Raw genomic sequence first — 144,179 nt, 5'->3', positions numbered from 1 at the left:
GGTTTGTCAACCAATACCAAATGAAGGGCCTGATTTAGATATTGGAAGATGGGTTACTCTGTCACAATGAAATCTAAATTCCATTATGTCCTATGGGATTTAAGATTTTGGCATACAGGATAGCCATCACAGTTGTGACGGAGTAACCTGTCTACCATTATCTAAATCAGGCACTAACATTTGGTGAGAAGAATTGCGTTCTTTCATTTCACTGTGCTGTTTTCATATACAGAAAGCAAGCATGAATATTTAAAGTTTGTGAAATCTGCTTGAACTATTCCACCATGAACACAGCTGTATAGGCAGAGTGTTGTGTTTCTCATCTTCAGGAATATGTCAGTGTTCAGCACCATCATGAAAGGCAGTGTTTATATCTAGCATTCTTCAGGGTATACTCACAATGCCCCTGTGGCACAATAATACTGCCGGAAGGTCACTTTTCTGATGCTCTGGCAGCGTAGTGTGCCCGAACATATTTACAAGGCCACGTAAAGCCACCTTGCACGCTCATGGTGTTGCAAATATGGACCCCTTTTGCGCATGACATGCGTGAAAGGGGCGCTTCATGGGTGTTGCTGTGGGTATTCCCAGGCAACACCCATGGAACTCAAAGGAATCTGATACATTCCCAGATTTACAAGTCTGGTACTGCAAAAGATTCCTACGCCACCTCAGGGTGGTGTTAAAATGGTGCAACGGGCAGAAATAACATTATTTCTCCTTGTTTTTCCTCTTTCTATTTGTGCTGCATTCTACAGCACACTTAGAAACAGGAAACACTTTAATGATTTTTTATCTGCACTGGCAGAACAATGGAGCATGGAGGATAGGAGGGAGGGGCTAGTGGCATGGAACTAGGATAGGCAGGGTAGAGGTGGCAGGGACAGGCAGCAGCCATCTGACCATGCCAGGCAGGTGGGAGAGGCAGTGACAACTCAGTAGAACACTCAGCGTAGATAGGAATAGCAGTGGCAGGTTTATAGAGCATGGTGGGCAAAAAGGAGGGAGCAGGGGCATGCACACAGAGTGGCAAAGCAGGAGGGCATTGATGGGGCAGAGAATTGGGCAACGAAGGGCAGGAGGAGTGGGCAGGGACATCAAGGTAAATGGAGGGCAGTGGAAGCACATCTGACCAAGCAGGGTAGAAGGGAGGGGGCTAGTGAATGGACTCGAACAACAGGGGTATAGTGGGAATGGATGGGGCAGTAAGCTAACTGTTCTGGGCAGGCGGGAAGGGCAGTGGCAGAACAACTGCTACACATGGGATGTAAAGAGTGAGCAGGGGCATGAAGTTGGACAGTGTAAGGCAAGGAGGAGCGGGGACAGGAGCAGCAAGCTTGGGTGGGGGCAGCACAATGCCAGGCCCTGCATCCAACCTCCTCCCCACTGTGCATTGCAATAAGCATCTTACTTAACTTTTAAAAAAAAACTAGCAATTCACTGAAAAAACAAAGGGTTACAGAGACATTATTATAGTTAGGATATGGAACAAAAAAAACCTTAGAAATTCACACAAAAAAGGTTACAAGGATGTTACTGTAACTATAACTCGTACCCTAAGGTAACTATAACTCGTAGACCGCGCCACTGCTAATTATTCGAGATATTACATCACTCATGACATCTTCTTTGACATTATTTATCTCACTGTAACAGTTGCAGTAAAATTATTAATGAGATAACTGTGCATGGTGTGTAAAATCTGAACCTAACTATAACATCCCTGAAACCTTTGTTTTTTTAGTGATATATATATTACCTAGTGGTTGTGGTTGCGCTTAGGTAGTTATAGTTATGACCATCTTTCCATAGAAAAAGCATTTTTGACTTGCCTATATCTGTAGTACAGTTTGATGAATCTTCTAAAAAAAATTAAAAAGTGCCCGATGATTCTTGTTGCTCCCGGAAGGTTTTAGGGCGATCCGTCAATCGGGGGCCAAGAAAAAGCGGGGTACACAAAGTGTGTTTCCCATGTTAATTCCCATAGGAGTTTTGAACACAACTGCAGCCCAAACCAGTTTAGGTGAAAATAAAGCAAAAACAAATTTGTGAATACGTTTCAATGCTCAGCGCAGCCCCTCAGTATAACGTTGCAACAAATTCGCAAATATCAGAGAAAATTTAAAGAACAACATTTTCAGGTTCATTCATGCACTAAATCATTCACTCATAGAAGCACTCGGACACTGATGCACCCACTCACAGATCCACTCAGAGACTATTAACCCATTCACAGACCCACTAAGACACTCATGTGCCCACTCACAGACCCACTCAGACCCTCATGCACCCACTCACTGACCCACTCAGACCCTCACGCACCCACTCACAGACCCACTCAGACACTGATGTACCCACTCACAAACCCACTTAGACCTCACGCACCAACTCATAGACCCACTCAAACACTCATACACCCACTCACAGATCCACTCACTCATACCCCCACTCAGAGACCCACTCAGACCCTCATGCACCCACTCACAGACCTACTCAGCCACTCATGCACTGACTCAAAGACACACTCAGATGCTCTTGGTCCCACTCACAGACCCACTCAGACACTGACACACACGCTCATAGACCCACTCAGACACTGACTCATCCACTCACAGACCCTCTCAGGTGTCACACATTCACTCACAGAACCACTGAGATCCTCACTCTCACACCCAGAGACACCCTTTCACACCTATTCTCACACCCAGAAAAACAGATCCTTTGGCCATGTGTGGCACAAGATTGGGTGGTTATAGGGGGTTGCCCGAAGGGCTTAGTAACAGGCCAAGTCCTTTGGCCAACAGTCCACATGCACGGGTGAAGGCTGTGCGTGACGGTGGTTGCATTAATCTATAGTAATATAAATCACTTTACATTAAAAAAAACATAGAAATTTCCAGAAAAAAAGGTTACAGGGAGGTAATAGTTAGGAATTCACTGGCCATAGAGTTATCTCAAGTAACAGGAAAAACAGACTAGCAGTTGGAAAAATGCAAAAACTGTGGTAAAAAATGTTTTTGTTTTACAACTCTGTTTTTCCTGAAAGCTGGGTACATGGTGATCTTTTCACCTCAAACCTTTTGTTAATTTCATTTTTAGGGAATAAAACTGCTTTCTTTCCTGCCTACCACAGCTGTAGATATAAATCACTCGGGATGTTGGCACAAGCCAATAAGCCCTGGGAATTTGAGGGAAGTAAAGTGTGTAAACAGAAGCAGTTTATGTCCTATGATGTTGCTCTACAAAGCTGTATCGGAAATAATGTATGGAATGGAAAATTGCCTGTGTGCTAATGTGCTTTTAGTTGCAATTGAACATTGTTCAATAAAAATTAATTTAAATATAAACTGTTTTCTTTCACTTCAATTTATTCCTTTCTTCCAACAAAAGCTAAAATCATATATTGTTTATTTTCTCTTCAAGGGAAATCACAAACCCTGAGCATCTTTAAAATCCCCAAGATGTGTATCAAAAGATGCATATTTTGTCCGGATATCTTTTGTGGAAAACAGTTATGAAGGCCAAAGCACAAAGTGCCCCAAACACCAAATATACAGCTCAACACTGTGGGTGGAGGATCCTCAGTAGCCAAGGGGTTAATGGTGGTTTCTTACTTGTGCTGATTAACATCATTGCTGAATGGTCTACTTTGAGTGGTTTTAATGTGTTTGCATGTGTTTACCATTACATATTTCTTCTTTTGTGCATGGGATGACAGCCTGACAAAGCCTACAGGACTGACTTTTTATTAGTACATCCTATGTATCTAATGTATGTGGGGGTTATTATAGTGTGAACTGTTAAGAAGTCATCTATCTAGCCACCAACTTGTATATATTTTGAAACAAATTAATAGTATTAAGTATCTTACTTAATAACAAACTTGCCATTTTTATAATGAAAAGCAATGAATCGACAATGATTTATGGGGTATTTCTTGTTCCGTGCTTGCAGACTGGGATACTAGAACAATCCCCCTCTTCTGAGTAGGCCATGGACTACTCTGCCTCGCTATTATAAAAATACTGAGGCACCCGTTGAACATGTATATAATTATCCTGAAAGAAAAAGTCTTCCCCCTTACATGAGTTACTGTTCAAGTATCACAAACGCACCAGATATTTCTCTATAGTGGGCCCAAAGAAAAGCAGTAATGCACAAAAGTAACAAATCATATATGTCCTATATTTAATTTCATCCAGACACATCAATTACCCTCCCCCCAATCACATTATAATTCCCCTATCCCTCCAGAATTTTGGAAGTGTGAGTCCATTTCCTTTAAAAATTCACAGAACAGTCCATCAGTGTTCCTATATAATCTTCAAAAGTCCGTTATAATAGTTTCTGAGTGTTCCTCCAAAACTTTTCATAACCAAATATTTGACAAACCATCCAAAATCCTTATAAGACCTCACAGCCAACACGTGTTTCGTCATTTGACTTCTTCAGGGCTGGAATGTAGTCGCTTCTTGTAACAATTTGTCTAGATTCCAAAATTCATCAAAAAACACAATGGAGTTAAGCTTGTATCCAAGAAACAAACACCATCAATACTAAAACATGCAACATTAATCCAAACTCAAACTTATTAGTCCAAAAACCCAATGATTTGAATAGTATCCAACAACCCAATTATAGTGCAAAATGGCACCTTATTAATCTGTGAAAGCACCCAAAGTGACAACAGTCTCTACATCCGCAAATATCCCTTATAGTGCTATAAGAGAATAAATTGAATTGCACACAGTGAAAAATGAATATACTATTACAAAGGATATATAAGAATAGAAACTGTGACCCCTTTACTGTCACGTTAAGTCTGAACCACAAAATTCATAGCATATCCCAAAAAATCCATTTAAAACTGTACCTCCGAAGGAATTGTATTCCCAACTTCGTGGCCTTAATCAGACCATAAACCCACCAAACAATGTATTTTAGAGGAAAGGCTCCCCAATCAAAAACTACTGCAGGCGCGGTCCACTGTTCTATAAGCAAACAAAACAAAAACCCTTACATGATCTAAGTATGCAAGTAAATACTGCCAACTCAGTATCCTCATTATTACATATTAAGTATCCATGCAAGACCCAGATGAAATACCTGGTATGTAAACGTTGTTTCATACAGTAAACATTCACCGCATAAGTCAAAGCCTCCGAATTTCCCACCACACGGACGCGTGAACGCTATATGCGTCGTGTCCGTGTAACCAGCCTTTAAATTACAAAAATCCTCAACATAAAAGAAGGACTGAATTTCCCAACGTCCTTCACTAAAGATAGAGGAAAGACTACACCTCTAATCACCCCAACTATCGACTCCTCGAAAATAGAGGACGGACTGGTTACCGATCATCCTTTACTAGAAATAGAGGAAGGACGACACCTCTCACCACACAGCTAACCAGTCCTACACAAAAAGGAAGTCTGCAACAATGAAAATGTGCCACAAAGGTCTCACCTGTCAACTAATGAACCATAACATGTAGCACATGTAACCAACCAGGGTAATCCTACACCACCCAATATCCAAATAATATTTAATAAAGCCAATAAAGATAATAACAATTTAAATTGCCTTCTCAAACCGGCAACGACGGTCTACATAGTTATAACGTGACAGTAAAGACTTTTATTTTATTATATCAAAGAAATGAAAAAAGAAAAGGAGAAAGATATAAAAGAAAAGAATATAGGGATAAGAGTAGGTACAATATATTACTGTAGAAAATACAAATATACAGTGTGCCCAATATCTTGACAATTCCAAAATTCCAAGTGTACAAATATCCCAATAAGTAAACCCTTAGTATTAAATGCCATTCACTCAGTATACATAGTACATTATTAAAAGTAAAAGCATTGCAGTAACAAAATAATATTATAGCCCATAGTAATGTCATTATTAGCCCAATTTCCTCCAAAACCATGAGCATTAGAAGAAAATAAAGTAATAATAGAGAACATAGTAACAAGACTAAACATCTTCCAATTTTGTTTATGTCATATTTAGGTTAATAACACAAATATTTAGAGTTAAGGTCTAAGGTCCCAGAAAATATTCCAATTCCCTATCTGAATTCAACCCATCTTCCACTGCCCTTAAGTGAAGTATCCACATTGCTTCCCTCCTCCGTAATGTTAGTTCCCTATTCCCCCCCCTCGGGTCTCTCAGTACCTGTTCATAACCAAAAAAACTAAAGCCAGTTCTTATGCTTTGAGACTCGCAATTCATCATTTGTGCCACCAAGGGATATCTAATATCTAATTGGGCAAGAGCTCTTGCATGTTCCCCGATTCTCACTTTTAAAGGTCGGATTGTACTACCTACATAAAATCGCCCACATTTGCAAACAATTATATAAACCACAAAAGAAGTATTACAGTTCATACTTGACCTAATAGTGAATGTTTCACCCAGTGAATTGGAAAATTCTTTCTTTCCATGACAAGCCCATTTACAAAGTCCACAATCCCCACATTTATAAAAGCCTATTCTCTGTGCTGATAACCAATTAACCTTAGGAGTAGTTTTAGGAAAACTAGGGCTCAGAATTTCCTTCAGTGATTTCCCCTTGCGAAAAGTAAACGTTGGTTTCTTAGTCAGAAATTCTGTCAATATTTCATCTTGAAGTAAAACATGCCAATGTTTACTGGCATATTTTTTCAATAACCATGTACAATCTGTAAAGTCCATTACTAATCTCCCTTTATCCCTATTACCCTTCCATACATCCTTATTTTTAGATTTAAGTGTCATATAACGTGGAACATGTCTTGCCTTAACCTGTGCCTTCTTAATTGTACCCTTCGGGTATCCTCTTGCTTCAAAACGAACACCCATTTCCTCAATACACTCTTCAAATTCCAAGTCCTCACTACAATTTCTGCGTGCTCTGATCATCTCCCCAAAGGGGATCGATCCAATTTGGTGTCTGTGATGTGCACTTTCTGCATGTAACACTGAGTTACATGCCGTGGATTTCCGAAATAATTTACTCTCAATTCGACCCTCTTCAATGTACAATTCCACATCCAAGAATTCAATACGTGTCGCACTATGTTGACATGTAAATTTAACATTCATATCATTAGAATTCAAATAGTCAACAAAACTCAACAATGAATCAACACAACCTGTCCATAACTTAATACAGTCATCTATATAACGACCCCAATAAAGAATGTGCGTCTGCCATTGAGCAGCTCCTGGACCCCAAACCCACCTCTCCTCAAACAGGCCCATAAAGAGTCCTGCATAAGAAGGGGAGAATCTCGAGCCCATGGCAACTCCCTGTTTCTGTCTGAACCAATCGTGTTCAAAAATAAAGAAATTATTTTCAAGGATCATAGATATCAAATCTAATAACATCCTTGTGTGTTGCCACCAACTCGCACGTTTCTTATTCAAAAACCACTCTATGGCTTCCAAACCCACATTATGTTGAATACACGTATATAAAGAAACCACGTCCAGGGTAACCAGTAACATGGCTTCCTCCCATTCCACATCATTAAGAATACTCAGAATATGCATTGTATCCTTAATGTACGATGGTAGATTCTGTACAATGGGTTTCAAAAAGACATTAACATATTCAGATAATTTCTCAGTTGGGCCACCAATACCTGAAATAATCGGTCTACCTGGTGGAAAAGGTACATTTTTATGAATCTTGGGCAATGTATAGAAGCATGGAAATCTAGGTTTTGTCACCTATTTAGATGATATAGGAACACTGATGGACTGTTCTGTGAATTTTGAAAGGAAATGGACTCACACTTCCAGAATTCTGGAGGGATAGGGGAATTATAATGTGATTAGGAGGGAGGAGAATTGATGTGTCTGGATGAAATTAAATATAGGACATATATGATTTGTTACTTTTGTGCATTACAGCTTTTCTTTGGGCCTACTATAGAGAAATATCAGGTGCGTTTGTGATACTTGAACAGTAACTCATGTAAGGGGGAAGCCTTTTTCTTTCAGGATAATTATATACATGTTCAACGGGTGCCTCAGTATTTTCATAATGGTAATTGATTCTTTGTAATCAATAATTTGGGGATTTAGGGTGTATTCCTCACTGTAGAGCACTGTTGTAGATTTAGATGTTTAATGAATTTAATCCAATCTCCTTGGTGTGCCATTTCTCCCATTAAAATACACCCCTTCTGGTATAGATTATACTCTGCCTCGCTACTCTGATAGATTCAAACACTACTACAGGGTACTTGGTTCCCAGTAGATGGAAGGTTGCAGACTTATTGCATGTGAGGGACTAATTATCCAGTTTCATACTTTCACTGTAAATAGATTTTAAATACATATGTATGTGGCAACATTTGTGTAGTACAACCTTGCCAAAATGACACTGGAGTGCTGTACATGGTCAAAAGCAAGAACACAGTCAACAAATGATTGGGTAGGAAGCTGGTTATTGGATTGTTACTGCAGTGTGATGTAGTTAGTCTTCAACTTCAACTAAGTTGAAGCTGTGCTGTGGTGGTCCTTAATAGTTTGGGATATTGTTCCAGATCCTGGGTACTTAGGCCTATATTTATGGATTTTGATGAAAAACTGCGCTAACGCAGACGGGTCTAGAGCCAAAATATAAATAGGGAGTTAAGTTTGCCCTGTTTTAGCATCAAATTAAATGACGCTAAAATGGCACAAACCTAGTAAAAATATGCCCCTTAGTTGGGAAATGCCTGCTGCCCTCCTTTTTCTTTTTCACATTTCTTGATCTCTAGTCTGATGGTAGTGTGATTGCAGGGGTGTCTGCAACATAAGCAAAAGTGCTGGTGATGATGGCTTTGTAAATGATGTAGCTTGTTTTGATGATGTGGGCTGGCAAGGGGATGATCTTGGTGATGTGATCATATTTCTTCCGGCCCTAGATAAGATGTTGCTGTCATATGCTGAAAGCCCTTAAGGAGAGCCAGTGCTGAACTCTGAGAGGCCATGGAGCAGGGCATTACTTCCATCCAGATGTGAGAGTACGAGGGTCAGCACAGCAGTCGCTTTCTGCAAAAAAGAGTTCCTCTTTCTTTTAGCTACCAGGCCAATTTTGCAATGTGTTCCTCATAGGTAGCTTTGGTGTCCAAAGTGAATCCAAGTGACCTGGCATTTGGTGAATGCTGGTGTTTCTAAGCTACCAAGGTTCATGCCATTGAACCAGGTTTGTACTCTTTCTTGCTTTTTTTTCTTGATAAATAACAGGAATTGTATCTTGGTTGGGTTGAACTTCAGTTTAGCGCTAGACGTCCTGGTCTGTATGAGGCGCTGTCAATGATTGAGATGCTGGATGTCTGGAACAGATGAGACTTTCAGGCACAGATGTGTAATATCAGAATATTGGTGAATGTTTCTGTTGTTATCTGTAAGCAAAACCCCAGGGGGCTCCATGTAGAGGATGGAGATGACAGGAAACAGCATGGATGTCTGTTCCCCAAAATGCCAGGGGTAGCAGAAGTGACATCACATGCCAGTTCATCTTTGCTTTCACTCACACACACATGCTTAAACATACACACACCTTCACTCATACACACTCCCTTTAACATAAGCACACTCTCACCCACAAACACACACACAATATACATTTAAAAGTATTTTTACTTACCTCAGCTACCAAGGAGGGTCATATTCGTGCTAACTCTACTCCATTTTTTACTACACTAATAGTGAATATTCTAATATTATTAGCTAGTACTGTAATTAAAAACTCTTTGAAAACAAAGAAGTGGCGTACTAACCAATGTCCATAAGGACGAGCTGCCCCTGTATTCCTGCCACTAAATTTGCCACCTCTGAGGCCAGGGGTCGCAAAGGCAGTGCCAGGGGTCGCAAGGGGCAAGCTAAGGCAGCTGTGACCCCTGGCGATCCCTAAATGAGTCCACGGGAGACAGTATGGAACCCTGGGGGAATCAGCAGGTGAAAATAATTTTGTGGGATCTGAAGGTGACCATGTGAACAATGGATTGTTTTAGCTCATTCTACTGCAGTTCCAGTAAGCAGGTACATGATGGGCACACATCGTAGGAGCATGTTTCTAAATCTTTATCTTTAAGGGTCTACCTGAAAAGAAGGCAGCCGTTTGTCAATGTAAAGCTAGTTTCTGGAGCTATGTTTTTATTTCCCAATTGGAATAATATTTATGGTCATATTCTGTTGAGCGTCCATTCAACACTCAATGCACTTCACACCTTTTCTCTTTGACCGAGAAGAATAAATAACACTGGCTAATAACAGGAGGAATCCCGAGACCTCACAAGGAGCATTTCAGACTTGGTGGCTCAGAGCCATGCATGGGATCCTCCCCACACCTCTCGAATTTAAAACATGGAAACCAGTTGAATGACATATAGAATTGTATAAAAAGGTCATAGGAGCTTATACTTTAAGCCAGACTTAGGACAAATGAGTTTATAATCCAAGCCAGAGTTCTTTTCAATCTTGGAAGAACAGGAAATTGCACTTAAATCTTTAGTGTACTAAATCCATTGTCGTTTAACATTGTTAAAAATATACATCAGTAAAGGTGGATGAGGATTAGCTACTGAACATCCTATTACTTTTTGATCATGAGCTTTGGAAAACATATCATCAAGGAAAGGAAGCTTATTTTTCTGTGCTTGAGCCCCTCTTTAATTAAATCTGTGTCCATTCCCACAGGCGGGGTTTGGCTGCTGCTTTATTTTGCTTGACAGCACTGGGAGACTCAATTACTTGCAACTACTGTGACAATTGCGTGGAACTACTCAGTGGGATCCACAGAGCACATGTTGACTGTGGACTCTAGGTTCCGTTTCTCAAAAGCCCTCCCAGCTCTCCAAAGGGATAGTCTGTGATGTTTTATTCTGCGACTTGGTAACTTGACAGCTGGACTGAAAATCTATAACCCGAATACTCTTTAATCTTCACTTAATATTCATAACTTGCTCTGCGTAGAAGCACCAACAAAGCTGCTAGGCGTGGCCCTTTGAATGTTAGAGTTCCTCTGTACTTAGGCAATGACAATACACTTATTTGTCTGAGACAGAATCTGCATTTACCAAGGCAGCTGACATTGACTCAACCTCTCTCACCTCTGAAATCACGTTTTATAAAGATATACACTAAAGACTGTCATGGTGTGCTGGACACCCTAGACTATGTTGGTGTAGTTTATTCTTAAGCATTACACTTACCACTGTTTAGTGGTTATGATATTTTTCTAACGAAGAAACTCTTGTTGTTATTTTCATCAAGCCAGTTAAGTTATTATTATCTCATAACATAATTTTTATCCAATTTCCCTTTGTTATTTTTAGTGATAAACATCAACTTAGTTTTTAATTGACCTTATTTGGACCTTGCTTTCATTATTAGTCTAACAGTTTCTTTTTGTGATGTTCCCTTGTACACATTACTGAAAGTACGCTTTTAAACTCACTACAGGCTGCTCATGGATGAGACATGTAATTTGTATCTGGGGAGTTCCTCTGATCGGACTGATTCTTTTTGCTAGTTGAACAATAGCACACAGAACACGATTCAATCTCCCAACTGGGTGGGTGTCTTAAATACAGGGGGGCATATTTACAAAAAAGTGGCGCATCAGCTAAGATGTGCTACTTTTCTTGTGCCCCGTAACGTCACCATGGTAGCTTTGTATTCACAATACAGCACATCATGGCACACCTTAGCACAACATTGTAAACATTTTTGATGCTTTTGTGGTGTATTGGTCGACTAGTGCCAAAAATGATATTGCTAGTCCAGCAATGCGTGGGTATCGCCCATTGAAACAATAGGAACATCACTTTAACGCCTGCCTTGGGCAAGCATTAAAAAGTATGGGAAAAATGGTGTAATGAAGTCTTGTAAATTTCACTGCACCTTTTGTCTGGGCCTTCCTACAGGAGGATGCCCCCCTTGCAAACATTGTGCCTGGTACAGGCTTAATGTGGCGCAAGGAGTTACAAAGTGACACAATGCTTACATTGCGCCACTTTGTAAATCTGGTGTGGGGAAAAGGCCTCCTTGACGTGACTTAGCACCAAAGAAAATTATGCTAAGGTGGCGCAAGGAGGCACTAGGGGCATATTTCATAATAACTCTTTAATTATGAGGGCTGCTATTAGTGATGACACAAGTGACTTTAATATCACGTGTGAGTTCTTTACTTAGGTCATCAATGGTATTTTTTATGTCACCTGTGACACTTGTAATGTCTCTGTATGGGTGTGGTGCACTAGAAATAAGACTCCATCAAGTTCCTCCATTTTCTGGCTGACTCACCTGGACCACATGCCTATTCTTTTTCATGTGTTATTGTGCCCAAACCAAATGGGCAACAGGATATAGGTACAGCGGCTTTGTTCAGGTACAACTGTATTCAGTCCAACACAAAATCTCTGTAGTGATGGGAGGGTGTCTGGTTGGACCTTAAATGACACCAGTTGGTACCCTTAAGTTGAGTCATGGCTTGCAAGGCTAGATTCACCTTCATACAGGTTTTCAAGGTGAGAATCTCTGTTCTGGTGCTGGTGCCGTCGCAAGTCTCATGGCGGAGCGTTTGCGAGGTGTTTGTTTCCCCTCTCCCATCATTAGGGCTCTTGGCCATATACTTGGTTCACCTGGAGTTCCTTTGTCACATAGTTCAAAATCAGGATAGCTACTCTCTTGATCCTTCTGGAACTTTTGAAATGCGAAATGTTCCCGGTGACACTCTCTGCTCTATGCCATACTGTCATCATGGTTCCTTTTACTTCTATGACAGTCCACAGCATAGACCCAAAAGGAAGCCAGAATTTTCCTCCTTGGTGTCTGTCTTTCACCAGTACCTATTCTCCTAACTGGACTATGTGAGCTTGGCCCACCTCCATAAATCAACTCTATTGGGAAAGCAGTTTTGAGAGTCTGAAGTTGAATTGATTGAATTGTGGCATTTTGCACATATCGCTGGTTTGTTTAGTTATTTTAGGCTTGATTGGAAGGCATTCCATGGGCATTGATGTGGATGTTTCCACGCAACACTCATTTATTTTGATGCATCCCTAGATTTACAAGAGCTTGAGAACCTGGGGATGCGCCAACACCTTACACCTCCCCAACTAGGAGAAATATCTTTATTTCTCCTCGTTTTTTATTTTCTTTCTTTCTGTGCTGCAGATGAAAACACCTCCCAGGATTGTTTTGTGCAAGAAGGTGCCCCTCCCTGAATAAAATCAGTCCTGCCTACAATGCAGATACCCTTGCACCATGGTAGAAAGGTGCCTGTGTTGGCTCTAGGCTGCGAAAATGATGCCCGCGCAGTGGACAAGGACAGGAATGTGTCCTATTGCTTAAATACGGCACATTCCTGCCCTTTCTCTTTGACACAGGGCAGCTCAGTAAGGTGACTTGCTGTGCTGCCCTGCGCCAAAAGCCCATAAATGTGGGTCTCAGTACGATTGTTGGAAATGTCTCTAAATGTGGTAATAGCAGCCTTGTATGATTTTTCTGGATCAGAGTGCAGCATTTGATATGGTGTCCCATACTCCCATGATGACAGCGGTGTTAGGGGCATCCCCTTTCAGTGGTTGTACTGTTTTTTTTTACAGGATCGAACCTTTCAAGTGACATCAAGCTCTTTCTCCTCCTCAGTTCACAATATTCCATTTGGGATCCCTCAGGAATCCCCCTGAGTTCTACACTCTTCAATGTTTATACCTATACTGATGACACCCAAATCATTTTATCTTTGTCATCTACATTGGGTAACTGTGGCTCCGAGCTGCGGCCCAGTCTTATGGCAGTGGCCTATTGGATTAAAAACAATTGTTTACAGCTGAATGGCAATAAAACGGAGGTTTTGATTGTAAGTAACCAACCTCAGCTTTGGGGTCCTTTAGGATGACCTGAGGTCCGTGGCCCGGCCACGACTCCCAATCAGATGGTCTTCTGCTTAGACAGTAGACTCTGGGTCGATTGCCAGGTAACGAGGTGTCTGGTACATGCTTCAGGCTTCTTAAATGCCTGCAAAAACGTCTCGATTTACCCTGCTTCTGCTAGAAAAACTGATATATATGCTTTAATAACATCACATTTGGACTTTGCAAACATTCTTTATATGGGAGTCTCAAAGTCTGTATTGAACAGATTGTTCAGAATGCCACTGCTAAACTTCTATGTCCTGTCTCCCAGCATTATTTTAGGTTCCAACCATTGGCATGAGCTTCAGTGGCTGACCATTGAGAAACACCTCTACTTTCAAAGCAGAGTGTTTTATGTATAAGGCTATGGCACGCAAAACTACATAAAAAGATTGGTCAGCTCTTATGTTCCTAAGCATTCCTTCTGCTCATGCAGTTGTCCTTGTAGTAATCCCTCAGGCAGGGAGGAGGCTCATGTAAATTTATAGGTCCCAAATTTTGGAATGTGCACCACCTCGGAATTAGACCACCTTCTTAGAGTTCTTTTGATAGAAAGAGACGGCTTAGCTTTTTTAATCATTTGTCAGTGCTCTTTCTAATCTCTCTGTGATAGCACTGGGAAGCCATGCGCTCTATAAATACAATAAACACAAAAATAAATGTTAAGATACCTCTGCCAGACAGGCACTTGTCTCTCTACCTTCAGTAGAATGACCACTGTAGAGGCTCTGTTGAATGCAGTGATGCTTTGACAAATGGGTAATATGTTGATGTGCCTGCCCAGCAAGGTGTTTGGTTTTTAAGAAGTAACTACCAAAGCAGGAGTTAATTTTCAAACAAAAAACAAATCACTCACCAGGTGCAAAGGGAGTTTTATCTCTACCTGTGGAAGTCACTGGGCAATTTCTCAGCAATGTACTGCCATGTGTCGCATGTTGTTTCCAGTCAGGGAAACTGAGTTACTGTCTGACTTGCAGAAGATGGCCCATTAGGTTATTGGTTTCCAATAGCAGAGAGCCCATGTTTGGAAACCCCAACTCTTAATAGAGTACATTTATGGCAGCCATCCTATACTGCCAAACTAAAAAAGAAAAAACAATAAGTCTTGTTAGTCTTTTTAAATCAGTTGCTCTGCACTCTGTAATCAGATCCATCCTATTATGGTTATTGTTGATAGTGCCAATATCCTTATTGACAAAGTAATTACCACTTTAGTGTTTGGAGAACGGAGATCCATCAAGAAAAAAAAGATGAATTAGCTACATGAAGGAATGAGACGGGAGAGTAAGGGACATAAAGCGGTGAAGGCTACATATCAGAGAACAACAACAGTACTGAGAGGAAATGTTTTAATATGCTGGAAAGGAGAGGAAATCTAGAAGGAAGCATTGTGGGTAGGTGAATTTTGGTTCACAAAAGCAGAGCTGTGATGTGAGTTGGAAAGTACAACGTGTAGGAAACTTGTCATCAAGTTTGATCTACAGGGGATTGGGGGTAGAAGGCAAGAGCAGGTATAGCAATGGATTGGTTTCATACATTAACAGCTTCTAAAGGGTGAGGATTTAGAAGCCTTGAGAGCAGAAAAGATGTCAAAAGATGGAGTCGGAATGGAAGGAAGGAGTGGTGGGGAAAGGTGAGCAGGTGAGGAAAATAGAGGTTTGGATAAGGCTAAAAGAGATATAGAAGTGAAATTGCAAAGCTGAGCATTAAGACAGTGTTAGAAATGGGGTTTGTGGTTGGCTAGGGTATGCACCTAAGCCAGGCAGAACCCACCCACTCTAGTCAGGGCAAGATAGTACACACCCAAGATAACCCCACCTCACCCTCTTGGTAGCTAGGCACGAGCAGTCAGGCCTATCCCAGAGGCAATGTGTAAAGCGTTTTTACACATATATGGCACATCATAAAGAAAACAGGTTGCCTACAGGTCTCAGCATGCCCCTACCAGGAACATAAGAAAAGTGTGTGTCCCTTTAAAAGTACCTGTTTCTATTGACCAGGGCACCTCCAGTGCCACAAAGTAACTGGGGCCCCCCTGTGCTCCTCTTGCCTAAACGGGGGCTGCTCTGATGATTGGGGGACGGCACTCACCCCTATCAGTTTTTTATATTGGGCCACTCTTGGGCCCCACACCCTCTCTGGGTGACCACAATCTCCGATGGCCCTCCGGGGGGGGAGCAGAGCGAACAAGCAGGGGCGGCTAAGTGGTGTGGGGGACCACAGATGAGGCTCCCTCCCCTCCCGCAACCTCCTAACACCAATAAGGGGCCCGGTGGGGTGGGGGAACCTCAGTCGAGGCTTCCTCCCCGTGTCCTTAAAAAATAAGAAGGGGCCCAGGAGAGGAGCAGGGGGCCTCCGATGAGGCCTCCCCCGTCCACTACCTTCCGGTGGGCAGGACACCCCCTCAACTCTCCCGACTCTTCCCTTGCCTGTGCCAGGAGCCGCGATGGTGATGCACCGAAATAGGTGCTTGCTTCTGCCCTGGTGCCTCTGTCGGAGTGCTTCACCCCAGGGGCACTCTTAGGAGCACATCAGCTCCAGCTGTCACTCCTTCGTGCCCCGGGGGCACCGGATGCAACGTGTCTCCAATGCGCTCAGGCTTTTGAAGAGCCCAGGTCGCAGCAGTGAGCTCCTTCAAAGCAACGCAATTCCCGAAGCACTGGGGGGCAATTTTGAAGAGCCCGGGTCGTGGCAGTGATCTCCTTCATGACAACATGCTTTCCAAAGTGCTGGGGGGGCAAAATAAAGCGCTCACGAGGCGCTAGGTAAATAAGATGAAGCGCCCCTCCTGTGATTTAGCAGAGGATGGCAGGGGTCAGGGCCGCAGCACCCAGCCCCTGGGGGACACAAAAAGGTGGAGCACAGGGCAGCAGGGCCCAGGAGCAGGGCAGCACAAGATGGATGCAGGAAGTTGGCAGTTCCTCCTAGTGACCCAGAAGGTCACAGGTTAGCAGAGCAGCAGCAGTCCAAGATGTTTCATAGTGAGTTCCTCCAGAATTCTGTGTCCAGTTACAAAAATGTTTTAGTTCCAAAGGGTTCCCCAATTTTGGGGAAAAATCCCCTGTACTTATACTCAGTTTTGCAGTGGGTTAACAAATAAGGGGAGCGGAGGTCCCAACCAGTTACATCTGGTTCTGGGAGTGCCCCCTCTCTCCTCCAGCAGAGGCTCCAAACATCAGTTGGGGGTAGACAACCCTTTTGTGTGAGGCCAGGGCACAGCCCCTACAGATTCATGTGTGCCCTGCCTCCCACTTCTTTCAGCACAGGAAGACCATTCAAAATGCAGATGCACCTCTGTTACACCTCCACCCTCCCTGTGTACAGGCTGTCTGAAAAGTATGTCACTCTGCCTCGATGTGGATTGGAGCCTAGCTGCATAACACCAGAGTCATACGCACAGTGAAATGCTCACTTTTTAGAAGTATCATTTCTGTAATAATAATAAAAATCCACCTACACCAGTAAGCAGCATTTCTCACTACCATTACAACCATACCAAACATCCCTACGCTACCCTGTATAAATCAGCCAATACCCCCTAGACATAAGGCAGGGCATTTCCAGTGCAATCCTATGAGAAGGCAGTGCTCACAGCAGTGAGAAACCAAATAGTCTTTTTGTCACTACCAGGACAGGCCACGCTAATAGGCACAGGTCCTGCCCTTTACATACATAGTACCCTGCCCATAGGGCTAGCTATGGCCTACGTCAGGGGTGACTTACATGCAGTAAAAGGGAAATTCTTGGCCTGGCAAGTAAATTTAGATGTCAGGTCCCTGTGGCAGAAATCTTTGCATGCAGGCCCTGCGCTAGCAGGCCTGAGACAGGTTTGAAAAGCTACTTCTGTGGGTGGCGCAAGCAGCACTGCAGGCCCACTAGTAGCATTTAATTTACAGGCCCTGTGTATAGAGGTAGCACTGTACATGGAACTTACAGGTAAATTAAATATGCCAATTAGGTATAAGCCAATCATACCAACTTTTAGAAGGGAGAGCACCTGCACTTTAGCACTGATCAGCAGTGATAAAGTGCTCACAGTCCTAGAGCCAACAGCAAGAGGTCAGAAAAAACAGGGGGAAAGAGGCAATTAGTCAGGGGATGAACCCACCAAATGTTCCAGATCCAACAGACAGTCAGTGTTGAGGACAACAACTTCCCAGTTTAAAGAATTGTTCTGAAATAAAAACCAAACATATATTATCATCCGTGAATTTAATCATAACTTTCTGGTTAATGGATAAAACACAAGTGCACCCTTGCAACACAACTGCAACTGAGATTCACAATTCAAATTTGCCAAGGGTGAAGCCTGAGTCTTTGTCATTATTAGAAAAGTTAGGTTTCTGAAAAAAAGCCCTTCATTTAAAGGTAGGAATATTTCAATTGTGCTTAGGTTCTGATGTCTCGTTCCTTTTCTACGACTGAGTTTACTATTAGCAGCTATAGAACCAAGCTGTATAGTTTATGACCTACTTTGTGTTTATTTTATCAGGCAGACAAGGATGTTACTCCTTTTTTCTTCTTCTTCGTGTTACCAGTGTAAGATTATCCCCTAAGAGAAATGTGGATCCAGGCCAAAGAGGTATTCACTCTTCAGATGACACACTAGCGACAGAGGGGGTGGGATTTACATACCGCAACAGCCTTTCCCTAGAGCATTGATCAGGATGTGCAGGCAACAAGGCACTGCTTTAAATTTATGGATGGATCATCAGCTGAAAGGTGCTTGCCGGTGACGGCAAGAGGGCTCCCAAGGTTGGGACAGTCCCAGTGTGTCTCAAAGTCCTGTGGTTGTGGCCTGCCATGACACTTCAATGCAGCAGTTTATGGGCTGTGCCAGCATTCACATATTCCTCCACCTCCAGGAATCCGGGGAGTGTGGGGTAGCAAGAGCTGGGACCTGAATGGGGCATTGCAGGAGACCAGGCAAAAACTGCTTCATTCTGAAGGAGGAGGTCCTTGCCACTCTGGGGTGGTCACTAGCGCACTTCTAAGTTATGCACCACATCAGGGGATAGTGCACTCCAGCGTCAGCATGGCGGGTGAGAAATTTTGTTCAGAGCCTCACTCGGCTCATCATCTCAGTCAATTAATATGCATAGTTACACCCAGCACTTATTTAGCTCCATTATCCGCCCAAAAAAATATAAAAGTATTCTTCATTACTTGAAGGGATTGTGCATTTTGAATGTAAGCAGTTTATAAATCCAGACATTTACACTACTGCGTTCCTGCAATAACCTATTGACTTCATAATGAGTCATACTTAAAACCACATACCACAGTATAATGTTTTGAAATAAGAGAACAGGTTTGCAACTATTCACGCATGGTCTCTATTTGGGGATTTTGTGGCTATCGAGCAACCGGTACTTCCTACCAGGTCTCTCTCTTTTCCTGCTGCAGGCTGTAAATTTCTTGATACCCACATTGGATTAAATGAGTACACAGGGGAGCTACATATATTATTTTTGTCTTTCTACTCATGTGATAGTCTACTTTCATGTCGTCTGCAGTTTGTAATTTGCAATCAGCTCTTTTGACTCGTGGGAGCATTTCACCGTTTTTGGATGAGCTGGGCTAATACTGTGAGGCTAATATTGCAAGGCAACTGCTGTTCTGCTTATGTTGATTCTTTTACCCAAGGCCTTTGACTGTTTAATGAAGTTACGTGGATAGAATTCCCACCTGTTTTAATCACCATCTTTACTTTGGTGTCTTGGAATGAATAAACTTCAGCTCAGAATTATCACAACGTTTCTCTCACAGTAAATAAAAATATCACCCTTGGGGATTGCTAATTTATTAGAGGGCCTGGGTGCCGGGGAGTTGCAGTTTAAAAAAATCAAGGGCCTCATTTACAAGCCCTGTGGCGCATGGTGGCGTAGCAAGGGCCACCCTGCGCTACTGGGAAAGAGCAGAAATGTGCTGTATCTAAAGGATACCGCGCATTTCTGTCCTCTTCCGTGTGCTGGCACACAAATTGCTGCCTTGCACCAACGCATGCACCCTTGCACCATGATGCAAAGATGTCTGCATTTCAGGGATGATTGTTTTTGTTCAGGAAGGGACACCTTCCTGCACAAAAACAATCACAAGACATGTTTTCCTTTTTTCTATGTGTGCTGCATGCAGCACACACAGAAAGAAGAAAAATAGGGAGAAAAAAAGATATTTCTCCCTGTTGCGTCATTATTACGCCACCCCTGAGGTGGCGTAGAAATCTGGTGCACAAATTGCTGCCATGTGCCAAAGCAGGCACCCTTACACCATGGTGCAAGGGTGCCTGTGTTGTGGGAGTGATTGTTTTTGTGCAGGAAGGGACACCTTCCTGTACAAAAACAATCAAGAGAGGTGCTTTCCTCATTCTATGTGTGCTGCGTAATTATTACACCACCCCTGAATCTGATGCTTTCCCAGTCTTGTAAATCTGGGAATGTATCTGATTCCTTTGAGTTCCATGGGTTTTGCATGGGAACACCCCAAGCAACACCCATGGAACGCCCATTTCACACAGTGTTATGCGTGAAAGGGTTCCATATTTATAAGGCCACGAAAAGCCACACAAGTGGTTTTAGTATGGCCTTTTAAATATGGACTGGCACACGGCGTAAAAAAAAATGATGCTCTAGTGATGCAGCGTAAAGCTAGTGCCTAGTAAATGAGGCCCCATGTTTTAAACTTTATGTGGGCATCATTGCTGAACAAGGCTACTCGAAAGGAATTTTGACACATGACATGACCATTTACAAGGCCATTGGTGGAGGGCTGAGTAGCAAGTGCCTTGCTGTTTTGCCCTGTGCCACCCGGGAAAGGGCAGAAATGCACTGTATCTACACGATACAGCACATTTCTGTCCTCCCCCCTGGGCTGGTGCACAAATTGTTGCCAAGCGCCAAAGCAGGCACCCTTGCAACATGGTGCCTGCCTTGTGGGGATGGTTGTTTTTGTGCAGAAAGGGACACCTTCCTGCACAAAAACAATCAATAAAGGCGATTTCCTCCTTCTATGTGTCCTGCAGAATGCAGCACACATAGAAAGAGGAAAACACGGGGAGAAATAATGTTATTTCTCCCTGTTGTGCCAATCTTACACCACCCCTGGGGAGGTGTAGGGTTTTGATATAATCCCAGGTTCAAGATACCTCGCAAGTCTGGGAATGCATCAAAATCCATCGGTGTTGCGCAGGAACACCCACGCCACACCCATGGAAATGCCTCCCTGGTGCAATGTAAGGCATCTACAAGGCCATGTGAAGCCATGCAAAGTGTCTTTGTGTGGTCTTGTAGCTATGGGTGTGCTGCCTGCGCCGCCAGAGCTTCACAAAAAGTGACACACCAAAGACACAGGCCAGTTGTAAATATTGGCCAAAGCGTTGATACACCTGTCTTAAGTTGACTTAAAATATATGAACACTTTAAAAATGTTTTCACATTCGAATTTGTATAAAAAGGTCAAATTTTGGATTGCTGAACTGCACATTTTTTATGTGAGTGCACATTGTTAATAGATAGGTATATAGGCTTTAATAAGGAACCTGCTGGAAATAGTAACTGTGTTGCCAGTAGAAATGTCTGCCTTATTTAGATGACGATTTTAAATATTGTGGAATAACACCTCCTACATTATTACCACTTGTCATTACTGCATCCGCGTTCCCACAGAGTTTGGCCTTTATATGAGGGACATGTTCAAGTTTCGAGCTAAAGAAGTGGTTGAGCATTTCAACTTCTATGTTTTCTTTACCATATTGTTTGCTCTTGCCAATTTTTTGCGATCCCAGAATTCTTATTTTGCCAAAAGAATTCACAAGTTTTAGGGCCTGATTACAACTTTGGAGGAGGTGTTCATCCGTCTCAAAAGTGACGGTAAAGTGACTGATATACCACCAGCCTTATTACGAGTCCATTATATCCTATGGAACTCGTAATATGGCTGGTGGTATATCTGTCACTTTACCGTCACTTTTGGGACGGATTAACACCTCCTCCAAAGTTGTAATCAGGCCCATAGTGTGGATGCACAGTGATATGGCATTGTTTCCATTAACTGTAATCGTATTTATGACTTTTTTCATACATGTACCCAGAAAAATATAACAATAACGATGGAAAGCCGGTAAATAAATAAACTTAGACATTAGTAACAGGCATTTTAATTGGTTCCCACACGTGGGTCTCGTACCTATAGCACTGATGTACCGAAATTTGAGGGTCCCCCCTTCAAAGTCACAGGTGGAGGCCTCTTCCCCACTGGACCGAGTCAAAGGGCTGCTGCCTGTGTAGAGTGTAGTGTGCTGAGGGTGTCCCTCCCCTCCTGGGGGCTCAGACATCGACTCCCCCCCACCACTGCATCACGGGGGCCTTTGTTACACTCCTGGCCTATACGATGGTCGAGTCAGATAGGACCAGTGCCTAATTGGTGCTTGTTGCATCTGGTGCAGAGCAACAGCACTTATTTTTGAGCGCCGGCACATATTTTGCTGCCTCAAGCATTTATTGCCAGCAAGAGACACATATGGGAATGACGGAGTAAGAGAAAAAAAGTAAAGCGGCACAAAGGGGAAAAGCAGAAAGCTGCAAGAGTGAGCTGAAGGGGCAGGGTGTGGCTTTCAGTGGACTAAGGCAGCCCAAAATGGCTTCAGGATTACGCTGCCTCAGCATTCCGTGCTTGCACATTTAATTGCAGCAGCCGCATGTTTAAGAGGAGAGCTTTGGGCACCAGCACATTTTTATTTACAAATTAAGCAATGGATAAGACACTCTGCCAATAGCTCACTCAGCTGGTGCCGGTGCTCCTCCTAGAACACATTCTCTATGCTGTGCTCTTATGGCAGCAAAAAAGCGTTAACCGCTTACATTTTATTTTATTTATTAGGTACATTGCCATGTTCGCCATATCGGTGACTTGGTTAGTGCAAAGTACAATCTGGGCTTTTTTACTCTTCTCATTCCTCAAACCCCACTTGGCCCACATACACTTTGCTTAAGCACATTTTACCTCTTCCTCCTTCAGAATATGTTTGATAATTGTCTGCTGTTCTCTGAATCACAAGTCACCTCCCTACGCCTGTCACCTGAACCCTTGCATGCCTTTCTGATGTTCTACCTTACATCCACAAAACCGTCCATATTAAAATGCTGCTTGGACGTGAGATTGTCACCTTCAAGAAAGTGATGAGTGAGGTAGGAACCCCTTTTCTAGCAGTCTTCCAGCCCGATGCTAGTTCTCTGCCAAACCATTTTTAACTTGCTGTTTAATGCATGCAGTACTCGGTTGTAGCACAAAGATAAAGGAATATTAAAACGTTTTTTTTTTACCCTCACATGTCTAGTTCTGCTTTGATATGAGAACCAGTTACCCTTGGACGTTATATGTAGCTAAGTCTATTTTGTCTGCCGACTTCTTTTTGGCGAGAAAGCCCTTCAGAACTTTGCTAATGAGCAGGTTCGGCTCCTCCGCTAAGGCAGAGGAGCGTTGCCCCACTGGATTTTGGGGGAATGAAAAATAAAATGAAAATAACGTTACATTATTTTCATTGTATTTTTCCTGGGAGGAGAGGTGGGGAGGGGCTGGGATGGAGGTTGGGGGTCCGAGGAGCTCTACGTGCACTCAAAGTGTGCATGTCTGTTTGGCCGGCCTTGATGGGCTGGCCAAAAAGACATGCACACTTTGTATGTTCTCTACCAGGCTGTATAGCACAGATGAGTGGAGAATATGCACAAGCTCCCATTCCTAGTCTGAGCAGTGTAACAGGCCGCTCAGACCAATCACAACGCTGCTGTTGCTGGTTGCAGCAATTGGCTGGGAGCCCGGAAACAGGAAGAGGATGAGGGGAGACAAACACATCTCCCCCACAGGTAAGCTTTTTTTTAAAAAAATGTTTCACTGCTTTTCGCCCCACCACTTCCCCCATCCCACCACCCATGTTGAGTGGCTGCCACCAGTGCTAACAAGGGTGTAATAATTGGATTTTGTACCAAGAACAATTACTAGGACTTCATATGCCTTTCATGTATTTATGTTGCTTATGGACAAGTATGGGCGTCCATCACATGAATATATTTAGGAGCCCTCTCCCTGTCTTTTAGATCTGGAGGATGATCGTTAGTCCAAAATTACAAAGAGGAGCAGCCTGGCCAGCAATATCAAATATAACTATGCTTTTTGCCTACCAGATGATATTACCATATACCATGCTGTATTGTAAAATATTGTCAAAGAATTGCTTATGTCACTTTTATGTTTTAGCATATCAGAAATGTTACCTCTTACTACATTTAACAACTGGAAAAACACACGCCTATGGCCCTCAAAAAAATTAATTGCTGTAATCGTCCTCTAAGAGATATTTAGAAAAAGGACGCCTGTCCCTGCATTAGGGGTTCACTCAAACTTGGGGTAATAATGGACAAAAATAGGTGTTGTGTCATCCAGTGACATCATCTTAATAAAAGTAAGAAGTGTGTCACAGGAAAAGCACAGCACCAGGAGCCTTTTGGATGGTGCTGCCAACTGGTTCAATCTGTCATAATCTGCATCTTCCTATGCATGGAGTAAAAATTACCATTCTTATACCTACTGTGGAATATGTAGGAAACTGGGCTTCTTTGCAGATGTCCCACTTTTTGCCACCTTTTAGAACTACCAGATGCTGGTTTTAGACCTTGAAAGTGTGCTGAGACCTTTTAATCAGACCTCAGTGTCAGTGCTTCGTCCTTAAAACAAAGGAGCATATTTACAAGAAACTGGCTCATCAGCACTGATGCGCCAGATTTCTTGCGGCACCCCTGCCCCACCTAAAGAGACCATGGGTGCGCCGTATTTACAATACAATGCACCATGGTGGTCGTTAAGCCAATAAAATTTTTGACGTTGATGTGGTGCTTTGCTGTACTTGCTTGAAAAACTTTGACCCTAGTGCAGCAAAGTGAAGGCAAGCCCATAGGTTATTATGGGTGGGACATTTTAATGCCTGCTCTGAGCAGGCATTAAAAATTATGCAAAAAATAACACACTGCAATCTTGTAGATTTCACTGCTCCATGTTTGTGGTCCTCTCAACACCAGAATGCTCCTTACATACATTGTGCCTGACGCAGGCATAATGTGGCGCAGGGGGTGAAAAGAGGTGCAATGCAAGCATTGAGCCACATTGTAAATTGGGCATGGCAAAAATACCTCCTTAACACAACACCACATTGACGTAAAGAAAATGATGCTAATGTGATGCAAGGAGGCGCTAGTGGCTTGTAAATAAGCCCCAAATTATGTCTTATTGGCAATGGAATTTAGCCTCCCTGTAAGTCCCTAGTAAACGGTAATCCAGGTACCTAGGGCATGGGTACTAAAGGGGGTCCCTTAGGGTTGCAGCATATCTTATGCCACCCTAATGGACTCATACACAAATGCCAACTGGTTCAACCTGTCATAATCTGCATCTTCCTATGCATGGAGGAAAAATTACCTTTCTTATACCTACTGTGGAATTTGTAGGATCCTGGGCTTCTATGCAGATGTCCCACTTTTTGCCCCCTTTTAGAACTACCAGATGCTGGTTTTAGATCTTGACAGTGTGCTGAGACCTTTTAATCAGACCTCAGTGTCAGTGCTTTTTCCTTAAAACAAAGGGGCATATTTACAAGAAACTGGCTCATCAGCACTGATGCGCCAAATTTCTTGAGGCGTCCCTGCCCCACCTAACGACACCATGGGTTCGGCGTATTTACAATACAATGCACCATGGTGGTCGTTAAGCCAATAACATTTTTGACACTATTGTGCCACTTTGCTGTACAAGTGTCAAAAAAATTGACCCTAGTGCAGAAAATTGAAGGCAGGCCCATAGGTTACTATGGGTGTGAAATGTTAATGTCTGCACTGAGTAGGCATTAACAATAATGCAAAAAATAACACAGTGAAATCTTGTAGATTTCACTGCTCCATGTTTGTGGTCCTCTCAACACCAGAATGCTTCTTACATACAATATGCCTGACGCAGGCATATTGTGGTGCAGGGGGTGAAAAGTGGCGCAATGCAAGCATTGAGCCACATTGTAAATTGGCATGGCAAAAATACCTCCTTAACACAACACCACATTGACGTAAAGAAAATGATGCTAATGTGATGCAAGGAGGCGCTAGTGGCTTTCAAATAAGCCCCAAATTATGTCTGATTGAAGTCCACAGTAAATGGTACTCCAGGTACCTAGGGCATGGGTACTAAAGGGGGTCCCTAAGGGTTGCAGCATACCTTATGCCACCCTAAGGGACTCATACACAAATTGCACATTGCCTGCCATCTCAGACTGCATGCCAGGGTGCAATCCCTGAGTGAAAACACAACATGGCACACACATAGTATGCCATGCCAAAGTCACTGCATGGATTAGTTGTAAGTCACCCCTACAGCAGGGCCTTAAGGGTCCTAGGGCATGGTGCATTATAATACATTTGAATACATATCTGCATGAGCCAATGTGTCCCTGTGATGACTAGTTCTATTCTTACACATTACTAGTCACTGGGCATCCATCTTAAAGCATGTACTGGACTCTGGTCAGGAGTGGCCTAGCTACATAATTGCTTCATGGAAAGTAGTGATGTTTGGTATCAAACACCTCATCGTAATAAATCCAGTCTGATGACAGTATTAGATTTATTATGACAAGCACCCAGAGGGCACTAGTCCTCTGGTGTGCTGGCTGACGGGTATCAACCAGCCTGCCACCACAGATGAGTTTCTGACCCCATAGAGGTGAGACCCTCTGCTCTCTGAGGTCAGAAAGAACACCTGCTCTGGCAGGAGGTGGTATTAACTCCAACAACAGGATGTTTAGTAAATCTGCATTCCAAGGCCAGGGACTTCAAAGTCCCTGCTGCCTTTGGTATGCAATCCCCAGCATCCCCTAGATCTGATAAAGGCAATCCCCCCTGCCCTGTCTCCTATGTTGCACCAGAACAGGTGGGAAATTAGCTATGCAGGAGGCGTGTTGCACTGCCAGGTTGGACACACCTCATGTGAGACCAACCTAAAGTGAACACAAAGTTAGGAATGTCACCATTTTATATGTGGTGGAATTAGGAATTGTAGGACAGGGTGATCCCCACTTCCCCAATGGAAGTTGTCATGTCGGGGTGTAGTGGCCCGAGGGGTATGTAGCCCAGTCCCTACTACCCTTCACTTCTCTTAACACCCCGAAATTAAATATGTAAGGGACCCCCTGATACAAAGACTTCAGATTTCAATACACAAAGAGAAGAAGTGGACAAAGAAGAATGCTGACCCGAGAACAGAGGAGCAATGACTGACTTGATGTGAACCCTGCCAGCTTGCCTGCTGCCCCTGGAAATCATGGAAGAAAAAGACCCTCCCTGCCACTGTGCAGACTCCAAGAAACCTGGAGGGGTGCCAGTGCTTTGCCAATCACCAGAGAATCTCCCTTGAAGTAGAGAAACTATTCCCTTGCAGTCACAGGCACCAAAGAAGCAAGATCTGATTTGCCATCCTGCTGGTTACAGGGACTACCGACACAGCAGCCGCCCAGGAAGAGGTTACCATGCTCGTACAGGTCAGATCCGTCCTCTCTCCAAGCGCGGGTGTGCCAGGACTGACAGGAGCCTCACAGCACAAACACCCGGGTCATCAGATCCCTTGCAGCAGCCAAGGCTTGTTGTGTCCAGTCCAGACACCAACACCAAGGAAAACCAACCTGCACTTTGAGGGACTTCAGGGGCAATTAGACCTTCATCAAGAGTGGTCCAACTGACCTCTTTGTTTCCCTTCTGTTGAACCCAAGACAAAGAGTGAGACCCTGACTGCCACCATACAACACCTCAAAGTGCCTTTACTTCTGCACCCCACAGCCCGAGTCTGAGAGAGGTGATGGCAACTATGGGGTCCTGAGACCCACAAGAGTTTAAACCCATCCTTGGGTCTGGCCAGATTGGACTTCTAGTTGCTGCCTGCAGCCTCTTTTGGCAGCCCCCCTCCAACTACGAGTGACTCCAGCACACAAACCCAACTCCAAAAGACACCACTGCACCCGAGCTTCCCAGCCCGACCAGCAGTGGCCCAATGATGTACCTACATGCCTGAGCATCTTAAGAGTCGAGCCCCCCTGTGGGTTCACCAAGACTGGCCCCCAGTCCCTGCTTGCAGCCTCTTTCCAACCAGACCGATCTTTATTGAAGTGAATTGGACACCCAATGCCGTAACGCACCTCTGCACCAGGATGCCCCAAAGCTCCCTGAGGTGACCTGCTGGTGTGGCCTTGGACCTTGCCCCATACTCACCTCAAGTCCTGAAGAACGGTCCTGTAAGTCGCTGACGAGAGCCTGAATGAAATACATGTTTTTCCTCATAGGATAACATTGCCACTCCAGAGATTGCACTGTGTCAACGTTTTAGACGTATAAAAATTCATAACTCGAAACACTGTCCTCTATTAAGCCTAACTGCTCGCTCACACTACCACAAAAGAAAGCTTTTAATGTAATTATTTTAATCCCTGTCAGAGAATAAGGATCACCCTTGACTATCTGCATATTGTCCCCCTACATTGGCACACTACATAGATAGCCAGCTTCCTACTTTTGGAATTAAGCTAAGCTAAGTTAAGGATGTTGATAATAGGTTCTGTTCTAAAACCTGCATAAAAGTATAAGGTCCTCAAACAATTTGAGAGATGATTTTTCATTCTCTCAAATCGGCAAAGTGACCCAAAAAAAGAAGCTTAAAATCTGTGTGAATGACCTTAAAACTTCTTTAATGTATTGACTCTCAGTGCATGGTTAAAACAACTGACATACTCATACCATTTATTGAAGAATGGCAAACATATTTAATTGGCAGGGAAAATTGTTGGCAAGCTCATCAGGGTGTGAGGACCCTATAGTCATGCAACCGTATGGCACACCACATTGCCAGCAGTTGAAGGCCTACCAATGGTCATTTGCTTCAAATGCTGCTCACATGAGTTGAATCCCCTGTGGTGCCAGGGCAAAAGGCTTCCTCATCTGGATCCACTTTATGGTCTGAACTTAGAAATGTATGGTTCTACAGTTCAAACAGACTTACCTTGATACTTTAACCCAACTGGTGTAAAGGCAAACCACATAAATATTTTTAAGTCCCATATAAATTATCCTTAAATCTAAAGGCAACATTGGAGTAGTGTTCTTACACATTGGTAGGACCATGCTTTGTTAGCCTACTAGCCTCTTTCCCCAATAGCAAAGCTTGTTGGGATAAATGACATTGTTTACTTGATGTGGGCCCAGGAATAGTTTTTCTCTGCTCAACATTTGTCTTTTTATCAACAACAATTGTTTTCTGATTTTTCTCCATCATCACTTTTTACCATATCCTCCCTATAAAATCCTCTTTTGACTGTGAGAGAGCGTAGTCTAAATAACATATATTAGAATGAAATGCTTACATCAATGTTTAATGATGCTGCATTGAAAACGACAATAATTAGTGGTTTGCTCAACGTTCATTTGAATTATGACTATGATATGTGGAGCTACTAATGTGAATTAATGACAATAATGAGTAAAATTGTTCGTGAGATGATTAATCAAGCTTATATTAGCATTTACGATATTGCATTGAAAAACCTATAGGCCTTAAGTTAGCGTGAGTTGTGGATTTAGCTGCCTAGCTCTCATATTAAAAGCATTTCTCTGTTTTCCAGTGTGCTGACTCGTAAAGGGCCATGACCCTGCAATTGTTCCTTTTCTTCATTTCATGTATCAACACAGATTCTGTTCTCATCCGCATGCTCGTTGTTTAGTATGAGTTTAAATACAAAATTGAAACAAAAGTAGATTAATGTAATGTACAAGGACGTTTAAACCATGGACAAAGGAAACTCATGACCCGAGAAGACGTGCCAAATGGTGAAGTAACCCCGGATGTGCCACCTCCGAAGGCGTCAATTATGAAGACCTATCAAAGTGTTATGAATTATCGTGGGGTGACAATTGGAATTACCTAATGTATAATTTGATAGGTTAAAGATAGTGGGGGATAGTAAATGTCCAATAGAATTTTGGGGGAAGGTATTACGAAAAAGGGATAAAAACCCATGTCACAAAAGGGTCGCTAGAACTAGGTAGGGAATGCTATTGATTTTATCCAGCAACTCTGTCACTCAGTTTGGTGACTTTGAGACTTATTAAAACCATCTTTGCCCATAGACTGCCCTATACACTTCTCCTCCTTATGAGGGAAGTGTCCCCTGTCCTTTAGATGAGTTTAGACTGATGGCGTTTTGACTGATGTCCTGAAGACGAAGACTGACCCTGTGTGCTGACCTAATCCTTGGAGGGTAATTATGACAATGCAATTTTTAATTTGTCTGTTTGATTTTCCTTTCTAGGTACCAACTGCTCATTTTGATAGGGACCATAGCTAGATGTTTTCTAAATTGGTGTTCTAAATTATTTTTTTTGCATGAAGCCCAACATGCTGATGCTAATTAGTGGTTAGGATAGGAGTTCACTTGGACTGACACAAATAGACAGATGACTGATATTGCGCTATGCTGAACTGAGAAATATATGTTATTCACTGTGTTCCGATCTATGTTTACGCTGTGCTATGTTCTTATGTTTGTGATTCTTGCATTAATGAAATCTTATCACAGTTGCCATATCGTGACTATTCTCTTATGCTTCCTGGTACTGAGACTAACTCTTCTGCTCGTAGATTGTAATCAATAGGGAATAAAATTCATAAGATTCTATCAAAAGGTGTGGTTATTCATGGCTGAAAGGTCATGGTTGCATCGACAATTTGATTAATGTCTTTATCCAAAGTGAAGTGCATTGTGGTGGTAAATATTGATGACATTATTGATATATTGCTTGACATATTAATCAGTTATCTCGTCCTACGGTGTCTCACCACTGGCTCACAAGATTCATTGGCCTAAAACGAGTCCTAATGTGTATAAATTAACATAAAAGGACGCGTTAACAACTGCATAATTAATTCTTAACAAATACCTCCCAGTACCCTGTGTACTTTTGAAATAAGGCCTCTTCGGCTTGTTGAATGATTGCTGCCCATGATTACCAGGCACTCTACCTTGAATTAAAGTATCACTTATGTTGTTCATACAGATACATCAACAAAGGTCCCTGAATTCACTCTGTTGATTATATTTGTTAAGTTTCAGAGGTGAACATCTTTGGAAAAATCCAGTCATTAAGGCGCTTCGGTTCATCCCCCACCCCACCCCCCCCCGGAACTATGTATCTGTCGCTACTCATGACTGCAGAAAAACCCATGCTGACCATGTTCTACACAAGCTCCATCTTGGAAACAGGAAGGATTCCACAGGAGCTGCGTGTCCATGCTGCTACTTCTCTCAGTACTTTCACTGCTGCATTTAGTGTCCATATGTACTTTGGTGGAACAATGCTGGTTGTTTTTGTGGTCTACCTCTGTCTTCTTTTTCAGTAACACACTGCAGATTTTCCAACTGTCCTTAGCATCTAGGCAGCATCTTGCAGACATTTCAGTTCAATGTATTGAAATATTATTGGATCTTTGACACATAACATTTAACAAAAAAACTGCCAGTTCACCAAATCCATGTGTGCAAAAGGGAGGGTAGCTAATGGAGCTCTAGGCCAGCTTCTCGTTCAGCCATCATTTTTCACTCCCATATTTACTTGTTTAAGTGGTTCTAAATGAGTAGCTAGGAACTAGCCTCCTTTCTACTACAAATAGCACTTCATTCTTCACCAGCAGGAACCTATAAATCTGGACAGGAGGATATTCTTAATGTAAAGTATTATCACAGTGAGGATAAAAGTTAATAGACGCTCCCACCATCGAAGATCAATTAGAAATGGTAACAACAAAACATATATAAATGTGTTTACGTAGTGAGAAAAAAACTGCTAAACACTGAACTAATATGTTCATTAATGGAAAAGTCTGACTTTGAGCCAAAATTGATTTTCATGCTTTGAAATCTAGGGGGGTCATTCTGACCTCGGCGGTAAAAGGCCCTTACCGCCGGTCAGAAGTCCGCCTTTCTACCGCCGCGGCCGCGGTAAACCGCCACGGTCATTCTGACCACCAACTGTGAAACCGCCAAAAATCCGACATCCAAGGAAGGCCGCCTCATCAGCGGGCCGTGGAAAACTGGAGATGACCAAACCTCCACCGTCACGCCAACACAAACACGCCCATGCCATTCTGACCCACGAATCCACGCGGCGGTCTTTCAACCGCGGTATTCCATTGGCGGTACACACCGCCGCGCTCAAAATACACACACAGCTCCAAAACACAGCCACATTGGACAATTTGAAATACACACACCTGACACACATACAAACAACACTCCCACACATCCAATCAACTTTAAAACACACACCCACATCACCCACAAACCCCCACTAGTTGAAAATCGGAGAGAAGGCGATAGAGATAGAGATAGAGAGAGCGAGCACAGCAATCGAAAACCCCAACACACACAGGAACCCAACTTCATCACCCACACCACATTTACGCACACATCACCACATATCACCACGCACATCACCACAAACACCACCCCACACCTCATCCACACCACCCCATGGCACCCCAAAGACACCCCAGGTTCTCGGACCAAGAACTCAGGGTCATGGTGGAGGAAATTATAAGGGTTGAGCCCCAGCTCTTCGGCACACAGGTGCAGCACACCACTATAGCAAGGAAGGCTGAGCTATGGCAAAGGATCGTAGACAGGGTCAACGCTGTGGGACAGCATCCCAGAAATCGGGAAGATATCAGAAAGCGATGGAACGACCTACGGGGGAAGGTGCGCTCGATGGTGTCGCGACACAACATCGCTGTGCAGAAGACTGGCGGCGGACCCCCACCCACTCCACCCCAATTCACAGCATGGGAGCAAGAGGTAGTAAACATCCTGCATCCTGATGGCCTCGCTGGAGTACACGGAGGAATGGACTCTGGTAAGTCGAATCTCAACTACTTCAACCCCCCCCAACCACCAGCATGCCAACCCCCCCCCTCACCCCCAATCTCAACCCCCCATCACACAACCTCCCTGCCAATGTCTCACCAGCACAACCCACCCTAAAAAACACCAGCCCCTAAATGCCAACACAAACCATAGACAGCCACCACCAAAGCATGACCATTGCACATACCCATACACCCCCCGCCCCCACCACCCTCACAACACCTCTCACAAGGGAATGCCAGCACTGGGGGACAAGGGCACTCAAAATGCACGCCATGGCACACACAGAAACAATAACCATACTCCTTTACCCCTGCAGGGCCCGAACGCCAACACACCACCACGAAGGGTCCAGATTTGTCCATCCCACCCCCAGAACAGGCCCCCAGCGAGGACAGCAGCTCTGTCGACCTAGAACCTGATGACCAGCCAGGACCATCGGGGACCTCTGGACAGTCGGTTCCCCACACACAGACACAGGCCACAGCAGACCCAACCCCCTCTGGGAACACCAGCACAGCTCCCACCCAGCGGGCCCATGCCTCTGTCTCGCGGACGCGTCAATCAGCGGTGTGTCCGCCACTACAGGGCACCCAGGCTGACCCAACACCCCAACAACAACAGGGACCTGGGGGCAGTGGTAGTGGGCACACCGTCCAGGGGACAGAGGCCCGGGGAAACAGGGCAACTGGGAGGGCTGCTGTGCGACAGGGGGGGAGGACAGGCCCAGGGAACCCACTCTCCAAGAGGCCCTCACCACCATCATGGGAGCATACCATCACTCCCAGGAGACGATGGCGACGGTACTGGCCAGGTTCACCGAGATCCAGGCACAGCAGGAGGAACGGTACATGGGGTTCACCAATGAACTCAGGAACATCGCTACCGCTATGGGGACCATAGTCCAGGACCTCAACCGGATAGAAACCACATTGCGGGACCATGTGGCACCAAAAAGGGCCCCTGTCACTAGCCAGGAACAGCCTACCACCTCCGCCGGCGCTAGTGGTCAGGAGGCCCCCACAGAACGACGGCCCACCAGAACCCCACCTCCTGCTGAAGAACAACCACCCCGCAAGAGGAACCTGAGATCTCACAGGAAGACAGAGTAGGATGCCAAGACCCCCGCCAGCATAAGATACCCCCTGATGTCATCCCACTGTCCCACAGTGTCACCCTGTCCAACCTTGAACTGCCCCTGCTCCATCCTTCCACAGGCATATGGAAAATGCACCTGTGAAACTGAGAACTGGGCTCTGCCATGGACATAACTCCACCCTCATCCATCACCGTTTTAATATCATGTACCAATATCTAGCACTAAAAATAAATCACTCATTGCACTGAAATCATTCAGGAGACAGCCTGTACTATTTACAAATGTATAACACATTACTGATCAATAATGTTCTGTTATTTTTGTGATGACAACATACCGATGTCAATAAGCATTAGTCCATGGGCTAACCAAGCAGAAGTCACGCAGTGCGTCATACAGCACTGAAAAGGGAAGGGAAAATCAAACATCAGTTTAAAAGAACTGGGGGGAAATACACAAAGTAAAGATGCAGGGGGCTTTCAGTAAATGTTAAATGGCGTGGGTGATTCTTACCTGTGTGCTACTGAAAATACTGTTGGATAACTCTGTCCCTGTTGTCTGGGTCGTCCTCTTCGTCTTCCTCCTCTTCACTCTCCACAGGCTCCACAGCTGCTACAACACCACCATCTGGACCATCCTCCTGCAGAAAAGGCAACTGCCGTCGCAAAGCCAGATTGTGAAGCAAACAGCGGCCACGATGATCTGGCACACCTTCTTTGGTGAGTACATCAGGGATCCCCCTGTCATATGCAGGCACCTAAACCTGGCCTTCAGGAGGCCAAAGGTTCTTTCTATGATCCTCCTAGTTCGCCCATGGGCATCATTGTACCGTTCCTCTGCCCTGGTCCGGGGATTCCTCACTGGGGTCAATAGCCAAGAGTCACCAATTAGCCACACACGTCTCTGTAGCTGTTCCATCACATAAGGGATGCTGCTATTACGCATCACATACGCGTCATGCACTGACCCAGGGAACTTGGCATTCACATGGGAGATGTACTGGTCAGCCAAACAGACCACCTGGACGTTCATAGAATGGTAACTTTTCCTGTTTCTGTACACCTGCTCATCGTCTTTTGAGGGTACTAAAGCCACATGGGTCCCATCAATGGCACCAATTATGTTGGGGATATGTCCAAGGGCATAAAAATCACCCTTCACAGTCGCCAAATCAACCTCCTCAGGGAATACAATGTAGCTCCGCATGTGTTTCGTCAGGGCAGACAACACTCTAGACAAAATTTTTGAAAACATAGGCTGAGACATTCTAGATGACATGGCCACTGTTGTCTGGAATGAGCCACTTGCCAAAAAATGGAGGACTGACAGAACCTGCACTAGAGGGGGAATTCCTGTGGGTTGGCGGATGGGGGACATCAGGGCTGGCTCCAGCTGGGCACACAGTTCATGTATAGTGGCTCGGTCAAGTCGGTATCGTAGTATGATATGGCGTTCTTCCATTGTCGACAGGTCCACCAGCGGTCGGTACACGCGAGGATTCATCCTTCTCCTTGCAAGTCCCAGCGGACGGTGCCTAGGAAGGACAACATGGAGCACAGAGTCAAGCAAATCACAGGTACGTTCACCACAGCATGCCGAGCACACGATTATCTATGTATTGAAAGGCTTGTATGTGTGGCAATGCAAGGCCTAGGCCTGTGTGACGCAGTACAAATTATGCCATGTGGGCCCTTGAAATGGCGGCTGCCTGACCTGTGAAGTGGGACAATGGGATGTGACGTCAATGCGCTGGCGTGGCACACCGTGGCGGTAGGCGGTCGAAGACCGCTATACGAAGCCGCATTGGCTAAAATTGAAGCCTATGGGTTTCAGGAGCCAATGACGAGGTGCGGTCGCGGTACGCACCGCCGCGGTACGCACCGCCGCGGGCGTGACCGCCATTTTCTATCTGCTTAATCACTCGAGACCTGATCATCCACAGGAGAGGAACTATACTGCAAGTGCTGCTGTGACCTCAGTCTGGAAGTGACAATGGCTGCTGCGACTGGGGAAAGGGCCCCTGCCTTCACGTCTGAGGAGTTGGAGAAACTTGTGGATGGGGTCCTCCCCCAGTATGCGTTACTCTACGGTCCTCCAGACCAACAGGTAAGTACACTGGGTGCACATTGAATGGGCTGTGCCTGTGTGGATGTAAGTTGGTGGGGTGGGGGGCGAATGAGGAGTGCAACGCACGACAGGTGAGAGCATGTGCCATATGGCAAGGTTGGGGAGGGGGGGCCAATCGCATCTAACATGCAGAAAATTGATGAATTTTTCCTTCCCACCCTGTACATGTCAAATAGGTCAGCGCCCATCAGAAAGTGGACATTTGGCGTGCCATCGCCAAGGTAGTCCGGGCCCTGGGGGTCCACGTCAGACGGGGCACCCACTGCTGCAAGAGGTGGGAGGACATCCGCCGCGGGACCAGGAAGACTGCTGAGTCACTGCTGGGGATGGCCTCCCAACCTAGGAGGGGTGCCAGTCGTACCCTGACCCCCCTGATGTCCCGGATCCTGGCGGTGGCCTACCCTGATTTGGATGGGCGCTTGAGGACATCACAGCAGACACAAGGGGGTGAGTATCAGCACATTCTGCTATCTGCTATCTCTCTGCGCAGTGGAGGCGTCTGGGTGGGGGAGGAGGGTTGTGGGTGACATTAGGCCAGGGCGCTTTCTGTAGTGTAGTCCTCTCCTTTAGGCATGGCCCTGTGCTCCCGGCCCCCACCTCTGTAGGGTGACAAGTACAGCTATCGATGGTCCAGCATCACACATGTGCGCCTTTGTCGTCTCTAGACCTGTTGTCCTAGTCAGAAGTACTGAGTAGTGTACCCTGAATGCGTGGCTTAGTGCATGAGGCTCCTGTGTCTGTCCTCTCCGCCAACGGTGTTGACATTGCATGCACTCAACCTGGCCTTCGTTTTTCTCCCCCCACCCTTCTTCTTCATCTTCTTGTGCATGTGTGCATTAGCATCATCAGGCGGAGGAGAATTGGCATCGGAGCACGAGGGAGCTGCAAGTTACAAGGCCCCGGTGGGCCCAGGAACAGACACCGAGGGCACCAGTGATCCAGAGGGCGAGGGGAGCACCACAACGGGGACCGGTGGTGACACCAGCGACACCGACACGTCCTCGGACGGGAGCTCCCTAGCGGTGGCGGCAACATCCGGGCCCCCCGCCTCTACAGGTACAGCCGCCACCCAGCGCACCAGCCCCGCCCTCCCAGCAGCCCCTCAGCCTACGCTCCGTGCCCGCTCGCCCAGGAAGGCAGGCGTCTCCTTCGCCCCAGGCACCTCAGCCCCTGCCCCTGTTACCCCTGCTGCCCTCAGTGAGGAGGTCATTGACCTCCTTCAGACCATCATTGTTGGGCAGACTACCCTTTTGAATGCCATCCAGGGGCTAGAAAGGGAGGTTCATCGGAGCAATGCCTACCTGGAGGGCATTCATTCGGGTCAGGCTGCCCATCAACGATCGTTCAATGCTCTGGCCTCAGCACTGACAGCAGCCATTGTCCCTGTTTCCAGCCTCCCTCTGCTGACTGCCTCCACCCTGTCTCTGTCTCCTGTTCCTCAGCCTATCCCATCCACACCATCAGACCAGCCTGCACACACCTCAACACCCAAGGGCAGCTCATCCAGACACAAGCACCACAGAACCCACAAGCATTCACGCAAGCAACACCCAGATGCAGACATTCCAACAGTCACTACCACCTCTGTGTCCCCCTCCTCCTCGTCTCCCTCCTCCCTCCCTGTGACGTCTACACTCACACCTGCATGCACACCACCATCAGCCAGTGCTTCCATCACCAGCACACCCTCCAGTACAGTCCGCACACGTGCTGTCACCACCCCCACTACCATTTACACGTCCACTGTGTCCTCTCCCACTGTGTCTGTCACCCCCTCTTCCAAGACACACAAACGCAGGCAGACACCCACCCAACAGCCATCCACCTCACGACAGCCTCCAGCACAAGCACCTGCACCCAAAGACAGCACACCTGACTCTCCTACAACCACATCCTCTTCCTCCACTCCCATCGCCACTTCTCCTACCCTTTACCTTGGTCCTAAAAAACTTTTCCTCGCTAATCTTAACCTCTTTCCCTCCACTGACCCACCCCCTCCATCTGCAAAGAGTCCCAAGAGCACCTCAGCCACCACCAGCCCAGCTTCGAGTGTCACTGTGGTGCATGGGTTCTGGAGTCCACCCTTTGCCAGCAGTGACCCTTCAATCAGCAGCAAGGGGACAGCCAGCCCCCCCCAGGCAAGAGGACCAGGAAACTAAAGGGCCGCCGTGAGAGGACTGACACAGCTGCCCCCAAGGAGCAAAGTTCGCCCACTTCACCAGCCACAACATCTAGGGGAGGCAAGGGCCCGAGAGCCCCATCTAAGGAGCGAAAGGGCAGCAGGGCGGAGAAGTCAGCCAGCAGGAGCGCGGAGCAGGAGGGGCCCACAAGCCCCATCCCGGGTGTTAGGGAGGACACCAAAGGGCCCAGGACTCCGTCACCGAAGGGTCCAGCAACAGCACGGTCGGAGGGCGACTGAGCAGGGAGTCCAGGCCAGGTCTGGCTCCCTTGACTTACTGGACGAGCACCGCTGAAGAGGGCCCCGCCGTGCAGAAGAGCACCGCTGAACAGTGCCCCGCCGTGCAGAAGAGCACCGCTGAACAGGGCCCCGCCGTGCAGAAGAGCACCGCTGAACAGGGCCCCGCCGTGCAGAAGAGCACCGCTGAACAGGGCCCCGCCGTGCAGAAGAGCACCGCTTCGCTGGGCCCCGCCGTCTCAAGCACCGCTCCGCTGGGCCCCGCCGTCTCATGCACCGCTCCGCTGGGCCCTTCCTGTCAAGCACCGCTCCGCTGGGCCCCGCCGTCTCAAGCACCGCTCCGCTGGGTCCTTCCTGTCAAGCACTGCTCCGCTGGGCCCGCCGTCTCAGGCACCGCTCCGCTGGGCCCTTCCTGTCAAGCACCGCTCCGCTGGGCCCTTCCTGTCAAGCACCGCTCCGCTGGGCTCTGCCGTCTCAAGCACCGCTCCGCTGGGCCCTTCCTGTCAAGCACCGCTCTGCTGGGCCCCGCCGTCTCATGCACCGCTCCGCTGGGCCCCGCCGTCTCAAGCACCGCTCCGCTGGGCCCTTCCTGTCAAGCACCGCTCTGCTGGGCCCCGCCGTCTCAGGCACCGCTCCGCTGGGCCCTTCCTGTCAAGCACCGCTCCGCTGGGCCCCGCCGTCTCAAGCACCGCTCCGCTGGGCCCTTCCTGTCAAGCACGGCTCCGCTGGGCCCTCCCTGTCAAGCACCGCTCCGCTGGGCCCTTCCTGTCAAGCACCGCTCTGCTGGGCCCCGCCGTCTCAAGCACCGCTCCGCTGGGCCCTTCCTGTCAAGCACCGCTCCGCTGGGCCCCGCCGTCTCATGCACCGCTCCGCTGGGCCCCGCCGTCTCAAGCACCGCTCCGCTGGGCCCTTCCTGTCAAGCACCGCTCCGCTGGGCCCCGCCGTCTAAAGCACCGCTCCGCTGGGCCCTTCCTGTCAAGCACCGCTCCGCTGGGCCCCGCCGTCTCATGCACCGCTCCGCTGGGCCCCGCCGTCTCAAGCACCGCTCCGCTGGGCCCTTCCTGTCAAGCACCGCTCCGCTGGGCCCCGCCGTCTCATGCACCGCTCCGCTGGGCCCCGCCGTCTCAAGCACCGCTCCGCTGGGCCCTTCCTGTGAAGCACCGCTCTGCTGGGCCCTTCCTGTCAAGCACCGCTCCGCTGGGCCCTTCCTGTCAAGCACCGCTCCGCTGGGACCTTCCTGTCAAGCACCGCTCCGCTGGGCCCCGCCGTCTCATGCACCGCTCCGCTGGGCCCCGCCGTCTCAAGCACCGCTCCGCTGGGCCCTTCCTGTCAAGCACCGCTCTGCTGGGCCCCGCCGTCTCAGGCACCGCTCCGCTGGGCCCTTTCTGTCAAGCACCGCTCCGCTGGGCCCCGCCGTCTCAAGCACCGCTCCGCTGGGCCCTTCCTGTCAAATACCGCTCCGCTGGGCACCGCCGTCTCAAGCACCGCTCCGCTGGGCCCTTCCTGTCAAGCACCGCTCCGCTGGGCCCTTCCTGTCAAGCACCACTCCGCTGGGCCCTTCCTGTCAAGCACCGCTCCGCTGGGCCCTTCCTGTCAAGCACCGCTCCGCTGGGCCCTTCCTGTCAAGCACCGCTCCGCTGGGCACCGCCGTCTCAAGCACCGCTCCGCTGGGCCCTTCCTGCATGCACTGTTAACAGTTCACTGTGCCCACCATGCCTCCTCCTTGACCAGTGGAGACTGTAATCCACCTGATGGACTGTGGCTTTGCACTCCCCAGGATGGAACAGTGGGTTGCCCACTCACCGTTGTCGTCTGCGCCGGCGTTCGTACTCGTGGTAGATGAGCAGGTAGACGAGAGCAGGTAGGATGTTTAATTCGGGTTCCATGGTGTCCTCCTTCCTCGTGGAGTGCGTAGAGGTGAGCGTTTTCCCGTTCGTAGTCTGTTTCCGCCGTGTTTTTATCGCGGGGCTCCCGCCCCGGAAAAGGTGGCGGATTGGTGAGTTATGATACTGTGGGCGGTACATTGTCTGCCGCCTGTCTGTTGGCGGTGACCGCCGCGCTGTTTGTCTGTACCGCCGTGGCGGGCGGAGTGTTAATGTGGCGGGCTGTGTTGGCGGTTCCCGCCAGGGTCAGAATTCCATTTTTTGGACCGCCAGCCTGTTGGCGGGTTGGCCGCCGCTTTATCACCGACCGCCAGGGTTAGAATCACCCCCTAGATATCTGATCGTAAAATAACACACGAATATGATCATTGCAAGTGAGGACATCCCATTGGAGCCGAGAATAAGCTCCACTTCAGATCATTTGAGATGCAGAAAATGATATGACATCTAGGATCATATTCTATGGAGGACATTCTTTAAGGATAGCATTCTTGCGTTGTCCTGTGAAAATGTGATGAACACCTGTGTATTGCCCACTTCTATCCTTTCTTTATAGTTTTATTTTTGTAGCCTAAACTGACATGAGTTAATTCTTGCCAATGGCTTCTACCACATAAATAACCTTCTTCTTATGGCTACTTGGATGTGGAAAAAGTCAATATGGAGGGAGCACTTGTACTGTGCTCGCATTATGGAGTGAGTTTTTTCTCTAATCAAGGTTTATAACTTATGTTCGTTCACTTTAAATTATAATATTGCATAGGCACTCACTGGAGTGATATTTGCCCTGGGCAAAACACAGACGAGTTGTTTAAATATAAAAGGCTATGAATGAGCAGATGAGAAGAAGGTAGACTTTTACTTTTGGATTTAGTGTTGATGTTGCAATATAGTTTTATTCATTTGTAGCCTACATTGTTGCCACTGGGAGTTTGGTTGCTAGGAATTCAAGAAGTGACGAAATCAGTCACATGCAACACATACCCAAAAGAAAGAGCAGACAGAACATAAGCTCATGCACAGAAATATGTCTGAAGAGTGTAATCAGTGGAAGTCTGTAGTATGAGCACCTTGCAAACGTTAGCCAAGTTCGGAGAGAGTTCCAAAGCCTTGGCTGAAGCATTCGCATGGTGTGGCTTTCACAGCAATCCAACTAAAAGTGGGGACTAGTAAGATGTAGGGCTCCAAAATCAGAGTTCCCCGACGTGTGTGATGGGCTATGCACAGGACCTTTAAGTGAATATACTACTTAGCTGGAAGAAAATATGGGCTCTATGTGCAGCAACAACACTGTCACATTTTTGCAGCTTAAAACCTAATGACCCCATTTTAAATCAACTGGAGCTTTGCAATTGCAGTTTTGTGGAGACCCAGTTTTATAGTTTTCTCAAAATCGAGACAAGAGAGGACCCGTGATCTGGTAGCATAGAACGCATCTAAAGTAGAATAAAAGGCAAGATCATTTTAGCTGACATAGTTAAAGATAACAGGAGGCCCTTATTGCTGGTATCTTGGCCTCTGGCATAAACTCAGAATGTAAAACAAAGCCGAAGTATTGAACCTTCATGACTGGGACAGACATATGGTGTAACAGCCAGAGTTGCCAACCTTGGAGCTGGGGTACTAGGTTTGAGTCTTGGCATTGGCTCAACATCCTGTGGTTCTGGGAAAATCACTTAATCTCCCTGTGCCTACTAGAAATGAATGTGTCCTTGTGTAATGTAACTGGTGCTCATGTAAAGTGCTTCAGTACCTTTGGGTTGAGTTTGCGCTATAAAAAAACGCTAAGAAAAAAAATATAATCCAAGTTGTTCAGCCGTATCTTGCCAGCCAACCATGAAGGATCGCTATCGTCCAACAAAGTCTTTGCATGATTTCTATTCCTTTTCAGGAAGTTGATCAGATACTGCTACAAACAGAGCACTGAGCTCTCCAAATTATGATCAAATCTCAAAAAAACTTCAACCAGAGTTATATATTGTCAACCTAGGCTAAAACATTAAAGTCAAAGCCACCTAAAATTTCTCCTATGTGTCAATGAAATTGGAATGAGATTACATAAGAACACGACACCTGATCTCCCGCTTCTTGGGCCAGATGTAGTAAAGCGTTTGCGAGTCGCAAACGGTGAAAAACGCCGTTTGTGAGTCGCAAAAGCCTCACCGGAATGCAGAAATGCATTTTGCGAGTCGGATCCGACTCGCAAAATGCATTTCCGACTCGCAAATAGGAAGGGGTGTTCCCATCCTATTTGCGACTCGCAATGCTATGCAATTCCATTTGCGACCGCGAAAGCGTTCGCAAATCGAATCGCAGTTACCATCCATTTGAAGTGGATGGTAACCCAGTCGCAAACGGGGACCCCTTCCCCTTTGTGACTGGACTTGAAAATATTTTTTCAGAGCAGGCAGTCCAAGGGACCACTACCTGCCCTGCAAAAATCCGAAACAAAAGGTTTCGTTTTTTTTTTCAAAGTGCAGCTCGTTTTCCTTTAAGGAAAACGGGCTACACTTTGAAAAAAAAAAATGCTTTATTTAAAAGCAGTCACGGACATGGTGGTCTGCTGTCTCCAGCAGGCCACCATCCCCGTGAGTGCCCCTACTCGCAATGGGGTCGCAAACTGCGACCCACCTCATTAATATTAATGAGGTGGGTCTTTGCGACCCCATTGCCAGTTGCAGAAGGTGTCTGAGACACCTTTCTGCATTCCAAATTGCGAGTTGCAATTTGTGAGTCCCAGGGACTCGCAAATTGCAACTCGCAATTTGGAGTTTTGCTACATCTGGCCCTTAGTTTCCAATTTTAGCTCATCCAGAATGGCCACCTCGACTGACTCAGGGTTGTAATTAGGGTTATAGCTAGCTTCAGACTGATCCTGGAAGTTAATGTTATAATAGACTGGAAAGTCACCCAGCAAGATGTTTATTTACAGAATTTTCGACATTGCAAGTAGAAGTATAATAGGTCTATAGTTTTTTAATGCTGTGTGTTCAGACCTGACTTTTCAAAAGGTGATGGATCACCCTTTTCGGACACGGACATGAATGATCCTGATGGCAACGGTAAGATAATTCTATCAGAGATAGGGCCTGCAATTGCAGGGGGTACCTTTAAATTCTTATTGTAGACATGCCATAGCACATTCCATTTCAAGAGTCATCAAAGATGTTAGAAAGAAGACATATTTTAATGCCCCTTCTGTGTTTTGCTGGAATAACTAATGTGTGTTGATCAAATACTGATTAGTGATTACAATGGATTACAAGTGGATGAAGCAGCGTGGATGAATGCAGCTGAAAACTTTGAAGGTGCACAATTTATAAAATTAACTTCAGAAAATGCAATTATACCTTCTAAAATTAATCCACCTGAACTCACTGACCTGTCCCTAAACACTAAAGTGATAAAGAGATTAAAATGGCTTAGCGTATCAGGAATTCAAATTATCCTCTTGCGATGTATAACACTGATAGGTCTGTCTCTTGGAGAGGTAACTCTTTCTCTTGGTGAGGCTGTGTTGAATTTCAGGTCGTACACTTTCACATGACGTTGAACTTCTCCGCAAACAAATGTTTTCTTAGATATCTTTCCAGCAAACTCCTTTATGTGGAATAATGCTGCTGCAAATAAAAAGGCAAGGCTTATTGTGTGATTTTTTTAATTCGACAGTTTTTAAAAATCATAAACAACTTCTCGAAGTTCTCGCAATTCCTTATATAATTACGAATTTACAATCACACACACGTCTGACGTCAGGACACGGGCTAAGGATACTTTATCATGACATTGTGTATATTTGTCGAAATCACTTTGGAAATAAAACAACTGCCATAGATGTTGATCTATCACTCTGAGGGACAGAGGTAAAGTGATAAAACAGAAAGTAAAAAGGTGCATGAAGCCTTTATTTTCCATAAATCGAGGTGCCGCCCAGCATTTGCAGTTCTCACGCAGTTCTGATACCGATTTCATATACAGATATCGGGAATTCTAAAAGTGATACACATTTCATAGACAGTGTACCGAATTCTAAAACTGCGGCACATGCAGTGTGGCACACAGCACCCACCGGCCACGGCAACACACTTTTGTCATTAGTACATTTTTCAGTTATTTATCTAGGTTGCAGCTAACCTTATGTTTGCAAAGTAAATGACAAACTAAGATAAACCATATGAGATATTTCCATTTCATGGCATACATTTATTTACTAAAAGTCGGACAGTGCTGTGCTTTGTGAAATTGTGCAGCACTAAAAAATGCGCAGGACCAAATGAATCCTGCATATATCAGAAGTGTGACAGTTCCTTACATTGGCAACGTTGACAACATTCCATATTGTTTGGGTGATTGACAGCCATCTGTGTATTCAGGCATTAGTTTCATAGACAATATGTGAATATAACATATATTTGAGTCTTATAAACCAACACAGTCCTGAAAGAGAGAACACATGAGAGGCAGTGAGGTTGTGACAGAGAGCGAAGATCGATGAATGTGAGATAGAATGACATATAGGCATGAGATAAATGTACCTATACAACATACAGAAAGGCTGTCTATCATAAATTCATTTCACACACTGCTAACCGGGAGAATGCCATATTCCTCCTTTAAAAGAAAGATGTGTATTGTAACATGCGCTGCAATTAAAGCAACGTTTTTTGCACCAAAATAGAACATGTTTTATATATTTTGTATGGGTGGCAACAGTGTTGGCACTGGTGTTTATATCAGCCTTACTACCCCAGATAAGATGCTATAATGCTTTTAAAACCAGTCGCATGCTACCAGATGGTATTCCAGTGTTAGTGGGATTTTCAAGAATGATGGTTACGGTTAATCTAGATGTTTCTAGTCATTCTTTAGTTTTTCTCATCTGTGATAATTTCATATATTCAAGTTAGCTGTTTACGTCACGCTTTTAGTAACATTGCTGTACATTTATGTCTCATCATATGTGCATAGCTATTAACGCTATTATTTGTGAGGAAAGGTTGTGTTGCACAGGAACAGAGATTATAAGGTGTATACTGAGGGGCAAGAGATGAGCAAAATAGTAGGACCCTTTGGAGGCACTGTTAAATGACTGGGAGTATTAAAATGAATCTACCTAGGAGCTACAGAGGCGTAACCCATTTGAGGGGCCATGAATGTCAATTTGCCAAAATCGCTAAGGGTACTGTAAGTGGTATACCATACATCTGACCCTAATTACATCACAGGAAATGAAATCATATGACTATGACCCTGAATCTTCTCAGGAACTGATGTCACATGACCACATCCCCGATGACAATACAATAGTAGACATTGTTGAAGTTCCATAATAGCTGTTTGATTAATATAACAACAGAACACAGACTAAAGTATTTTTTTAGATACCACCTATATTAGGGTGCTGAATGATCTTTGAAAGTAGTGAGGTGTAATACTTGCCCTGAATTGTAGTGAAAGAACAAAGCTAGTGAGCTTGACCTCATATTGGTGAGGGTTTGAGGATTCTCTCTCTGGGAATATTTTTTAAAAATGAGTCAAGTAGTGTATTTCAAAGCACGATTTTCACATACATTTGCCAAAAAGCCATTGACTCTGAAAGGGCGCTCATTATATATTCAAGTCCTTTCATAGTGTGCCAAGTCATTGAAACCTGATGCCTTTAGTGCCCCCATATGAAAAAACGTACCTCCATTGTACTAGGGCCAGCATTTTGTCATGAGTGCCCCCCTATGCTATGGGTGCTCCTTAGCTCAAAAATTACATACAGTATGCCAGTGCCAGAATTGTGCCATAAGTGCTGTCAATATACCATGGGTTACTGTTATGTCAAAAATTAGCTCTAGTATGTCAGGGCCAGCACTTTGTTGCGGTTGTCCTTCTCATGCTGGGGTCATGGACTGGGGAAGATTCCCCACACTCATCCAAAAAGGGGCAAATGCCTAAGGAATAAAGTTCTCCTTGATCACCCAAGGGACCCGAATCACTAGGGTCTCAGGTCACTGGCTCCAAATTTAACCCACATGGCCTTTACTAATTCATGGAAGTAACAAAGTCTTTTTCCTATTTAATATATCTAACTTGGGATACAAAACACTGTGGGTGAGCACCACAAAAATAGTTTAGGGGCTTCACCAAGTGATTAGGAGTACCCCTTTTTGGTCCTGATGTATTGCCGCCAATCCCTGTTGGGACACCTGGGCAAGAAATATGTTGACAATACTACGAACCTAAGGAACATTAGTTCCAATAGGGTTCTACCACTTTGATTTTAATCTTAACAAGGACACCTGGATGAATTAAACTTAGTTGTGAGGTCTTTTGTTCATTTTAATTGACTATCACTGTTTCCCTCCAATCTACGATCACTCATCCCAAAATAAATTTTGAGGGCAAGTGTGCACTGTTTGAGGTTTCCTGCTTCATACCTGAGACAAAAAAAATAATCAGGGTTTATAAAGCACAACTACTCACCTGTAAGTGTCTCAAGGCTCTAAGGGGGTGTCTTCTCTGAGCTTCAGTTGAAGAGACAGGTTTTAAGGTCCTTCCTGAATTGAGGTAGTGAAGGTGACTGCCTGAGGTGCAGAGGCAGGGAGTTCCAGCTCTTTGCCATGAGATAGGTGAAGGATCTTCCACCAGCCAAGGTCTTACGTATGTGGGGTATGGTAGCTAGTGCTTGTTGAGCAGAGCAGAAAGGTCTGGTGGGGGACTATAAGTTGATGCGGTGGTTGAAATAAGTGGGTCCTGGGTCATGGAGGGCCTTGTAAGCATGGACGAAGAGCTTGAAGTTAATTCTTTTCTCGATAGGAAGTCACTGGGGGTCTCTTAGGTGATTTGAGATAGGTTCACAGTGTGGGATGTCGAGGATTCATCTAGCAGAGGTGTTTTGGTTGTGCTGTAGTTTCTTCATGTTTTTTTGGGTGGTATTGGTGTAGGTGGCATTGCCATTGTCGAGTCTGCTGGTAACCAGGGCATAGGTTACTGTTTTGAGACAGTCCTTTGGGATCCATTTGTAGATCCTCTGAAGAAGTTAGAGTATGTGAAAGCAGGAGGATGCGACTGAGTTGACTTGGCGGGTCATGGTGAGCGATGAGTTCAAGATGAAGCTCAGGTTGTGAGCGTGGTTTGTTGGGGCGGAAGGGGTTGGTGCCGAGGGTCGATGGCCATGAGGAGTTGTCCCAGGCTGATGTGTATGGTCCCAAGATGAGGATCTCAGTCCTGTCAGAGTTGAGCTGAAGGCAGCTGTCCTTCATCCAGGCGGCGATGGCTTCCATCCTGTTGTGGAAATTGTTCTTGGCAGTAGTGGTATTTTCAGTCAGTGAGATGATGAGTTGGGTATCGTCGGTGTAGGAGGCGATGTTCAGCCCGTGGTCCCTGGCAATAGATGCGAGTGGGGGCATGTAGATGTTGAGGAGTGTGGTCTCAGGGAGGAGCCCTGTGGAACTCCGCAGCTGATCTCTGTAGGTTCTGACAGGTAAGGCAGGAGTCTGACTCTCTGTGTTCTGCCAGACAGGAAGGAGCGTATCCATTGTAGTGCCCTTCCGCAGATGCCAGCTGCATGGAGCCTGGAGCAGAGGGTGAGGTGTAAGACCATGTCGAAGGCGGTCGATAGGTATAGTAGGATGAGGGCTGATGTATGGCTGTGGTCGAAGAGCGAGCTGATGTCATCTGTGACGGAGAGGAGGGCAGTCTCTGTGCTGTGATTGCTCCTGAAACCTGATTGGGAGGTGTCCAGGATGCTGTTGTCCTCAAGGTGCTTACGGTGCTGAGCATTGATGGTCTTTACACAAGAAATTATCTCTGGTAAAGATCCCCCTTTGAGAGGGTCAGTTGAGCATTGCAGAGCCTGCTCAACGAGAAGCATGGCCCATGGATGAAGAATGCCACTTTGGTGGGTCAGGGTCTGTGCATCCTGAAAAGGATACTCTGTGACTAGTGAGAAGCATATGTACCCTTAGAGTGGGTCAAGCTTCCCATGATTATTGGATTCACACACCTGATTCATATGATATGAATATGGGAGGATGTGTGCTGGACCATTAATTTCTCTCATAATCCCCTTCTTTTTTAGAGATGGATGTCCTCATACCACATATTCCATGAATTACATCCAATGCACAACCAGTTTTTGCCATGGATAGTCCAATGCCAAGAATATCCTTAAGTATGCCAGCACCTGCATTTTTCTACTGGTGCTTCGTATGACAATAATTATCTCTAGAATGGCAGCGCCAGTATTTTATCACAAGTGTCCAGTATCCCAAAAACTAACTATATATATATACGTCCAGCATTTTGTTGCAGGTGACTGTCACACCAAGAATTGCCTCCAGTGTGCAGTGCCATGGTACAATGATTCCCTGATAATCCAAGAATTAACTTCAGTAGGGCAGGGCCAATGGCAGACTCACAAGCATAACACCACATTCTCACTCACACACACCTAGATTCACTCACTCACATTCACCCTAATTTGCTTACTTTTTTGCACTCATTCATTCTTGCTCACTCTCATCCACTCACTCTTACTTTCACTCATTCATTCTTGCTCATCCTCCCTCACACATTCATTCATACTCTGACTCAATTATTCCTACTCATGCTCACTAGCACTCACTACAACTATCACAACTTTATTCTCATTCACTCTTACTTATTCTCATTCACTTTGACTCATTTTCTCTCATTTGCTCACACTCATGTTCACTTACATTCACTCTTAATCCCTCTTACTCACTCAAATCTCTTGCACTGTCTTATTTCCACTCATTCTGACTTACTCTAATTAACTGACCCACTTATTCTCACCCAATTTTATTTACTTATGCTCACTTACACTATCGAACACTCCCTCAGTCTCATTCTTATGCATCAGTTCTCACTGATCTACTCTCATTCATTCCAAATACTCTTACGCTCCTTCTGACTCACTCATATTCACTGACACACTCAATTTCACACACACACACACAGTCATACATATGTATGTTGCTTCTCTCACACAAAAGCCTCTCACTCGCAAGCCTGCAAATAACATAAATTTAAAAGCATGTTTTGCCTACCTCAGTTGCCAGTGAAGTTATTTTTCCAGTTTTTGTTGCTCTAGCTTTTATTGCACTTCTAGTGTGTAATAGATTGTCATCCAGTATTATTATAATAAACAAATGGCAGAAAATAAGGTTGTGGAACCTCAACCATGACAAAAGTGAGCTGACCGTGTGTTCCTTGCACTGATTTTACAATCTCTCAGCCCAGGGGTCACAAACCTAATGCAAGGAGTCCCCTTGGTGACTCCTAAATTATGTTACCAGGAGGGACAGTTAAATTAACACAACACATTAAGGCCCTCATTATGATATTGCGGTAAATCCCACTTACTGCCATGCTGACTGCCGCCAACATACCGCCGTGGATATCTGTTCACCATATTATGATACACACACACCAATCCGTCACTATTCAGCCACAGACACATGTCTGCCACACCAAAGGTCAGTGATAAACTGACGGTATCAAAACCCACACTGTTACACCAACAGAAGAACCTCTATCACATTATGACCCATGAATCACCATGGCGGACATTCAATGGTGGTAAACCATTGGCGGTACATACCGCAGCGCTCAAAATACACAAACACATACAAAACACCACCACATTGGACAATTCAAACAACACACACTTGACACCCATACACACACAACAAACACATACCCACACCACTATAAAATGCACACCCACATTACCCACAACCCTTTATGACTACAAACCATTGCCAACAGAATGACATCACGACTACAGACAAGACCAGACCCTACACACCACCATCACCTATGTACCTCCCACGCACCTTACATCACACACCCCAACTCATCACTCTACACACCCTCACCCACACCTCTCACACTACACCCATGGCACCACAATGACACCCCAGATTCTCTGAGGACAAGCTAAGGGTCATGGTGGAGGAAATCATCCGGGTAGAGCCTCAGCTATTTGTAGCACAGGTGCAGCAGATATCCATTGCTAGGAAGATGGAGCTATGGCGGAGGATCGCTGACATGGCCAACATTATGAGGTAGACAGTCTTACAACAGCGGGCTCCCGCCACTAGCTAGACTACTGAATTGCCCTCCACCTCCACTGCCGCTAGTGAACAGGAGGCCCCGCCATAGGACCAACAGGCCATCAGCACCCCTCCCCCTGCAGAAGGAGAACCACCCTGCAAACGTTTCCTTCGATCCAGGTAGAAGTCAGAGACTATTGCCAAGACCCTCGCCAAGAAATAAGACTCTCCTGATTGTCACCCTTGTGTCCCACTCTGTCACCCTGTCTACCTTGAACTGCCATTGCTCTACTTCCTATGTCCCCTTGGACAATGCACCTGTGACTATACTGGAACTATACCCTGGACTTTCCTCCATCATCACCACAGCCCATTGCACTACCCCCTTCATAGCACTTCATTAAACACACTTTGAAAAAATACAAGTATGGAGTATGCCAAATGATTTAAGTATGTATTTGTTTAACAAGGTTCAAACATTGCGAATAAACTGTACAGTAATGTGCACATAGAATAGACCCGTAGTTGGCTGCAGTGAACACACCAGGAGTGATAGTGGGGTACCAACATCTGCAAAAAGAGTGTCCAAAGTGTACAGTGAGTGAGCATAGAAGTGGGAAATCACAACCTGACAGAGGCAATGTGAAACAAACAAATGACAATGAAATGTGAAGTTACACTGTCTTACCTCTATATCATTGGAAGTATTGTTGAATCACTGCAGTTCTGTTGTCCTCATCCTCTGCCTCCTCATCCTTACTATCCACAGGGTCAACTGCTGCTACACAGCCATCTCCAGCCTCTTCCTCCAGCAGAAAAGGCACATGGCGTCTCAAGGCAAGGTTATGCAACATGCAGCATGCCACAATTATCTGGCAGACCTTCTTGGGTGAGTAGCACAGGGCTACACCTGTTAGATGGAGGCACCGAAACCTGGCCTTCAGGAGGCCAAAGGTGCGTTCAATAACCCTTCTTGTTCGCCCATGTGCCTAATTGGAACATTCCTCTGCCCTTATCCTGGGATTCCTCACAGGGGTCAGCAGCCAAGATGGGTTGGGGTAACCTGAGTCACCTGCAAATATTGAGGGACAACATTTAGCCACACACTATCCCATATGGCCCACACCATACCCATACACCAACATCCACTGGGTGGGAACCAGGGCTCACCTATTAGCCACACAAAGTGCCTCTGCGGTCCGACCATCACATTTCGGATGCTGCTATTCCTCAGGATAAAGACATCATGCACAGACCCAGGATACTTAGCATTGATGTGTGAGATGTACTGGTCCGCCAAGCACATCATCTGGACATTCATTGAGTGAAAACTCCTACGATTTCTGAACATCTGTTCATTTTGCCGTGGGGGAAAAAATGCAATATGTGTTCCATCAATTGCCCCAATGATGTTGGGGATATGTCCCATTGCATAGAAGTCAGCCTTCACTGTGGCCAAATCCTCCACCTGGGGGAAAACAATGTAGCTGTACATGTGCTTAATCAGGGCAGACAACACTCTGGTCAGCACTATTGGAAACATTGGCTGTGACATTCCTGCTGCCAAACCCACTGTCACGTGGAAAGAACCAGGTGCCAAGAAATGGAGCACAGATAGGACTTGCACAAGAGGGGGGATCCCAGTGGGGTGACGGATAGCATATATCAGGTCAGGCTCCAATTGGGCACACAGATTAGTGATTGTGGCCCTGTCAAGCACATAGGTGAGGATAATGTGCCTGTCCTCCATTGTTGCCAAGTCCACCAGTGGTCTGTACACAGGGGTATGTCTCCATCTCCTATTCATCCGCAGCAGTAGCAACCTGTGGGGCAAAAGAGTGAGAAGCCTGTCACAAACTGTACATTGTAGCCACAACAGTACAATGCATGAAGTTACTTTGAAATGTATAAGTGGGACCTGTCCTGTATGTACAATTGTGAACTGTGACACAGTTTAATACAGGGCCTGTCTCCCTCCCCTCCCCCCCCGAAATGTTGTCTGCCTGTCCTGTTTGGAGGGACAGGTGGAAGTGAGGTAATTCCGCTGACGTTGTGCTCTGTTGTGGGAGGCGGTTGGGAACCGTCGTGCAACGCCTCATTGGATAATATTGGGCCCTATGGGGTACAGTGGCCAATAGTGATGTGTGGCGGCAGTGATGGTATGCACCACCACGGATGTCACCGCCGTTTTCTATTTGCTCACTCGCTTGCTACCTGACCTTCAACAGGAGAGGACCTACACTGCATGTGCTGCTGTGACCTGTGTCTGGAACATGTCATGGCATATGTGACTGGGGAAAGGGCCCCTGCCCTCACCTCGGCGGAGTTTGAGAGACTGATGGATGTGGTCCTACCCCAGTACCAACTGCTGTATGGGCCTCCAGACCAACAGGTGAGTACACTGTGAGCACGATGCATGGGGTATGAATGCATGGAGTGGTGTGTATGAAGGCCTCATGTGGGGGGGGTTGGTGGATGTCCCCTGGCCGGTATGCTGCTTGTGTGCTGGGCCAGGTCTGTGCAATAGGAAGGGGTATGGTGGGCCATGAGTGTAACAGGCAGGACGGTCTGACTAATACCATTCCCTGTGTGTATTTCTTCTGCAGGTTAGCGCCCATCAAAAGAAGGGTATGTGGCGTGCCGTCGCAAAGGACATGTGGACCCTGGGGCTCTACGGCAGGTGGAGCACCCACTGTCGGAAGTGGTGGGAAGACCTAAGACGCTGGGCACAGAAGACGGCGGAGGCCCAGCTGGGGATGGCCTCCCAACAAGGAAGGTGTGCCCGTCAAACACTGACCCCCCCTGAGGGCCCGCGTACTGGTGGTGACCTATCCGGAGCTGGATGGGTGCTTGAGGGCATCACTGCAGCCACAAGGGGGTGGGTCAGTGCCCATCATTACTGCTTATGCCTGCTGAGGTGGTATCCGGGTGGGGGATGTGTGTCTGTGGGTGTCCCTCGGCCAGGTCTGACATTGCAGAGTAGGTCCCGTGTTGGCCAGGGTTCTGATGTGATAGTCCTCCTACCTAGCTTGTAGGCATCCACTACTGGGCAGGGCTGTGTGGGTCCCAGGTATTCTGCAGTTGTGGGATGCTCCCTCCTCATGCCCTGGTGACTAGCATTGTTGCTTGTAGTGCATTGCACAGTGCATAGGCCTGTTCCCTGTGTGTGAGGGTGCTGTTTACGCCAATGGTGGTGTTGGTGCAGCCACTGACCAAGTGTATCCTTTGTTTCGCCCCCCCCTTTTTGTCCTGGCATCATCTGGCAGAGGAGCAGAGGCACTGGCGATGGAGGGATCTGCATCCCACAGGACCCAAGAGGCAGAGTCCACCAGTGGGATGGAGGGCGAGAGGAGCACCACGGCGGAGACTGGAGGGGACAGTTTGGACACAGATACCTCCTCCGATGGAAGCTCCCTGGTGGTGGCGGACACCTCTGTGCCCACCCCAGCTACAGGTACAGCCGCCACCCCCGTACCAGCACCGCCCCCCAGCAGCCCCTCCACGAGAAGCCCATGCCTGTTCACCCAGGAGGGTGGGCATCTCCTTCGCTCCAGGCACCTCAGGCCCTGCCCCAGTTAGCCCTGCTGCCCTGAGTGAGGAGGCTTTTAACTTCCTGAGATCCATCTCTGTTGGGCAGTCAACCATTGTGAATGCCATACAGGGGCTGGCAGCCCAAATGCAGCAGACCAATGCATTCCTGGAGGGCATTCACACTGGCTTGGCAGCCCAACAGAGATCAATCCAGGCTCTGGCCTCCTCTCTGATGGCAGCGATTGTTCCTGTTTCCACCCTCCCCCTCCAACTTCCTGTAACCAATCCCATTCCCCACAACCCCAACCTATCCCAAGCACACAGGCAGAAGGGCATGCACACAAGACAACACACAAGAGTGGCACAGGCAAACACAATCACCACACATCATCCCACAGTCACTCACACAAACACCATCCAGATGCAGACATACCAACATCCACTGCCTCCACTGTGTCCCCGTCCTCCTCCCCTCCACCTCCCTCCCAGTTGCGTCTACACTCACACCTGCATGCACTATATCCACATCCACTACCACCATCACCAGCACACCTATCAGAACACACACCTCACTGGCAGACACCCCCATAACAGCCATGCACACGTCCCCTGTGTCCTCTCCCACTGTGTCTGCCCCCCCTCCCAAGGTACACAAACGCAAGCACTCAGACACCCATCAGCGATTCACCTCACAACAGCATAAAGCCCATGCACCTGCACCCAAAAACAGCAGAAAGACACCTACCACAACCACTCCCTCTTCCTCCACTCCTATACCTTCTCCCTCTCCCTGCCCCAATGTCACTAAGCAGCTTTTCCTGTCCACCATTGACCTCTTCCCTACCCCTCCCCCACGTCCTTCACGTCTGGCCAGGGTGGCTAAAACCCAGGCAAGCACCTCAACCACGGAAAGGATCCAGGGTACCAGGCTGCCTCACGGAAAGGGTGCCTGCCCCAAGTACTGCCAGAACCAGTGGGTATGGCACCCACTTACCCCATCCTCCCCAGGATGAAGATCACAGGGCACGATGGCCCCTCCAGAACCAGTGGGGAAGCCTCCCACTCACCCCATCCTCCCCAGGATGAAGATCACAGGGCATGATGCCCCCTCCAGAGCCAGTGGGCAAGTCACCCGCTTGAAAGACTGTCTTTTTCCTCCCCCTCTTCCCTGTGTGCTAGGCAGCTGTACTCACCCTGGTCGTCTTCGCCGTCGTTGGTGTTCATGGTGGAGCAGGACGTAAAAGATAATCGGAAATATTTGCAGCTCGGGTTCCATGGCGGTGTGGTTCTTCCCTGTGTCTTCCAAGGGGAGTCCTTTTCCTTCTGTGCAGTGTTTTCGCCAGGCTTTTGATGTCATTTGTACCAACCCGGAAAAGGTGGCAGATTGGGTTATCATAATACGGTGGGCCGAACATTGTCTTCTGCCTGGCTGTAGGCGGCTACCGCTGTGGTGGCTGTTGTATCCGCCCTGGCGGTCGATGTGGTAAAGTGGCTGTCTATCTGAGCTCTTTCCTCCATGGTCATAATTTGGTGGTATTACTGCCACTTTATCCCCGACCGCCAGGGTTGTAATGAGGGCCTATATGTTTTTTCCCTAGGAGGAAGTCCACTGAAGGCACTGTTAAACCTCTACGGTGTCTTATTTAACAACACTGGAAGGGGACAGTGATTGATGATTTGGTAACAAAATCAAAGTGAAAGACATTTTTAAAGCTTGGCTGTTCTTTCACAGATTACTGTCTTTAAATTAAATAAAAATACACTAAATAATACTCTTGTAAAGTAACATTACACGACAAGCAAAATTTAACAAATATTAACGCAATTTAGAGAACCTGGCATGTTAAAGGCATGTTTAACACTATGCACATTTTCTTAAGAATGTCTTAACATTTTTAGATAATACAGTTTTACATTTGTACACATGAATACAAATAATTTAAAACCTGATATAATTGTGCACTTCAAATATTTAAAGCTTGAACATTGACTTAGGCGTATATTGTTTTTCCAAACAAAGACTTCAACTACATTATATGAATATAACACGTGATTGGAAGACTTTCTGCGCCATACTTTAGAACTGCCATCACTTTGCCAACACTTTTATTAAGTCCCATTTGTTAAGTGCGTTGTTTGCCTATCACAATTCAAAAGATGCTTGCCAGATTGTCTTGCGACATAACAATCTACGATCATCTTTGAAAGAGCTTAGCCATCAATAGTGCAGCAGATGCATTGACAGTGGGGCTCAGGGGTCTCAGGGGTCCACTTCATCCCAATTAGTGAAAGTTTTCTGCTAGAAAACCAAGGAATAGGGGCCCAGCTCCCTTGTTCACCTTAGTGCCCAGGGTTCCCAGGCTAAGGCACTGCATCTGTGAACTCACCGGACATTTGTTAGACTCAAACTCATCTGAAAATGTTCCTCAATAATCCCCTTGATGAAATTTAAGAATAACTACATGTTCAGATCCTTGAATTTTTTACTTTGTCTCTGCGTTGTTGTGCCCACTATCGCTATTACAGGAGATTGTGGTACATAGTGAAAACACATGCTTGGTGTAAAACCCGTAATTCTTTCAATATAAATGGTAAATTGTGCTTCAAAATGCACTACTTATTCAATTTTTTCAGAACCTTTCATGGGAACATCTTCTAACACATTTGATCCACTTCAGACTTGCTCAACTGGTTCAATGTGGACCTAATATCATTTTTGTCAGGACTACTTTTGTTCCCAATCTGGCCTGGGGTTGTGGACATTAAGAACCTAATTGCGAGTTTGGCGATCCTCGGACTGCCAAACTCGCGGTGGCGCTCGGACTGCCACACTCCTGGCGGTCCAACTGCCAAATTACGATCCTGGCGGTCGACCACCAGGATACTGGGCAGGCAGCGATCAAAAGTCATGGTCTGCCACAGTGGTGACATCCCCTCAGCTCAATCCTCAACTCACTTAATGCTTTTATGTTCATTGTAGAAGATAGTACACACTTGTTTTCTTGTGCCTATTCTATGCCCTATGAATTTCCTGTCATGTAATTGAGTCCCATATTTATGAAAAATGGAGCACAACTGAGCTAACGCAGTGTGCTTAATTTTTTTTGTAACGCAAGCTAACACCATTCCCTAAAGCCATGTGTACTCCATATTTATGTAATGACGCATGATGGTGCTAAGGAATGGGGAAGCTAGTGGGTCAGAAATTATGTTAGGCTGGTTAGCGTCAAAATATCTGCCGCTAAGCAGCCTAGCATCATTTTCTGACACACATGCAGCCAAAATGACTCCTGTCTAAGTTTAGATTGGAGTCATGCCCACCACCCCAATGCCTACCCCAGGGGACCAGTATCCCCTGGGCAAGGCCAAAATACTTCCCTTCCTGTAGTGTCCCTGTGGTGGGTGATGGTGTTGTTGGGGCTTGGGGTGGGCATCTTGGTGCCCATTCCATGGAAATGGGCCTACCTGCACTCTAAAGCCTAGTCTGACCTAGTTGTTAAATAACTGTGCTAAGCAGGCTTAGCACCGTTATTAAGGCCCTCCTGCTCCTTGCGCATCGTTTCTGCACCTGGAGATAAATATGGCGCTATGGGGTTAGCGTTGTGTTTAGGACGGGAATGCCTACCTTTGCATCTCATTGACGCAAGGTGGTTTTGCGCATCCTAAACATGGCTCTAACTGCAATATTTTGATACTAGACGCGTCTAGCGTCAAAAAATAAATATGGAGTTAGGTTAGCGCCGTTTTAGTGGCAAAATAAATGGTGCTTAATTATTTGACAGAGTTTCCAAAACATCCAGCAGTTAGATTTGATTGAAATGTTGTGGGGTTATTAATTTTATTAGCGGTTAGGAAGAGATGTTATTCATAATTGCTCTTTCATATTTCCTAGGCAACAACATTTTTCACATTCTGTGGTAACCAGAATCTGTGAATTTTACTGATCTGTTGTCTTTTATGAGACTTTAAGATTTTAGGTTTTTATGACTCCAGGAAATTGTTGTTCTTATGATTGTATGGAAAGTCTATAGTTTTATGGCATTGTTATGCTGAATAAAGTCAATTTTGATTTGATTTGATTTGATTTGATTTGATTTCATTTGATTTGATTTGACTTAAAAAATGTTTACACTAGATACATTGTAATTACCTATTTCTAAAAAGTATTATTTGAAAGCACATGGTTTATCTTAAATGCTAGATCATTTTGTGGCAGCCTATCGTATACTCGCAACTACTGGCACTATGCAATTTTGTGGCTGCAGCATTTTTCACATAATTATGGATGTGCCGCAGTTGCCACATAATCCACCATGTGCTGCATCTGCTACAGATGGTAACAAAAAATTTCTTTCTTTCTCCAACAAATCAAAATTTACTAAAAAGGCAACAACACAGGTTGCCACACTGTGGTGGCAGGCTCATCTCAAAAGTGGGCATCACCATTCTGTTGCTTATTGCTGAATTTGAGTGTTAAACTGGCACTAATGAGATAAGGCATTTGCCCACACAGTGGTAGCAGGTGTAAAACTGATAAAATAATGAAGTAACACTATCACAAAAACTGCTGCATTAAGGTGTATATTTTGGCTTTTTTTGCATAATTTAGTCAACCCTGCCGCATAATTTGGTACTTTCTGCTGCATAATTCCAGCAGCCTTGCTTATACAGTGTATAATAGAGTTTGTAAATAAAGGCTTGCATATTCACAGTGAAAAATCCAAATTGAGAGTTCTCTAAAACCGTTAAGTAGAGATCCAACTAGTAGCCATGGTCTAATGCAAAGTGCCTATCCATAGAGGCCGTCCTTAAGGTGTTAGCTTGGCAAGAACTCTAATGATGTTCATAAAATGGGACCTTATCAGAGCTTTTATATGAGGGACTACTGACTCCAGATTAATATTTAACTCATGAAGCCCCAGGCTCGAAAAAGTGTTCATGATGTAGGATAGCCATTGAGACTCAGCCACTTTTTCAAGGGCCATACAATCACTGATAATACTTTTTGTGAGACCAAGCTCACACAATTGACATATTTTTACCCACAGCTAAAGGGGAGCAAGCCCTAGTGGTCCTTCAAGATAGGGCAAACCAACTTCAGAATGACAGAAAAACATAGTTGTGCCTGTGGTAACCAGTAATAATCTTTTCAGAGAGATATTTTGTAATTTCTGAAGCTTGTTACTGTTACAATACCCCACACACCTGCCCATAGGATGCCACCTAAATTTATTTGGATTTGAACAAAGTCAACTTTTGTTTTTACTGGCCTGTGCACCAATGTGCGAGTAAAACAGAAGATCCCTTCAATGGGTCTTGAAAATTGAAGTGCACTTAACATCAGCAAAGGTGCCCATTTAAGTTTAGGGTCGAAAGGAATCCCTAGGTAATTAAAACTGTCAACCTTTAAAGCTGGAGATCCCTCTATGTGATAGTTTTTTGGTTTTGTGCTCTTAGGCCCAAAGATTAAAATAAAAGATTTAGGGCCTGATTTAGATATTGACAGATGAGTTACTTCAGCACAACGTGATGGATATCCAATCCACTGAAACCTAAATCTCATAGGAAGTGTGACTAGCGGTTTTTCCACCTTTCTGCTTTCTGAAATGTCCCATAGTTTGGATTAGTTTACCATGTCAAAATCACTTGACAAATCCATAAAGGTCAAGTGCAGGGCAGTGTTTTTGATGTAAAAATGTTTACTCATTAAGAGGGAAAGATTAAGACATTGGGCCTCATTACGAGTTGGTCGGTCTGACCACCAGACCGCCATGTTGGTGGTTCTAAAAAGACAGCCATGTTGGCATCCTTCAGACTGCCCTATTATGAGCTATACAGGCAGGACCGCCACCGCCAACGAAAAAAGGCAGATCGGCAGTCTTGCGGAGGCCTGGAAATAAGAGGTCCCATTTCCAGCCTGACAGCACTGTGACCAACCACTGACTGTATTACAAACCCAAAGTCGCAGTGGTGGGCACCCATTGAGGTCAGCCAATGGCGGTCTGAACTACAGCAGTTGCGGTCACTAAAGTAATGCACAACAGCACATTGGATGGATTGGAAAACAACACAGCTGGCACACATAGCCACACTGGACACACCTGCAAAGGACACTATAAAACACACCTCTCCACACACCACAATCCCCTGCAAATACACAGCAAGGCAGAACAACTTTTTCCCACACTGCACAGATACTAGGCACCATTTATTTTTCGCCATCCCATACAACACCCTGCATACACGTTTGTCCAGTCACACCCTTTTGCACTTCCCCTCTTTATTTAGTCAAATTTTTTTTATTCCACCATGTCACATGTAAAAAAGCCACAATTCCTCAGAAGATGAGTTAAGAGTTATGGTGGATGAAATCATAAGAGTAGCCCCCCAATTGTTTGGAGCACAAGTCCAGCATACTCCTCTCAGTAGGAAAATGGAAATGTAGGACAGTATAGTCGACAGAGTGAATGCTGTAGGCACCACCCTGAGCACCAGGGAGGACATCAGGAAGAGGTAGAACAACCTCAGGGGTAAGGTCTGTTCCCTGTTCTCCAAGGACCAGCTGCAGACCAAGAAGACCGGCGGTGGCCTTCCCAGTACCTCATTACATCTTTTTACCTGGGAGGAGAAGGTCTTGGCCATTCTGCATCCCAAGGGTTTAACAGGAGTGCCTGGGGGAGTAGAGTCTGGTAAGCCACAACACGATAAATGTCACAAAAATGCTATGTCCTGCATGCTCACAGCTCACCTTTTCCCACTTTTACTGTCACGCCACACACCAGCCCAGTGTCTACCAGTCCAAAGGCCCCTCTATGACATCTCACATTTGAAGTTTACTCATCTGAGAGGATAACATTTGTGTATTGCGTGCGTAGTACATGGAGTTACATGACCAGCAGTCATTGTTCTACAACTCCAAACACCAGACCAGTGTTGCCTTCACCAAATACCCTTGTTTGAAACTCCCAATTGAATTCTACTCACCTGGGAGGATAACATTTGCAAAGTGTGTGTAGTACAGAATTTCCTTCATTAAAGCCCCTTGTTTGTTTACTCCTAATTGTAGTGTACTCACCTGTGAAGCTAACATATGATTAGTGTGTGTAGTGCAAGGACTGACATTACCGCTAAGGCCAGGAGGCACTGTTACTGTTACTCCACTCAGCCAGCCTATTGTCCTCTTCTCTAAGTACCCTTGTTTGTGAACTCACAATTCAAGTGTACTCATCTGTGATGATTACATTTGTACAGTGTGTGTACTAGAGTGAGTGGCATGACTGCAACTCCCAGCAGGCCCTGGTTCTGTAACTGTAAACATCACCACAGTATTTCCTTCTCCAAATACCCTTGATTGTTAACTCCCAATTGCAGTGTACTCACATATGAACAGTGTGTGTAGTACAGGGACTGACATTACTGTTAAGGCCAGGAGACACTAGTACTCTTACTCCACTGAGCCAGTCCATTGTCCTCTTCTCCAAATACCCTTGTTTGTGAACTCATAATTGAAGTGTACTCACCTGGAAGGATACCATTTATGAGGTGTTTGGAAGTAGAGGGAGTGACATGACTGCAACTCCCAACAGCCCCTGTTCACTTGCCCAAATGCTTCTGTTAGTGAACTTTGATCTAAATTGTAGTCACTAGGGGGGAGAACATAGGTAAAGTGTGTGTACTAGAGAGAGTGAGATTATTGCAATTCACAGCAGGCCCTGTATCTGTAACTCCAAACACCAGCACAGTGTTCTCTTGCCCAAAGACCGCTGTTTGTCAGCTCGCAAATGAAGTTTACTCACCTGGGCGGATAACATTTGTCAAGTATTGGGGAGTAGTGAGAGTGACCTGACTGCAACTCCCAGAAGGCACTGTTTCTCTAACTCCAAACACCATACCAGTGTTCTTTTCTCCAAAGCCCCTGTGTCTTAACTCTCAGTTGAATTGTACTCCCCTTGGGTGGAGACCATTTGTATAGTGTATGCAGTACATGGAGTTACATGACTGCAACTCCCAGGAGAATAATTTACTGTCACTCCAACCAGCAGTCCAGTGTCCTCTTCTCCAAAGACTCAGGTTTTGGAAATCACACATGAAGTGTACTCACCTGAGGGGATGACATTTATCAAGTGTATGAAGTAGAGGGAGTGAAATGACAGCTAAGTCAAGGAGGCTATGTCTCTCCAACTACAAACAGAAGCCCAGTGTTCACTTGTCCAAATACCCTTGTTTGTAACCTCTCAATTGAATTGTACTCACCTGGGGGGGGGGGGGTAACATTTATATAGTGTGTGTAGAAGAGACAGTGACATGACTGCAACTCCCAGGAGGGCCTGTTACTGTAACTCCAACCACCGGCCCAGTGTGAACTTGTCCCAATGCATCTGTCAGTGAACTCAAATGAGGTTTACCCACCTGGGAGCATACCAATTGTCAAGTGTTAGGAAGTAGAGGGAGTGACATGACTGCAAAACCCATAAGGCCCTGTTTCTCTGTCGCCAACTACCAGCCCAGTGTGCATTTGCCCCAATGCATCCGTTAGTGTACTCTCAAATGAGGTTTACTCACCTGGGAGGAGAACATTTGTCAAGTTTTGAGGAGTATTGAGAATGACCTGACTGAAACTCTAAGGATGCACTGTTTAGGTAACTCCAAACACTAGAAAGGTGGTCACTTGTCCAAAAACCCTTGCCTGCTGACTATCAAAAGAAGTTTACTCACCTAGGAGGGACCAAGATACAGATCATTGTCAACTCAGAGATGTTCCTGGCTAACAAGCTCCATCTTGACCTGCTGACCCAAGATGAAACCATTGACGACAGGAAGGACACATTACCCAGTGTCCAAAATAAGGATCCTAAAGGCATCAAGAAGCATAACCAGAATGGTATTGGCAGCAGACACATTCACAAAGCACTGACCACATGATGACTAAAATCACATATATACATCAAAGTCCTGGGTCTGCCTGCATTACAATCAACTAGGCCTCCAAATGGTCAAAGCCATATCTTGCCTAGACACTTTTTGCCTGCACTGGTGCAAGCTGGCATTCTCAGCCCATCCTCCCAAGTGCTAATGGCCTCCACATTTTAGCAGCTGCTTGACTGAAAAGGAATTGGCATGTTTCTCAAATGTCAGGTCAATACAGCCAATAGTACGGGTACCTGTCACAATAGGATATCCTGGAAAGCAACAATGTATAAGGGTTTTGCAAAATGTCAATGTCAATGTTTGGAGGTAGTTGTCACACTACAACCAGCAACATTGTATCTTTCACATAACAGGTCGAGCTGCCACTGGCCACAGAGGGACCATGGAAGAGACTGCCACTACCCCCATGGATGAAGCCCTTAGTGATGAAGACACTCCTGGATGTCTGGATATGGAGGACTGTTCTGGCCCATCTGGACATCCTGGTCAGACCCTAACAGTGAGTCTCACTGATGCCACATCAAAACCTCCCAGCCCGGTTGCCTCAACATCACAGGCAGTCATTTGCCCCCCAACCTATGTCCCTAAGACAGTGTCTACCATCTTGTGCCCCCCAGTCCAGGATCCTGAGTCGCAGCCCAACACCTCAGACAATGATGTTCCTGGAACCAGTGGTAGGGGGCACCGGCCAATGGGGGTTGGGTGCATGGGAGGGATGCTGTGGGCTAGTGAGGTGAGGCCACAGGGAATGCTCCTGTCCAGGACACCAACAGCCACATCTTGGGTGTCTATCAGGAGTCCCAAGGCATGATGGGTCAGGTACCTGCAGAACTCCAGGAAATCAAGCAGCTGCAGAAGGACATGAGGTAACAGTGGGAGGCCCACAATACCAACACGGCCTCACTAGCAGGGGTGTTGAGGGACAATAACACTAACCTGATCTGGGATCGTCAACAACATTTAACCCCTTCCTTTGGCACATCTACACCAGGCCCTTCATCGGTGCTAGCCAATGAAAGGGAGGCCCTGTCAGGAGAAGAACCTACCCCAGACACCCCTTCCTCTGTAGCAACAGTTCCCCCCACCCCATGCAAGCGGGGATGTTCAGCTAAGACTCCAGGAGGTACGGATGGCAAGATGCCCACCACTGCCAGCAAGTGACCTCTTACTAAATGACCTCCTTTGTGTGCCACATATTCACCGTTAACTGTTCTTCAACCACCTTCAATTTCCAATAGGAGGAGCACACTGGACTTTGGACAATGATTTAATCCTCCATGACTGAACCCTTCCCTGTTCTTTTCTATCATGTCCCAATATTACTTTATGCACCAATTTTCTATAAAACAACCTATCCCAAAGTTAGTGTCTGCTTGCTTCTGTTGCACATTTAGCTATGTAGAGATGTCAGACCATGTGAAGCAAACAAGGAAGACATAAGATACTAATGGAAGGAGGTATATGTTACAGGTACAGTGTACTGCCACGGATTGCTACCAAGACACACAAACACATTGCTACAAGTGTCTGCTCACACAAAATATTTTATTCACGTATACAGTGCATAAGCTGCTGAAATGCCTGTACTGTCATAGCCAAAAATGTCTGACTCATATTATGTGAAGGTACACATTCCAAGGTACAGCCCCCCATACCACAGAAGGAAGGGCTGTGCCAGACATTGTCCTGTAGAACAGGCAAGCTTAAAAGTGAATGATGTCACCAGCTTGCGCCTTATCACATGCCAACATAAACCAAGGTACAGACAAAGGGCAGTACAACAGTCCCTGATCACAGGTCCATCATAATCCAATGACCATGAATCTGGTGGTATGACACAAACATATGTCAGTTTTGTGGCACAGGAACTGTGGGCTGCAATGGTGAAACACATCTACAGCTACATACAAGTCATACAAAAAGAATGTTCAGTATACGTGAAGGGTGAATGCCTTGCTTACACATGATGTCAACATATTTCATGCCCACATGTTCACACACATTATGCAATCATCACAACACAGCACACTAAACAAGTCCAATGTGCACGTCTAACCTTCCACCCAACTACTGTTCAAGCTTCCTGGGCACAGGACTCATACACCCCAAATCTGTGTCCTACAGTACCTGGAACATTCCATGTCCACTTCAGATGTTGGAACTGCATCAGATACCTACAAATGTCACAACTCTGAAATGCCCATATGAGGATGTCATGATGAAAGTACCTGTGCAAACGCAAAACAAGGATTAAAAGCTTGAAAAAATACCTATTGCACGAATCATATGGCAGGCATCTGGAAAGGAAATTACATTGCAATGAGACTGACACAAACAAAGAAGCTACATCATGGTGGGGATATGTCAAAGGCTAACCCTTTAGGCAACCTTTGGCTGAATATTGCAGCTCCCTTGTTGTTGCCAAAACACCCTGCTCCACACATTCTAACAACTAAAGTTCTTCATACAGCCACAGTCATTATATCACATGAAGTACTTACACTCATGAAAAGTAGCTATTGATGAGATCTTCCCGCAAGTCAGCTAATTCTTCTTCGCCACTGTCATCCTCACTTGGCATTTCAGGATTCTGAACCGGAAGCACTGCTGGCTGCCCCTTCTCTAAGATGTATGGGATATTCCTCAGCAGGGTGATGTTGTGGAACATGCAGCATGCCACCACGATCTAACACTCTTTCCTGGGTGAGTAGAGGAGGACTCCACCTGTCGAGTCCAGACACCTAAATCTGTCCTTCAGGACCCCAGAAACCCGTTCCACTACCCGCCTTGTTCTTCCATGGGCCTCACTGAAGCAGACTTCCCCTGGTGTAGTTGGATTCCTTATTGGCATCAAAAACCAAGGACGGTTTGGATACGCAGAGTCTCCTGTTGAGGAATGGGACATATGTACAACGAGTCCCTCTTTTCAGGGTTGTAGCACCTGTCATTGTACACACACAGACAGGACAGATATAATTTTGCGATCAGTCAAGCCCTCTCTAGGTACAGTTGTGACATCAGCTGGGGTTTATTGCTGTTCCGCATAATGAAGGAATCATGGGCTGAACCCAGATAACCAACACAAACCTGTAAAATGTATAAATCTGCCAAACAGACAACTTGTACGTTGATGGAATGGAAGTTCTTTCTGCTGCAGAATACTTGTTCATTGGCTTGCAGTGGGACTAAGCCAACATGTGTGTCACCAATGGCCCTCATTACATGTGGGAAGTGTGCAAAGCCATAAATGTCAGCCTTGACATGGGATAAATCCTGATGTTGGGGAAACTGGATATAGCTGTTCAGGTGTTTTAACATTGCTGAGAGGACATTCTTCAACACCAGACTGAACATAGGCTGGGACATGCCAGCTGACAGGGCCACTATATTTTGGAAGGGCCTGTGGCTAGGAAGTGCAATACTGACATGACTTGTACATTGGGTAGTATGCTGGTTGGATAACTAATAGCAGACATCAGATCTGTCTCCAACTGGCAACATAAGGCCACTATTGTTTGCCTATTCAGACAATACAGGAGTATTATGTGGCATTCTTCCATAGTCTGAAAATCTGTCAGTGGATGGTAGAGAGGTGTTGTTGCATCCTCCCTCTCCCTGGGTACCTATTTATGACAAGACAGGAGTTCTAACATTAGTCATTTTGTCCACAGCAACATACATGACGCATGTGAATAATATCATGTGACAAGGCATTTCAAGAGGGATAGACAAGGCAACAGGCCACATCACATGCTGCAAAGAACGCAAGGGTCACATGTGACCCTCATGGTTTTCTACATATTTGTCCACTACATGTATCTGGACCAAACTCAAAAATGTGCATCACAATTGCCCTGCACAATGTGACTAGATATCTAGACTGCAAAAATGACCGTCGGTGGGGGTAGACTGTGCCCCACTGTTAAATGTCATCTGTGCCCTGCAACATACTACTGTGGTGTTTGACTAGTAGGACCTACATGACAAGACAGAATAAGCATGGTTGTGAGCTCTAAACAACATTTTCGGAGGTGTGACGCAGCTTCAGAAGCCCAAAACTGCATTTCATGCCTCTAAAATGGCAGGTGCCTGGCCTATTCCACTGGACTTTAGGAACCGCCCGTGATGGCTAGCAGAAGTCATCATGGCAGTTGCAACCTCGGTGGACACAGCCATAGGCTAGCATTATTGCCAGTGGTGGTCACAGGCCAATGGCTGTGACAACTGCATACGTGGTGGACATGACTGCCATGTTCTGCAGATTCCCTCACTTGACTCCAGTCACTACTGCCAGAAAGACCTCCATGACCTGAGCTGCTGTGTGCCGCCTCTGGCAGCAATCATGCCACATCCAGCAGGTGATAGGGCCCCTGCTTTCCCCCCAGAGGAAAAGGTAAGTACCTCATGTGCACCGTTTTCTCTATACTTCACCATCCTTCCCCTCCTTACAGGCAAGAATGTGGGCATGTGTGCCAGATTGACTACTAATGTGCCTGTTGTTGCAGTCTGTGTGGAATCAATGGGATGAACAATGTGCAGGTATTGGTGGCCAGTGCCATATGTAAAGTTCAGTCACATTGTGTTGTGTGAGATTTTTGGATTCCTAGATCCTCCTTGTGTTGGATCAACATAAGTAGGTGAGGAGACATTACTGCCATCCACTGCCATTGCCTTCTTCATGATTGTTGCAAATGTCAGACCAAATGTATGTGCATGATAGCATGAGCTGAGATTGTATGTTGTATGAGTCAGTTTAGAGTAACATGAGCAAAATGTATGGTGCAACTGAGATTTCTAAACACATCTGCCCTTGTTAAGCTGTTGTTTGGACGGCATATCATGACTCTCTCTGCCCCTCAGGTTGCCACACACCACATGCCAAATAGGTGTTGGTTACATGATGTACTGTCATGCATGGAAATAATGGGAATGGAGTGTCATTGTTGGTTCAGTCTGGTCAGCCTGAAGACAAAGGGGCCTGACAAATGTATCTCCCAGTACAGGTCCTAGACCAGGCTGGGGTGGAGTCACCGTGGCTTTGCAACTTTGACAGTGTGGCCACTCCCTGTACCCCAGCAGATCTTTTCATGCAGGAAATATGAGGCTCTGGTGTAAAAGCCTGCCCAGAATGCCTCATTCCTTTGATTAGATTAGGAATGGGTACAGAGGTAAGTCATTAAGCTAGTCCATATACACACTTAGCATCATTGGCAATGTGTGTCTTTGAGTTATTACAGGTCCCTTATTCCCACAGCCCTGTTGTCACCTTCCCACAGGTCATATTTGTCCTGTACAGGTTTACTTCATAAATGAAAGTCTCAAAGTGCAAACAGTGTGTCGATTCCTGGGAGGCCATGATATGTGACTCAGTAGTTTGGTCACATAGCAGAAACTGTACAGCACATGCCTTTGTTTGTCGGATGCCATCTCTGTAGGGTAGATACATATGTCCAAAGGAGTGTTCTGTGATACAGGTACACAGCACAGAACCCCACCCCCTGAAGTGGCATGAGTCTGCCTTTCTTAGTCCACATGTCCACATATGGACTGCACTTTCTGTACCCACCATGCCAGTCCCTTCATTGTTAACCATGTGTATTGTAAAAGTTTGTACTGTAGCAGTTGCCTGTAGGGACTGTATGCAGAGAGTCATTCTCACAGAATGTGGATGTATTGGTCCCTTCATGACTAAGGAGTTTACCTTTCAGAAGTCCCCAGAGGAGTGATGTGTCTCATAGTGTCTCACATCTCAGTCAGGTTGATAGAGCATGGCCTACATGATGTCCATAAGATGTCTTAGTCATTGTAGGGCCTGAGCAGGGTAGTGGGTTCATCTGCAGATGGAGAAATGTATGCCTGTAGTCTGGTCCCTGTAATTATTACTGGCTTGCATGTGTCACACTTAGGGAGTAGTGACAAATAGGAACGTTCTAGCTTGTTGTTACTCACATGTATGTTACTCAACTATTTGTGATGAAATGTGATCATGATCTCTTGATTTGTCTTTAGCATCCATGCATGTCAATGCCCATCAAAAGAAGAGATTTTGGAGACACATTGCCAAGAAGGTGCAGAACCTGGAATCCACAGCCAGTAGACAGCCCAAAGCAGAAAAAGGTGAGAGGACCTGGGATGCTGGGCCCTGAAGATCACAGAGGTCCAGCTGGGGATGTCCTCCCAACGTGGGTAGGGTTCCCATCAGACCATGACCTCTGTAATGGCCCACATTCTGGCAGGGGCCTATCCGGAGCTTGATGGGTGTTTGAGGGCAGCACCGCAGCCACAAGGGGGTGAGTATTCCTGCCTGTTCCATTGCCAAGTGAATGAGTGAGGTTCTGACAGCTCCCCCTGACAATTAGGGATGAGCCATGTGTCACACCTTAGATGAGTGATAGTTTGTGTAGACATGTCAGGTGTTGCATACTGATGTGCCTTCCATATTTGCCCAGGGACCTAGGAAACGACTGGGTGAAATACACAGACCACTTGCTCTGCAGGGGTGGCTGGGTACATTGATCAATCAAGTACTGTTTGTTGTTGTGCCTGAAATTTCTATGCAACAGAACACTGCCACTAAATGTTCCAGGCCAAAGGTAAGTTGGTGATGGATCACTGTCCTCTGCCACGTGTCTAGGTGAATGTGTGTACAGGCATCTACCACCCAGAGGCTAGTTGTCTTCAGCATATGATGAGTGCTGATCCCTCACGGCAGCCCACAATGTGAAGATGTCAAGCATACATGCAACAGGGCTTACATTGTTTTTTTGATGCAGCTATGGGTCAATACTTTCCCTTGGTAAGTGAAGAATGTCCATTGACATGATTTATGTGCCATCACTGTTTCCAACATTGCTAGTGCTTACATGTCAGCATGTGCCCCTTACTCTTTTGGAAAATATTTGTTTTCACATATATATGTGCATGGAAAACTGTTTCTGGGATGTTACATTTACAATGTGGACACATTTCTTGGTAATCATACAGGAGTGTGTCACCATTGTTTATTGGATTACACATACCCTCACCCATCATAACATATCAGTTGGCATGTACAACCGCAGTAGCAATGAAGGACATAATAGGTAGGCCTAGAAGTTAGAACCACAACGTGAATATCTATGCCCTTGATGTGGCATCATGTGGAAAAGTGCACTACACATGTAATGGATAAGGTTTGTGTCCTGATTGTTGGCCATCATGATAGAGTGATTTGCAGTAACGTTGGAATCACATGTATTTGGGTTCATCCATTCATCCACATACATCTGGGTTTGTAGGACCAAAATGATGACAGTGATGAAGCTTCCAATTGGGCAACATGTCGACGCCCTTCAACAAGTACTCACAAATCTCCGGTCATTTCTAACATGCAAAGGACTAATGGCTTCTAGTGAGGCACTCATAGTATGTCATTGTAAGGGGTGCCAGACATTAGGGGTGATTAACCGGAGGCTTGCTGAATCGTTGTGTTTTTGGGGACATCTCTCCCTGACATATTGCACATAGGGGGTCATTCTGACCCCCGCGGGCGGCGGGAGCCGCCCGCCTGGAGGGAGCCGCCATATGGCCGCTCCGCGGTCGAAAGACCGCGGAGGCCATTCTGGCTTTCCCGCTGGGCTGGCGGGCGACCGTCAGAAGGCCGCCCGCCAGCCCAGCGGGAAACCCCTCCCCACGAGGAAGCCGGCTCTGAATGGAGCTGGCGGAGTGGGTATGTGAGACGGGTGCAGTGGCACCCGTCGCGTATTTCAGTGTCTGCAAAGCAGACACTGAAATACAAAGTGGGGCCCTCTTATGGGGGCCCCTGCAGTGCCCATGCCATTGGCATGGGCACTGCAGGGGCCCCCAGGGGCCCCACAACACCCCATACCGCCATCCTGTTCCTGGCGGGCGACCCGCCAGGAACAGGATGGCGGTATGGGGTGTCAGAATCCCCATGGCGGCGCAGAGGATTCTGCAGGACAGCGGAAAACCGGCAGGAGACCGCCGGTTTTCCTGTTCTGACCGCGGCTGAACCGCCGCGGTCAGAATGTCCTGAGGAGCACCGCCAGCCTGTTGGCGGTGCTCCCGCATCCCCGGCGTCGGAATGACCCCCATAATGTCTAAGTGTCCATTTCCATGCCACATGTGTGGCGTATCTGAGTAACATTAATACTACCTCTATTGGACAAATATCACTTGGTGAAGTGTGCATTGTTGATATGTCTCCAGTGTGAAATTGATATTTCCATTTCACAGTCTCCAGGATAATGTACTTTTGTCATCAACATGACATGATTTTGTAGCATCATTTCTCATTGTTGGGTCATCATGTATCTGACAATTAGATGTGTGCATGACCGTGTGTGGGATCTGTGGAAATGCATTTGCATTGGCCAGCTATTTTATGCCAACAGGTGACTGAGGTCTGCTCAATGGGGCAAAGGTTCAAGGGTGATGGTGTCTCCTACTTGTTGAATCGGTATTGTTATTACATAACTTCAGCCATGCAATGCTAGCTGTCTGAGATCCAGATTTTCCTGGGAGCAACTGTTGACATTTCAGATGGCATGCATGCATATGGTATGACACATGTATGGGTCACTTAAGTGGAGTTTTCAGCTGGGGCCTACTTGACATCAATGTAATGTATGCTACTCTGAGCTGTTGCTCAAGTGTGATTATGGACATGTGATGACCCTCTTTCTCTTTGTAGTTGCAGCATGTGCACTGGCAGGTGAAGGAGACGGGGCACAGCTGAGTTGGGAAGCATCTTGCCAAAGGACCTCGGGTCAAGTCACCACGGACACAGAGGGGCACAGTTGCCTGGAGGTCAAGGGAAGAACCATGGGAGACGAGGGGATCATCGTCATCATTGGATTCTTCCTCCAGTGGACATTCCCAAGTGGTGGCGGATCCACTGGGGCATCCCTCTGTACCATCCTTGTCTGCCACCACGTTCTAACACCTCCCTCTCTGTTGCTCCCCACCCAGTTGGCCGTGTCTGCTCACCCAAGAGGGTGGGCATCTCCTTTGCCACATGCACCTCCTCCCCAGCTGCTGTTACCCCTGCTGCCCTCAGTGAGGGGACTATTGGCCTTCTGAGAAGTATCTCTGTGGGTCAGTCATCCCTTGTGAACACCAACCAGGGATTGGCAACTTGGCAACTTAGCTACAAAACACCAATGCATTCTTGGTACAATGTCTGGCCTACAGGGATCTTTTCAGGCTCTGGCCTCCTCACTGACAGCAGCCAGGCACCCCCCACCTTCAGTTCACCCTCCATCTCCACCTCCACTTTTCTCTTCCCAATCCAAATCCCCCCTTCCTCTACCTATCTAAAGCACACAAACAGATCTGCACACAAGAGGAGCACACACAAGCACCACAAAACACACCACCATGCAAGCAAACAACAGACACCAACAGACACAACAGTCACCACTTCCCTAGACACCCACACCACCTCAAGCATTACACACACAACATTCAGCATACCCACAGGCACCACTCCAACAGACACCCAGACATCCACCACAAGCACCATTCCCGCAGGCACCACAGCTACAGGCACGCAGACATCCATGACATCCAGCATACCCACAGTCACAATCCCAACAGACATACACACATCCACCACTCCATCCACCAGCACCTCCATCTCCCAGTCCCCCAAGACACAAACACACTTACTCACCCACCCAACAGACACCCACCAAACACAAGCAAACCTCCCAGAAGGATGCACCCACAACATCCACACCAACACAGCAGACAACAACTCCCTTGACCTCTGGTCCTGACCCCTTTAGGCTGACCATCCCCATGTCCCCAAGAAAGATTTTTTATTTGACCTTTCTTCTATTCCCTCCATCCCCTGTCCCAAACCCAAGAGGCTCCCTCCCTTCTGCCTCCAAGGCCTTGTTTGCCCATCCTGCAGGCACCCATACTTCTCCACCCAGAAGAAGCATCCCCCTCCCAAAAAGCAGACCATCCCTCCCAAGACCAACCCTCCCCAATCTTATCCCCCCAAAAATGATCCGTGAGGTGCCTGCCTGCCCCCTTGATGCCCCTTCCTGTGGTGGTTTCCATGGGAATTTGGAGTCAAGTGAGAGCACCATGAGGCGCCTATGCATTGGACTATGGATGGGTAATGGCCTTGGACTTTGAAGGTTTACCATTAATAAACCCAAATATATTGTTGTTTTGTTGGGTACACATTTATCCTGCAATTGCTTTACTACTATATTGTTGTGCCTGATTAATTTGCATAGTGTGCCTGCAGCTTTTGTGTACAGTGTCTGACTTTGTGGGCAGTGCTGGTTTCCTCCATGACAAGAGTATATGTTGAGTGTATGGATATGTGGGTGTAATAGCAATGGTGGTGTCATGGCATTGTGTACTGTTTGCTATGGTAAGTATTTAATCTTGTGTTGTACAATGTGAGCATGTAGGGTGTTAGACCTGTCCCCCTGATATGGATTATATGTTAATCTGATTTATGTCAGCTTGAGTTTTGTTTGTGCAGACATGGAGTGTGTTCAGTTGTGTTACCTCTGTTTGCATTTGCCTGTGCATGTGTCTATTTAGTTGTGTGTACCTTGCAGCTAGCTCCTGTAGAGTTATGTCCCACACAGTCGGAGTTGTATGTGCTTTGTTGACTTGCACAGCCACATTGTGCAGATAGGCATGTCATTTGGGTCTAGCATTGATTGTCCCCAAGACAAACGTAGGGCCTGTTTCTGTGCAAATGTTGTTTAGGGTGCATGGGCAAAGTGATGTGTTTATTAGTGCAGCCTCCTTCCCAGATTGTTCCTGATGCCCCCATCCCTATTGTGCAGGTATTGTTAGCATAGTGATCTTTGTATATTTGTCTCTCTGCCTACTGTGCATGATATTGTCCTTCCATTGTGTTGCAATGTGGATGATATGTGTGTGTCTATTGCAGGGCTTTTTCATGGAAGTTGTGTTGGTGTTCTATGACACATCCATACATAGGTGTGTTGTGTGTGACAATAGTCCATGGCCTGTGAGGAGTGTGGGTGTATGAGTTGCATTTGTATATGTCATGTTGGTGTGTTGGTATTGTGTGAGACAATGTTGTGTAGCCTTCACTATTCCTGTGCCTGAAATGATTAGGTGTGTGTTTTTGTGTAGTGTTGCAGTGCAGTGTGAGTGACCTACCCAAAGGGGGCGTATTGTGACTGTGAATGTGTCCATCTTTATGTATGATTCTGACTATGCACACAATGAGACGTGTACTTTGTGCCCATAGCGTGTCCCACATATGATGTGGACGACGGTGCAACAATCTATTGTTGAGCATATTTACACAGGTAGGTGTGTGTACTTATGGTCGGTTGCGTCCACGCTGTAGTTGATTTTGTGCTTGATGATCACTATCAGTGGCAGAACGTATATGATCGGCTCCATGGCAGCATCAGACAAGTGAGGCTGCCTGCAGGTGAGTGTCTCCCTTCATACTGTCTGTTTCTAACTTCTGAGATGTGGTGGCTGGTCTGCCATGGTCACATTGGCGATGTGCAACTTCATAGTGTGTCCGGCGGCAACACAGGCTTCACCATCCTGTTTGTGCTGCCTTATGACTGTGGTGGTCTGTGCTGCCTGTTGGTGCCAGCGGGACCTTGTGGTCTTTGCTCCATAGGCCTGCATGACTGATAATCCGGTGGTCTGACCTCCAACCCAATGATGGTCAAACCACCAAGGCGGTTGATGAACCGGCAAACTCGTAATGAGGCCGATTGTTCTGTGGTTCCAGTACTGATATGATGGCCTCCTGATTCCTCAAGTAAGATTTTAAGGCCAACTTCAAGGCCCGGTGGGCCAGCGCTGTGTGTAGGGGTGATCAGGACTTGAGGTTAGAACTGCTAAAACTGCATAACGCAGCATAGCAAAACTATTATCAGACAGGCAGGTGCATCCTTATCTAAACAATTATTCATTTGGGACAGATTTTGGGATGCAATGGACCTCCAAAAATTTGATGAATCACAGAGGCCCACTTAATATGATGGCTACTATTAGCAAAAAAAGTGATGAAAGGTGGCTCCAAAGTTCTACCCACTCTCTGCAGATGCCAGTAAAATTTCAAAACAGGGTAATTATGATCACTCACACAGTTTTATAAAATTAAGATTCTGATGTCAAAACAGCATATACTTTTGAAATTAACATGAAATCAGTAATGCTATGAGCACTACCCCCTGTAAAGTTTGGTCAGAAATTTAGGGGCTCCGGGCCGCACTCACTCACAAAAAGGAGGTCATGATTAAGTATCGTATTATTAATTGCATCCCCATACACCGTATGCTTAAAATGGGTCACTTCCTGGTTCATGTGGTCCTCCAGACCACAGACCTGGAACACACTAAAAGGGCATAAGGTACAAATAAAATGACCCGTCCATAACATACAACATGAACTTGTATTTCAATTACATTTTGCAATATGGTCGATGAGTACGTCTGTCACTTTTGAAGAATGGTGATCAAACGTATTGTTATAAAAGTTAATAATCAATTCATTTACAGGGCCTAGACTAAACAAAAGTAACTTTACTTTCATACAGGAGAAATTGACTGAGATCAAAAGAGCCAAGTTGCTCTTGGTCCTCCCAGAGGGGGATGGAGAGGCCACAGCAAAAAAAGAGCGAAAGCTGTCCCCATGGAAGCCCTTCATATACCAAGTCTCCTTCAAGCAAATTATTTCAAAACCCTTTATAAAGGAAGCACATTCTTCATTTGACATTTTAGAATGGATGCCTGCAACAGGCTCTAATTCTTCCCTGTGTGCCTGTCAGGTATCCTAGAACAATTCATAATTTCCTCACCAAATAAGGGTTTTTGAAGTTAACAACAACACAGTCTCCAAAGGTAGATTTTGGATTGTGGCCAACCTAAATTAACTCTCCTCCCTGTCAAAAATCTCACTATAAAGATTGCAGAGACAGGCAGAATTAGCTCTAAGCCAATGAATTACTCTATGTTTTAAATCTAACCAGGATTATTTCTTGCTAGGTTGAAGGGGTAATGACATACAGGGTACACATGAAGGTCAAATGTAAACTTGGATGATGAACATTAGGAATAGCAGTGGATCTAGCTATTAGAGGGCAGGACCATTGAAGATTATGACTCTGGGCCATACAACCACTGGTTAAATCTAAATTAAGTATAAGGGGTGGTTTTGGCAGTGAGCCTTCAACTAAAGCAGGTGCTGCGCCATTTCCCCTTCGGCAGGACTCATCCGCAACACAGGTGGACTTAGCAATAGAGTTAGCCTGCATAGTCCTAGGAGTGTCAGATGGAAAAGATTTAACCTAGGAGGTTTAACCTAAAGATTGAATTGAAGCCAAGATTTTCTCATTTACCTTTCCAAAGTTCATAAATATATTAGAACATACAGAATTTAACATAGTATGTAATTTGCCAAAAAGTCCATCACAATGATGTGCAACTGGTCCGCAAGCAAGGCTTTCAGGCTCTCTACCCAATGGATATTGGAGTGTGGAAGGCAGTCTGGTTCCTTAGGGCCAGCTGTGGATATGGGGTAGCTTTCTGTCTTGTCAGGGGTTGAGTGTTTTTCCAACATTTCCTCAAAGGGAATGGGGGGGCACTTGATCGAGGATGGATGTTAGCAACTACTTCAAATACTTCCACTGAGGTGCTTGTTTGCACACAGGAATTACCAGGATGCCCTTTTCTACTGGTGACATGCCCTGCTGGATGGGGACAAATGGTGCAACCATAGTTGTCCTCTATCACATCATTAGAAGTCGAAGCAGAGTTAGCCGAAAGGTCAGAAGGCCTGAGTCACTAATCACAGATTGCACAGAAAGGTCTAGCAGCATCTATCCTTTCCTCAAACTGGCTTATCTCCGAATTGATAGCGACCATGACAGAGGACAGATGTGTGGTAATAGTTGATGCAAGCTTGTTCAGGGGCTTTCCCTCGCATTGGAGGTGGTGGCTTTCCTCTTATCCATAGTGACACAACAATGTCAGACTTCACCTAGACTTTGGCAAATGTTTCACTTTGGAGTGTAACACAACCGAACTTGTGAAACATACCCTATAGAGTGGATGAAGAGTGTTTTCCCACCTGGCCAGGGGGAGTGGCCCTGTCCTACCTCTTTCTGATGATGACGAGCGAAGATGGGCCCAGTCTTGGCCTGGTCTTCGTCCGGGCACATCCTGTGATGAGGGAGGGAAATTGGCCTTATAAAACACCAACTGGCTCTTAGCACTCTTGCCTGCCTCCTCACCACCACAGGCACTGTAGTCCACCTCTCCTGGGCTTTAATGCATAGCCCGACTGATGAAAGCGTCCCACGCTGCATGAGGGAAACAAGCCTTATAAAACACCAAACTAGCTCTCAGCCCTCTACAATGCCTCCTCACCACCACAGGCACTTTGATCTTTGTAGTACTCCTCTCCTGGGCTTTAATGCATAGCTCGAATGATGCACATCAATCATTTAAGAGAGTGTCCTCCATTAACATCAATGGACGAGGAACAATTTCTATAGAGGTTTGAAAAGTGGGTGACTGCATTAAAGTCCAGGAAAGGCTTTTGGTTTTCAGGCAAGTAAAAAATGGTTGAGCTGGCAGGTATGAGTCTGTCAGACCGTACACCTTAGCCCCTGATGAAATGTTACTGGGTACCTTTGTTGTTAATAGAACGAGGGCAAAGACCTGTTGAAGTCTATGGAGCCACAGACTGAAGTGGTATGGGTAGCAACTGAGCATCTTATAAGTCCATTAAAAGGAATCTTTCCAAAACTTCATTCTCTTAGATCACCTCACAAAAAGAATAGTAACTTTATTATTTAAAGCCTGTACTTTGTTCCAAACAGCCTTTACATTTGCTGATTAACCAATGGCAACATTTACATTTCTTTCAGATTGCAGGTACACTGGTGAGAAGGCCTGTTTCTACTATTGTTCTGTGTCAATGGATAGCCTCAAGGAGATGGCCCAGAGTAAAGCGTTCTATGTGTGGGCTAATTTTTCTTTTACAAATTGACAGACACAGCTCTCACAGGGAGATCCCCTGAGTAAGGAGGAGATTTTTCTTAAATGTCCATCACTACCATTAGTGCAGAATGTGCAGTGTCACCAGGATACTGCACCCCAATTTTGGCTGTGTTACTAGCACAATAGTTTTATTCCTTGTTAGCATTAGGGCCCGGGGTAACCCTTGCTGCACAGAGAGCAGGTCCAAAGCAACAGGTGGCGAGATGTGGGATTTATTCGATTTTCTCTTTTATTTATTGCACAAAGGGGAGACGTTTTGGGCCTTAAGAGTGATGGGCCAGTGGAAAGAATGGTCAGAGAAGTAGGTATCATTTGTGCTGCAGATGCAGTGTCACCGGTGAGCAGGGATGTGAGGCATCAACGAAACCACAATTTGTGTGGTTTCACTATCTTTTCTTGCTTATGTTGGGGCTCAGTGCGCCATTGTTCTGCCAGTGTTGGTTTGGGCCTCGGGCCAATGTCGCAAGAGCAGGGAAAGTGAGCAGGAGAGACACATTAGCTGAGGCATCAGAGAGATGACAGAGTGGGGAATGGGGCAAAATGGAGGCCCCGTTTTTCAATAAGAGCCAGAAAAGAACATCACTTCAGAAGGCAGTCAACCTCATTACTGAAGCAGGTACAATGGCACTGGGGCCAAGGAGTGAGAGGCCCACTGCATAACAATTATGACCACCTTCATTTATAAAAGAGGCCTGGGGGCTCACGTTTCTTCCTAACATTAGAGGTGAGGGCACCCTTGCTGCAAAGTCGTAAGCAACCTGCCAGAGCGCATTTTATTCTAAAAGGGGCAGAGAATCTATTTCTAGATTGGACTGAGGCCATGAATGGTGGGGAGGGAAGAAAGAGGCAGAGGACACAGTCTGCTACCCAGGGCCGCAGCTATCATTAGAGCAACAAATGCAGTTGCGTTGAGTCCCAGGAGTGTGAGGGGCTCACAACACCCCAATTATCAGGGGTAATGCTTTTACTTGAGATATTTGGTATTTTTAAATCACATTTAATGTGGATTATCAGCTACGGAAAAAGTACTCCTGAAATGGCAATCCCACCCCCAAGTACACCCATAAAGTTTTGGAGGAGTGCCCAACTTGAAAACATTTTGTACATGGGGGTTCACAGCAAAAACTTTTGAAGACCTCTGCCCTAATATATGAGCATAATTAAAATGTCACCCTCGCCTAACAATAGCCATGTAGGGAGCGTGTTTATTTATACCAGCATTACGTGTATGTTTTACTCAACTACGTTTTCTACTACTAAGCCTTTCAGCTGCCCCGTCCACATGTGTGCCAAAGGACGATGTTGACTTGAAGAATTCAGATGCATCATCATATTGCTAGGTGGGTATGTAGGAGACCTAAAGTGTCTATTGCATGATTTTTGTCAATTTCAGCAATTGATTGTAGAGCCACTGCCAATTGAGGAGACCTTAAGCCGACACCTCTTACCATTATTAATTTCTGACATATGCTTGCATGCACGTGTTTGTGAGAGTATGTGTTTTATCCTCTGACCCTGCAATGTCCTTCGGGATCTTAAATTAACATATCCTGAATGAGGTATTTTTTATATGCAGCAAACTAATTGTATGAGAATGTTTCCTGGAATATCCACAATTGCTCATAAGTGGCATGTGAAATTTGAAATTCTAATATCTTTGCAAAGCGTAGAATGAGTTACGCTTACAGTAATCATTTATGAGTGAGAAAAATGATTTATTGCAATACCTAGAAATATGTCAAGGAATATGTTTTGCATATTTAATGGCGGTATACACTCGAGAAACAAGTATGCATGTTTTTCAATAAGGAAACCTGTCTGCTCTGCTATTTCATAATATTACCATGGGATATTTGTTCTCACTGTTTTTAAAGTCACACTAAACATAATTGCCCTGTTCCCAATAATCATGACGCACCATTCCTGGACCGAAGCCATTGATGTCAGAATACTAGTTCCTGACAGGTTTGATTTAGATGTGAATTTCTGCTCTGATTTATTACACATAGCAGAACGATGTTTGATTAAGCAAAATAAGGGTTCAAAGCTGGGATGATTGGACTGAGCCAACAGGTTCAACGTTCTAAAACAGATTACTTAAAACAGGCAGTAAGTAGAATAACTGTGATCAATTTAGAAATTGCACCTAGTCAGGCAATGTCACTGAACAGCTATTGGGCTGGTTATTTCAGAGACATATCTAATATGGAATCAGCGTGAGCTGCTTGCGTAGACAAAGAATGACATAAACTTGAATTACCATACAAAAACTGTTGCGGTCCTTCAAAAACTGGATCTGTGTTGTTCTTTCGAAACATTTACCTGATGGTGCTAATATTTAATTGACTTATGAACTCCCGTCCCGATGTTCGGGCCTGTAGTGTATATGCCAAAAGAATATCCATTTGTTATTTAAAATATCAATTTTGCCTTTGCAATCGGCGACGCAAACACACATCACTAGAAGCAAATCTTGGACCACCCAACTCAACACAGATGATGAAAAACTTATAATCATGTATCTCAAATATTATTTATATAGTTCAGCTTTATGTTTCCAAGTAAGCCTTGTAAAAAACTGAAATCATTTGATTGGATAAACATTGCAGTTGAAATCTATTGATCAGAAATGTTTTGCTCGCTTTTGGAAAACTACTACTATGGGGGTCATTCTGACCCTGGCGGTCCATGACCGCCATGGCGGAGGGCAGCGGAAGCACCGCCAACAGGCTGGCGGTGCTTCCTGGGCGATTCTAACCGTGGCGGTAAAGCTCCGGTCAGAAAAGGGGAGCCGGCGGTTTCCCTCCGGTTTCCCGCTGGCCCAGGGAATCCGCCATGGCGGCGCTGCTTGCAGCACCGCCATGGGGATTCCGACCCCCTTTCCGCCAGCCTGTTTCTGGCGGTGTCCACCGCCAGAACCAGGATGGCGGGAACGGGTGCCGTGGGGCCCCTGGGGGCCCCTGCACTGCCCATGCCACTGCCATGGGCAGTGCAGGGACCCCCTAACAGGGCCCCACAAAGATTTTCACTGTCTGCTTTGCAGACAGTGAAAATCGCGACGGGTGCCACTGCACCCGTCGCACCCCTGCAACTCCGCCGGCTCCATTCGGAGCCGGCTTCATTGTTGAAGGGGCTTTCCCGCTGGGCCGGCCGGCGGTCTTCTGGCGGTCGCCCGCCGGCCCTGCGGGAAAGCCGGAATGGCCGCCGCGGTCTTTCGGCGGGAACCGCTTGGCGGGCGGCGACCGCCGCGGTCAGAATGACCGCCTATATCACAATGTTTCCGCCAGCCGGCCCAGCTGAATGCAGGGCCTGAATATTGACAACGGCTACAAATGGAGCCGGTGGCAATGTAGCAGTGCGGTGAGTCTAGCAGCACCCGTAGCGCATTTCACTGGGTGTGAAATGAGCGATGGGGCTGTGCATGGAGGCCCCTGCACTGCCCATGTCAAGTGCATGGGAAATGCAGGGGCCCCCAGGGGCCACATCGCCAGGGAAAGGCTGGTGGAACCTGGCTCATTATCCGGCGGGCAGTGCTGCCCTGTCGGATATGAAACACTGCCACTGCCAGGCTGCCTGGTGGCAGAAGCCTGGAGGTGTTGGAGTTTCAAAGGTGGCGGTTCTGCCACATTTATTATATTGCGATCTTGACCGCCATGCCGGTGGTGGTAATTACCGCCACCGCCGGCATGGTGGCCCAGGCCGCCATGTTCATAATGAGAGCACCTACCTCCTTACTTCTAGTGACTTCAAAGCTCCTATAATGGATGGTGATTATCCTTTTCAGGGAAGCAATATATAGCAGTGGTTGTTTGGGTAATTCTTGGGTAGTATTTTGTCCTTGTTGAAGCATTGAAGAGGTGCTTGGGTCCCTAATCGACAATCTCGGACTGCTGATGTTGGTTGTTATACAGTTCCCACTAAAATAATAGGACCGCGTATTAGGTTGACAGAACCTCCAAACGCAGGGACTGAGTCTGTCTACACCATCAGTAGTTGTCGGCCCAATTACTGGCTAGCTCACTGTTCCTCAACCAAACCCCTAACCTTACTGGGGTGGAAGGTGATTATAGCAACCTGAACATGACAATCTGATCCCCAAGGGAATCCTACAGATCTTACCCTTTTATTGACTTGTTCATTCATGCCCAGGCAAAACAGAAGGGAGATACAAGATACATTTTCAGTAAATTTATTGAGACAATTGTAAACTTGCATGGAGAGAATGAGCTATGATAATTAGGCAGATGAAACAATGCGAAGTAACCAGAATTATGAACATGTTGAAAAGAATAAACAGTCCAACCACGGCAAATGTTTTCTTGATATTCCTATCTATTACTAACCGAATATTGATAGCATAGTGAGCCCCCTCACCTTTGACTCCGCCCCATCTAACCTGTGACTCCGCTCCATCTAAGAGGATACACTTAGCCCCCTTACCTGGAGAACTGAACATGGGAATCAGCCTGTAGTGTATATGGTAATCTTTCTCTGCAAACTGGAAGATCAGTGCCAGCAGAACTGCATGTCAAACAGAACATTTGTCCCAAGATGGTTGCAGCTTGAGTGCTTTTCTGACCCCTGTAGGTCAGTGCATCATATAATCCAATCCACACTATGTTAGAAGCACAGCTCTGAGTCAATGCTATGTCTAGATGTTAGAAGCTGTCTCTGAATGGGCAACACAAGCATTACGGTATCTTGTACGCTGTCGTAGCCTTGAACACCGTATACAGATTACATTTCGACAAGGGTTAACTGAAAACAAGCAGCATATACAATGTATTCTTAGAATAATACGGTTCAAGTCTAAGTGTGTAAAATGTCACTGCTAAAAGTAATGTCAGAACCAACATAGGCCCAAGGAGCCCTCACAACATGTGGATGTCACTGTACTACTGTATGTTGTTTCACTCTGTTTGCATGGAACCAACCCACATTAAATGGCACTGTCCAGCCTTTGTTTGGATTATTTGAAAATCTCTTTTTTAATTCAAAAGACCAGTTATGCCCTCAAAACACTCTATCTCAGAGGAAAGAACAGTTCAGAAGCTATGAAAGTAATTTGACTTCAAGAATGCATTGTCAATCTCTCCTCTGTTGATCTTGATACTGGCTCTGGTCTACCCAAACTCATTTACCCAGCCCTCAAAAGTGTAACTGCCCATTGCACTTCAGTATCCATCTAACTGAGTAGAGTGTCATGGGGCAGAATACACAATAGGTGCTTTTTTAGGAAAGCTGAAATCACCTTTTTTGAATGCCTGCACACACAACAAGGATAAAGAAACTGGAGATCAATCTACTCCCCTGACACATGTAGTGTATATTTCTGAAGAAATTGCAATCTCCATCAGTGCCGTGCTAGCAATTTATGAATTGTCATTTAATTCGACACACCCAGTGCCAGCATCTCAACTATTACATCCTCACCAGTGCTACAACTTGGCATCAGTTTATCTGATTAAGGTTGCAGAAATATCTGGTACAATTGCAGAATCCGGAGCATGCTCCATCCTGCCAGCAGGAGTCTCTGGTAGAACTACTAGACTAAGCAGGTTCTTCATGCTGCTGTTGATGACCATTCCCAAGGTAACACATGCCATTGTCAGACTGAAATCTGTATCTTCTAATGACCTATCATGAGCTTGACTCTGAAGTGAAATAATTTATGCTCTGTCCTGCACCCACCTTTGCAGTTAATTAATTGAAAGGCACATCTATGATAAGGGCTTCTAGTCAATGAGTTAATTCATCCCTCAATCCTGCCTCAGTAGTATTGTCCTGGATTTTATTATCCCCTCACTGAAGGTTCAGAGTGGCAGCAGTTCAGTGTACAACACTAGCAAGTGAGGTTTGTGGAGATCTTGGTTATTAGAGATCCCACAAAATCTTGCAAGGTTAGCAGCTATTTTACCATGCAGACTTCCATAAAGCGCACTCCTTCTGGAAACTCTGCAAGTTCTACAGACTCCTTACATATTTAGGACTGTGTAAAGCATGCTTCCACTTGTGGTCTTCTACTAGTAGTCTTTAACTCTTGAGATGCAGGTCCACACAGTTAAGTTTAAGTATTTTCTAAGGCCTATGATATCCAGCTGTTGATGAGTCTGGACCATCTCTCCACCAGCTACTTCAGAGCCTGTTTAACAGCCATTATTGAGTAGATAACATCCACTTTTCTGACCAGAAACAGACAAAAATAGAGGCAGTGAGTATTCCTGATGGGGACTAGAACTCCGCTGTTTCTCCGTTCTTTTTAACAAGGTCAAGACTTTAGCTATCACCCTTGATGGTGATTTGTCCTTCTAATGTCAAGGTTTTGAACACCTGTTTTTGCCACTTTTTCTCTTTAGGAAGATCCTGCCTTCCATTCTGGTCCCTAAGGCAGTGGAAGCTGCATTCTCTACGGGATGGGCAATGGTAATGCCACCTTGCCTGACCTAGGTTGGAGAGCAAAGATTGCAATAGATTCAAACTATTTATGTCAGTTTAATGCTGACATAAAAGACCTATTGACTCGTACATCAGGAGCACTACAAATGGGGACCAATTTTTCTACCTAACCTGCTGGTGGCAACCAAAACATTGTGTTTCAGTTCTCAGGCCTTATAGTCCCATGCTTCAAAGGGTCAAGATGTGTTACTAGAGTATGCTGTCTGAATGGACACGGAGGCTGGAATCAGATTCTACTTGTCCTCTTCATGTCACAGTGGCTTTAGGAAGGACCAGATGACTCATCTGTTTTTTTGATCACTCTGACCTGTTTTAGAGATCCGTACTAAGGCCCGTATTTATACTCCGTTTGCGCCGAATTAGCGTCGTTTTTTTCGACGCAAATTAGGCGCAAAACTAACGCCATATTTATACTTTGGCGTTAGACGCGTCTAGCGCCAAAGTATGGGCAAAGAGCGTAATTTTTTAGCGTGAACGCCTTCCTTGCGTTAATGAGATGCAAGGAAGGCGTTCCCGTCTAAAAAAATGACGGCGACGCAAATGCGTCGTATTTATACTCCCGGGCAAAAATCACGCCCGGGAGGTGGCGGGTCAAAAACCCCCACATTTGCGCCACTTTTTAACGCCTGGGTCAGGGTAGGCGTTAAGGGGCCTGTGGGCTCAAAATGAGCCCACAGGTGCCCTCCCCTGCCCCCAGGGACCCCCCCTGCCACCCCTGCCCACCCCAGGAGGACACCCAAGGATGGAGGGACCCACCCCAGGGACATTCAGGTAAGTTCACGTAAGTATAATTTTTTATATTTTTCAATTTTTTTGGGTGGCATAGGGGGGCCTTATTTGTGCCCCCCTACATGCCACTATGCCCAATGACCATGCCCAGGGGACATAAGTCCCCTGGGCATGGCCATTGGGCAAGGGGGCATGACTCCTGTCTTTACTAAGACAGGAGTCATTTAAATGGCGTCTGGGCGTCGGAAAAATGGCGCAAATCGGGTTAAGACGATTTTTTAGCGTCAACCCGACTTGCGCCATTTTAAGACGCCCTAGCGCCATTTTCTCCCTACGCCGGCGCTGCCTGGTCTACGTGGTTTTTTTCCACGCACACCAGGCAGCGCCGGTCTGCTTGCGCCGGCTAACGCCATTCCATAAATACGGCGCCCGCATGGCGCTTCGGAATGGCGTTAGACGGCGCTAAATTTTTTGACGCTAAACTGCGTTAGCGCAGTTTAGCGTCAAAAAGTATAAATATGGGCCTAAGGCTTCGTGGATTTTGTTATCTATATTCATTGTCTTGCTCTGCAGCCAGCATGCTAGATCTTTAGCATGAGAACGCCTTTGGTGAAAGTATGCTTTCCACTCATAAGTAAATATTTACACAAATATTGGCAGACTTTGACACCACCAACTATAATATCCCAGTCAGTCATCTGAGGGTGATCAGTCTGACCAGAGCTGTACTGGCATGGATGTAGTCCTTTTCAACAGTTCAAATCATAATGGCATTTGGGAAAAAAATTCAGTTTTAAATGCTGAAATGTAGAAATATCGGAAACAAATATTTTGGTACAAAAACATTGTGATGCAGACATATCGCTGTCAAGAATACCTATTTTTTTCAGGTAAGTAATATCGTTATTAAGAATATCATTGTTGGTAATATTGTTTTCAATAAAATAGCTGTAAAATATATATTTTTAGGTATCCATATGTTTTTAGTTCATAAATTAATTTTATGCATCATTCTTGTCTGCATATTTGTTAATAATATTTTTAAATATAGTTTGTCATTTTAAGTTATTTATAATTTGTAATTTAATTGCTAACAGTAATTCATAATATTGTAGTGGTTTGATAGGTTTGTAGGGGTATAGGGTGGGAGGTTCATTAAGTATAGTGAAATATCAATTATTTATACATTTGTTATAAATTATTTAATTGATTTATATTCATGCAAATTGTGTAGTAATTATATTTTAAAGTTATATAATAGGTGCAGGCTGCTGGGCTTGTAGGGCCATAGAGTGGGAAGTTAATTAAGTAATAATTAATCAACAAGTTATTATTAATTTATTATTAACTATTTAATTGATTATTTATTATGGTAATTGTTTTTATACTTATTTATTTTAGCTATATTTTACATATGGGCAGCTAGGTTTGTGGGGGTATATTGTGGAAAGTTAATTGAGCAATAAATAAATAACTTTTTTAAAATTGAAAATTACTAAATTGCTTAATAATTATGTAATTTTATTAATTTTAATCCAGATAATTTTTTAATTGGTTAATTAATGTTCATATGAAGAGTTTCTTATTTTTGTAAATTAATAGGGTTATTCAAATATGTTATCTGTTTGAAGTGAAGTACCTTTCCTACTGTTGCACAGACTAGAGTGGAAATAGTAAATTTAAGCCCTCCAAAGTCCAAAACTTTCCCTACTGTAGCGCAGACTGGAGTTAAAATAGTACATATTATCCCTTTGAAGTCCAATGCCTTCCACCACTGTTGCACAAACTCACGTGAGAATAGTAAATGTAACCTCTCTGTAAGCCTACGCTTTCACTACTGTTGCATAAAGAGGAGTGGGAATAGTATATCTACAATTTCCAGACTCCAATCTTTTTCTTACTATTGTTTTAATATATATTTATTATCATAACTTTTTTGTTTATTTGATATGATTTGTTTCGATAGGTAGATTGATAGATAGATAGATAGATAGATAGATAGATAGATTTAAAATTATATAACAATACCATTTTGGATTTTACAGTTTTTATATTTAATCAAATTGGTAATTTAATGTTTTGCAGTTGATCTTTTAATATTTTTTATGTTTAATATCTATCTATCTATCTATCTATCTATCTATCTATCTATCTATCTATCTATCTAATCTGTCTGTCTATGCTTTTTATAGTAGTACATTTTAAAAAACTAACCCAAACAATTGAAGGTAATGTAATGACTTATATAAACATACAAACACAAATATATACAATCAATCAATCAATCAATCAATCACGATATTTATAAAGCACGCTATGTACCCGTCAGGGTTTCGAGGCGCTGGGGGGGGGGGGGGGGTGCGCTGCAGTTAGCGGTCGAAGAGCCAGGTCTTGAGGAGTCTCCTGAAGGCGAGGAGGTCCTGGGTCTGGCGTAGAGATGTGGGGAGAGAGTTCCAGGTCTTGGCGGCGAGGAAGGAGAAGGATCTACACAAATATATACACCTATGTATGTTTATGTAAACATATATTTGTACATAGTTTTAAAGATTATTTAAATGTTTTACATTTTAAATTTATATTCGAATTATTGTATATGTTAAAAGATTTATGATTTACTACATTAAACTATATTTATTAACAACTATTAAAATAAATGTATTAAAAACAATATTTGTGTACGTTTTTTAATATCAGTGTGAAACAATTTTTTAAAACATTTTTTTACTTACCATTATAAATATAGGGAAACTATTTTACGGTAATTGATACTTTTGACACAATATTTCTGTATCTCGATATTGTTGTTTTCGATATTGTGTTAGTGATCCATTCACAATCAGGAGAATTAATTTCCACCTTTTACATGTGAATCTCCTAACAACTCTTCACTCCTGGCCCCTTCTTGTTAATTTGACATTAAACCTCTTGCTAAGATTATATGATACAGTGGGACCCAGGGGAGAACCTAGACGGATGACCTTCTTCAACTTCCCACATGGAGCATGCACAAGTTATAGTGTGTCTTTTTCCTTCGTACTGTGTTTGAGTAAGATCTATTCTCTAAATGGCTAAACGTTAACACCACAAAATAGAATAATGGACAGTGGGTGGAGAATGATAAAAACCTCTAAAAGGATTGGTACTTAATCAGAATTCAACAAAGGACTAAACACGGCCCAAACAATCCACTCCACCATACAAGCTGCTCCTGTTCTCTTCCATATTGATGGGGGTGTGCCCCATTAACTGGTCACCTTGATTCCACTCTTCCCATTTTTAAGGTAGACGTCAGTGCAGCTACCTTCACAATCAGCTAGAGGGATAATAACCACATTACCCCCCAATTTCAAGGATCTACACTGGCTCGTTGCCTGGACCCATCAAATTAAAGCCATCTCTTTTTCATATTCCTCACAACTATCCACAACACCAAACCGCATGCCCTCACCAATTTCTTATTTGAAAAAAACGACATCATCTGTAGCTCAATGAATTATAAAGTGAGCCAGTATAAGACAAGGTGAAAAATCCCACCTACAGCCAGGACTGCCCCCCTCTTTTGGATAGTACATAAACAATTCAAGACTCGCTGTTTCTTCATCTTTTTTGTCTCTTTTACTGATGTCCTATGTAACCATCTCCAGAACCCCATTCTTATTTAGAATAACTCATAGTCTTCTTTGCAACGTTTCCTTCTTCCGGTACAGTGTTTTCATATTGTAGTGTTACATTATTTCACATTCATAATTGCATGTTATAGATCTTCATAACTCACAGCTCGTGTGCTCTCATTACATCTGTACTGGTTTGTTCCCGTTCCTCTATCACACATAGTTTACACATATTTTTATGATCATTTTAAAGTGCTAATTTGTTCTCCAGTACTATGTCAGTGCTATATAATCAGCACCAATAAAATAAAAGTGAAAGAAGTCTCAGGCTATTGAGCTTCACACTGTTGTCAAACGTAGGACACATGTGTTAAATCCAGCGAACACTTTAATCCTAGGTTAAAGCTGTCTTTACAGTCTGTGTTTTTTCAGATCAGGGTCTTCAGAAAAATATTTACTTCTTGATCCTCTAAGGCAAAGACAATATATCTGTGTATTTGGTGGTGAATAAGTCTTGGTTGACCTAAAGAAACATGCTCAATGAATTTATTTTAGCTGAACTCCAACAGGTTCGGAATGCAGGGATGTTCTGCTCTTAGATCTTCGCAAATCTGAGCACCATAATCCTCACATGCACCATGCATGATGGGTTTATGGAAATTATAGATAGCAGCATAATGCCCTCTGGCTTTTGTAGCAGGCTCTGCATCTCACAAGATAAATGTATGCCCTACTGGCTGGGTAGAACCCTCAAATCAGCTCCACTGAATATAATAATGTCAATGAATCAGAGGAAAGCAAAAAAATGCAGGGCTCTACTGCAGTCATTACAATTATGATCAATTACCTGCCGCTGCTTGCGCTGCATTATTAGTTTTCAAAAGGCACTTTCCAAATCCATTGTCCACTAAGATACTTAAAGCTCGATTATGAGTTTGGTAGTCAGATTGCCAATCCGCCACAGTGGTGGTCCCAAGAAGACCATTGTACCAGCGGTCTCCTGTCCACCGTATTATGATGTATGCAGGTTGAACCACCGACCACGTCGATATCTTGCTGCCCGCCAGTGGCACAGTGGGCTGCAGTGGGCTGCAGTGTTGGTGGTGCATACTCTGCCACTGTCATGGCCATGGCCAACTGCTGAGCTTATTACAAAAACACAAATGAAATGGTGGCCCCCTTGCAGTTTAGCTGATAGCAGCCAGCCATCACACATAATTGTTTCATTTTTGTTACATACGGCAGCGCTTTTTTCTCACCCAATTTAACACCTTTCACACATTTGTATTATATTTTTCCCAATATCACTTGTCTTGTTTAGTTAGTTACTGTCACCCATTTTAATTTACAGTCATGTCACGTCCCAAAAATACATGTTTTCAGAGGATGAGTTGAGTCATGGTGGATGAAATCATGAAGTAGAGCCACAACTGTTTGGAGCACATGTCCAAAATACTTCTCTCAATAGGAAAATGGAAATGTGGCAAAGGATAGTCAACAGAGTGAATGCTGTAGGCATCATCTTGCACACAAAGGGAGAAATTAGGAAGAGGTGGAACAGGCTGAGGAAGGTACATTCTCTGGCCTCCAGGCAACATGTTGAGTCCCAGAAGACTGAGGTGGTCCTCCCAGCACCCTATTACAACTATTTCCATGGGAGGAGAAGGTCTTGACAATCATGCATCCTGAGGGCTTGACAGGAATAGCTGGGGCAGCGGAGTCTGGTCAGTCACACTGGAAAAACTGTCACAAATCTTCAATGTCCTGAATGCTCACATCTTAGCTTTTGCCATTGTATTGTTTATCTACTTATCTAGCATGCAATACCCAAAGTATCTGAGAGGGTAGATTGTCAATGTGAATTGTCATAAATAACATCACATGTATCAATTCTCAATACATTATGTCAGACTACCCACTTGTCAAGTGTTGGGAAGTAGAGAGAGTGACATGACTACAACTACCATGAGGCCCTGTGTCTGTAGCTCAAAACAAGAGGCCATTGTAGACTTGCACAAAAACACTTGTTAGCCACGAACAACTGATGTTCACACACCATGGAGTTCACCATTTGCCTACTGTTGGGAGTCAGAAAGTGACATGTATATAACTATCATGAGGTCCTGTTTCTCAAAGGACGAGGCCATAGTGATCTTGCACAAATACACTTGTTAGCCATGTCACAACTGATGTTCACTCATCATGGAGTTTACCATCTGTCTAGTGTTGGGTATTAGAAAGTGACATGACTACTACTACCATGAGTCCATGTTTCAGTAACTCAAAACAAGAGGCCAATGTGCACTTGCACAAAGACACATATTAGCCATGCCACAACTGAAGTTCACTCATAATGGACTGAGCAATTTACATATCATGCTTAACTCTGAGTCGTGCATGCCTACTTAGCTTCATGTTGTCCTGGTAACCACAAATGTCACTATTGATGCCATGAATGGCACTGTACCCAGTGTGTACCTCAAGCAGTTGTAAGGCATTAAGCTGCTTCAGCTCATTGGAAGTGGCAGGTAACCCATTGACTCTGCACTGCCCACATGTTGTCTACTGCTACATATACAACCAAGCTGTGTGTTCTCCTGTATCTTGCACAGCTAGGCCTTTGAATGGTGAAGTACACTTGTTACTTCTCCACTGTGTTGGCTTAACTGTTTGTTAGCTGTCATGTTCATTCCTTAATCCAAAATGCAATTTATCAGCACACCGAATGAGCTACTTAATTCTAATAGCTTTTGCAAACTTCACAAATGTCTTGTCAAGAACTTCAATACCATGGAAATATATCACAATAGGAAACCCTACCTATTACCATTTTCCTTGGGCTATACTTACTGTGAAACTAAACATTTTGATGTAGATTCCACACTTTCACCAATAACAATGTACTCTATTTCTCAACAGGTCAAACTGGCACTGCACCTGGGCAGACATTGCCCACCAAACAGACTTCCAACCCAACCCCGGATAAAGCCCTCAGGGATGACAGCACTCCTTGACATGTGGACGTGGATGATGGCCTACCACATCTGGACAGCCTGGTCAGATGACAACAGTGAGTCTCACTGTGCCCACATCAACATCACCTACCTCAGTGCTACAACATTTCAGCCAGCAACATACCCCCCAACCTGTGCAGTTGGAGAGGGCACCCTAGACAAGGGGCACAGGCTTGTGGGGGTAGATCCATGGGAGGGATGCTGTAGGTTAGCAGAGTGAGGCCACTGGGGCTACTCATGACCAGGACACCATAAGCCAAGTTGTTGGCGCCTTTCAGGAGTTCCAAGGCATGATGGGCCAGGTGGTTGCTGAATTCTGAGAAACTGAGCAGCTGCAGAGGGACATTTGCCAACAGATGGAGGCCCATAAGTCAACATGGGCACCCGAACAGGGGTGCTGATGGAAATCCATACAACACTAAGCAGGGCTTTTCTACCAGCATTAACCCCTTCCTGTTGTACAACTACATCAAGCCCATCTACATCTGTGGCAGACGCATGAAGAGAGGCCCTGCCAGAGGAGGAAACACTGTCAGGCACCCCTGCCTCTGCAGCAGTTGGACCCCCCCATCCTTGCAAGTGGAGACATCCATGCAAATATCCAGGAGGTGCAGATGGCAGGGCACCCACCATTGCCAGCAAGAACCCCCAACCTTAATGTCCTCCTTTGTGTGTCACACATTCATTCTGTGGACTAATTCCGGAAACTTTTCCATTTCTGATGGAATGTGTAATCTGGACTTTGGAATTCAGATGATTTGGCATCTACATCTATGGTTTCCTTCACCATTACTGACTGCTTCACCTTTTTTTTATGTCTGTTTTTGCACCAAGAATGACTTCACCTTTAACACATTAATACATTCATAAGTCACAAACTTATTGTCTGCTGTAGTAAATTTCAAATTTAGCAAGGTAGATATGTAAGACCATATGAACTATACAATGACAAAACATGCTACGTGTGTAAGCATGGATATGTCGTTAGCTCAGGATTACAACCATGTCACACCAAAACATAAATACAAGTGTCTTGTCTAAGAAGATTTTTTATTACATGGTTCAAATCATAGGCTATCAAGATGTCAGAAACATAGAAAATAAAACATGATTGAATTGTACTATATAAGTGATCAAAATTTACAGATACATACCTCCAGAACATGGAAGGAAGAGATATATCAGACACTGTCCTGTGAAATAGGAAAAAATTAATTTGGTTGATGTCATCGGCTGGAGCCATATTGCCTACCTCACAAAAGGAATCCAACATCACTTAATGCAAGAGTCATACAGATGGCTGTGCAACAGTTCCTGATCACAGGGTCATTACAATGCTGTGCTTCTGCATCTGGTAGTATGACACAAACAAATGTCAGTGATGTGCTAGAGGCACTTTGGCCTACACTAATGAAACACATCAACAGCTGTAAATAGTTTGTACAAAGGTGTGTTTAGCCAATATGAAGTAATAGTACCATGGATTTGATCTACAACTACATGTGGTCTGACCACATGATGACACACATAATGCATCATTGCCACCACACGACAAGGAACAAGTCCAAGAAGTCTTCTTAACTTTCATCCTATCACTGTGCAACCTGTCTTGGCACAGGTCTTGTACACCCAAAGTCTGTGACATACATTCCCATGAACAATCCATGTCCACTTTGTATGTCCTAACAGCATCATATACCTGTTAATGTCACAACTCTGAAATGTCCAAATGAAGTTTCCATAGTGAAAGTACCTAAACAAACACTAAAACAAAGAGTATAGTTATGAAACCATACATATGACAAGCAAATGTCTGGAGAACGCAGTCCATGACAAAAATTTGACATAACCAAAGTAACATTTACTAAAAGTGAATGTGTCAAAAGCTTCCTCATCAAACACCCTTTGCCAGATTGTGCCAGAACTTCTGCCTTTTAATACTCTTAAAAAATATATTCCTCACATCATTGCAAAAAAAGTGAATTGTACAGTCAAAGTCATGACATCTCATGAGATACTTACACTCATGAGAAGAAGCAGTCGATGAGGTCTTGTCACAAGTCAGCTCCTTTTTCTTCATCACTATTATCATCATTTGGCATTTCAGGTTCCTCACCCAGTGTCACCTCAGGCTTTCCCTCCTCTGCGATGTAAGGGATATTCCTTTGCAGGACGATGTTATAGATCATGCAGCAGGCCACTGTGATATGACACACCTTCCCCAGTGAGTAGAGGAGGGCTCCCCCAGTATTTTCCAGACAGCAATATCTGTCCTTCAGGAGCCCAAAAGCCCATTCAACTGGATGCTGTGTTCTTCCCTGTGCCTCATTGAAGCAGACTCCCTGTGGTGTATTTGAATTCTTCAGTAGTGTCAACAGCCAAGAACAGTTGAATTATGCTAAGTCTCTTGTTTTGTAATAAGTCATAAGTTCTACAATAAGTCACACACTTCCTGATTATAGTACCTGACACTGCACACACAACGTTAGGACAGATGTTACTTACCAACAAGCCAGGCCGTCTCAGATTGCAGTTGTGACAACAGCAGATATGGCGCTGTTCTGCATTATATGGGAATCATGGGCTGAACCTGGGAATCTGGCACATACATTTGAACTGTACAAATCTGGCAAGCAGACTACTTGCCAGTTGATAAGTTGGAAATGCTTCATATTTTGATAGACTTGTTCAATGGTATGCAGTGGCACTAATGTAATATGGGTGCCATCAATGGCTCCTACCACATGTGAAAGGTGACCAAATCCATAGAAGCCAACCTTCACATTGATTAAATCCTCAAGTCTGGGGAACCTGATAAAGTTGTCAATGTATTTCATTATTGCTGATAGCACATATTTTAAAACACCACAGAACATAGGTTGTGACATGCCACCAGATATTGGCCCTCATTATGAACATGGCGGGCGGTCCGTTCTGCTCCGCTGGCGGTGGTGGTAGAAACCGCAAACAGAGGAGCGAGCAGGACCGCCAAATAATGAACCAAATGAAACACACGCATCCCGCGCACCACCCACCGCCAGGAAAGGAGTCCCACTGACGAGGGCAGAGTCCGCCCACAGGCCTTCGGAAAGGCCCAACCCGCCCATCAAATTATGAACCACCAATCCGCCGCCAGATCCGGGGTGGGAACCACAGCCACACAAAGCCGGACGGAACTGAAACAAATAGAAGGAAAGACACACTGGAGTTCCACAAAACGTGCAGCGGCACCCATGGACAGAGAGCTGCTGATCATGCCGGCCTTGCTCCTTGCCATATACCTACACGACCGAGACCGCCGACGAAGACACCGACGGTAAGTACCGCAACCTACAACACAAGGGAGGAAAGGGCAAAGTTGCATACCCACCCACTCCACCCACTCTGCAACGCCCCCCCAACCCTTCCCAGCAGCACAAGTCAGATGCCCCACACCAAGAGGAACGTACCCGACCGATGGCCACTGCAACTTGACCATAGTACATTCAATAGCCACACACCCATAAAAAATTCAAACAAACACCATGGTGGAACTGCGTGCAGCCCAAACACAGGCCACGCAGAAACTTTAATTTGTAGCTCACTGAGCAACACAGTGCCACCAGGGCCAATGGCCAGTCCATAAAAATCAAATTGTCCTTGGCCACAACTGGCCACACCTGACTCCGACAAGTGCTGGTACTCCACTGAACGGGCTACCATATGGGGATCCAGGCACCTCACCGAAGGGGGGCAAATGGGGTGGGGATTTCAGATGGAGGTGGGACTTAGACTTGCGTGAGGAGGTTAGAGGGGGGGTGGCCTTCTCCTTTGAAGGGGGTGGGGGCTGTTTGCCTTGGGTGGAGCTGGATGGCTTAGGCTCTGAGCGGGCCTTCTTCTTCACCAGGGAAGGGGCATAGGAATGGGAAGGCTGGACTGTGGTGGGCTGTGATGTGGAAGGAGCGGAAAGGGCAATGAGGTGGACACGTTTCGGGACAAGCCGAGGTGGGCCAGTGGGTTGGAACAGGTCTGCACGGGAGAGGAAACGTTTCTTGGGAGCAATTGGGGTGGGCATGGATGAGGGCGTGGGAGTGGTGGCAGAGGGAGTTGATCTATGGGGTATAGGTGTGCGTGTAGTGGGTGCAGGTGACTGCTCAGTATGCTGTGGTGTGGTGGATGTCTGATGGGTGGGTGTCTTGGTTCATTTGTGTGTTTTGGGAGGTGAGGGGATGGACACAGTGGGAGAAGACAGGCAGCTAGTGTGGATGTATGTTGGGTGGGTGTCTGCAATTCTGCTGAGTGTGCTGCATGTGTCAACTACAGTAGAGGTGGTGAGTGCAGGTGTGGTGTATAGGGTGCATGTATGGCTGTCTGCTATTGTGGTGAGTGCAGGAAGAGGAGCATTACCAGTGAGTGAAGGTGCAGTGCATGAGGGTGTGGATGTAGAGGTGACAGACAGGGAGGCGGAAGAGGCGGGTGAAGGGAGTGGGGTGTTGGAAGGGGTAGAGGAGGTTGGAGGGGGGACGGAATGGCCAGGGAAACTGGCTGCCATCCAAGAGTAGGCCAGAGCCTGAAAAGATCTCTGTAGGGCAGACACGGCACCGTGAATGCCTTCCAGATAGGCATTGGTCTGCTGCACCTCAGATGCCAGACCCTGGATGGCATTGACTATGGTTGTCTGCCCTACAGAGATGGTTCTCAGGAGGTCAATAGCCTCCTCTGTGAGGGCAGCAGGACTCACTGGGGCAGGGGAGGAAGTGCCTGGGGCAAAGGAGAAGCCCACCTTTCTGGGTGGGCGGGCACGGGCAACTCGTGGGGAGCAGAAGGGAGGGCGCTGATGGTATGGGTGGTGGCGGAAGATCTCACGGTAGTGGTGTGTCCACTATGGTCCGCCACCGCCGGAGGACCCCCATCGGAGGAGGTCTCAGAGTCACTACCTCCTGTGGTAGTAGCCTCCCCCATGGAAGTCCCCTCGCCCTCCCACCCACTGGTCCCTTGGGCGTCCACTGTCTCTGCCTTGGAGGATCCGTGGGCCGCTGCCTCCCCACTTGCCGGTGCCTCAGCTCCCTCACCTGATGTTGATGCTGTACCAAACAAACACAAGAGAACAGGGATGGGGAGACAAAACAGGAGAGACGCATGTAAACAGCTGAATGCTGATAACCAATGGCCAGACATACACCTACCTAGCAGACACACCCAACAGGCAGCACTGTGCACTATGCCCATGGCCATGCCCCTGACTACTGAGCAGTATACTGACCTACACCCATCCCCTGAAATAGTATTGGAGCTGAGGCAGGTGAAACCTGACAGTGACACCCCTACACCCTTGGGGGAACATACAGTAGATGGACACCAGTCAAATTCCCTGCTCTAAGCACCTTGAGCCCTATCGCACACACACTCATCCTTCCAGGCTGAAGTATGGTCTGTGAGTACTCACCCCCTTGTGACTGCTGTGCAGCCTTCAAGCGCCCATCCAGGTCTGGGTACGCCACCGCCAGAATCCTTCGCATGAAGGGGTCAGTGCCCGACGGGCACCCCTTCCACATTGGGAGGACTTCCCCAGCTTGGGCACAGTGATCTTTCGCACCCAGCACCGCAGGTCCTCCCACCTCTTTTGACAGTGGGTGCTCTGCCGGTTGTAGACCCCCAGGGTCCATACCTCCTTGGTGATGGCATGCCAATGTGCCCTCTTCTGGTGGGCACTGACCTAGTAGGGTGACACAGAAATGGAACACAGAGTTCAGGCACCTGCACGATGGGAACAGCTGGCAGATTGTCAAACATAGGACAGAGGGTACTCCCAGACATGCAGGACAGTGGCACACAGCATTCCATGCACCTTGGCCCATCCTGGCTCACAGGAGCACACATCTGTGCAATTCACTCCATCCATTACTCACACAGTGCCCCCCAAACCGGGACTCACCTGTACCTCTGGCCGGCCGTAGAGTCTGTCGTACAGGGGCAGGACCCCTTCCACTAGTTTCTCCAGTTCTTCCTGGGTGAAGGCTGGGGCCCTTTCCCCTGAACCACTTGGAACATCCATAGCCAGAGACAGGCGACAGCAGTACACAGAGTGGAGTACCTGACCGCACGAGATCAGGGAGTCAAGTGATCAAACGATGATGAACGCGTGTACATTCCGGGGCAGTATGCACCGTCTCCGCCGGTGGCGATCATGATACGCCAGGATTCCCCATTGGCATCCATGTTAGCTAATGAGGTTGCGAACAACGGTCAACACCGCCGTACTCTGTGACATCAACCGCTAGCGGTACTAGGTCACTTCCACAACAAAGGGGCAGAACTACAGTGGGCAGACATTTTGCTATCAACTACGCATCTTGAAATTCATAATACTCACAATGCTGGACCTACTAGCCATATGAAGCACCTAGGCCTCTATCCATTGCGTATATTATCACACATGATTTACTCTGTTCCCTCCTAGTGATGTACATGTACATCTGTCAGGTTGCAGTTATTGTACAGACACTAGTATGAACAATGCACTGCATGTATTTAGCAAATATGCCAATGTATGTGTGCACATCACTCCTTTTTCTTACCCCTCATTGTGGTGAGGAAGGGCACCATCAGTGTACATGGTGGAGCGTCACATCATCACTTACAGACTCACACGTGCAACTATTCAGGACCTTTGTGCATTACTGGATACTGCACTGACTCCCAGAAATCGTAATCAGCATTCCATGCCAACTGAGGTGCAGGTGCTCTCCGCACTCCATCTCCTGGCCACAGGCTCATTTCAAGTGACAGTGGGCATGGGTGCTGGTTTCTCACAGCCAATGTTCAGCCAGGTACTGACAAGGTTTCTGAATGCATTTGTACAACATGTGCAGTCCTATGTGCGATTCCCCCAAAATGCTGACCTCCCTGCCATCAAGTCTGACTTCTATGCCTTTGCAAACATTCCCCATGTCATAGGTGCCAACGATGGCACCCACATAGCTATCATCCCCCCAAGAGTAAGTAAACAGGTGTACAGAAACAGGAAGAACTTTCACTCCGTGAACATCCAATTGGTATGTACTGCAAACCAGTACATTTCCCATGTGAATGCCATGTTTCCGGGTCCAGTTCATGATTCATTTGTTTTGAGGAACAGTAGTGTGCCAGAGAAGATGGAACAACTACAAGAGGACAGAGGGTGGATCATAGGTAAGTTTGCCTGTCACTAACTGACACATTGCAGAAAACTAGCCTGTCTGACTAAGGGACATTATAATGATAACTCTGTATTGACCATTTTTCTAGGTTATTCTGGCTATCCAAACTTGCGTTGGCTCATGACACCAGTGAGGAATCCCAGGACAGATGCAGAGGGGAAATACAATGAGGCCCATGGACGTACTAGGAGGGTGATAGAGCGTATTATAGGTCTCCTGAAGGCTAGATTCCGGTGTCCACATAACTCTGGGGGGTCCCTGGCCTATGGGCCTGATTAGGTGTGTAGAATAGTGGTGGCCTGCTGAATGCTGCACAACGTGGCTGTGAGACATTCTATCCCCCTTTTGGAGGTGGAGGGTGCTATAGGTCCTGATCAGTTACCTCAAAGAGGTGAGGAGAGTGATGGTGAGGATGAGGAAAGGGAAGATGTCAATTCCAGGAACCAACTGATACAACTCTACTTCTAATAACTGTGTGGGACTTAAGCCTTTAATTGTGGTTAGTGACTGATACTGTTAGTGTGCCATGTCATATAGGGGGGATTGGTCTTGATAGACGAGACATGGACCTCTTCAGCATGGTACTGACAGACAATATATGCATTCCCTCCTTGCCTAATTTGAAACACACATTACCACCACCAAGCACAAATTGACAATAAAGTTGTTCTCTGGCAGTTGCATCCATACTCCACTTTGTTCAACATTGAAGACAGGGGACAGTGTTACAGGTGAGAAATGTTGTTTATTGGCCAAATACATTGAAATGTGCTATGTACAGTGATGGAAGTCGTAAGGGTTGGATGTCCTCAAAACCGACTTGGTGGCAGCCCTGTTGGATGTCATAGGTGGGTCCTATTTGTAGTATAGTACTTCATTTTGCCTTCAGCTAAGTGTAGATGGTGAATGGGTGGGATGGCTGCTTTGCAGTAGTAGCAGTGTCAATTGTTGGAGTGGGGCTTGTTCTTAGCTGGGTTCCCAGTGCCAAATCTTGGCCTGAGACTATGTTTGGGCGCCTGCTGTGGAGCTTCTTGGGGTGGCCTGGTTGGTCCTTGTGATTCCTGGGAGGGTATTTCCTTTGCTGTTTCTGCTGCTTGGGTCATCTGTTGCTGGTTGTCCAGGGCTGTTGTGGGGGCCTCTTGTCCGGTGTGTGTGTCTGACTCTTTGTTGACCAACTGCAGCAGTGCTCCAGCAATGGTGGCCATTGTGGCATTGTGTTCTTTCCACTGCTCCATGGCCTGTTGGTGTTGTTGCTGCTGCATCCTCTGACTTTGCTCTAGGGTGGACAAAATATGTGCCAACCTGTCTTGGATATGTTGGTAGTCCCCCAATACCTCTGCAATGACGTCCCGGGCTGCTGTATCTATCCGGTGCTCTACCCCCTGACCCACTGGGGCACTTCAACTTGGCCTGGCCCCCTGTGTCTGTGTCCCCTGCGCAGGTCTTGACGTGAAACTTGTACTGGGGCCCTCGCCTTCCTGCATGTTGGGAGTGGGAGACTGTGGCATCTGTAGCTGTGTTCCACCCGTCTGTGCCCTCGGTCCACTGGTGTGGGTACGCCTCCCCTGGCCTGCTGGTCTTGACTGGGTTATAGGGGTGACAGTGGTTTCCTGGGTGGGGCTGCTGCATGGTGAGCATCTAGGGCTGTGTGAGGGGCCTGCCTGCTCATCAGTGTCCAGGGGTCCTTCGCCAAGGTCTTGCGATGTGCCTTTGTCTCCCTGGAGTGCTGTGGCACTCCTTGTCCCCTCCATTAGGGTTGCATGGGTGGTGGTGCCTGTTGGGGGACATAGACATGTCTGTTACATATGCATGAGGGTTTGAGGTGTACAGAACTGTGCAATTTTGTGCTGGTGTGACTTTCAGTGGCCTTTCAGGGTGCCTCTGTGAGGTGGACATTGTACTAAGTGGCAGTGGTGGGGTTACATTGTGGTGGGGGTTATTATTCCTTTGTGGGTATGTGCAGGGGTGGTTGGCTGTGCACAGCGGGAGTGATGTGGGCCTGGTAGTGAGTTGTGGGTAATGCAGGGTGGTAGATGTGGTGGGTAATGGCTGAGTGGGGTGTGGGTCTAGGTGGGTGTGGGTGGGGTGGGGTGGTGCATGCATTGCAGATGTGTTGTACATGTGGTAATTGTAGGTGACTTACCCAAGTCCATTCCTCCAGTGAGTCCAGTGAGTCCCTCTGGGTGCACGCGTACCTTCTCCTCCCAGTCGGTGTAGTCGGGTGGCGTTGGTGGCGGTCCTCCCCCAGTCTTCTGCACTGCGATGTAGTGCCTAGATGCCATGGCCCTGACCTTCCCCCACAGGTTGTTCCATCTCTTGCGGATGTCGTCCCTGGTGCGTGGATGGTGTCCCACTGCATTCACCCTGTTGACAATGGTCTACCACAGCTTCAATTTCTGTGCAATGGGTGTGTGCTGCACCTCGGACCCGAATATTTGTGGCTCCACCTTCAGGATCTCGTCCACCATGGTCCTTAGCTCCCTTTCGGTGGATTTTTGGGGGGGACATGGTGAGGGTGGTGGATGGCGTTGGGACTGGGGACGGGGTATGGGTGCTCCTGTGTGGGTCACTATGCGTGTCCTGTCTGCTGGCGTTCGCTGTCTGGCTCTGGTGCCCTCAGTCTTCTGGTCCTGGTTTCATTGCAAGCGATTGTGGGGTGTGCATGGGGGTGTTTTATGGTGTTCTGGATGTGTGTCAGGTGTGTGGATGATAGGCCTAGCCAATGTGTGCACTGTTGCTTTTGGGCCCACTTGCCGCCAATGGTCGTCCGGCCTCCACTGTCCGCTGAGGTGATTTGTGCATCATTATTTGGAGGGCGGGATGTGGGTGTGCTTGGCGGTGGCAGGGTGGGGTGAGCCGGGATTCCCACCGACAGGGTCCTAGAGGTGAGTGGTGGTCTGGGATTTTTGGGCGGGGTAGGGTTTTTCTATCATTATATGGCGGGTTTGCATTCGCTGCCACCGGCGGGATTCTGTTCAGCGCCGACACGGCGGTCGGCGGTCTTTCCCGCCATGTTCATAATGACCGCCATAGCCTCTGTATATTGAAAGGAGCCTGTTTACAGACAATGTAATACTGCCATGAGTCTCACAATGGGTGGAATACATGTTTGAATAGTGTTTTGAGGCATGAGATCTGGCTCCAACGTTAATCTTGTGTAATTTGCCTATTCAGACAAAACTGCTTTATTACATCTCTTTTTCCATGGTCTGAAGGTCTGGGAATAAACAATATACTTGAAGTTGTCATCTCCTCCCTCTCCCAGGGTACCTAAGTGTGGAATCAAATAAAGAGGTGCATCAGTCTCAGTGTCCAGTGTCCAGAACAACGGAGATGATGAGTAAGACAAACGTAATGTGACAAAATGTTACTGGCTGAAAAACTATTAAAGACATTTCACATTTCAATTGTCTACTCCCCAAGATCCAGCTATAATTCCCATTCTTTTCTACACATGTGTCTACAACATATATTTACACATCATACAATTTTATATGGTCCTTATGTGCACCTTGATATACAAAAGTATGTTTTGTCCTCCCAAAATGCCATCAGCCACGGTGTACAGTATAGTAAACCACGGTTTTATGGAATTTATGACCAGTAAAGCACTACACTGATTATTGTGTAGTAGACATTATGCATTAATGGAGTATTACACATGTTTACATGTGACAACACATTTGTAGTGGTAATGACGCATTTACCAGTCAGCAATACTCTAGGTTCAACCACTAAAATGGGGGATGCCTGCCCACATATATTGGACATTTGTAAGCTGCCGGTAGAAGTTGAACTCGCAGTGGGCAGTTTCATCCACGGAGGTCACAGCCATAGACTAACGTTGTTGACTGTGGTGGTTGCAAACCAATGGCTAAGCCTGTCTACATGTATGCAGTGGTTTGAATAATACCTCACTTGCCATCTGATACTGCTGCCATCAACACCTCTGCCACTTTAGCTGCAGTCTGCCACCCCTGAGAGCAAGCATGCCAGTCCAAGCAGGTGAAAGCACCCCTGCTTTCTCTCCAGAGGAGCTGGAGAAACTTGTTGAAGAGCTCCTTCCCTTGTATGGTCAGCTCTATGGCTCACCAGAGGACCAGGTAACTACCTCATATACATATTTGACTATGTTCAACACCATCCTTTACTTTCCCACAGGTTACAATGTGCCTCTGAGTCCCAGATATTTTTTGATGACTGTACTTACATTTTGTATTTCATACACAGGATGTACATGTCATGGATCGTGGATTCCTGTACTTTGTGTATTTCATATTACCTTGGTGTTTTGTGATGTGTGATAAGCCCTAGATCCTCTTTCTGTTGCATTCACATATCTATGCAAGTAAATTTTCAGGGTAACAATGATATATTTGATGATCAGATGTTGGTAAATGAGAAAATAACTGTATTTGCATTACAGCATTAGCTGTGAATGTATACTGTTAGAAGCAGTTGAGGAGGATGTTTGCAATGTGTACAGTTTCACATATCACTCAGTCCAGATCAGGCCTTGGCAAACCATTGTCCGAGAGCTAGTAAAATCTCTGTAACCCCTGCAGAATGCCACACAACCTTGAGCTCACATATAGGATGACCACAAGATGTATTGCTATGCATTGAAGTGATGAAAATGTGATGATCATGTTGGTTCGGTATGCTCAGGCCTGTCAAAAGTTTTCCCATTAGGGGCCATACTCTGGCAATGCAATTGATGCAGAGTATAAACTTCCTGTAGACCTGGAGATCCTTGGATGTTTCCAAAATGAGTCTTCAGATCCAGTAGTAGGTCTGAATGCTTTTACAGTGACTACAGTTAGAATGGTGACTGACTTAACCCCCTGACCTGCTACATCTTTCCGTTGAGCCACATTGGCAATGTGTGACATTTACTACTGGCAGGTCCATTACTCTCACAGGTCTGTTGGTTTTCCCTGAGTCATGTTTGTACAGTACTGGCCTATTGCACAAGTGAGAAACATACTGTGCAGATAGTTGATTAATTCTGGAGAGATCATTACATGTGAATCACTAGCTTTGTTACATTGAACCAATCAGACCAAACATCCCTTGGCATATTGAAAGTCATCTCTGTAAGAGTGTCACATATGGTAAAATGTGTGTCCTATAATATCAGTACATTTCACACAAACTGTTGATGTAGCATGAGATTCCATTCTGTAGTCCACATGTCCACACATCCAAAGAGTGGAAGCTCTTAGTGACACCAATGCAAGCCCTTTCATTGTCAGCTAACTCTTAGCGTGTAGTCTATACTATAGTAGTAGTCTGTGTAGACAGTATGCAACAAGTCAATGTGCCTGGATGTAAAGGTGTAAAGGTGTCTGTTCAGTCATGCACAAGTAGTTTACCGTTCAGAAGGTCACAATGGTGTGTTGTGTTTCATAGTGACACATCACAGCACATGTTGGTTGGCCCTGGGCTACATGATGTTAGTGGGCTTGGTTAGTCACTGTAAGTCATGACCAGGGTTGTGAATTGTCAGCAGATGATTACAAAATTATGTGGGCATATCCCTGTAATTATCAGTTTGTGATATTGTCACACATATTTTGCTAACAATTCAAAAATGCTTGTACTAGGTGTCCACAAAATATGTTGTGTACCAAACAGATATCCTGAATCATGCATTTATGATCTCTTCCTTCTTCTATTGTATTCATATAGGTCAACACCCATTAAAAGCAAGTCATTTGGAGAGCCATCGGCCAGAAGGTGCGGACCCTGGGGTCTATCACCCACACATTGTCCAGTGTCAGAAAAGGTGAGAGGACCTTAGACGCAGGACCCAGAAGATCACAGAGGTCCAGCTAAGACTATCCTCCCAACGTGGATGAGGCACGAGCTTCACCCTGACCCTCTAGTGGCCTGCATACTGGCAGTGGCTAACACAGAGCTTAATGGGTGGTTGAGGGAATCACAGTAGCTACAGGTGGGTGGGTGCTTGGCAGATTCATAATGTTACATTGCCACCTTTATGTATTAAAAGCCGACATCTCCCCCTGAATATTGGAGGTGGCCAATGTGCAATGCACAAGAAGACTTATTGTTTGTGTAGGTCTGGTAGTCGGTGGATGTGCCTTGCCTATTGTCCAAATGACCAGGTACACAACAGGGTCCAGCCCACTACCAATATGCTTTCTTGATCAGACACATGGCTGAGTACAGTGATCAATCAGCTCACGTTGTTCGATGTTGTGGGTGACATTTGTATCCAACAGGCCACTTCCCTTCAGTGTGTCACCCACAACATCAAGAAACATGAGCTGATTGATCACTGTACTCAGTCATGTGTTTGCTCAAGGGGGTAAACTGGCATTTATACCCAACAGGCCACTTGTCTTCAATGTGTTATGAGTGTGTGTTGGTACCTCACTACTGTGTCTCATGTGATGGTGGCCCTCATTCATGTGACATAGCATCTCATGGACTTTGGGTGCAGTCACTGAGCATACTTTCCCTTGGTAAGTGGGGAATATACAGTTACATGAGTTGGCTAGTATCACTGTTGCCGACAGTATTTGTGCATTCATGTTGGCATGTGTACCTTTCACTTTCGTAGTATCATTTACACTACTGTTTCACACATGAGCAACTTGTCTTCATGGGATGATGCCTAATTCCATCACACATGCGTGCATGCGGATAGACCTACAGTAATTATCCACAATGTGCATTTCCATGCCATTGATGTGGAATTATTAAGCTTAGTGATCTGCACATGTTTATTGGTGAAAGTTTATTAACTGACTGTTGACATGCCTCAGGGAGTGACATGCAGAAATGTGGGAATCATATGTGAGTGTGCACAGTCATTAATTCAATTGAATTTGTGTTTGCATGAAAAAGGTACAGTAATACCCCTTCCCACTGAGAAACAGATTAAACCACCTCTTCAGGTAATGGAATTTCCCTGAGCCTCACACACACTATTGGCTTTTAGTTATGCAATGTTAGAGTGGAGTTCTCAGCATTACCAAGTGTAACTGGTGATTTGCTTAGGCCTAGCTGATTCACTGTGCTGTGGATATTTGTAGACAAATCTCCCATAAATTTTGACCAGATTGTCTCCAGTGTACTTTTGTTTGCAACATGTTATATATAGCAAAGCTACAGTAGTACAACTTTCATGAGACTATTTTGTCAATTGACATGTCAGGAAGGTACAATTGGGAAGTTTCTACAGTGTGACACAAGTTTATCCATGTCACTTTCTTCCAGCTACTGTACATCTTGCTGCAACATAGCTGTATTAGTTGACCATCATTTCATCATGATGTGGTATTATGTATATGAACATTTGCTGATTGTAGGACCTTGTGTGGAATCTGTAGGAATACATTTGGCATTGCCATACTATTTGATGACATTGCTGTTTAGCCATTTTAGCTGTAGTTCTAGACACGTTATTTTAGCAAACTAGGCCTGCCGCTGTGTAATTTAACCTAGATATGTTTTATTGTAGCTTCATTATATTATTTTAACAATAGCCACATTTGCGGTCTTGTTTTATTTTCTCTATATAGTTGTTCTTCGCCTAGGTTAGCAATGCATTCTTAAACAAGACATTTCTTTCATTCTGTGCTTTCTCAAGGCTGCAGTGAGATTGGTTGTGGGGAAAAGTGCTACACTTTGTCTCCAATGTTCACAGAAACATGCTGGAACATCAGCTGTTTTATTATAAAAACACTACTTTGACCCATGTACATTACAGGGAGATTCCAGCCAGATGACCACCACTGTATGCTGATTGCTGAGTGCTTCGCTGCAGCTGCTTATGTAGACTACAGGCCTCTTGCTCAGGCATGAGGGATGATATCTTCCCAGGGGGCACCTGAAAAGCAGAATTAGAGCTTAACATGCTGTGCTCTAATATAGCCTAGGGAGGAACTATCCTTACCAATCATAGTGACAACATGGTTATTTTTGTGTTTTTGTCACAATTGTAATCCTATTGTGTTCAACGTCCTAGGTATTGCAATCTATGCTTTATTATTTAAGATGCATTTACCTCAATAAAACCTTATTGAACTATACTCTGCCTCTGATTGTCCATGCATATGTGAGACTGATGTAATTGAGAGAAGCGGATGAGATCTGAGTGATCACGATTCCCCTGAGGAGTCATTTGTGTCATGCCAATCATCCCTGCTCTTGGTTGGAGATGAGGCACTGCAAGTTAGCTGGAACAAACCCGGATTAGGCCAACAGGCATCACTTGGAGTGGGTTCAGACTCAGTCCCCCGCAGTCCAGAGGATTCTGCTGCCCAAAACCACTAGCCTCATTAGGATAATGAGAACCTACGCGACATGGCGCCCCCAGCGTTTAGTCAGGTACTATTTTTCGGGTCCTCCTGAGTATCTCTGTCTCACTACATGCAAAGACACCTCAGTACTATTTACGGAGACGTCCGTGGTATTGAGGATTTTCCTCCTTGCTAAGTAGGGAGCACTTAACTAACCCTGGAGGTTGTTCAAGCTTGAACCCTAAAAGGATAATCCCCATTTGGTGTGCTTATCTCTGAACAAAATTTACCAGTCATCATGGCAAACCCACAACGGGTAGCAATTACAGTCAATATGCAACCACCCGTTACCGCACATGTATTGGTACATGGCCTGTCGGCTCACAGGGGCCCTGCTACATTTGTTGTTAAGGCTCATCCGGCTTGTAGAACAGAAATGTTCTATTCTTGGGTCACATTTTCAGCAGCTGATGGGAACACAAATACATTTCATCACTATACACCTGCAAACATACCTGCACAATATATAGAGCATATGCATATCTAGAAATACCTCTATCTTATCAAGGACATAATAATTGGCTTGATGGCGGTATACCACATACAATCCTACACTTAGGTTAGGTCCTCTAAGTAATGATGGTCCTACCTGGCCTTTATTTGCCACATATACAGCGCACCCTGATGCAGCAACCTTGACGGTAGCTGAAGTACGCTGCTTATATACTGAGCTAACAGAAATATATAGACGGTTAGTACAGTTTGTAATGCAAACATTAAATACAAACCCAGCACATGCTGCCCTGGCACAACCACATGCAGTAATGCCAGGCATTAATCCTGCAGCTGTACATTCAATCATGGGTAAGGTACCTGCCAAACGAGAAGCGATTCCATTTTGGTTAGCTCAAAAAATAAAAGCACTGGAAACAGTATTTCCCCAATCGGGACCTCAGGATAAGCATAGAATATTAACTCTGTGCTTGCCATTTGGGGTCGTTTTCACAGTAGATATTTGCAATACTTGGGGCACGGTATTTGCAACACTCTATACTACCGCACACAGTACACCGACACTTGCCAATCTACCGGAAGTGTTAAAACAAATTCAAGATGAATACAGGGCTGCCCCGGCCCGAGACCTGGAGCTGCAACTTATGGGCAATTTTGCCACAGTATATTCAATAATACTAAGTAACCTTAAAGGGGAAGCAGTTGCACTAGCAGTGCGCATGCGGCTCTGGGATGTTCCCCCACAGGATCAAGAGCGTGAGCTGGCAAAGATTACCATGGAGACCTATTCTAATATTAGTCAAGATAGTTTCAGGGTAAATGTAATAAAGATTCTTCCAAGCAAGCACCTGAGGGTTCTATAAAACGCTGGGATAAAAAACAACAAACAAAAAAGAAAGGGGAGAATCTCCGCATACGGAAACCTCACAGAATAGATGTGATCTCAGAAATAGAGATAATATTAAAACGCCAGACAGATATCCATATACTGATATACATGCCAATCTCATTCCTTTCAGGACTCACCAGAAAAACAGTGAGAGAGGTGGGCGGTCAGAGCGAAGAACTGAGTACGTGAAACTGAGATAGGAATCACAACACTCTTCAATTGTTTCTGTTAAGAAACTTCCCCAACACAAAACCCAATTTTAAAAGAAAAAAGTGGCAGTAGTTGCAATTTGTCGTGCCACTCAAGAAGAGGTCTCTATTGAAGAACAAGAAGTGGGCACTAGCTCTGCTGGACAGTTCAGCAGAGGTCACAATAGTTCACCAGAATCTTCAAGAGCATCTGCAGGGGAAAGAAACTGATGACTTCTTACAAGTTGAAACTACGGACATGTTTGTCTCCACGCCTGATAGGGTGTACAAAGTAACGTTACAGTTAGAAGAAGACATTGAACGCACAATCAACGCAATCTTTTGGGACTGCGTCGTAAACATATAAAAGGGATTGGCCACCTGAATTTGTCCGTACCTGCCCATATGGGGTAGAGGTTATCAAACCTTCTTTTTGGCCTCTTGTTCCCTATGTGCTCGCAGAGTCCTACACCATTGATTGGGCATTAGCGCAGCCACCCGCGTTATAGCGCAACCACGTAGGGTGAGATAAAGTTTCACCCTATCATGTAATTCCAATAAAAAATCAACCCCAACCTCAAACCAAGTGTCCAATAAAACATGATGCTAAAGCATCCATAAGGAAAATCCTCACACAATTGGAGTACCATGGCGTAATTGAACTCTGTGTCTCACCAATGAATAATCCTTTATTTCCTGTAGCTAAACCGGACCATTCGTACAGAATAGTCTTAGACTATAGACACTTAAAGAGTCACACACGCACATATGCTATACAAAACTATCATAGCACAGCACTTATGAACAACGTAGTGAGCAAAAAATACAAAACAACTTCAAATGGTTTCTTCTGCCAAAATATAGTGCCTGAGAGTAGATACTTAACAAGTTTCAGTGCACTAGGCTCCCAGAAAAATTCTGTTGTTTACCACAGGAGTATAAGTACAGTCCAGGACTGTTTGTGGCTCATGTGACTTCAATATTGCACGCCATTGACCCAGAATCATTGTCCTATGTAGATGATATCTACATCATGGACGATGAATTACTGCAACATCTAAGACGGGTAGCCTGCATTATTGTGGGATTTGCCGAATTCAGCTAGAAATTCAATTTCAAGAAAACAAAAATAACCTTTCTTAGTGTCCTATTTCTGGAATACGAATTATCAAGTGAAGGAAAGAGCCTAGCTCCACAATTCTTAGAAAAATGTGCACAGTTACAACCTCCAAATATCCTATTGGGTTTTCTAATTTTTGGCAGAACATATATTCCAGATTACTCATTACACATAAAACCTTATATGATTTATTACGTCCTGACTTTTTCCAGTAAATTCTGGACAGTTGAACACATGCGCATTCTCAGAGTATTGCAACAAGACATGCTTGCAGCACAACATTTACACACAAGTGACAATAAAAAACATCTGGTCATCAAGTAATTGCTGGTGCCATTGGTTTCACCTATGTAACATTCAATGAGGGTGAGACAGTCCCAATTGCAGACAAATCACATCTATATTTAACAGCAGAACAATGTTTTGCGCCCACTGAGAAAATTGTCACTGCTGTTCGGATGGCTGTCATCAAAGAAAGACAACTAGACCATGGGAAACCCATTATTGTTGTATCTCCAATTCCAGCCCTTGAGGCTGTTACCAAAGCCAGCGTTCCAAACACTAAAGCATTACATCCATGTTGGATTCAATGGGCAACATCTCTGATAGCCACTGATGCAGACTATATTTTTGACAAACTCAAGAATTTTTCCATTATGAATTGTAATACCCAGTCCCGGCAAACACATTGCCTATTGATCAAAATCAAAGAGTCATGTACACCGATGGCTCAGTACAACCTGCAATAGGCACAAAGCATCAATATTCCGCTGCTTGCGCAGTCATACGTGGCTATCTTGAGGGTAGTAAATTCTATCCACAACATACTTTCACGCAAACCCCTATGGGATTGCACGGCACAACTAGCAGAGCTAAAGGCTCTGGTGATGGAACTGGAACATACGGATCCTGCACAGCTAACGCTGATTGTCTGTGATTCATACTACTGTGTCCAGTCCTTCAATTAATTTCTGCATACTGGTGCCAGAATGGGTTCAGAGATTCCAAACGTAACACCATCAAACACAGACTTCCGTACGGGAAAGTAGTGGATCTGAAGGAAATGCTACCAAAATATCCATGTTGTACATACACTTGGACACCAGCTCATTGGAATACACGTTGCTGGGAACACACTGGCTGATGAAGCAGCCAAATCACCAGTAGCTACGGCTTCTGTTGCTGCAGTAACTCGTTTTAGGACAAACCGGACGATGACATATAGGCTGCTGTGAAAGCCACAGCTGAAGGCATGCCCTTACCAAAAGCATTCCCTACTAAATATTCCTACCAGATGGGAGGCTTCCTTGACGCAGAAGTAAAAATATCAGTTGTGGGAGTTCAAGTAATTCCCAATAAAGTCCTAAGACCAAAATTGATTAAAGCAGCCCATAAGGAGATTGCCTCTGCCCATGCTGGTGTGGCAGCTACAATATCATTATTGCAAGCTCGTTATTGGTGGCGAGGTCTATACAAACATACCAAGCAGTATGTCCTTTGTGGTGATATCTGCCAACAAATTAAGGGGTTCACCATCAAACCCCCACCGCAGACACCCCTCCTAATTTCTAACAAACCATTGCAGTGTGTGTACTTGGACCATTGTGGTCCCCTAATGCCAGACAGTGCATACAAATACATCTAAGTCACTGTTGACTCCTGCTCCAGATCTCTATGGGTGTGGCCACACCGCTCAACTGATGCTTGGACTGTTATTAAAGATTTGAAAGTCTTTATTGGTACATATGCAGTTGCGGCTTTCCACTCAGACCAGGGCCCTGCTTTTGCCTCAAGGGCATTCAGGGACGCCATGGCTTCATTAGGGGTCCAACTCCAATACTTGTCTCAATTTCAGTCCAAGGGAAATAGTGTTATGGCACAATGAAACCGAGATTTAAAGCAATCCTTAACAGCCAGAGTATTAGGTATGGGTCGTAGTTGGCTTAATCACCTGTATAAAGTCCAGAGTACTTAATAACCTGCCTTGAAGGTCCCTGGGGTGTCGTACTTCATACGAGTACCTGTTTGGAACTCAAATGTATGTTCCAGATCTTGATGGTCCTTGTGTGGAGGTGGCAGAAACACCTTTTGACATAAATGAATGTGTCACTATCTTGCAGGAATTACAACAGTTCAGTTACGATAATGCTTCTGCCAGTCCTGTCTCCGCAGGAATTAAGGATGTACCTGTAACGCCTACAGGCTGGATTCCAAAGGTTGGGGATCTAGTAGGTGCAAAAGTTGCTGTGAAAAAGCAGTTTGGTCCTTCTTATTGTGCACCAGTCATTTATAGTAAACCACTGGGGGAGACCCCTACTACCTCCTTCAACGATGGCTCCAGTTTTTGCACGAACTGCTTCTGGATATTTTGCTGACATCAATTAGACCTTTTTGGACAATTTGCCTCTTCTGCACCTAAACTGCCAAAAACATGTAAAATTATAAATTGTCTTAAAACAAATTACTTTATTTTCACATGGAACTATCTGTGGCTTTCTTTGACTGCATTAGCTTTCTTCCTATGGATTGGCTTTGTTATAACATTCTTCTTATTAATACATGGTCATTTTCTTCCTGAAAGATCAATAGTTGAACTAGTGGATGAGGTCCTAAATCCCCATTTTTCTTCTCACAAGGTCCGCAGAGACTTGTCTTTTGTGAACATTTCCGCTATACCAATTCCTGATGGGATTGTTTGGGATAAAGTCACATTTGATATATATGGCCTGACGGAGGTCGTTCACATACCATATGTGTTTAAACTTTCTATGAACGATGTAATAATACCCAGAGTTGTTTCTGATGAGTGGGATGTGAAAACAGTTGATTCTATGATGACTGAGTTGCAGTATTTTACTGTATTTGAAAGTGAGGATGTTTATCAAACCAAAGAGAATTATGGTGGCATGTTTTGCTATAATTACTATGGACACCATTTCATTCACAGAGCAAGTACCCCAAAGACTATTTTTAACTACGCACAATGGGAACATCGTCCAACTCCACCACAAGGGAGTTCTAAAACATATTCTGAAAAATGTGCATATTTTTCTGGGCACAATGTTAAAAATGCTGTCATATTATTTCAAATTGCCATTTATGGAAAATGTACATGTATCATTGTCAGATACAAAATTTATTTATTCGGATTCCTTTGTTTCCCGGTTGGCTATAAAAGGCTATGAATATTGGTTAAAGTCGATTGACTTAAAAAGTGTGTGGGGAAAAAACAATTGGCAAATATCGGGAAAGGAAGCTTTGTTTAGAGGATGCCTGATACCTGTTCAAATTATATTTTTAAATTAAACTGTACAGCAGACAAGTTGTTTAGGCTTAGCAAAGATTAAGGATTTGAATGCGCCCAATATTCCTGCCCCTGCAAAATTTTACAAATGGCAAAAGTATAGAAATGCAACTGAAGATCAGCTTGATGAATGGGTCCAAAATGGCACATTTAATGCTTCACTTTGACGTCCTGGTGGGTGGTTATTGTGGCCATTAGATACCAATGGGTGTCATAAACTCCACAGGGATTTTAGAACAAGTAGGCATGACCCTCACTATGTGACATCTGAACATGTAGGTATGGTAACAATATACAGTGTAGGGAAACTATGCCAGCAATTGTTGAAGAGTTCCTCGCTAGATGCTATTAGACATCACCTCAATCTCCTGTCTAATAATACTGATTTACAGAAAACAACACAGAAAATGCTTCTTGGGCTTTTTTTTCAGGAACGTGGCGGCCAGTTGAGCACTGAAGCCGCGAGCTCTCCAGACAGAGTCTCTGCAGGAATTGTAGCGTGACGCCAGTGGAGTAGGAGGGGCCTACCGCTGGGGTGCTGAGCCGGAGCAGCACGGCTGAGTCGGACGCTCCGAAGTTCCGATGGGGCTCCAAATTCTTTGTTATTTTCGAGGATCACATATACGCCGCTGCAGGGGAGCCTCTGGAATTCTGGCCCCCGATCCCTTTGGTGCCTCAGCAGCGCAGACACGCGAGGAGGTGATGCGCCGGAGGCTCTCCTCAACCTCTGAGGTATGGGCTGAGGCTGCGAGAGGCGTGCGTCGGGGAAGACGCTACACCTCCCGGTGCGGCCTCCGAGGACCACTGTTACTTTCTGGGGCTTGCCTAGTGGAGAGGCACAGCGGGTCCCCAGAGGAAGGAACTGCCGACCGAGGAGAGGAATCAGCTGGAGCAACATTTCTGTCACCAATAAAACACCACCTTAGTGGCCCCCAGGCTGGTGCTAATAAATTAGGGACAACACGGAAAGGTAAGCCCGGCTCTAGGGGGTCGGAAAATATTACTTTACCAGATACAATATACTCAACGAAGAACAGGGGTCAACTTCGGGTAAAGGGTGGTGGGAGAGTGTCTGAGAAGCTCAGTGAAGGTGCTGGTGTCTCTAAAGAGGCAAAAGGTGTTATTCCGGGATCAATTACAAAATACTTTCAGGCAGGGGTGGGGAGATGAGTGAGATCTCGCCTTTGCCTGTGGAAACTCAATTGTCCCTAGGGGATTCTGAGATGGCAGGACAAGATTCTCTAGTAAATCATAATGACCAACTTTCTCAAATAACGAGAGGCTCTTTAAGGTCTAGGGAGGTTTCCTCCCCCCTACCAACCTCACAGTTGGAACCTAGTACCTTATCTCTTTCGGAGCCTCATAATTTGGTAGTGTATGATCTTTTGGTTTCTTTAACGAAGGAGATTCGGGAGAAGTTCGAGATCTCCGAGAGTAATCAAGTAAAAATTCAAGAAGCCTGTGTGTTCCTGGTGACCAAGATCAATCAGTTGACAGACCGGATCGGTAGGGTGGAAGAGGCCGTAGAGGAGCAGGATGCCCGAGTATTGGCTAACACTCAGGATATTCTACAGCTGAAACGTGGGAGAAGATCCTACAAGATAAATTCGAATTTTTGGAGAACAATATGAGAAGGAATAATATTAGGGTGCTGGGGGTCCCGGAGGGGCTGGAAGGTGAAGATCTTAAAGGATATATGGCTTCGCTGATAAAGGATACTATTCCGGGTTTAGCGCATTTAAAACTGGAGGAAGATATCCAAAGAATTCACCGAGATCCATTTAAGAAAAACATGGGAAGGAAAACCCCCAGAAGAATTTTAATAAACTTTGCTACTTATTCAATAAAGGAGAAGATCTTGTCTGAGGCTTTGAAAGTTGGAAATTTTCCCAGAAATGATTGGTCCTTTCATGTACGGTCAGATGTCTCTAGAGTGACCCTGGACAGACAGTGGGAGTTGGGTAAACTAATGCAAGAGCTCCGGTCTTTTGGGCGCGACAGTGAAGTTGAGGTTCACAGCGGCCCTACGGATTATGTGGAGAAATAAAATGTATAATATGAGAGATCCTGAGGAGGTTAGGTCTCTAATAGAGCAGATGAAGGTGACGCAATAATGACATAATAGGACATACTCTGTCTAATGGAGTGCTCAATGGGGTAACTACTTTGTTGTCCTGCTGGAAGGAGGGAGGGTTACCATGGGGGGCTGGTTTGGGGGGTGAGGTGGTGTTATTTGGTATGGGGTGTTTGTTGTATTAGGTGTGGGAGCATGTGGGTACAAAAGCATAAAAAAAAAAAAAGTCCTCAGTAGTTATTTGTTAAAATGGGGTAGGGGAAGGGTCCGGGAGGTTCCTTGTGGAGATTGGTAAGCAAGAGAGTTTACTGTTAAAAACGCTTTCATGGAATGTTAATGGGTTAAGGGTTCAGTGCAGAAGAAGGAAGATTTTGGAGTTTCTTCGACAGGCGGAAGAGGAGGTGATTATTTTACAGGAGACACATCTGCTACGAGAAGAATCTTCTTAGGAATACACAGTGGGTCTCCTGTAGTATAGCTACTAATCAACTCTGCTCAAAGGGGTTGCTATTGTTTTTAAAAGGAAAAAAGCTATGGGGATAAGGGTAGGTGATGTGCGTGTAGATCCAAGGAGTAGATGGGTGGTGGTGGAGGTGTGCCTTTATGGATTTTGGCTTACAATTGCAGGGTATTATGGTCCCAATGTTGATGACCCTACAACATTTCAAGAACTGTATAATTTGCTATTGCTAGCTAAGTACCCAGTTGTGTTAGGGGGTGATTTTAACATATTGCTGAATCTGGATGTGGATAAATCTACCCCTCGTGCGACAATTAATTCCCCTAGAAGTCAGTTACAGGTGAAGCAGGCTATGGCTGATTTGGGGCTTGTGGATGTTTGGCATTTGAAAGGGGGTGAAGGGCCCAGATTTACATTCTATAATAAGAAGTATGGGCATAAGTCTAGAATAGATTTTTTTCTACTGCATAATAGCCTTGTCGGGAATGTCAACTATATAGCTCATGCTCCAGCACACCTTTCGGACCATGCAGCTGTGAAGTTGTATCTTTCTTTTATGACACAAGTCCCTACGTTTAGGTGCTCAATAAATCGTGCACTATTGCTGGACGATTTAATAATTGAAGCATTAAGAAAAGATACAATAGAATATTTTGGGTTAAATCGGGGATCAGCTAGTTTGCAGGTAGTATGGGATGCATATAAGACTTATATTAGGGGTAGATTGATTAGTTTGGCAGCATATAGGTACAGAGAAGAAAATGGGAAACTACGTAGTATTGGAGCCTTAATAGTAACACTGCAAGAATCTACACAGAATGCACAAAGAGATGAGAATAAGTGCCATTTGGAGATATTGGAACAGCAACATGAAAAAGCGTGCTTGGATTTGGATCTCCTCTTAGAAACTCAGAATAGGAAAAAATGGGAAACTAGTCAGTATGCACACTATGAATATGGCGAAGGTTGTAGCAAACTATTAGCATGGAAAATCAAGTCAGATCGCTCAAAGAAACACATTCCTTCAATAAGATCAGAGGTCACAGGGCAGATTAGTTTGGAGATGACAGAAATAGAAGCCGCTTTTGTCTTCCTAACTGAAGTCTTTAAAGTATTGAAGAAAGGAAAGGCACCAGGTCCCGATCATCTTCCAAATGAGTTATATTTGGCATTGAGGGAGGAGTTAACTCCATTTTTACTGGAATTGTTTAATTATATGCTTTTGGAAGGGGCGTATGCACCTAGATCATGGGCCGAAGCTATAATTTGTTTGATTTTGAAACCTTGTAAGAACCCAATACAGTGTTCATCATACCGGCCTACTTCGTTACTTAATTCAGATTATAAGATTTACACAAGTTTGTAATCTAAAAGGCTGGGGAAAGTTATTCCCAGTTTGATACATTCGGATCAGAAGGAATTCATAAAAGGTAGACAGCTTCAGGAATTAGTTCATGACTTGTTGGCGGCAGTGGATCTTGCCTTGCAGGAGGAGGTCCCTTTGGCAGTTATAACTTTTGATGCAGCTGAGGCATTCAACCAAGTGAACTGGTCATTCCTGCAGGTCGCAATGGAGTTATATGGACTAGGCAAAACTTTTATTAGAGCGGTTAAAGAGCTGTATAGATTTCTGACAGCGAGAATCCTAATTAATGATATGCTGTCTCAGGAAGTACGAATCGGACGAGGAACACGCCAGGGCTGCCCTTTGTCCCCTCTGCCTTTTGATTTATATATTGAGCCTCTTGCAATATTGGTAAGAGATAATAGGAATATTCTTTCATTTCAGAGTAGTAGCTGGGAAAAGAAAGTAGCATTGTATGCAGACGACTTGATGATTTGCACCAGGGATCTCGCTCTCTCGCTCTCTCGCTTTCTTCTATAAATTTGTTGATGGAACAATTTGGGAGAATGTCGGGCTATAGTGTAAATGCTGAAAAAACTGAGATCATGTGTTGGAATATGGTTTATGAATCCCCATTAGTCAAACAGGAGATTAGATATTTAGGAGTCCAGATTACGGGTAATTTATGTGATGTAGCAAGGGTGAATTTTGAGAAAGTTCATTTTGAAAGTAAGAAACTCCTTAAGGCTTGGGCGGCTCCCTCTCTCATTAATAGGTGGATCTAATATTCTGAAGATGTCTATTGTACCAAAATTTACATTTTTATTTAATACTATTCCCTTGGAATTTAAGGCTAGCTGGTTTACAAAACTACAGGGAGATTTATCTACGTTTGTTTGGGCATCTAAGGGAACAAGGGTAGCATGGAAGAAGCTATGTAAGAAGAAGGAGTGGGGGGGATAGCAGCACCGGATTTTTATAAGTACTATTTGGTCTTTCAATTAAAAAATATTAGGATTCTTTTGAATAAGAAGTCGGAGTACACTCCTCTTTGGGAAGCTCTGACGGCACATCTCGAGGAAGGGGATGAGCATTTTTTGTATAAATTTGGTCACACAAGGTTCTTTAAGAAGGTTAGACTTAAGATTCTAAGACAGGCTTGTAAGGTTTGGGCACAGACTCGGAATATATTAGGGATAGCTTACTATTCTGGATAGGCTCCAATTTGGGATTCACCTGGCACCCCATTATGCCTTTTGGATAAGTTATCTGCTCCCCTGAAAGCGAATGGGGTGTTGCAGTGGGGAATGATTATAAAAGATTCTGAGCTGGTTCCCTGGCCCACATTTCTGGAGCAGGCGGGCGGGACAATCTCTAAGTTTAAGTATTATCAGTTGGCCTGCTGGGTTAAATCGCTTCAAGCAGGAGAAATCGCCCGCTCCAGTTGGGAGGAGAAACTAATTCAGAGATCTTTAACTGAGGAAATCACCTTTTGGTATCAAGCTTTTCTGGATGCAGTGGAAGAGGATCCTCCTCTCCCGCTCCGGAAATGGGGGGAGGTTTTCCCAACTGTTGACATTATGGGGGTGATTCTGACCTTGGCGGTCTTTTCGCAAGACCGCCGAGTTACCGCCGCGGTAAAGACCGCCGACCGCGGCGGTATGCTGCGGCGCGTATTCCGACCGCTGGGAGCGTTCCGCCGGAAAATCGCCAGCAGCCACACTGGCGGTCGGCGGGAAAGTGGAGACTGGTCAACCTCCACCGCCACGCCATCAGAACACCGCCCACAGAATTACGACCCACATTTCTGTGTGGCGGTCTTCTGTTGGCGGTCTTCTGTTGGCGGTCACGTCCCTATGGCTCCCGTCGCCTCCCGGAGGACCAACGCAAGGTAAGTTGATCGTCCTTGAGGGGAGGGGGTGGGGGGGTGTTGTGTGATGTGTACGTGCATGGGGGTGTGTAGAGGGGGTGTGTGAGTGCGTGCATGCGGGCGTGGTGTGTTGCTGTGCCTATGGGCAATGTGTGTAGTTCGGCGGGTGCGCATGTTGGCATGTATGTGTGCGGGTATGTGCCCCCGTTGTGTATGTGTGTGTGTAGGGGGTGTGCATATGTGCATGTTGGGGGTGCGTGCATGTCGGGGTGCGTGTATGTGCATGTCGGGGTGGGGGGGCAGGGGGTTTGTAACATCTCTGGGGGGTGGCAGGGGGTGGAGGGTGTGGGGGGGGGACTTGTGGGGGGTAGTGGGGGGTGGGGGAGACCCCTATCAGTGCCAGGGATGGAATTCCCTGGCCCCGATAGTGCCTACCGCCATGGTTCGCATGGCGGTTCCCGACCGCCAAAAACCGCGGCGGTAAGCAGGGTCATGATGCGGTTGGCGGTCTTGGGTCGACCGCCGGGCCGGAGTGCGCAAACTCCAGCCCGTCGGTCATGACCGCCGTGGCGGTCGGAGTGGGAAAGTGGCGGTCGATCGCGGCGGTGACCGCCGCGGTCAGAATGCCATTTTTTGGACCGCCGGTCTGTTCGCGGTCCGACCGCCGCCTCTCCGCCGACCGCCGGGGTTAGAATCACCCCCTAAATCTTTGTGGCAAAAGTCGTGCCTAAATCTTTCAATTACTGTCAAATCAGCGGCAATGAGGAAGAACCAGTTGTTTACTTTGCATAGAGCATATTGGTCACCAGCAAGAATATCACGCATTGGGAAAATTCAGAAAAATTGCCCGCGATGTAGCGATCCAAATGTGGATGATATTCATATGTTTTGGCAGTGTCCTAGGTTAGGAAATGTTTGGGAGGCTATCGGGGAAATTTTGAAGAAGATATTTGGTGAAGTTGTGACATTAACTCCTCTGCTGGTTCTGTTTGGGGTTTGTGATCTAAAAGCTCAATCACAGCAGCATCTCCTGTGTCTTGATGCTCATCGCCCGACGTCAAATTTGCCATAAATGGGTCTGTTCATTGCGTCCCACAGTTCAGGAGTGGAAAAGATCGTCGGTAGATCAACTGTGTAACTTGGATCGAGCTGGGCCTACTAGTAAAAGTGATGCTTTTTGGGTGGGTTGGGAAAATGTATGTCAGAGCTTTATATGATTTGTTGTGTTTAAAGGTTTTCTTTTCTTAGTTACGAAGTCCTATGATTATACCCCTTCCCTCTTACTGTGCATTGCTGTGCTATGACACCAGGTGAGCAATCGGTTGGGGGCAGCCAAGGATGGTGAGGGATCGGCGCTAGGGAAAAACAGGTGGTGTGGCCCGTTGATATTGAGGGGCTCTGCCTCTGGAGGCTAACGAGCGGAAGATCCTTCCTATATTGGCTTGGATAGTGAGATGAGGACAAAAAAAGAACAAAAGAAAAAAAGAAAATGCTTCTTATATGCAGTCTATGATGAAATTTGGAAGCTTTCTCAACAAGAAGCGGAAAATAGATCAGGAAAACTTACAGAAGGCCTTAGCTTTTGTAGATAATGGGATTACTACCCTGTCCGACTGGATATACTCCTTAAACAACATTGTTTCCTCTGTAATAGACATAGTACAGATCGACATGTCCTCTTTCCACAATGGACAGAGTCAACTAAGATCAATTATGCAGTTAGGTTGGGCACTACAAACACTGAAGGCAGGTCGCGTTCCCTGGCAACACGTTAGCTCAAGTGACATATTTTCCACATTTAATTTAATGAGACAACAACAACTAATGGCTAAGAAAGAAGCAGCTTATGTCATGTTAAATATTGAGAAATTAGAAAAGTTGCCATTTACTGTGGCACAAATACCATCTGCTGAGTGGTTAATAAACAGGGTCATCAAACTGCCTATTTCAACACTTCAATTCATGTCCTGCTTAAAACACATTCCAGTGGGCAGATATGAAGGGCTAGGTGATAGTTACATCCATGAGGTGTGGGAGTTACCCTTCTCATACAAATGTCTCAGTGGCGTCAATTAGGTCTTTCTTAGCTGTAGTGAATGCAAGACTTCTGTCAGCCATTCAATGGTTTGTAAACAGCTGTCCTTGCATGGGGCGTGTAACGTTTCAGCTGCAAACTTGGCTTGTTATCTGAAGGGAGTCACATTCCCCTTGATTAGACCTGCATTCCAGGTGCTCTTGAATGGCAGCTATGTCCTCCTCAATAGTGAGAGCTATTGTGGGATGCGAGACGGAATAGCTGAGATTTGGACCCATGTCACTACTTCAAATGTGAAGTTAGACAAATTGAGCAGTGTGAGAAAACAGGGCTGATTGCAGAGGCCCCATAACTTTTTGCCCCCATTTTCCTCTTTTTGCTGGTGTTTTCCTGACTTTGATGGTGCCCTGGGTACTGCTAACCAGTCCCAGGGCCTGTGCTCTGTGTAAAATGGATTTGCAAATTAGGCTAATTATAATTGGCTAAGTTAACCTACCTATAAGTCCCTAGTATATGGTAGGGCATGTAGGTTTAGGGACCACAGCATAGGTGGTGCACACCTAGGTGCATTGCTGAGGTGCCCAGTGTCATTTTAAAAGCAAGCCTGCCTTGCTGGCTGCTTTTAAATTAAAGTTATATGCAAATTCGACTTTGGAATTAAAGGTACTTCCAAAGTCTTAAACTACCTTATTTTTACATATAAGTCACCCCTAAGGTGTGCCCTATGTGCCCCTAGGGCTGGGTGCCATGTAACTATAAGCAGAGACTTTATAAAAATAGATTTATAAGCCCAGGTGAGGTAAAAACAGCCAAATTCGTTTTTCCCTCATTGAAGTAAATGGCCTTCATAGGCTAGAATGGGCAGACTTTATTTTAAATTTTAAAGTCTCCTTAAATGTTACATACCAAGAATTTGGTATCAAATTAATTGTTGTAATAGATCCCACAACTTCCAGTTGTTGGATTTAATATAACTTGTTCAGGTAAAAAGTTTAGACTTTACCTAAAAAGTTGCCAATTTCAGCTCTGCATTGTTTTTGCTGCTGTGCTCTAATTGGCCAGCCTGCAGCAGCTTCTGCCAGGCTGCCTTGATTAGGTGTGAAGTGGCCTGGCTTCACACAAAGGAATGTGCTTGGGGGAGAGAATCTCCCCTCAGCAGATGGTGAGGCAGGAAGGGGGAGGGCTGCCAAACTAGTCTTCAAAGGCAGAGAAGGACATTTGCAGCACCCAGCAACACCCCCACATCCTGCAACCCCAGACAGCTAGGTCCCCCCTTGATTAGATTAGGAGAGGGCAGGAGAGGGGTGTGTTTATGATTTTTAGCCACACCAGTGGGTGGGCTCAGCCAGATGTAACCTCCAAAAATCAGATTCATCCATGTTGGATTTTTAGAGACTGTTGCCTTCTGGGATGGATTTTTGCCACACTTCCCAGGAAGTGGTCATCACAGGGGGACGACCCTGTCCCTGATTGGAGAACCAGGGCCCCCTTGCTTTTCACCCAGGAGCAAGGATAAAACTGGCAGACCTGCACCCACACCTCAGATCCCCTCCAGAAATCAACAAGAAAGGAACTAAAGAAGAAGAAGGACTGCCCTGCTGGACCCCTGGCCTGCACCTGGACCCTGCACTCAGAAGGACTGCACCAGCTGCACACTTGGGCTTCACCACAAGAAGGACTTTGCCTGGCTTCAACTGGTTCAAGGAGGGACTCCCTGTTTGCTACAGGTGAAAAATTGCTAAACCAGAGTCCCCTGCACCAACTCCTGAAGAAAGCGACCAGCTGACCACTGTCCAGTGGCCAAAAAGGAGTTTGCGCCAGGTGCATTCTGGGAGTTGAAGTCCGCACCCCCCAAGGACCATCACAGAACTTCTGGACCCTTGGGGTGAGCTGTGGACCCCAAAAGAACCTTAAAAGAACATCTGGGTGAAGCCCCAGAAGTTTGGAAAAGATTTGAGAATTTTTGGAAAAAAGCTCCAGAGAGGGACCGACCCGCCGCGGAAATTCTAGCCGGCTTGCCTCAAACGCGACCCGGCCTGACTTCGTGGTTCGTCCCGGTAAAGAAAAACATCCAAAAAAGAGACTAAGTCCGAACGTAAAAAGTTGACCGGGACCTCCCAGCCATCGTATCCGAGAAGGGCTCCATGGACGTTGGATCAAGATCCAGGTTTACCCCGGTCGAAGGATTTTCATCTCGAAAAAACGACTAAGTCCGAAGGTAAAAGTCTCCACCGAGGAAACCCACATCGCGTATCCGGACAAGGGCTCCAGGAGGTCGGATTCAACTGGCAGGTTCGTCCCGGTGAAGAAAAACTTCAAAATAAAGACTAAGTCAGAAGGTAACTTTTCAACCGAGGCCTCCCGCGACTTGTAGCCGAGCAGGGCTCCATCGCGGTCGGCCTGAAAGTTTGACTTTGCCCCGGTCGAGGTGCAACCAGATGACCCGATTGGCGCTTTTTGTTTCTAAGCGCTAAAAAAGTAATAATTCTTTAAAAATTAATATCTCCGGTTCCCCTGAACCGATTTTAATCATTTTTGTGTCATTTTAAAGATAAAAATATAAACTAATTTTATAAATTGGTTTTGGATTTTTAAACTGTTTCCTGTGTTTTATTTAATTACTGTTTTGTGATATTTGAATGCTTTACACTTTGTCTCCTAAGTTAAGCCTTGACGCTCGTTGCCAAGCTACCAAGGGTTGAGCTGGGATTAATTTACTGAGACCTAACTGTACCTACGTGGAGGTTAGTGGCTTGTTGCTAGGTGTAGGTACCTACCTGCCCTACCAAGAACCCATTTTCCAACAAGCAGGCTTTAGTCATTATTGTTTAAACAAATTGTGTCGTTTACATCTGCATGCAAGACCTATGCACTTCAGGTTAGGAGGTCATCAGCAGAGATATAGTCCCTTTTAAGTACTAACTTTCCGAGACACTTTAGTGAACTCATGGGACAGATATTTAATGCGTCCAGTACTACTGGAATCGCAAATTTCTTTAAGCTGTTGGTTCAGGTTTCATTCACACTTTTTCCTCTATATTTGGCTTAATACCTTCAGCCATCCACTCAATATTTTCTGGTATTTTCGGGGGATTTCCAATAACTTTGGCTATAACAGTTGGCATTTTGCTATTGCTACTTTTTCTGTGCAAAGGCTGTCCCGCTACAACAAGGAGGACTGAAAGCACTTCCACCAGCGCAGCTGTGTCGTGAACGCATGATGCAGTACTTTGGAGCATCACTCATGCAGCAATTGGAGTGTGACTGGTCTATGTCATTCAGACCGATTTTGCATTGTGTGCAGCCAGTGTTTGGTGCATCTGGTGCTCTTTTAAATGTGCACTGAATGTTTGTCTTTCTATGCAGCGCTTGCTTTCATTGGACACTGATCTGTTGAAGTTGAGAGCTGAGTTGCTGAGAGCTCATTACCAGACATGCGCATTTATGGTGCGTTTGCTACAGGAAGCTGTTTATGAGTTGCCCTTTGTGAATCATGTAGCTCTGAACTCACTGCTGGGCACAACACGGAATGCTGCTGCCTTGGCTGGAGCTCAGGCTTTGGAACACAAATGCTCTTTGGTTTTCCTTGGAGATGAACTTCCAAATTTACCACCTGCCAAAGTGGAAGTCATTAAAAATGACTCTGACTTTTGAAATACGGCTTTTCCTGACGCTACAATTAACATTTTAAATTGTCTTTTTTATACATGCTCAAGTGTCTTTAACTTGTCATAATAGACATTCCCATACATGTGCCTTAGGTTGAATTTTAATAGCTTTATACACAATTAGGCCTTTGAACCACCTTTGAACCGGCTAGGGGAGGCTGTTGTGTAGCCATTTTAGCTATAGTTCTAGACATGTTATTTTAGCAAACTAGGCCTGCAGCTGTGCACTTTAACCTAGATATGTTTTATTATACCTTTGTTATATCATTTTAACAATAGCCACATTTGCTGTCTTGTTTTATTTTCTCTATCTAGTTGTTCTTCACCTAGGTCATCACTGCGTTCTTAAACAAGACATTTCTTTCACTCTGTGCTTTCTCAAGGCTGCAGTGAGATAGGTTGCCAGCAAAAGTGGTATGCTTTGTCTCTAATGTTCACAGAAACATACACACTCTTACGTGGGGATCCTTTCTTGGAACATCAGCTGTTTTATTATAAAAACACTATTTTGACCCATGTACATTAGAGGGAGATTCCAGCCAGATGACCACGACTGTATGCTGATTGCTGAGTGTTTCGCTGCAGCCGCTTATATAGACTACATGCCTCTTGCTCAGGTATGAGGGATGATGTCTTGCCAGGGGGAACCTGAAGGGCAGAATTAGAGCTTAACATGCTGTGCTCTTACATAGCCTAGCTAGGAGCTATCCTTAACAATTGTAGTGACAACATTGTAGCGTTAAGTTTGTGTTTTACTCTCCTTGTCACAATTTTAATCCTATTGTGCTTCATCGTCCTAGGTATTGCAATACATGCTTTATTATTTAAGATGCAGTTACTTCAATAAAACCTTATTGAACTATACTCTGTCTCTGATTGTCCTTGCATATGTGAGACTAATGTAACTGAGAGAAACAGATAAGATCTGAGTGACCACGATTCCCCTGAGGAGTCATTTGTGTCATGCGCCCTGTTGCCCAATCATCCCTGCTCTTGGATGGAGATGAGGTACTGCTAGTAAGCCGGAACAAACCTGGATTAGGCCGAGAGGCATCACTTGGAGCGGGTTCAGACTCAGTCCCCCGCAGTTCTGGTGATTCTGCTGCCCAAATCCACTAGTCTCATTAGGATAATGAGAACCTACTCGACAACATCAAGTTACTGAGGTATGCTACAAGAGGCAAATCATTCATGCTGACAAGGTTTCCTACTCGATACATGGGTATTGTGATCGCACTACTTCACTAATGCAATTGGAGCTGTCTGTGATTCTTACTTTACTGTGGGCAGCTGTTTACAGTTCATGAAGCATCTATGCATGTAGCCTAGCAAATGTTGGAGCCACTTTGGTGGACCTTGTAACTGGAGTCTACTGTACATTTTTAGTAATGTTCTGTGATCCAAACTGTTGGTCAAGTGTGTTCTGGCACATGCAATGACCCTATTTGTATTTGTTATTTCAGCATCATCTCAGGTGGAGGAGACAGTACAGACATCTGTGGGGAAGCAGCTGGCCAAGGTACCTCCGGTCGAAACACTATAGACACAGAGGTACCCAGTGGCCCAGAGAGTGAAGGGAGTACCACAGAGGACACAGACTCTACATCATCGTCATCCAAGTCAAGCTCCAGTGGACACTTCTTAGTGGTGGCAGAACATACAGGACCAGTTCCTACACCATCCTTGTGTGCAACCCCCTCTACCATCTCCACCTTCTCTGTTGCTCCCCACCCAGTTGGCCTGGCCCGTACACCTAAGAGGGGAGCCATCACCTTCACTCGAGGCACCTCACCCCTACCCCTGTTCCTCCTGCTGCCCTCAGTGAGGAGAAACATCTCTGTGGGTCAGACAGCACTACTGACTACCATCCAGGAACAGGACTGCCATCTGCAACAGATGTTGGCCTACCTTGAAGGACTCCACAGTTCTATGTCTGCCCTACAGAGATCTTTTTAATTTCTGGCCTCCTCCCTCACAGCAGCCTTCAATCCATCCCATACTTCCATCTCACCGCCTGCATCTTCTCCATCCTGTTTCCCTATTACCATACCTGTCCCTAGCACACTCACACATAAGCATACACTCACCTCAACAGCCTCAAGCAGCACACATACACAGAAACATTGCAAACAACACAGGCATGAAACCACTTACCAGACACTCACCCCACTCACAACTACCACCACCCTGCCATACCCACAGACACCAAACCCACAGACCCACCCACCACCCCACCATACCCACAGACACCACACCCACACCAACAGACATATCTACTACTTCCACCATATACCCAGACACCACATCCATGCCAACAGACACATCCCCACTCCTAGCACACCCAGCACATTCACATCACACACCACAAAGAAACACAAATGCCCACACTCACCTACACAACAGATACCTACAAAACACAAACATCATACTTTGACATATAGACAGCAGCACCAATAACACCCATACCCACACCTGACACTTCCACTTCCTCAACTTCCCTAACCTTAAGCCCTCTTAGACACCCTACCCATTTGCCCCTACCCCCATAAAAACCATCCCCAGTCCCAAAGCCAAAGGGACCACATCCACACCCAAACCATCCCCTTCACATCGAAGTCTTCCACTGTGACACCTGATCCCCCCCTACTGAACCCAGCTACACCCCAAAGAAATCCAATAAAGGAAACCCCTGCCAAACTGATGCCCACAGCTCCCAAAACCAACCCCCAATCCCAAAACCGATTCCACCCTCCCAAAGGATATCATTGAGGTGCCTGGACTGCCCACTAGAGGACCCTTCCTGTTGAGGTTCCCATGGCAGTGTTCTGAGAGGCAGGTTTAGTGACACAACAGTGTGCTGGACCGCATATTGTTTGCTTGGACGTCTCAGTGGCCTTTACTTCAGTTCTGAATTGTTTGGAATAAAACAAAATTGATAGTTTACTTGCACATTAGTCCTGCCATTACTTTTCTACCATTTTTATGTTCATCGATGCGTTGCGATATATGACTACAGTTGTGTTTGTTTCACCCTGATTGAGGTTCCATTTGATGTGGTTGGGATGATCTGACATTGTAACCAGTGCTGGAATCACAGAGGACAAGGAGAAATGTTCAATAAATGGATATTTGGGATGTAATCATATTGGGGCTGACATTGCATTGGGTGGATGTAGCTGGCCCCATTGGTCGTTAGTCCCTAGTCTATAGTAAGTAGTATACTACTTCTCCTTTAAAGGGTAAATATTGGTTTTGTTTGTTAACTTTGATTTATGAAAGTTTAATTATGTCTTGGGTTCTTGTGAGTTCTTCCTCTTTTTTCCTTCTCTTCCACTAGGGTAACTGCCTTTCTTCTTTCTTCTCCTCCCTAGGTGGTGGTTTCGGTGGGGTACATCACCTTGGTGGAACAGGAAAAGGCACAAGGAGTCAGGTAAGTGCTTTTGGGGATGGTACAGAATAAGGGGTAGTGCTATTGAGGGAAAAATCAGGAAGGACCCTTTATAGTGATGTAGGACTGCTTTGTGGTCCCCTGTACTTAAAACAATCTCCAGTATTGTTGGGGTGGTGGGTTTTACATGAACTCTTAAGTTGTCTTGGCCCCTTCCCCCTCTTTTCCCCACCCTTTCCCTTTCATTTTCCTTCCCCTAGGAGGGATCGAACCTTATTTAGCCATGTTCCTCTTGGAACGTGGCTGGGAATGTGTGCCTGTTGTCCCCCTGATGTTTGTTCTTCTCCTCCTCTCACTCAGGCCTCTCGGCTCCCGCTCTCATCTCTCCTCATGTCTGCAGCGTTCCTGATGTCCTCGCTCCTCGCCTCTGCTGTCCTGCTGGCCTCGCTTCTTGTCCTGATGCTCCTGAGGTCCTTGCTCCTTGCCTCCGCTCTCCTGCTGTTCTCCGCACTTCCCCTGGCATCCTCCTTGTTGCCCTCTCTAACCCGGAAGTCATAGAGACTTCTGGGAGATGTTCTCCTCACGGTACCCCCAGGGAACTGGGGAAGTGTCCCCTTCTTCATGCTGTCGTCTACGGCGATTTCTCCAGCCACAATTTTCTGTCTACAGTGGAGTTTCATATGGTAGGTATTTCATCCTGGCCTATGTCAACATCAGATGGGTTCCCTTTCTCCCTATGATGTGGGTTGGGCATTTGTTTAATGTGTGCAAGCTAGTGATTTGTTTCTCCACACAAGTAGGGTGTACAACTGTTATACTTTTGTATACATTTTAATGAACATTTGACCATTTTTATGTGTGTACCTTACACCTACCTTAACTAAATGTATGACCCATGGTCTTACCTCTGTATTTGCTTTCATGACTTGCACTTACACATTTCCAACACATGCATGGCACGTGGTTATACTATTGGTTGTCCCTGATGTACATCAACCTACACTTCCTGTGCAAGTAGTGGTTTTGAAACATGTGCAAAGTGGTATGTGGCCCAGGGCACCAGCCTTTCAGGGGCCCCCTGGTAGAGGCATTCCTATTCTGCAGGGATTCTTTACATTGTGCCCTTTGAATGTTTCTCACACTGATTATTTTGCATTTAATTTACCTTGCATTATCTTGAAATGTGGGTGATATGTGGAAGTCCATTACAGAGATTTAGCAGAGAAGGTGTGTTTCAATTTCATGACACATCTATACAGGTGTATCTTTTATATAACAACAGGCCATGGTATGTGAACAATGTGAGGACGTCACTTAGATTTGTAGGTGGGATAGTGATGAGGAGTTGCTGTTGTGTGAGACAATGTCATGGACACACCACTATCCCTGAATATTGGTTGTCCACATATTTAAAAATTTAGAAGTGTGCCTTGCCTGTGCAGTGTCAGTAACCTGGCCAAAGAGGTTATCATAGGGTTGTGATTGGGTCATACATTGAGTACAACTCGGAAAAGGGGCACACAAAGTATGTTTGGCCCACGGACCACATGCCCCATGCCAGGTAACTGTTTGGCTTACCGTCAGTTGCGTCCAAGACTGCTTGGGTTTTGGCTATCATTTAGCAGCACAAGGAGCGGAAGTTCATGTGCAATCAGCTCAATGGTAGCACAGAAGGTGTGAAGTTGAGTACAAGTGAGTTTCAGCCTTATATGCCTCCCTTTCTACCAGTTCAGATGTAGTGGTTGATCTGCCACGGTCACGTCAGTGGAAAACCTCCTCATAATGGGTCCAACAGTTGCCCTCTGACAGACTCATTGGCCTATCTCGCCAATGCAGAGGAGAGGGTTTGCTGGTGGTATCGGCTGGACCACGCCGGTCCTTCATCTATATAACCATATGAATTGTAATATGGCAGTCAGAATACCAACACAGCAGGGTGACCATCGCCAAGGTGGTCCCAAGACCGCCAAATTCAGGCCCTTAATCTAATTAGCAAACATTCTAGAGACAGGTGAAGAAATGATTCCAATTCAATGGGCTACCTTCACTAAATCTAGCTACTTCAAAGATTGCCTTGTCCACATGTGCACTCAAGTGAAGACAGAGACAAGCAGCGCCTAATGTAATTACCATCACCAAGAGGCCACAGTCCCTGCAGCAACTACATGATTTCTCCTCTAACAACATCCAATAATCAAATTTCCTGATGTAACAGTCTCAAATGGCTAGCAATACAGAGTGATCAACTGTAATACTATATTTATCATTTACCAAATAGAATACCCCAGTCATCTCTATAACATTACATTAATTCCACAGAAGACCAAATTTCAGAGAAAAAGAACACATCAGTACCTTAAAGAATCAAAAGATCACCATCAAATTAGTCTCTCTTTTCATTGAAGCAAAACATTGTAAAGCTGACTTTCCAAGGATAACAATGGAATATCTAACTCTGACACATACCAGGCAGAACATAATCTCCACAAAAAAGTCAAAATTATGTTTTCAGAATCCACAGAGGAAGATAGTCTTAATGATATAATTGACTGGAACTTAACTTAGGTATTTAGGTTGAATTAAAACCCATTCTTGTTGGTCTTTCATAGAAGCATCCTTACATTTGAGCCACACATAGACCAACTGAGCACAGATGGTTGCAAGTACCACTATTATCTCTGTATTTTTCAATTGCAGTTTCTCATTTGTCTCCTCCTACAGAGCTTGTTGCTTCTTTACAAATCTACCCACTGAGCACACCTTCATACCCATCTCACTGATTATAACTACATTGGGGAATCCCCATACATATTGTTCTGATCCCTTTCAAGAACGCACCATTGTTGTATCAATACTGAACTTGGCATTTGAGCAGGCAGCATTGTGTCATGTCCATGTAACTAAGTCCCTGAGCTCAAACTAGTTTTTGAAACCTTTACCAGTTATGACTGCATGCACTTCAGTGGAACTTTGTGGGATGTAGGAATTCATATTGAGATAACCACACCTAGAGTGCTTCCATTTCATTCATTTTTATTTTTTCATTTCCATACATGTGCATTATGTATGCATTTTCACCCTCGCCTCACACTGAACAGCAGTTTTAGGTTTACCATTGTATTGGGTACAAGTCTTTCCTGTTTCATTATTTGTCATCTGGACTATCAAAGGTCAATTTATTTCTGAGCGTAACTTGTAGGGCAGGCATTCAGCAGCAGCTAAAGATTTATCACAGCAGTTGAAAGACGTTTTTCTCCTATTCCCTTTCTGACAAGAAAGCACCTGATGGTTGCTTACCCTATGCTTATGAATCTATAATACAATCTCTTTCACAAATTAAGTAGCCCTCAGGCTCATTGATTATGTAGTATAAGCAATCCAGTGGCCCAATTCAATATTTAGGGTTTTCAGGTGGCCATTATAATTCTTTTGTTACATATCTGAATTACAGAACTAATAGAACTTGCCAGGACTCAATAATTGTATCAACAGAAAATGGAGTGCCAGGCCACAAAATAAAACTGAATTTAAGGAACCAACCATTATAAGTGGTACAACTAAATCTCAGGAAAGACAAACAATTCTGGAGACATTTTCAATCCACAATGATTCTTATGTTCGGTAGAATCTACCAGAGTCAAAATGGCAGTGAAACATGTCAACCTCCATTCATTAAGGTCCACACATGGCTTTGAAAATGTTATTATGTGCTGGATGATACAGCAGAATAAAATAACCAAGTATTTCTCAACACATTTTTAACTTATGACAATAATTGTCTGACACATGAATGAGAACATACCCCCACAAGTATCAAGACTCTGGCCACATTCCAACAAATAACCATCTATGAAATAGGGTAGTTTAGGTGGCCTTCCATCACCATTTTCAAAAATGTTTTAGTGATCCTAGAAAGTAACACACTAACAGAATAGCTGGTCCCATTAACCACTGTGGAGTACACTGATGGTGAGAAGCAAGGGACACAGTATCCAATGGTATCTGCTTTACCATGGCTCGCTCCTTAAAGTGTCTTCTACATTTTATGGGGTAAACATCATTGGTTTTACCCTGAGAAACAGAAGCAGAGCACAGACTCAGTTGCACCATAGGGTCACAGCTTAAAACAGTTTGCAGAGTCTCATATGTAGTGACAAAGGGCCTGATTTAGCCCCTGTCGGATGGAGTAAAGTTTGTCAGAGTGGTGGAGGACTTATCATCTGCTAACCTAGCAGACTGTGGTGTGTTACTCTAGGAGTTTTCTCTTAGGGTGTAGAGAACATTGTTTTTTTTGGTCCCTCACCATTAAGTTTTCCCTGGTGGAGACAAACAAAAAAAAAAAACATCCTGTTGTTCACTCTAAATAGAGTGGGCAATGTAATGGCTTTATTGTGATGCCCCCTACTATATTGTGTCATCAGCTGTAGCTTTCTAACAACGGAGCCAACAGGGGCAGTACCCTGTCCCCAAAGCTCTGAATCACTTCCTAAATCCTTATCAATAGTAGCTTATGTCATATTTTCTCAATAACTGAAGCTAACTGTGGATAAACTATGAATAGTCCAATGAGCAGTCAGAATTTCCTACCTCCTCTTGTGGATGACCACCAAGTGATCTGAAAGTAGAGATTAAGTTATACTAGATTTCAGATATGTCAAAGAGTTACTTCTTCATATATATATCTACATGGAGACCTTTTCTGAAATCAAGAAGGTCACTATTACGAACAAATATTTATGCTTTATACACAAAGTAGCTATATATTGATTTCACGAAGAGCCTTCAATTGTGCCTCTATGGAAATGTAAAAAGGAGTAACCAGAGAAATATTATCTTGAAAAAGGAAAGTGCATGAGGGTGGGTGAATAATATTTTTTAAAACCCTATCAATTCAGTACTTTTTAAGATTTGGCTCCATCTGGTATGTTTAGGCATGTCCAAAGGCAACACGAAACTAATAGATGCATGGTCTCCAGTAAATGGGATTAACACACAGACTTGGCAAAGCCAGCGGACGAATCAATATGGTGCGGCAATGTTTTGCAAAATATGTAGGGCCCCTGACCAAATGAAAAAAGGGCACCAAATGTCTGACTTACATACCAAATCCTAACTAAGGACATCAGCCTTGTCCTCAGACCAGAAGTTGTAGACTGCAGGCACAATAACCTGCCTAGAAGAGAAAGTCAATGAGAATGTGTGTTTTCTTAAAAATCGTGCAGAAAGCAGCATTATTGAACAACATCTGATTGACGAGCACAAACATAACAGAATTGTTAGGAAAGAGAGGCAATGTCAAACAATAGATTGTCCATCAAGAAGTGGTTGTACATAATCACAGAGGATGAACATAGAATACCCTAGAGAAAATACTTCAGAACCTAACGGGCAGAAGAGTCTGTCAGCCAGCACCGAAGGGTCAATGAACAGGCTTTTTTCAGAATTCCTCACATAGCTTAATGTAACAGCTGACGTGAGACATGTTTTAGGGAGAAGAAGCAAGTAAATGTTCCACATATGTAGTGAAGAGAAAAAAATGTTTATTTTGATTTACACTGAGCAAAGGAGTTTGTTGCAGAAAAAAAAGAAAAAATGAAAAGTTTGATGTATGATGTCTAAACCGATGACACCCTTCCACCATACAATGCCCTCAGTCTTCTTTGTATCTCCTACTGTCATTTTATTATCCAAACACACTTGTTTTTTTGTTTTTAAAATCTTGATGGGTGATATATTATGCATTTTCTCAATAAACCCATGAAACTAACATGCCTATTGTTGTATTCATGGAAAACTGAAGAATTATTGTACTTGCTAAAAAAGTATCTCCTGTTCATATTTATTTGTATATTCTTTAAATTTCATTAAATGAATAAAGAAGCATCACTTACGCGCTCCAACAGCCCAATCATTCTGGGAATGGGGTGTCAATTAAGTAGACATCTGTTTTTATGAAAATCTGTAATGCCTCCATTATTCTTCGGTCTTAGACAATCCTGATTTAAATGCAATTAGTGAGCATCTATAAGCAGAGGCACCGGCTCAACATCAAACGTATTACAATAACAGTGCTAAAAATAATTTTTGTTTCAACTATGTTACTTCCTATGAAATGTGACTCACTTTCCGGTAATATTTATATTATTTTAATTACATATTTAGCTTGACAAACTCTTAATGTACTCCTAAGTAATCACACCTCTGTTCCCTTTCCTAAAAAAATGGAACTCGCACGAACAGCTTCCAATCATACTGCTATGCCAATATGTGTTGATAAATCACCACTGTATGCCTATTTTATCTTTCTCCACGGACTGTGGCTATGTCAAATTCCTTTTTAGATGATACAGAATTGTAGCCGATTGGACTGGGTTTTACAACTACAAGACGTCATGAAGGAAATTTGAGCCAAATAAGTATTTGATCACAGTTCATCTAGGCTTGGTACAAGGCTTAGTCCTGCAAAGACTCGTGTGATGTTTCATACGCATTTTGCACCTATGTTGCTAAAAATATATAACTTTGAAAAGTAAATGAGGTCACATTTGAAAAGAAACATCCACTCTTTTATCTGAAGCAGAGTAAACGAGCACATTTTTTTTATCAGTAAATGTGTGAATTTTTAACAGCCATGCAAGTGTACAAGCACTTTACACCAATTTCACATTAGATGCATGATGTTTCATTATTGTTTCATTATGGTTACTAGGTATGCAGTTTAGAAAAATGTAAGTTCTGAAAATCTTTACAATTATTTTGCAATTAAGGATTCACAATTTAATCCTCAAAGCATGTTTTTGAAAGCTAGATCAAGCCCAATTTTAAGGATGTAAAAAATTTAAATATGTCATTTTTGACCCACCCACACAAAAAAAAAGATAGAAAGAATAAGGACCCCCCACTCTCTTCCCTAACACTAACTAAGCTAATTACCTATACTTACCTAATACTAATCCCCAAAACCAAACTAACAGTAGAAAATAGGAAAGAGGAGAGAGGGGAGGGGTAAAAGTGCAACTGGGCAAAAGTCCTACAGGTTCGCCCTCCGTAGGGTCCGCCTGATGGAGCTGACCCTTTTTTTAATATAGGCCACATCCTGGCTCAGGTTGTCCACCTTATTGACAAGCTTGTCCAATTTCCTACTTAATGCCAGGAAGGCGGCTGGGTCCACAGGAGGGGCTGAAGTTGTTTGTGTGCCGGCCGAGGTTGAGGTTGTGCCAGGAGTTGGTTGCCCACTGGACTGTCCTGGTATGACAACACGGCTGGGTCCAGGTCTGGAGGAAGAGCCAGGGTCTATTGTTCCTGACGTTGCTGGGGCCACTTGGTGAGACCTGGTGGATGTGGTGTTGGTGGCTGTTGTTGGCAATGTAGGCGGAGCCTGTGGTGTGGCCCACCACGCCCCGGAGGCCCGATCCGAATGATATTTGCAGGCCATCCTCCGGTACCCACACTGCACCTGCAGGATGTGCCTGTATCTCATGGCACGCCTCTCAAAATGGTGTCGATCTGCAGCACTCATGTTTGCAGCTGTGAAGAGAAAAGGCAAATATTTACCTTTGGAATTGCATTGGGTGGAATAGCACAATGGGTTATTTGTACATTACTAGAAATGTATTGGTTGCAGCAATTGTCACAACATAGTTCACTGAAAGGCTCAGAGGAAGTACATGTGAAGCCTGCATACATAAGGGCATATCACACCTAGCATATCCATGTCTCTACATGATGGATGACATCACCCTAAACTACTCATCTAAATTATACCTAAGGCATCTGACATTATGGCTGCACCTCTTCCGCATACTGACTTCACTACATATGTCACTCTATGTGATAACTATCACAATCCTTACTCAATGCCATTTGTAATTTGTTGTGTGCTAATATTGAACCCATGGGCCATAACCAAATGTGTACACTAGGGGCCAGATGTAGGAAGATGGAAAATTGCGACTTGCAATTTGCTATGCAGAACGGTGACTCCGACACCGTCTGCGAGTCGCTATGGGGTCGCTAAGACCGACCTCATTAACATCAATGAGGTGGGTCCCAAGTTGCGCCCCCTTAGCGACTATGGGCACTCACAGGGATGGAGGCCTGCTGGGAACAGCAGACCTCCATGGCCGTGACTGCTTATAAATAAAGCTGGTTATGTTTTCCCAAGTGTAGGCCGTTTACCTGAAAGGAAAACGAGCTGCACTTAGAAAAAAAAAAAAAAGAAGTCTTCAATCTTGGATTATTTCAGGGCAGGTAGTGGTCCCTTGGACCACTGGCTGTTTTGTAAATTTTTTTTAGGTCCACTCACAAAGGGGAAGGGTTCCTATAGGGACCCCTTCCAGTTAGCAAGTGGGTTACCATCCACTTCAAGTGGATGGTAACTGCGACTCCCTTTGCGACCACGTACTCGGTTGCAAATGGAATTGCATACCACTGCGAGTCGCAAATAGGACGGGAAAACCCCTTCCTATTTGCGAGTTGGAAATGCATTTTGCAAGTATGTTCAGAATCACAAAATACATTTCTGCATAGCAAACAGACGTTTGCAACTCACAAAGAGCAATTTATGCCATTTGCAACTTGTAAACAGTTTGCTACATCTGGCCCTAGGTTCTAAATCAAGTCGCAAAAGGTCACAAATACGTGTAACATACTGGTTGCTACAGTCCTAGGTACCCTGTTTCACATTAACATGGCAGTCTTTGAGGGTGGTGTGGGAAGAACAACCCACAATCCCATGTTCAATGCACACCCAGGAGTGTATCGAAAGTTCAACAAGTATGTGCCTTCACACACAACACCTATGAAGGGCTAGCAACACGTTGGAGTCAGCCAAACATTGTCACATCCAAGGTCCACACATGTCAAAATGCTATGACTTTGGCCAACATCACATACTATCAGTGAGGCATGTTTTAGAACACACACAGAGGAGCAAGAACACCCATCATCATGGGTCGACAGAACACCTAGGCCATTGCACTCAAGTCACACACACTTCTAGTTCACCTTGTGGAAGTACAAGCCCCCGGAAGATCCAACCTACAGTGTACACAGTCCATCCTCAACTAGGAAGATGCACATTTCATCAAAGCCATTTGCCAAAGCTATATGGGAGAATGTCAGTCAGATATGCAGACTCAGTTCATGCCAAGTCCCCGAGCAAGTCTTACATTAACCAGTGTATTCCAAATGACTCATCCCATTCCCCATTGCGGCCCAACTGGAATGACCTACAGCCCCTAAATCTGAGAGATGGCTAAGTATTGGTTTACAGAAACAGAAGTGCTATTTGATATCCCACTAAAGCAACAATGCCAATGAACGGCCAGCGCATCAAATCATGAATTCTGTTGAACACACAGTAGTCCATCATGCATCACTAGCAAGCAATTAAAATAGCACTCAGGCCACACTCACTGTAGGTATCGGGGTCCTCAAAATGTGCCACCTCTCCCACGGTGTACGTTGCTGGTCCACCTGTAAAGCATGAAAGGAAGAATATACTCAGACTCGGTGCACTGACAAATAATTGCAGTTACTATGACACTGTGTGAATATGACATGGTAATGATACACTTTCCCACATGCTCATACTGCATGGATGAATTTTTATCCAACATTAACATTGGATGAGTCTCCTGCTACAGTTACACACCCTACTACACACATGCAGTGGCCAGGACAGTCAGGTGTTGTCAAAGATACCCCTCCATTAGTATGCCCAAACAATAATGTCTTCCATACATCTCAGCATGTGCATCCCAGAGATTCATCCAAAAGCTGGTTACTTGAGGACTGCATGACCCCTCACAATCAAACAGGCTAGGTGGACATGTTCAACACACAGCAACCAGACACACATGTGACATATGTGTGGACAACATATCTAACTTCATGTGACGTGAAGGCAACACACATTTGTAGCATCATCATGGCTTTCAAATTTTCTGTCTGGCTATGGCGTCAACATATGTAGGTATGTTGTTTCTACATGACTTACTCACTGGCCAATATGACCTGTAGAGTTCAAATAGAGGCATTAACGTGTCGCTTGTCTGACACAAATGCAACACTACATTACATACAGCTACAGGCATCTGGTATGTGTTGAAAACATGAGCCATCTGACAGAAAGCATTGGTCTTCCTACACATTGTGCAACAAATACAAATTAGGGCACAAATTTATACTTTTGTAGTGCCGCATTTGCATAATTTTTGGACGCAGAGACGGCGCAAACTAGCAAAATACAATTCTATTTTGTAATTAGGCGCCGTTTTTGCGTGAAAATGTGGTGCAAAATCGGGGATAGAAATGTATAAATATGGGCCTAGGTTTCCCTAGCATTACACACAGTCAGCTACTTATCTAGCAGATTGGGTAACAATCATCACATGTCCCCACACAGCTTTCAATTATTCACATGTAATTGATTTGTACTCACCAACATGGCCACCAATCCTGATTCCCAGGTGGTCCAGCAGGTCCTGTTCCCTGGATATCAGATCTGCCCAGCGGTGCTTTAATTGATGGTCATTCCGCATGCTCCCATACACCCGGACCAGGTGATGGCGCACATTCCCCCACCGGACTTTCCGTGCCTCCGTGTGATACCCCTGTATCACACGGCCCCCAGCCTCCAGCATGAGTGGGAGGAAATGGCAAACTAGCCAAATGAATCCCCCCAATTCATCCTCACCCATCCTGGAAAGGCGAGGCCTACCTGACATATTAATAGAATAAACTGAGCAAAATTAAATAAACAAGTAAAAGTGGGAAATGGGGAAAGGTAGAGTAGTGAAGGAAAAAGAAAAATAAGAAAAATAACCCAACTAACCCCAAAGTTATACTACCCATAACAGACTCCCACAGACAATACAAACAAAAACAAGATTGGGCAAAACTAGACTAAACAGACTGAGACAATATTAGGCAACAAGACTAGGATCACAAAAAGACAAAATACAAGGTACACAGGACACAAAAGCAGTTAAACACAGGACAACACCTTTCACACAACCACACAGTCTAGATAAATCTGAGACTGCAAAGTGAAAGTGAAAGATAACTCCCACTACAGATTTAGTAAACAGGATATCCTATTACATCACTTCCTGCATAAAATGGCCGCCGTTTTTATTTTCCCGTTATGCGTCATATTTTCACGCATACACAATGTGCGTCATTTTTTTTGACGCATAACATTGCACAGAATGCAGAGTCAAAAAATATGTTATGAATATTAATAACAATAAGGTACATGACATGTCCAACATATTGTCCATGTTGCGTCAAAATTACCACGCATACAGCATGGGCGTCATATTTTTCCCACGTACAGGAGTGCACAGAATGCAGAGTAAAAAAATATGATATGAATATTAATAAATTAATAAGGTACATGACATGTCCAACATATTCTCCATGTTGCGTCAAAATTACCACGCATACAGCATGGGCGTCATATTTTTTCCACGTACAGGAGTGCACAGAATGCAGAGTCAAAAAATCTGATATGAATATTAATAAATTATTAAGGTACATGACATGTCCAACATATTCTCCATGTTGCGTCAAAATTACCACGCATACAGCATGGGCGTCATATTTTTCCCACGTACAGGAGTGCACAGAATGCAGAGTAAAAAAATATGATATGAATATTAATAAATTAATAAGGTACATGACATGTCCAACATATTGTCCATGTTGCGTCAAAATTACCACGCATACAGCATGGGCGTCATATTTTTTCCACGTACAGGAGTGCACAGAATGCAGAGTCAAAAAATATGATATGAATATTAATAAATTAATAAGGTACATGACATGTCCAACATATTGTCCATGTTGCGTCAAAATTACCACGCATACAGCATGGGCGTCATATTTTTTCCACGTACAGGAGTGCACAGAATGCAGAGTCAAAAAATATGATATGAATATTAATAAATTATTAAGGTACATGACATGTCCAACATATTGTCCATGTTGCGTCAAAATTACCACGCATACAGCATGGGCGTCATATTTTTTCCACGTACAGGAGTGCACAGAATGCAGAGTCAAAAAATATGATATGAATATTAATAAATTATTAAGGTACATGACATGTCCAACATATTGTCCATGTTGCGTGAAAATTACCACGCATACAGCCTGGGCGTCATATTTTTTCCACGTACAGGAGTGCACAGAATGCAGAGTCAAAAAATATGATATGAATATTAATAAATTAATAAGGTACATGACATGTCCAACATATTGTCCATGTTGTGTCAAAATTACCACGTATACAGCATGGGCGTCATATTTTTGCCACGTACAGGAGTGCACAGAATGCAGAGTCAAAAAATGTAAATTATAATTTCATGGCTAAATATGAGAAACATTTATGAAAATTTATATTTGACTCTGCATTCTGTGCACTCCTGTACGTGAAAAAATTAGGACACCCATGCTGTATGCGTGGAAATTTGAGCAATTTTTAAATTATGTCTTCATTTATTAAACTTGGGGAAGGAGATTTGTCATGGCCAAACAGTGCTATGTGATACACATTTGTGGTTAGCTATGACACATGTCCATTATTGTATGTATAGAAGGCATTCACACTGTAATATTTATGATACGCTAAATAATGTATTAACCATATTTGTACACATATTTTGGGTAATTGCTGATGGCTATTTTGAAATGATGGATGGGATACCATGATGTATTCATTCTCAAAAATGTGTCCACAATTATGATGGTGATGCTTTTATCTATAGTCCGAACAGGGAGTGCAATAGTCACTTACAATTTTTATGGGGCTAACCATGTCCTATTATGAATTGGAGTTTCTGATTTTTGTTTTACTTTTGACATGTAGCCCACACATGTGCCTTATGCATGTGTTTAGTTCACAAGTACAAGATTCTTGTATATTTGGGGGGCGGTAGAGGTGGACTTCGGCCCCCAGCACCCTAGGGTTTGCCCATCCAGATTTGCTAATTTATCCATGGCTTTTATTTATTCTGTTATGCAAAACCTGCAGCAGCAGGCTAGTGTAAGGCCATATGGTATGAATCAGTGTTAACCATTCATTCATCTCATTGGCCCATTTGACGTTTGCACTATTGATGATTTGGAGCAATCTGGCATACCATTTTCCAATGACTATGGTTGCAAAATCTCAGCGTTCCTCATGTGCTGATGACAAATATTTTGTTGATGTCTGTGGCCCTTTCTGCATTACCTGGTTTAGTGGCATGTTACATTCTTCCTGCTAGGTTCAAACTGGGACACTACTGTGATGGGCTGCTTTCAAATATTTGGTTGATTGGATGACATATGTGTATATGTGTGTGGGAATGTGGATCCACTATCACCTGTCTGGGTGTATGTTGTCACTGTAACTTCTAGGTCTCCTCATGAGTTAGTGGCAGCTAATGTTGTTCCAATTGGGTATTGCTCATATCAAACACTTGAGAAAAGCCATTGAGGGCATGGTCACGTACACATGGATGGTCCCACCCTGTCCCTGAACACGTGTGATGAGACTTTCAAATGATCTACATTTTTGGGCTGGGTGAGAGACTGTCTCAGGTGTCTGGATCAGGCATGTGTCATTGCCACATTTGTACTCCTGTTGGCCTCTGTGGATGGTAATATATCATGTAACATCCTACCCTCTGTGCATACATTTGTGATTTTTTTTTTGGTGTGATGATTGTTATAGCATTCTATCTCAATGAGACGACATTCTTCTTCAGCAATTTCAAACTAAAGGTGGTCAGAAATGCATAGGCCAAAGCATGATGTGGTGTTTTTTATCTGTGTTTATTTACAATTGTGCAATCAGTGTTGTAATAAGAAATTATGAAAAAAAATTATTGACAAGCTGTTGGCGCCTACGCACTCCTGCTGCCGTGTTAGGTTGTTCCCCCTCCTGTTGCAGGCCAGCATCCTCCTCTTCGTCATCCTCAGGCATGTCTGGGTCCGGTTCAAGGAGGGGAATGTTCCTTTTTAAACAAATATTGTGCAATATGGCACAAGTGAGTATGATCTTACAGACCATCTCTGGGGAATAGAGTAGGCTACCGCCAGTTATGTCAAGGCAGCGGAACCTTGACTTTAGGATCCCAAAGGTCCGCTCAACAATGCAGCATGTCCTCTTGTGGGCGTCATTGTATGCCCGCTCTGCAGCAGTATTTGGGTTCCCAAATGGTGTCATCATCCAAGGCTGGATGCCATACCCCTGATCAGCTGAAAGAAAAACACAGAATGGGATCAATTAGATGTAGGAGGCACTGTTGTACAGATCTTTGATGGCAGTAGTTGTCTTGTGTTGTCTGTGACTCTTTTGTGTACTAATGTGACAACCTATAGTTGTTGGTGTAAACTTTTGCATGGAGTTTTTTTCCTTGGCTGAGCAAGTGTTTGTTGGCTAACCGTTTGTCAGCAGTATGTATTTGTTTTTTGAGTACAGTGTGCCCTCCCTAGCATTGTGACTTGTCATACAGGTGTCCGTGTGTCTTCACTGGGGGTGAGATGATAGTTCCATGCAGAGTTGAAACATGAAAGTGTAGTTAATACGTTCATGTGAAAGTACCCAGGACATCCCATACCTTAAAAATTATGCAATGTATTAGTGTACAGGTTATTGTGACACTTCCAATTTTCAAGGTGACATTTAGGCTACCACACTCATTAAGGTCTTCACATTAAGCTGAAGAGTAAATTCCAATGTGTGACAGGTTCAATGGTGACTTCTGAAACATGGCTAGTGATGTGAGTACCTCAGTGTGTTCCTGGCTAGGTGTTGCTATTGTGGTGTATGTGTTGTTTGTCCTAGAGGGTTGCTGTGCAGTGTGTATATAAGTAGGATTTTTGTACTTACCAACAAGTAGTCCATTGCCATACAGTCCATCCTGGAAGTGTTGGTTGATGGTAGAGTGACGGAAGATGAATGCGTCATGTACACTCCCAGGATATTTAGCCACAATGTTGGTGATCAATCCTTGGTGATCGACTATGGCATGCACGTTGATTGAATGTGTGTGCTTCCTGTTGCGGTAGAGGTGTTCACTCGCAGCAGGTGGCACAAGGCGTATGTGTGTGCAGTCGATTGCACCAAGGATGTGCGGGAAGCCACTGATGGCGTAGAACCCCTGTTTAGTTTCCTGCTGCTTCTGCAGTGTGTTAGGGAAGCAGATGTGGCGGGGTGTCAGGCGAAGGATGGCATCCAGTACTTTTGGCAGGAATGCAGAGAATGATGGTTGGGATATTCCACCAACCAGGGTACCAGTTGTCTGAAACGAGCCACTTGCCAGCAGGTGAAGTACGGCAAGCAGCTTTGTTTCTGTTGGGATAGTGCGGGTGTCACTAAAGTGGGGGCCAACTGCTGTTCAATATTTCTCAGCAGCTGCTGGATGGCCTGCCAGTTCAACCGGTACCTCTGGATGATGTCCCGTTCCCTGAGGCCATGCTGGGTTGTTCTGGGGCGGAATATCCTCTCCTGCCTTCTGCGCTGCCTTTGGGGTCTCTGCTGTTGTTGTTGTAGCTGCTGTTGTTGCTGCAGGGCTCTGCGTCTACGTGCACGCTGAATGAAAATCACCTTCATGTCTCTCTGTTGCTGCTCTGCTGCTCTGCTGCTCTGTTGTTTGTTCTGTGTGTTCTGATTAAATACAGGTGTGTTTGCCCCATTTTAACGCCTGCCCTGACCCAGGCGTTAAATTTTGACGCTATTCGTGCTTTGCGTCATTTTTTTGCGCCGCCTCCTGGCCGGGAGTCATTTTTGCCCGGAAGCATAAACACGACGCCCGGCTGTGTGCGTCGTTTTTTGGACGGGAACGCCTACCCTGCATGTCATTAACGCAGGGCGGGTTGCCGCATCCAGAAACTGACGCACATAGCAGAATTTGCCCTTGCGCCGGCTCAGGCGTCAGTGTTTAAATATGGGGCAACATTTGCGCTGATTGTGCGTCAAAACTTTTGACGCACATTCGGCGCAAACGGAGTATAAATATGCCCCCAAGTATCCTTCTTCTGGTGGGCGCTGACCTACATGAATTGTACAGGGGAAAAAGAGAAGTTATTACC

The sequence above is a fragment of the Pleurodeles waltl genome, chromosome 8 (genome assembly GCF_031143425.1).
Source record: "Pleurodeles waltl isolate 20211129_DDA chromosome 8, aPleWal1.hap1.20221129, whole genome shotgun sequence".
NCBI classification, from domain to species: Eukaryota; Metazoa; Chordata; class Amphibia; order Caudata; family Salamandridae; genus Pleurodeles; species Pleurodeles waltl.
Note: the sequence above shows the minus strand (reverse complement) of the source record.